Source organism: Lepisma saccharinum, chromosome 8 (genome assembly GCF_977018435.1).
Source record: "Lepisma saccharinum chromosome 8, izLepSacc3.1, whole genome shotgun sequence".
NCBI classification, from domain to species: Eukaryota; Metazoa; Arthropoda; class Insecta; order Zygentoma; family Lepismatidae; genus Lepisma; species Lepisma saccharinum.
The window spans coordinates 16,915,708-17,050,341 of NC_139236.1; the positions used below are offsets into that span (position 1 = coordinate 16,915,708).

Consider the following 134,634-nt stretch of genomic DNA (forward strand, 5'->3'; position numbering starts at 1 on the left):
TGTTTTACCCTCCAAAATAAATGGAAAACTGATGTTTGTATTATGTAAAGAATGTGCTATCACACTAAAATGTGAAGGTATTTGTGAACATTCAGATGAACAGCGTGCACTTTCAGGAACTTGGGTTATCGCAGAAGTACGTAAAGCTTGCAGTTTAGGTTACAGAATGTTGGAGATGTCGGAAGTGTGGAAATATGAAACATCTATGTACAATCCTGTTACACAAACTGGAGGACTGTTTGCTGAGTATGTCAACACATTTTTGAAAATAAAACAGGAAGCCAGTGGGTGGCCTACTTGGTGTCAAAACAGAATGGATAAAGAAAAATACCTACAGGACTATTTTGATAAAGAGGGGACTCTATTGGAGGAAGACAATATTGAGATCAATCCTGGGAAACGTACTTTGGCTAAACTTTGTCTTAATTCTTTATGGGGCAAATTTTGTCAACGAGATAACCTTTCCCAAACATCTATTATCAAGGAGTCGAAAGATTTCCTCGATAAAATGACCGATCCTAATATAATTATCGGAGGAGTTATATTTATCAATCAGGATACTGTTATAGTAAACTGGAAATATGTTGAAGAGGCAATCACCCTGAACAGAAAAGTAAACGTTCCTATTGCAGCTTTTAAGACATGTCATGCTCGTTTGAAACTGTATGAACTTCTTGAAAAATTGGATGACAGGGTATGTTATTGTGACACAGATTCGGTGATTTACATAGATAGTCCTGAAATGGAATATCATCCCCGAACAGGTGATAAATTAGGGGATCTCACCGATGAATTAAGTGATTTCGGTCCCGATGCAATTTGTGAAGAGTTTGTCTCAACAGGACCAAAAAGTTACAGTATGAAAATTAAAAAACCTCTTTCTGAACACCAATATATCTGTAAAGTTAAAGGGATCACTTTAAACACTTCCACATCAAAATTGGTCAACTTTGATACTATGTGTGATATGATGAACAATGAAAAATCTGACGTTACAGTAGAAAATATCTTTAGAATTAGAAGAACAAAACAGTTTCAAGTTATCAGTACAAATGAAAAGAAATTGTTTCAGCCAGTATTAATGAAACGTTTTTTTGACCACCGACATTTATCATTTCCTTTCGGATACCGTACAGATTAGGTTATAAATATGTCTGTAATCCTAATTTGTAATAGGTATTGTAATAGGTTTTAGGTCCAAAGTTCAAATTTTTGTTTCAGTGTTTTTTATATTGTATACTTGTATTATATAATCTTGTACAAAATAAATATAAAATGTAGTAATAGTCTGGTAAACCGTCATTTTCTTTCAAGTTCCTGGATACAAATCTGTAAAATTTTTGCTTAACATAAAATGTTTCCTAAACTTTTCCATCCTTTTACGATGATGGTTTGTGGAGCATCAGGAAGTGGAAAAACCACTTTTGTAACAAAACTTGTTAATTCCATTTTTTCTTTTGTCGAAAAACCTGTTAAAAAAATAGTATGGTGTTACGATCAGGAAAATAGTATCCCAAAAAATATCGGTAATGTGGAATATCATAAAGGAATTGTTAATTGGCAATCATGGAACGGAAAAACTCCCACACTTATAGTGCTAGATGATCTTATGATGGTTGCTGAAGGAGAAAAAGTTGCAGACCTTTTTACAAAAGGTAGTCACCACAAAAATATTTCAGTTGTTTTTATAACACAAAATCTTTTTCACCAAGGAAAAAATTGTAGAGATATTTCTTTGAACGTAAAACATTTTGTTATATTTAAAAATCCACGAGATATGAACCAATTTACTGTTTTTGCACGACAGCTTCAACCTCATCGCATGAAGGAACTTGAAAAAGTATATATAGATGCAACAATAGAACCTCACAGTTATTTGTATATTGATCTTTCCCAGTCAACACCGGATCCTTTACGTTATCAAACAGATATTTTTAATACAGATCATTCAACCATATATCTTCCTCAGGAATGCCTGAAACCTCGAGATGAAGAAAACGAGGAAGAGACGTACCAACTTACGTTCTAAACAGAATATTTCTTTTAAAACACATTCACCTTTTTTGCACATATTGAAAAATTCCCCAACAAAAGTTCGTAAAACATTATTGAAAAATGCTCCAAAAAAAACAATCCGTTTTATCAGTGAATGTTGTCTGAATGTTTTAAAAGGTAATATAAAACTTCGACCGTCTGTAAAACATCGTCTAACACCTTACAAAACTGTTTTACGTAGACTTGTAAAACCTAAAGTAGATATCGAAAAACGAAGAAAAAATCTTGTTCAAAGAGGAGGGTTTCTACCCCTACTTTTAGGATCTCTACTATCTGCTCTTCTCGGAACTCTCATTCCACATTCATAATGACACCTGTTTACAAAAAAATGATTGTTCTTTCACCAGAACAATTGACACGTATTCGCGGTTCCGAACAGTCTATAAATCAAAAATTATCTGTTCTGGATAAAAAAATGAACGAAATTTTTAAAATGAAAAATATACCAGATGACCAAAAATGGCGTCTTTATAGAAAAGAATTGGATGAGTATTTATGGTTGAGTCGAAAATCGAAAGAACCATTAGAGATTCCTATTATCCAGGATAATGGTGATTCTAGTATTTCACCAGGATCAACATATTTTCCTCCAAACCTGGTAGAAACATTACCACGTAATACAAGACAGCAGTTAGAAAATATTATTGATGAGTATCAATCTACAGCCCAACGTCTAATCGAAAAAGGTCAGGAAAAAACGCTTCCGGAACCGAGATCTTTAAATTTTTCATCGTCATCATCACCAACGGAGATTCCTGGTCCTTCTCGTAAACGAAAACCTGCGAAAAAAAGAAGAAAAATGTTGTCTTACGTGTTTCCAGAAAAACTTCACCATTTTTGAGAACACCTGATGCATACAAACTCGTTCCTTTAAGAAAAAGTCGTAGACAGAGAGACCAATCATGGGAGTCCCTAAAGTAAAACATGATAAAATTCTTGCTAGAATATATTACGATCCTCAACACAGAGCCTCATTTTCATCTGTGGATCGTTTATGGAAAGCTGTACGAGATAGGAATATATCTCGTGAGACAGTAAAAAAATTGGTTAATGCACCAGGAAACATACACTCTCCACAAAAGTGCACGAAAAAGGTTTCCTCGAAACCATTACAATGTATGGAACATAGATATGCTCTGGGAAGCCGATCTTAACGATATGACATCGATACAAAAACATAACGACGGATTTAAATATCTCCTAACAGTGATCGATGTATTTTCAAAATATGCTTATGCATTACCCCTAAAAAATAGAACAAGTAATTCTGTAACCGAAGCTTTCAGAACCATTTTTGAACAAAGCAAAAGAAAACCTGCCACATTACAGATAGATCAAGGAACAGAATTTACGAATTCTGTGTTCCAGAATTTTCTGAAAAATGAACAAGTAGACTTTTCGATCGCAATTAACCACCCTGTAAAAGCAAGTATAGTGGAACGTTTTAACCGAACGTTAAAAGAACGAATGTGGAAATATTTTACAGCAAAACAGACAAGACGTTACATAGATATTTTACCTCAACTTCTTGAAGGTTACAATACTGCGATCCATCGTTCCATAGGAATGGCACCTCAAGATGTAACCGAAACTAATGTTTACACAGTGTGGAAACATCTCAATAGACACAACAACCGTATCTCACACACAATTTCAGATTTGAAAGTTGGGGACATTGTGCGAATTTCTGTTGTTAAAGGACATTTCGAAAAAGGATACGAACAATCGTGGTCACGAGAACTTTTTAAGATTCATTCCGTCGTTCAACGGCAGCCGGTACCTGTTTACATATTGGACGACTTAAATGGTGAACCTGTAAAAGGAACATTTTACAAACAGGAGGTTCAGAAAGTATATTCGAATCCTGACGAAGAGTATAAAATTGATAAAATTTTAAAAACACGAGGTAAAGGTAAAAATTTAGAATACCTTGTTCGTTGGCTGGGTTATCCCTCCAGTTTTGATTCATGGATCAAGGCATCATCGCTAAAACCGATAGCAAACAACTAAACCTCAATATATATCGAAATATATCACCATTTCGAATCAGTGAGTTCTTCTTGTTCAGTCAGAATGGATGATAATTTCTATATCTACCTCCCATCGTCTTCATCAGAAAAATATTTTTCAAACAACACATTAACTCATTTTACTGTAAAATTGGCAAAACGTATCGATCTGCCTCCAGATTTGTGGGAAGTCGGTTTAGCAGAATTATGTCATTCAACTCTTTATGATAACGTTCTGGAAACAGATTCAGGACAACTAACATTTCCTGTTCGAACATATACAAATGTTGAAGACTTGATTTCGTCGATCGTAACTTCCCTTCCCGATAATCGAGAAATACGAAAATCTGTGCTTTACAAATTCTGGCATCTTCTGGCTGACCCGCAATGGAGTTCATTCGAGTCATCTGTTTCTACAGATAACACACTATATATTAACGATCAACCGTTTTATTTTCCTGCAGCTACTTATACAATAGATGATCTTAATTTTTTCCTGAAAACCAACCCTGCAAATGTAGCTATTCCTACTCATCTTCGATTCTATTTTAAAGCTGCCGTATATAAACACTTGTCCGAAACAGGAATGCTCGACCCTGAACCCGATGCCTCTGTAGACAATACAATAACACCGATAGATTTAACAGACGACTATGCTAAATTTCGATATGATATATTAAAATCTATCTACTCTTCGCACGTAATATCTAATAACGTTGTCGATAAAAATCCTTACATATTTGTATATTCAGATATTGTAAAACAACAGTTGGTCGGTGAAGAAATGATACGTCTTTTACGTCTTACTCGAAAACAATGTTCAGAAGTAGATACCACATGTACGATACCTGTAGCTCATCACACATTCAATCCGATTCACTATGTTTCTCTGGATAAAAGTTCTTTTGAAACAATAGAAATTACTTTAAACGATCAAAAAGGAAACTTTTTACCTTTAAGAAACGGTTCCGTTCCTACTATCGCTGTTTTACATTTTCGTAAAAAAACAAAATCCTTTTAAAAAACCCCGACATAACACTATTTTCTCAGTCTATATTGGTAAACGAATGAGTCATCATGAATTCGCAAGCAGAATATTACACAACCCAAATACATGGAGGAATCAGACCCATTTTTCGTTCTAACAGAATTCAGAAAGGAAGAGGATTAGGTTCTCTTTTTGCTGGACTTTTCAGAATGGTGAAACCTCTTCTCTGGAGTGGTGCAAAAGCTATCGGAAAAGAAGCTTTAAAAACTGGTGCTAATATTGTTACAGATATTGCAACAAGTCAGCAAACCCCGAAAACTATTGTTCGTCAGCGAATACGTGAAGCTGGTCAGAATCTTAAAACTAGAGCACAACAAAAAATCGATTCTCTGACAGGTTCGGGTATAAGAAGAAGAATTGCAAGAAAAAATACCCATTCGGTGTTAAAACGTTCAGGTACCCGTGCTAGAACCTCGAGAATCAAGAAAAAACGTACATCCGTAAAACGTCCAAAAACATCATCGAAATCTAGGAAAACACGTAAAAGAAAAATCAGACAAAATATCAAAGTCAGAGATATTTTTACATCATGATACAGAACAGCACCTGGGTAATTTCACAGTTCGACCTTTTTCAGAAAAAACATACTATTCCGTACAAACCTATTGCTTCCTTCGATAACCAGAATGTAACTTCGTTTCTCGAACCTCTCTATCTTCGCTTACAGCGGCCGCCCGATATTTTTTTTTTGCTGGACTCTTCAGAATGATAAAACCTTTTCTCTGGAACGATACAAAAACTATCGAACAAAAAGCTTTAAAAACTGGTGCTAATATTGTTACCGAGATTGCAACAAATCAGAAGACTCCGAAAACTATTGTTCGTCAGCGAATACGTGAAGCTGGTCAGAATCTTAAAACTAGAGCACTACAAAAATCGATTCTCTGACAGGTTCGGGTATAAGAAGAAGAATTACAAGAAAAAATACTCATTCGATGTTAAAACATTCAGGTACCCGTGTTAGAACCTCGAGGATCAGAAAAATCAAACAGACTATCAAAGTCAAAAATATTTTTACACAATGATGCAGGACAACACGTGTATGATTTCACAGTTCGATCTTTTTCGGAAAAAACCTATTCAACAAAATGTCGAAAAAACCTACACTGTTACCTACAAACCTATTGCATCCATCGATAACCAGAACGTGATACCATTTCTCATACCTGCAACAGCAACAGATTTTCTGGATCTTGCATCTGTTTATCTTCGTTTACAGGTGGAGATGGTCAAACAAGATGGGAGTCGTATGAGTGCTTTGCCGACCGATAATGCAACCACAAAAAATTGTGGGGTAGTAAATTATCTCCTCAATACTATATTTTCACAATGTAACGTTGCTATCAACGGTATATCTGTAACAAATGCTGACAACAATTATGCATACAAATCGATTTTTGAGGTACTTCTCAATTACGGTACTGATGCTGCAAATACACATCTTACTAATGCTTTATGGTACCTGGACACACCTGGAAACCAAGATAAAATCACAACCAATAATGAAGGTTTCACCACCCGAAAAAAAATTTTCCAGTGCGTTCCGTCATCAGGAAATCCTATGGAAGTAACAGCCGAAATGGAACTTATGGGAAAACTCCACATAGATTTTTTCAATCAGCCTAAATATCTACTCAATGGTGTGGAAGTACGTATCGAACTTATCAAGTCACGTGATGCTTTTTATATCTGGGGAGATCAAGATTCACCTAGCGTACAAATAAAAATTTTAAAAGCTGCTCTCGAAATAAATCACGTCATTCCTACTCCTAGCACCAGTTTGGCTATAGACAGAGCACTTTCTTACGCTCCTGCACATTATCCGTTCACAAGAAGTATTATCAAGGCATACTCTTACGTTGCAGGAACGCAACAGATTTCTATCGACAATGCTTTTCAAGGTCCTTTTCCGAATGTTATTCTTTTTACTATGGTATCCACCACCAGCTTTCTCGGAGACAGTAAAAAAAATCCGTTCGACTTTAGAAGTTTTAACCTATCTTCTTTCCATCTTGTAAAAATGGAGAGCTCACACCTTCTGAACCTTTACGAATCAGTACAGGAGGAAATGGCGGTTTAGTAACACGTGCCTACCAAACTCTCTTTTCCGGCACAGGTATCCATCACAATAATTATGGACATCAGATAACAAGGAAGATGTTTGAAAACGGATCATTTTTTCTAATTTACGACATTACACCAGATTTTTCAGGAAACGATACACACATCAGTCTACAGGAACAAGGTACCTTAGGAGTAGAAATGCAGTTTTCTCCACAACTGTCGGAAAATGTTACCTGTCTTCTCTATGCTGAATTCGAAGTGGCCTTGGATGTGACAAAAGACAGAGGTATTATCCTTCACTAATAAACCTAACAATTTTACTCCATAAATTTGGTGTGTTCCTGTTTTCTGCCACAGAAACCTACCTGTATCGTAATAGAAAAAGACTACCGTGTTTGTGTACTTTATTATAAACGTATCCGACATGAACACATCACAGATCAGACATATTTTATCTCACAACTGTTCCACCAAAACAATTTTTTGTGGTGTTTACCCGAGAGATCTTCTGCCTCGAACGTTCTCCACTCCTGCTTTGATAATCGCAAACACAGATACTTCCGATTCCGAAGGAACACACTGGGTTGCTTTCTATTTCGACAAAAACAATAAGGCAGAATATTTTGATTCATACGGTTTCCACCCCTATTACCCAGAATTCATAACATTCTTGAACCGTCATTCCTCTATCTGGACTCACAATAATACCCCCTTACAAGGAATATTTGCTACAACTTGCGGACATTACTGTTGTGTATATGCTTATTATAAAGCACATCACGTCACAACCAGAGATTTCATCCGGATATTCCCACCGGGTGTCAGTAAAGATGAATATATTTTACACCGTTTTCGTCAGATCTTCAAATGTTTACCGCATTCAAAGTGTCCTAAAGGAGCACAAGTGTGTCGTTCCATCAAACCAGTTCGGGAGTGTATAAGGTGATTTCTATATAAAATATGTATGATGATTCTGCTCACTCTCAGTATCATCTTGACACCTTTAGTGAAAACATCATGGAACCGGTCAAAAATTCTACAATGGAAAAACATGATCAGCTTCTAGACCGTATTACTCATAAGGATGGTGTTTCTAGATGTAGAAAACGTAGACGTCTGCCCCCTACAAAAATTGAGATTCCTGTTATAAAAACTGAACCGATCGAGAGTGAACCGGATGTGACAAAGGATTGTGATTTCATGAAAATACGTCAAGAAAACAGTTCTTCCCAAAATAAAACCGAATGTTCGGAACTGCACAACATAGATGTCTGTTTGGATCTTTATCTTGCAAATATATACTTTCTGAACACAGAAAAACCAAATATGTAGCAGTAGGATTCGAAAAACAAACACCTTTCAATCTGGTATGGGAGTTTTCGCAACAAGGAAGATTACCCGTACGAATTAATTCTTCACAGATTAGAGAATTGTGTGTTTTGAAATCTGATGTACTTAATTACATCGAAACAGGTCGACGATTTAATTATCTCGTCACAGGGAATGTTACTGTCAGTGCTGTAAATTTTTTCGGAAAACGTTGTATTTCCATGTATCAACATTCCTCACCGGATGCTTTTATTTTTACACCCCCGGAACTACATTTATTTTTTTGTGAACTTTTCACACCCTTAAGAAAATTAACGAACGAACGTTATCATAAATTACAGCCACATATACAGACTTTTGTGCATTGTATCGAAAAGAATATGTTTTCAGAAAGAAAAGAAGTACCGGAAAACCTGATAAGCCATTTTCACGTTCTCTGGTACAACGAATTGGTGATTGAAATATATCTTCAACACAATCTTGGACATTCATTGATATTATAAATAATTTTATTATCCATTATGTATTTTTACTGTAAATGTATATCTTTATATGTATATTATTAAATTGTAAATAAAACATTTGAAAAAAGGTTAAACATTTTTTTATTTTTCTCTATTACAGTAGAAATGGTACATTTTCCAAACATTTTCAACTGCACAGGTTTTGTTCACATTTTTTGATTCACTATGTTCTCTACATTTCTTTTTCTCTACCAAAAGTTTCACACTCTCCAATTTTGGACACCCAAATTCTTCAATATTATCTACGGTTAACGTACTCATACGTTTTTCTCCGATACATTTTTTCAACCATTTAGTTTTTTCAGTACCTTTAACATACACATTTTCATTTACAAGTACGAATATAAAAGATCTCCTAACTTCTCATACGGTACCCAACCATTTTCCCAGGAGAGTCCGTGTTTGTTTGCACGGAGCCAATAATTCACACGACGATATTTTTCACTTAACAAATGTAGACCGTATGGAGGTTTTACTAAATAATCAAATGTACATTCAAAAGGAGACTTCAATATTCCGACTTCTTTCCACACAAATTCACCGTCTTTTCCTCGTAAACCTTCAACGTCCAAAAAACATACATCCATTGTTCAACAGGTAAAAACTGTCAATGTATTTTTAATAGATCCACGACATATAGCACACTTATCGAGTTGTGAGGCACAGGATCGACAACTGACAAAATGTCTGCACGGAAGAAACACTATATCGCAAACATTCAAAAAACAGATTTTACAAATCATTACAGAATCTGCATTTTTTTCAATAACTTTTTTTGCAGAGTTTTCTCTATTAGCACAATATTTACATTCGACCTTATAATGTAGTAATGCAACACTTTGTATAAAACTACAATGGGGCACTGCTGCCAGATGTCTTATAACAGGACAATCTTCCGGTGTCCAATCACAAAATCCATAAAAACAATATGAACACAGTACTCTATCACCGTGGCCTGAATAGTAACATCCTGCAGTCACTAACTCTTCAGGTGTCTGTTGTAATCCTACAGGCCACTTTTCGTAAGTTTTGTATCGAGAATCGACTGATAGGTAGTTATTACAATGCCCCGAAAATCGGTAGCAGGGGTAACTGAACACTTTCATAAATCAGCCAAAGAAAAACAATCTGATACAATAGGTGATGGGGTTCCAGGTATTGGTGATAACGGTACCGGCACAGTATCTTCTACATCACTATCGAACAGGGCTCTGGAAAAACCAAGACGATTCGAAGATACCACTGGAAAACAGGGGTGTCCTTCTAATTTACGTAGTAGAGAACGGTTGCAGGTAGTACACCACAAAATAGTTTTGTTCACTAACACGGCAAGCCACTCTTTCACTCTTTGTTTTAAAGCTTCAGCAATCTCATCTTCATCCTTCCTCTGAATGAGTTCACACGAACATTTGTGACTGGGAAATCCTGTTCTCCCATCCGTAAACTTTTTTCTTTCCACTATCTCCTTCAACGTCTCGCAGGAATGATGGACTGCTTCTCCCGATCTATTGAACAGGTAACATCCGCACCATGGAGCTTCACGTAGTGCTACATACATAAACGGGAACTGTTTCAACACTCGCTGTACAGCCTCACGATCGGTATCGATATCGCCGCAGGATTCTATGACTTCCCAAAACTCTTCGTAACTTATCTCGCAGAAATTCAGAGCTTTCTCCGGGAACGTTATGCAATACTCTGCCATTGTGACACACTCTCGTTCTTTTATACCGTCTACATATATATACCCTTCTTCCTATTACGTCATTTTCCTTAAACATGTCCAAATAAATACTTTTTGTATTCTTAAATTAATACAACGATCTTTGAATCAAATGAGTCAGCAACATTTTCCCGGCTTCTCAAAGACAGGTTATTGACCTCTATACTGAATGCGTCATTAAGTTCGAAAACCTAAATCAACCTCTGTACCGAAAAACAAACATAATAAAATAAAAAAACAACAGTAAAACATTCCCCATCCGTTATCTATGACCTTTTAACCTCTATCTCAAACTCCACACATTTTTGGAACCCTGCCAAATAATAACAATGTCTGCTTGTTCACTCGAACATTAACCCGAGCCGGGAATTTCCGGTCACGTGACTTTCACGTGATTTTGGCGGGAAATTCTCAGAATCGACCCGAATCAACAATTTCCTATCACGTGATTTTCACGTGATTCACACAACATTTTCTAAACCTCAACCTCTTATCTATAACCTTTCACCTTTCTCAGACAACATTTTAATCATCATTCAACTGACTCAGTAATTTCCTGTTGAAATAAAGCTCGGGAATTTCCCGTTCTGGGGTCAAAAAACTCTTCAACCAATCAAAACTCAAAACACCTATGACGTCATCATCTCCTCATCCAAACAACCAATCAAAACCCAGATCCATATCTCAAACCCCGCCCATTTCTGGCCTCTCTCCAAATCCAAACAATGCTTGCTTGTCCACTGCCCTTTATCATCAATTGATCTTTCATCGATCTTTTCCAATCAATTGATTTATCGACCCATATCCGGGAACATAACTACTCCAGAGATCGAGAATGTGTTGGGCCTTACCTCAGCGCCGGCGCCAGGATTAATCATCTAGGGGTTCTGAGGGGGGTGCGGAAAGAAATTTAGGGGGTGCGATGCTGAAAATGTAAAAAACATGAAACACTCATGCAACCTTTCAAAGGTGTTAAAATTAGGGGAGGGGGCAAGGTCAATTTATTTTCCCTTGGTAGATACGATGCGGAATAAACATAGCAAAAAGCGGGTGCAGCTGCACCCCTAATAGCCCCCACTGATTAACATAAATTACTGACTGAAATTTAATGATATGTGTGAAATATATAACTTTAGATTGGCAAAGTGCGGTCTTGTCGGAAGTGACGTCACTTAATGCAATTCAAAAGTGCCAATTAAATGAGCAATCGAGACCATTGAATGCACACGCATCGTTGGAGGCTTGAATGCTTTACTTGTGCACTCGTTGTTGATTTGTTTGAAATCACGCAAGCCGAAAGTCAATCTGATTGTAGTTCTTCCAATGGGTCTAAATGAAAGTGTAAGAAGATTTTCAAATGCTCTGTGATTTCTATGGTGACAAATAAGTGTTCATAACGCGGGAAAACAATGTGTTCTTAGTTTTATGTATTGGCGCTCCAGTCGAAGAGCAATTCGAAATATTTCCGCTTCCAGTTCAAGGCTTCAAGTCCGAAGTGCAAGGTCATTCCCGGAGGAAGCTCACTTCAAGTGAGGTCTTGCACCTTTCGGACGCGACCAATGCTTCCCTTTGCTCTAAGTCAGGTGTCCTTGTGATGAACTAAGGCTAATGTGACGATGCCATCATTCATCTTCATCTTTGCAAATTAGCCAAACGTGGCACAGAAAGAAATGTAAAATAAAGCAAATCAAAATAAAAAGATCTAATGTGACGAACATTTAAAACGGCATTACAGACACGGCACATAAAACCAGTATATAAATCTATATACTATTAGTACAATAATGACCGCCTTATTGCCTGTCTGAATGTCAACGAAGCCTAGCAAGTGAATAAACTGAAAAATTAATCACAAATTATATTAATAGTCGAAACAAATAATACTCTGTGTTCCTTGATAAGGATCGACGTAGTCCATCGAAGTGTGGATATTATGTCTAAGATTCAAACGTTTATAAATTAATGTACACAAGAAATATATGATTCTGAATTTTCTGCTAAATGTTTAAATGTTTGTTGGTAAGTGTTTGAAATATTTATAGGTATGCCATACTTCATTATCAACATTAATTTGTCGTTTATTTGTTTGCATGATAAAAGGGGGTTAAGGCCAGCCGCACACCCTGATCTCACATGACAGGACGCGGCAAGACGAGTCAATTAATTTTAGTTTTGTAGAATACTGATCATAATGATGATGTATAAATAAGTTATATTACAATACAGAAGGTATTTTTAAAATATGAAACGCGTAATTTAGTGATTTAATTTGAACAAAGGTATACTATACAACACTTATTGTATTAGCTATAGTTTCTATTGCTATTGCTTTTGTGTACTGTTAATAACTTTAATAATAATGCTAATAACACTAAAAAATGATAAGCTTGGAAAAAAATACTTTCAAGACCGCAACTACATATCTTGAGCAATAAAGTCTTCTTCTGTAGCTGTTTCTACCTACAACGTGTGTCCTATGACACGTCGCCACATTGTCACCAGAACGGTTTGCAAGAACCCTAGAATAAGCGCCATTTGCAGGAAGGTTAAGCCTCATCTTCACATATTTCTGAGGCTTGAACTGGTCAAGTGATGCGTCTTTCGAAATAATGTTCCCAATCACGACAAGAGAAGTATTTGAGTTTGACTGACTCACTGGAGTAATGGCCAAATTACACAAATAAAAGTAATTGTAACGAATGTAGAAGGTAAATGCGACTGATAGAGTATTGGCATATTATTCGAAATATTTCGACAATTAAATAACCTCCCGTAGTTGCAGAAGAAAAGAATTGCGTGACTCTTAAACTGCATTACGTGAAGAAAAAGACAAGTTCTTTAATTTCGCGAGATTAAGCATAAATAGCATCCATTCTTTACTGGGATTCGTGAAAGAGAAGATAAACAAGCAAGACGTAAACTACAGGCAGAGATTGTCTCCAGCACAAACCTGCATATAATCTCTGCTTTCAAATGATACAGTGGTGAGTCAAAAGCAGATAGTGTTCTGAAGACAATGCATTTACGCATGCACAGATCGTTTGGTCGTATGCTGCTCCACGCAAGACCAAATTCCACGAACCTTCGTTCTTTTGTCGCAAACAGTCGAAACGTGATTTGAGTGACATATTTCTTGCCGTGTGCGGCCGCACATAAGAACGACATGTTAAAACATACACAAGCCGAAAACCAGGCAAAATTCTTCATTTGATAAGGATGCTTTCGAAAGTACTTATTTAAAAAAGAGAGCACCAATTTTCACATTAAATAACACAACCGAAGTAATATATTTACAGAAACAATTATTATAATGTGGTATCGCACCGTGGCCGTGCGGTCTAAGGCGTCAGCCAATGGTTTCGTGTCACGTGATGCACGCTTGTTCGAGTCTCCTGTGGGAAAGCGTAATAAGTTGGGGGCTACAATTTAGTACCTCAAAACGGTGATGGAAACGTACATCAACGACTGGGAGTTTGTCGTGCTGACCACACTTAACGCCGCTACTGATTGGATGACCGCCAACCTCTGCTGAGGAATTTCAGAATGAGGTCGGAATTTGGTAGGTAAGAGGGCCATCCATAGCCCTCACGGGTTGTTGCTTCACGGGATATTATTATTATTATAACTGACTAACAAACTTTTTAGCATTCATAAACCCGAAGGTTCATATTTGCAGCAACACAAGCCTTCCATTTAACCCTATCCTGGGCAAGATCAATCCAATCTTTTCCATCGTTACCGATTTCCTATAGGTCCATTTCAACGTTATACATACATCCATCTATATCTTGGCCTTCCTATAGGACTGTTACCATCAGAATTCCCAACAAGAATTTTGTAAACTCTTCTTTCCTAACTTGGGGCCTCCCTGATTATTACGCAGTGTTAGCGTAGTCGCCTTGAGGAATACATTATGCACTAATTTAAGTGTCCTTCATTAGGTAGCAGTAGTGTATAGTTCAATGGTATCTTGCTATCAAAATGGCCGCAGAAAAATGTTTTAATCTGCTGTGGTAACATAGCGTTACTTTTACTCCTCTTAAAAAATTAGGATACGAAACAACTTATATTAGTTAAATAACTAAAAAATTTATTCATTACTGTTATCGAAATCATTACGAGGTTAATACAGTACACAAAATTATTTATTGAAGTTGATATTTATACACTTTTTTCTCAAACGTAATTTTGTTGTATGCAATATGTTCATTTAAGTTGGTTCTGATTAGATTAGTTGAAATGCTGTAAGAATTTCGAATTTGCCCATTCTCCTAGTAGTTACTCGGAGAAGTACCCATTCAGATAGAAGTTATTCCGAGAAGTGCCAATTCTGCTAGAGGTTATTCGGTGAGTAACACATACTGCTAGAAGTTATTCGTAGAGATGCCTATTTTGCTAGAAGTTATTCGGAGATATACATCTTCTGCTAGAAGATATTCAGAGAGGAACCTATTTTGATAGAAGTTATTTGGAGATGTACCTATTCTGCTAGAAGTTATTCAGACAGGAACCTATCTTGCTAGACGTTATTAGGAAATGTACCAATCCTGCTAGAAGTTACTCGGAGAGGTGCCTATTTTGCTAGAAGATATTCGGAGATGTACCAATCCTGCTAGAAGTTACTCGGAGAGGTACCTATTTTGTTAGAATATATTCGGAGATGTATCACTTCAGGTAGAAGTTACTCGGAGAGCTACCTATCTTGCTAGAATATATTCGGAGATGCATCAATTCTGCTAGAAGTTACTCGGAGAGGTACCTATTTTGCTAGAATATATTCGGAGATGCACCAATTCTGCTAGAAGTTACTCGTAGAGGTGCCTATTTTGCTAGAAGATATTTGGAGATGTATCACTTCTGGTAGAAGTTACCCGGTGAGCTACCTATCTTGCTAGAATATATTCAGAGATGCACCAATTCTGCTAGAAGTTACTCGGATAACTAACTAACTCCCTAGCCTTCTTAACCCCGAATGTTCATGGCTGCAGCAACACAGGCCTTCCATCTTTCCCTATCTTGAGCAAGTTCTATATACTCTTTTCCATCCCTACCGATTTCCCTTAGGTCCATCTCAACGTTGTCCCTCCATCTTCGTCTTGGCCTTCCTACAGGTCTCTTACCATCAGGTTTCCCAACAAGAATCCTGTAAACTCCTCTTTCCTCTCCCATTCGTGCCACATGGCCTGCCCACCTAAGTCTTCTTGATTTAATTATTCTAATAATATCTGGACATGAATACAAATTATGTAGTTCTAAATTATGTAACCTTCTCCACTCACCTGTCTCCTCATCCCTTTTAGGTCCAAAGATTTTCCTAAGGATCTTATTTTCAAATACTCTCAATTTATGTTCCTCTTTCAATGTAAGGGACCAAGTTTCACATCCATATAATACTACAGCCAAAATTACTGTTTTGTATATTTTAACTTTTAGTTTCTTAGATATTAAACGAGAAGACAAAAGTTTATGAAGAGAGAAGTAACATGCATTTCCTGAATTAAGCCTACTTTTTATTTCCTCTTTAATATAATTTTCATTTGTTAATATTACTCCTAAGTATTTGAATTTGGAAACTGGTTCAAACGAGTTGTTATCAATAATTAGATTTTGATTATTACCTAACACTTGGTTTCGGCCTGTAAGCATATATTTAGTTTTCTCTTTGTTAACTTCCAAACCTATCTCTTTAGCACTTTTGAAAAATATTTTAGCATTATTCTTAATTGTATTCACATCATCCCCCAGTAAGTCTACATCATCTGCATATGCTAACAACTGAGTCACACCATTTAATTTTAGTCCTTCTTTAGTTTCTTTTACCTTCCTTACAGCATATTCTAAGGCAAAATTAAAGAGCAATGGAGATAAAGCATCTCCTTGTTTTAACCCATCATGAATTGTAAATTTGTCAGACATATAATACCCACACGAATTTTACTTTCTGTTTCACTGGTGCATATTTTTATCATACTAACAAGCTTCTTAGGTATTCCAAACTCTACTAATATATTATATAATTTATCTCTTTTGACCGAATCATATGCTTTTTTGAAATCAATGAATAGCTGATGGACATTTTGATTATATTCCCACTTTTTTTCAAGTGTCTGTCTGATGTGAAAAATTTGATCTGTAGTTGATCTGTTACGTTTAAATCCACATTGATAATCACCTATAATTTCATTAGCATATGGGGTTAGTCTTATTAAAAGAATGTTAGATAATATTTTATATGTTGTTGAGAGTAGAGAAATTCCACGGTAATTATTGCAGTTCATTTTATCACCTTTCTTGAACACAGGAACAATTGTGGATTCTTTCCTCTGTTGAGGGATTTCTTCTTTATTCCATATTAAACAAATTAATTTATGAATTTGACATATTAATGAATTTCCACCATATTTAATTAACTCAGCTGGTATTAAATCAATGCCAGGTGCTTGGTTATTCTTTAGCCTTTTAATAGCATCTTTAACTTCAGTCAAGTTAGGTTCTGGAACTAAAGGTTCTGCTGTGTGGACTTCATTTACTTCTGATTTATCTCCTACATGAACATTTAAAATGCCATTAAAGTAGTTCTTCCATCTATTTAGAATATCGCTTGGGTCAGCTAGAAAATCACCGTCTTTTTTTTTATCAAGTTTACTTTAGGTTGCCACCCCTTTCTAAACTCATTTACACTTTTATATAAATCTCTGATATTTTTATTTTTGCTGTTTGTTTCAATTTCGTTAATTTTGCTTTTCAAGTAATCTCTTTTTTTAGTTCTAAACGTGCGGTTAACTTCTCGCTTTATTCTATTATAATTGTTTAGATTTGTATAATCAGAGTTATTTAACCACCTAAGTCTAGACTGATTTCTTATTTCTATTAGATTATAACATTCATTATCAAACCATGGCTTACTTTTTCTTGGTTTATTGTATCCTATACTTTCTTTAGCTGCTGATTCTATTGCATTACGTATATGCTCCCAATTCTTATTTACGTCTGTTTCATTTATATTTTCATCATCATTTAAATCCTGCAAAATATCAAATCTATTTGACAGTTTAATTTGGTAATCTTTCTTAATTCTTTCATCAGTAAACTTTCCTGTATCAAATTTTAGAACTTTTAGATTTTGTTGCTTATGATGTATCACTGAGAGTCTTTCTCTTAATTTAGCAATTACTAAATAATGGTCACTGGCACAGTCAGCACCTCTATGTGTACGAACGTCAATTATACTAGTGTACCTTCTCTTATCAATGAGAGCCCGACCCTGTGGCCGAGTGGTTAGCACATCGCGCTGCGACGCCAAGGGTCCCGGGTTCGAATCCCGGTCGGGCTTGGTTGTTTGGGAATGTCTATTCATCAATTTCATCATTTCATCACTCATACCCATCTTCGCAAATTAGCCAAGAGGCACAAAACGCGAAGTAAAATAAACTAAATCAAATCAAAAATCAAAATCAAAATATTATCAATGAGAATATGATCTATCTGATTATGAGTTTTACCATCTGGAGAAGACCAGGTATATTTATGGATATCTTTGTGTTTAAAAGTGGTACCGTAACAGGTTCCCCTGATTAGAGAAAAGTAGCAAGCCAAAAGCAATAACCTCCTTCGTCGGCCGTTACTCTCTGAAGCATTCAAAGAATGCTAAGTCAGTATCAGGAGTATCAGGAGTCTTCTCCGAAGGATTTCTTCATCATCGAATAGACAGGTAATATCCTTCTCTAACCATGTTGATCTAAACTGGAAGATATAAACCCAAATTCTTAGTGTTGTGCCATTTCAAGTGTGAAAAGTAACCTCTCGCCTATTACCATCAAGTTATCTGCCAAAGGGCGAGTGCTCACCAGTGAGGACGAATGAATGACGAAGCTACATCACCCAAACATAATGGTTAGGATTCTGCTAAGATCCCAACGAGCAACAGTTCGTTACGTGGTGGAGGTGCGGGGCATTAGGGAGCAATAACCAGGTGGTGGAAGAAAGGATAAGTTAGAGTGTAACGGGCGACTTGGGGTCTTATTGCTTTTGGCTTGCTACTTTTCTCTAATCAGGGGAACCTGTTACAGTTCGTTACGGTACTTTTCACAATTACATTCTTTGAGGTTGCAAAAGTAATCAATCTTATACCATTATCATTACTTAATTCATGAATACTTTCTTTACCAATCGTGGGTTTAAATGTCTCTTCTTTGCCAATCTGTGCATTACAGTCAACTAACAGAATTTTCATATCATACTGAGAAAATTTATCAAAGACCTGTTCTAACTATGTATAAAAATCATCTTTAGTATTATCATCTTTATCTTCCGTTGGTGCATGTATGTTTATTAAAATAATTTTACACCACCTACCCTGTAAAACTGAATATGATATCCTGTCATTAATAAATTCTACTGTTTTAAGAGCCGAGATAATTCTATTATTTATGAAAAAGCCTGTTCGAAAATTATGATTTTCAGTACCACCATAGAAAAAAGTATAATTTTTAGTTTTACAATTCCCTTCTCCTGGCCACCTAACTTCCTGGACAGCTACTACATCTAATTTATACTTAACTATCTCATTAACTGTACACTGAAATATAAACATAAACAAACTACACACCACAACTACTACACAAGACAAACACAAACAAATTAGACAGCACAACTACTACGCAAGACAAAACAAACATACTAGACAGCACAACTACTACACAAACATACTAGACAGCACAACTACAACACAAGACACATACATACACATCACCGATACTACACAAGACAAACAGAAATACATTAGGCAATATAACTACTACATAAGATAAACACAAACACACTAGACAGCACAACTACTACACAAGACAATCCCAACCACACTAGACAGCACAACTACTACACAAGACAAACCCACATACAAGCACACCACAACTACTACACAAGACAATCACAAACACATTAGACACCACAGCTACTACACAAGACAAACTCATACGCTACACAGCACAACTACTGCACAAGACACACAAACACAACAACCACTACACAAGAAAAAAACAAACGCACAACTACTACTACACAAGATTATGAAAAAAATGTCCGGACACTAATTTTACAGGATTTAATTTTAAGAATGTGTTTTTGTCGGCAGAATGCATAAAGTGTTTGGCAATGATACTACTTAATTTCTTATAGTGTATGTGGATGATATTATAATATTTTCATCATCACTGTAAAGTTATTTAAAATATTTGGATACATTCCAGTGGCATATAACACCTTTACAAATGTTCAGTTGACAGTGAGGTTCAACCTGAACAGGAAAGTTGCTTAAGAAGGAGGTTAGTCTGGCGATCTGTACTTGTCTGGACTTCCGTTGCGCAGTTTTTTGATGTCAGGGACATCAATTCTAGCGGCATAGTCCACTGGCTTCTTTATAAGGAACGGTGACAGGTCCTTTAATGATTTTGCTCCATTTCTCTAAATTCATCGGTACTCTCTTTCTATTCTACAATGCTTATTACAATGTATCGTGACACACTGACGTGATGTTCCCTGTCATTTCCAATAAACTCGTCGGGATCAAAGGCCTCCAACACTTTGAGGATATCCCCCCCTTTAAATGGTGATTTAGTTCCCATAAACTTGTAGCGATTTTTTGCAATTCACATTGCAAAATCTTACAACGTCCAACTCGTTGTGTTGGAAATTGCTCCGCTCAGAATAGCGATAAAAAAAAGACTTATCAGTTAATTCCCTGATCTTCCGCCAGATGGCATCACTGACTATTTGTGAAATATTTCGTGGAAATCACGCCATCTGCTGCACGGAAGTTACAGGAAGTGAAGGCAGTTGTGTGGGTATGTGCATGAACACAGAACAGTTGAGTCTTGTGTTTGGTATCAGCAATGCACGTAATTCTCTCGCTCCAGTCCAAAATGTATCTCGGAATACGTAGTTTGGACTTTGTCGTCTTCAGAAACTCCTGATGAATTGCTGAGATTTGTAGAACATTAATCAAGGGTCTTCAATGCGAAAATAGACGTACCTACGTTTCGAATATAGTGCCAGTTGCAGAATTGAAGCATAGGAAGGAACACGGCATTTGACAATTTGCATGCAGTTGGTGATATGGAAAATGGGAGAGTGAGGTGCTTTTGGTTTCTCACCCAAGAGTGAAGGAAGCCGTCCTCTACCAGAACCTATACGTTGCGACGCATAAAATGAAGGTAGGAAAGTGAATTTGTAGTTATTGGTGAATTAGAGTGTGAGTAAAAAAAAATGCCGATTTTTACTCGACAAAAAAAAACTACTCGATTTTTCGTAATGTTTGCTTCAAAGTGATAAAAATAACTATTTTTGTTGCCGGACAAGTTCAGTTTTACGTAGTACATATATGTGTATGGGATGGCTATGAGAAACGACTGGATTGAAACCTGTAATTGATACCAAAGACGTGACTTTAGTGCAGCACGTGGAAAATCAATGGTGCGTCACGTGTTTTTGTTAGGAACCTAGTACAATTTGAGCAAATGGATGAAAGTAAAATGGTGGTCTTAATATGCCCATACAATACTGTTTGACAATTGCCGTGCGTGGTGTGTTCGTTATTTTGCGAAAGGACTTGTAGCATTTTTTGAACACGTCGCAAATAGTTACCTTAACTAATCGCGACGACGTCATTAAACGACGCAGTTCTCCATTTTCTCCCCACCCCTTTTTTGGGATTCCGTCAATTACTGGCGAATATGGCATAGTTAAATTATTTGTTTTTTTTTTAATGAGCATCTAGGAGGGTACATTGTAGAAAATTTATGTGAAATTGTCGCAATTTCTTGGCATGTTTTTTTTTTTTTTTTTGCTATAAGGCTTAGATTTATTGATGACTGTGTTTTAAAATATTGAAATCATTGGATTTAATCTTCGTCTCAGAAAACGATTGAAGCATATATACTAAAATAAGATAACGAAATTGTAGGTTTCACAAATTTTGCTTATTTCCAAAATTTTGAACATTTTCCTTTTTTTGTGTGTGTTGAATTGTTGCTTAACATTTTTGAAGTACAAATACAAGTATAGTGATAAATGTGGTACAAAGAGATTCAAACAAATTGTTTCTAGTCAACGTCGAAAGGGGCGTAAACTTGTTACTTGATTGGGGTTGACCTATACTATCTTAATGTTATGGAGAACTTTGTTAATGATTTACTTAACGAAATCTTGTTGTGGTAAATGTAAAAAAGAATATATTCCTTGTTGTTAACATTTAATTGTTGAATAAAATGTGTCATTGAATTGTTGAAAATTGGGCATACGTTTTTGACTTCGTATAAACTTAATTTTCCCTTTACCATTGCGCGGTAGAAAATACCAAAAGAAGAGTGAAATAGGCATTAGTAGTTGCATGTAGTTGTAGTTTTTTTTTGGTGGAGGTGAATAATACTAGATTGCAATAAGGTTACTGTAACGCATTACGCATCTTGGAAGTTCTTGCAGTACCTCCTTTCGTTTTTTTTTTTTTTAATTATAGGATAAATTCGTAGTCGGCAACATTCTTGTGTTTACCCCCTCTTTTTACTAATTGAAATTAGTAATTGTGAAGTTCGTAGTAAACTTTGAGGTGTCGCGAACAACGTGGCAATAACCTCCACCCTAATTGATTTTGTAAGTTCATACCAAGGTGCTAAATACAAACCACGGCGTTTGAGGTAGCATATAAGATCAAGCCCTGTCACGACTTTGAAAATAAAAAAAAAAGCACCTTGCAAAATTGAACGTTACAAACTGTAGGATTTTAAGTGGAGGGTCCATAAATTGTCGCCTCGACATGCCCTCTATGCCGAGGAAGGCCTATCTCCCATACAGACAAGAAAATATGATAAGTCAATACATTTTACATTTGATATTCAGAAATTAATCTGTACAAAAACTAATACTATAGGAATCTTCATTACTGTAACCTAATATTCTTTCATCTCCCACATTTCTAAGTAAAAATGCACCATAATATCTCACCATTTTTAGGTTTTGTAGTGCCTTCACGTTACTCGGATAGGTACCTATTTTGCTAGAAGATATTCGGAAATGTACCAATTCTCCTAGAAGTTACTCGCAGCGGTACCTATTTTGCGAGAAGATATTGGGAGATGTCCAATTCGGTTAGAAGTTACTCGGAGAGGTACCTATTCTGCTAGAAGATATTTGGAGATGTACCGATTGTGGTAGAAGTTACTCGGAGAGGTACCTATTCTGCTAGAAGATATTCGGAGATGTACCAATTCTGCTAGAAGTTACTCGGAGAGGTACCTATTTTGCTATAAGATATTCGGAGTTGTACCAATTCTGCTAGAAGTCACTCGGAGAGGTACCTATTTTGCTAGAAGATATTTGGAGATGTGCCAATTCTGCTAGAAGTTACTCGGAGAGGTACCTATTTTGCTAGAATATATTTGGAGATGTACCAATTCTGCTAGAAGTTCATCGCAGAGGTACCTATTTTTCTTGAAGGTATTCGGAGGTGTACCAATTCTGCTAGAAGTTACTCGAATTGGTACCTCTTTTGATAGAAGATTTTCAAAGATGTATCAATTCTGCCAGAAGTTGTGCGGAGATGTATCCCTTCTTTTTGTGGCACACGACCCGTTCACTTTGGGTGGTTGGCCACCGTGGGTGATTACGTCCTACCTTATGGTCCAGTCCGATTTGTCTACCACAGTTCATATGATGTCCCCCTAGGTGAGATATCGGAAAGCTTCCAGTTAGAAAGTTAAATTGAATTTTGCTTGGAAATTACGCCAACATCGGGGACTAACGGAACTACTTGCAGTGCTACTAGCAGCGTAGCCAACTAGTAATACCGGGTGTCCCAGAAGTCTTTCCCTGATTTCAAACTTTATTCATATCCGCTATATGCATGTAGAGATCTGAAAGTGGTGCCAAAATGTTGGAAAACTATACAAGTTTATTTGTTGCAGGTTTCAGAAATGTGACTATAGTGTAGCAGTGTCAGTGACATCGGATGGCATCTTTCCATACAATGTTTCTTGGACTCGACAGGATTTGGGAATGAAGATAAATTCCATTTTTTAAATACCAACTTATTCATGGCAGATATTCTAGACGTGAGAAAACTGTGCATTTTAATGTTCCTCTGCACTGTTATTGGTAACCGGGTCTCATGATACCAGAGGACATGCTGAGCTATTTCCTGATTTGTGAACATTTTCGGTTTTCTGGGCACTGTCACTGGTACACTACAGCCACGTTACTCAAACCTGCAACAAAAAAACTTGGTTTGTTTTCCAACATTTTGGCACCACTTTCACATCTCTACTTTGCATATAGCCGATATGAATAAAGTTTGAAATCATGGAAAGACTTTTAGGACACCCAAGATTGATGTATGTCGCTAGTGTTTCGAACTCTTCATTATCCTTTCAGACGAATGTATTTTTGTCACGAAGGAGAAATTTCCTCTAGCATAAAATTCTAGCTCTCTCCCAACTAATTTGAAATACTTCAACCAACATATAGAAAATTCTGCTTGGCCCTTTTTAAATAAAATTAGTTGGCAAAACATGCAATTTCATATAAATCAAGCACATTCAAAGTTTTTCTACATAAACCAGTACCATTTAATGCAATTATTTTGAAGTTGTATGAAACATAATTATTTGCTATTTTCAACTTGTGGTGCAGCAGTTCTTGTATATATTGGTTATGGGTTTGCAGTTAGTTGAGAAAGGTTACTCTTTTAACGAAGGAGAAATATCTCCATGATAACAACAATACATTATTAATAGTATATGTTCCGCCGGCTGCGTAATACAATGTGCAGTATGCATATAATACCAGGCATACTGAAAATGGTTTATTAATTTAGATTTTTGGTGTTGCTTTGTAACATTCCATCACATAAATAATACGAATTATTCGACTATGGATAATTAATTTGGTCTTAAGTCAACTGTACAACCTACAATGCAACTGGCACCGAAATGCTTTTGAAATATCATTTCTGTAAAAAATACTTTACATGCAATGTTTCAACCTATATCAGGGCCTTGTTGAAGGATTTCTTTTAATTTGTTTCTCAGCTCTATGTGGTTCATATCAGAATACCCTTAATAGGATTGAAAAGTTATGGTAAAGCATTTATTACGTAAACAGACGAGCGGTTAGCGACAGCTACAGTTCTTTAGAGATATATATGTCAGCACCAAAGCTGACATGCATAACCTACTCACTTATGCATCTAATAACACAAATACGCATGTGGATAGGTTAGGCAGGTTAGTTTAGTGTTGTGAGCATGTTTTGCACAGCAGACAATAAATATGTGATGTCCTAACAGTCTCTGTTAACAGCAAATCCCATCCCCAAGTGGCTACAGCTCTCGCAGGCCTCTCGATAAATACTGTTGGGCACTAGGTCTCTCACTGGGAAACAAGGATTAATCGAGTTTCTTTTAGGAAAATAAAATACCTTTCTTAAGTTCCATTATGTGCAAAACTGCTATTTGGTTGTTCGTCATCATTAATAAAATCTGTTAATACAAGCACACACAAAATTATAAAACTGGAAGAGCTACTATTTATAAAAAAGACAATTGGAAGCAAATAGCAAAGTTAACCAAACAAAATGGTTTGATTGGTTTTCAGTAAAATATTTAAGGTTATATTCTCTGTTAAATGCTGGCCATTTCCTTCATCTTATTACCTGCCCAAAATAGAATTGTGAGCTTATCCATCCCTGTTTGTGTAAGGTTCTCACACATGTGAAAAAGATTAACACTATTTATGTCGTACCTTTTTACTGTCGGTTCCCAGACAATCAAACCTGCATAAATTCAAATTTCATATATGCACTACTTAATTGTCACCAATGTCATAATGTACACAGGGAATACCTCCCAGGGTTCTTCTACACTTATTAAATTAAATATGTTGGTAGTTCTTTCAATGGTATGTTAAAGAACAATGATTAATGTGAATTACTTGCATACAGTTTGTTGAGAACATTAGTACTTAATACACTTTTATAAGCAACATTGCATTTACCCATTTCATGTCTAAAAAGAAAATCCTTTCAAAAGTTTCCACATCTGTTTATCTTTAAAATGACATTTCACTATACACATCTGCAACAACTTTATTTTCTAAGAAATATGCTTTTATCATTTAAATTCTATATTTGAATGTTAAACTGTTCCAATTAATGCAATCAATTTTGAATTTACTATTTAGACATAGTTACAAAGTAATAATATCAACACCTAAATATCCTTTTAGCAATTTACAAGAAATACTAGTAAGGAATTAATCACAATATTACATTGTTGTGTAGTTGTTTCGAAAACAAACAAAATACAAAACATTTCACTTTGAACACATACCGTATCTGCTAATCCAAGACGACCCCTCATTTTACAAAAAGAGATTGCAGAAAGAGTATTTTCAACACTTACAAATGGTTACCTTATTACAAGTAACTGAAGGATACAATAAAAGTAGCTGTACACAAAAAATAAAATCAGATACATACATCCCTTAGTCAGATACAGATTCCAATTAGTCCTCATCACTGGAAGGGTTCACAGAATTTGCAGAGGGTAGAGTTACAGCTCAATGGTGGTGGTTTTGTTCAGTAAAGAAAATAACTCCATCTCACATGCCGCGAAAGCAAGACGACCTCATACTTCTGGGCACAAAATTGCGGCAAAATACCTCGTCTTTTGAATTCACATTTTCCTTGAACAGGAATTAATAACTTGTTGCTAATTGGACTATTCAAGGACACTTAAATTGCTTGCTTTTTTCCCTTTCTTTCTTTCTTTCTTTAACCAAATTATATATACATGTAAAATCTCAGTCCTAGGTTAAACGTAACAGATTCACACAGCCACTGCCAAATTCACCTTCCACCCCCATAGGAACCTGCCATCTATGCTCTTACCTGCAACTTCGTGGTAGTCTTTACCTGCGGGATACATCTGCAGCCCTGAACCTTAGGATCAACCACTACTCCACCAAAACCTTCACTTCACCGTCACCGTCCATACCTCTTAAACCAATCTACCAATAAATAAATCAGCATGAAAAACATGAGAAGGCCTACATATCAGCCACAAGTGCAACCCCACCCCCTAACCGGAACAAGTCCACCCAGTAACATTCCGAACAAAACCTATCTCCACACATACACTACACAGCACAACTCACAAATTTTGACAAGTCTGGTGAGAGAATTATATTTTCCCTTACCAACTATATCTTCGCTCTTGACTTGGCAATGTTTCCCCCTTTTTTTTCCTATCAATAATTATCCATCCTGTGGTCATGAAAATTTAAAGTTTCTCTGTGTATGGTGAGTGTCTTCCTATTTCCTACACACACATCACAATTTGGTAACATTTTTATGTCCAGGTTCGATACCCAGTGGAGGCACGTAGAGGTTCACATCCCACGTTGTACCATAGGTGAGTCCTGATGACATGTGCATAAAGCAAACTTAAAGCAAATACTCAAGGATGCCACGTTTTCCAAGTACTCCTCCCCTCACCACCCACACCCACGCAACTCGACTACTTATGTTATAGAATTTTAAGTTGTTTTGGGCAATTCTTTCAAATTCTTCAAAAGTGGACAAGGATCCACAACTTCTACCTCACAATTTGCCTCTTTACATTTGTAAAAAGATAATCTACAGGGTGTTTCAAATTGATCGGAACTATAAAAACACGTTCCATGAGGAATACAACATAATCACCGATGGAATATCCCATGAAATACATTCGTGAGCATGCAACGTCAGTTTCGTACACGATTTCATAAATATCCACTAGCAGAGAATTCCATTAGATCAATTCATTAGCACCGTGGTGCAAATTATTGACATGCACACATTCTCAAACATGCTGAATGCTGGATGGAGGTAGATTACCGTACTGAAATGTGCAGAGTGCAGAGTAACGAAGGGTGCTCACATTGAGCATTTGTGAGTTAACTTCACGATAACCATTGACACTTTAACTTGGACAGGGAAGTTGTATCTCATTTTGACAATTTATGAATAAAATACATATAACGGATTGAAATCGTTCACATCATTTTGAAACACGTTGTATTTACAAGAGCAGCATTAAAAGCTGTTACAGATCGTTGCACTGTTGGTTATTTTTCACTCCACAGAAGTAATTCTCCTCAGATGGTGACACAGCAGTTGACGTAAGCTTCATCCTCTGTTATGTGCAAAACAGGTTTTCAAAATGCAGGGATCAAATGTAGACATGAGTGGCTTCATCCCTGAGAAGATGAGGATTAAATGTATCCCTGTGCATGCGTTGAATTACGAATACTCATAAATAAAAATCATAATTTCACCACAGACCTCCTTCCACTCTAGGCTGTGAATGAAGGTTGCTAACGAGAAACGTAACTTGTTCTTGTCTGCCCTCTAATGGCAGTTTTTGAAAACTTTGCCTTCAACTCTGCACAACCGAATGCTTATCAGTACAGTACACGTGCTTGCCGGTTATCGGCTGGAGTTAGAATACGTAACTTGGAGCACGACCATGGGACCCTGTCAGTCCATGCTTCAGTGGATATTATGGGGTTAATTAACAGCTATTTTTGACTACACGGAAACATGGAGTTCGTGATCGAGTGAACCCAATGTATCGGACGATACAGTTTCTTTGTGAAAAAACGAGGTGTGCCTGAAAATGAATGGGGTTTTTGTTTCATAGATTCATTACGCTCTTATTTAGTTTAATCTCCAAGAAAAAAATCTTCCCAGCATTTTACTAATTTCCAAAAGTGACAAAGAACCAGGATTATTACGGCAACTACGTGTGTAAGTGTGATTTACGTACGTAAGAAATTGTGATAGTTACTCTGATCAGTGTACGGCTATACCTTTGTGTGCGTTCATGAAAGTGCGTACTTGTTAAGAATATCTGAGAGTGTGAAAAATAGGACGTTGAGATTTAAAATTGTTATTATTGTATGCTAGATAATCGTCGTCATATTACCTGTTGACGTTTATAGATTAATTGAGATTGTTAAAACGAATTTGTTCCCTACAATGATGTAGACTTATTAGGGGATGATATAAATACAATTAAGAATAATGCTAAGATACGATTTTTCAAAACTGCTAAAGAGACAGGTTTGGAAGTTAATGCAGAGAAAACTAAATATATGCTTACAGGCCGAAACCAAGTGTTAGGTAATAATCAAAATCTAATTATTGATAACTACTCGTTTGAACCAGTTCCCAAATTCAAATACCTAGGAGTAATATTAACAAGTGAAAATTATATTAAAGAGGAAATAAAAAGTAGGCTTAATTCAGGAAATGCATGTTACTTCTTTCTTCATAAACTTAAAATATACAAGACAGTAATTTTGATTGTAGTATTATATGGGTGTGAAACTTGGTCCCTTACATTGAAAGAGGAGCATAAATTGAGAGTATTTGAAAATAAGATCCTTAGGAAAATATATGAACCTAAAAGGGATGAGGAGACAGGTGAGTGGAGAAGGTTACATAATTTAGAACTACATAATTTGTATTCATGTCCGGATATTATTAATATAATTAAATCAAGAAGACTTAGGTGGCAGGTCATGTGGCACGAGTGGGAGAGGAAAGAGGAGTTTACAGGATTCTTGTTGGGAAACCTGATGGTAAGAGAGACCTGTAGGAAGGCCAAGACGAAGATAGAGGGACAACGTTGAGATGAACCTAAAGTAAATCTATAGATATATAGATCTTGCTCAAGATAGGGACAGATGGAAGGCCTGTGTTGCTGCAGCCATGGACCTTCGGGTTTAAGAAGGCTAGAGAGTTAGTTAGTTAGTTAGTAAATTGTTCCCTTTTAGACCATTATCATCATCTAAAAATAAAAGGTAAATTTAGCATTTATTTCTCCTCGTGGTGACTATCCCTCGGGAGAGAACATATCATGAATACTTACTTATCCCTAGAATTCCCCTTTTATATAAATCCTCAAGAAAACAATGGAAATGCAATTTAACTTACTTTTATTCAACATATTTTTGTTCGAGACTCTTGGATGATACACACAGAGGGACTAAGCGATCCTTCTGGTACATCCAACACTCTCGTCTACTGACAAGATTAATTAGCGCTGAGGCTCGCCTGAACCTTTGGCATGAGAATGGGCGGCTTTTATTTCAAATTTTCCTCTCCATTTTAAAAACCTCTTGGATATTTCAAAATATGAAAAATTACATACGCTTAGAATTCCTTCTAGATCCTTGACGTAGATTTTCGTGTAGTTTTCATTCACTGTTGTCTAGATATTATCAATAGTTTCGTGATTACGTAAGTCTATGAAACCATTGAGAATATCTAGACAACAGTGAAAGAAAACTACACGAAAATTTATGTCAATGCTCTAGAAGGAATTCTAAGCGTATGTAATTTTTCATATTTTGATATATCCAAGAGGTTTTTCAAATGGATAGGAAAATTTGAAATAAGAATCGCTTATTCGCATGCCTAAGGTTCAGCCGAGCCTTAATGTTAGTTCAGTAGTATCCACGGGTATTGTTGGTTTTTGAATATTATGCGAATAAAGGGAGGGCATTCCTTTGAATTGTTATAGCTTTCTAATTATATATTTGTTTTCACTATTTGCCCCTCCTTTAAATCCATACCAAAGTCTGAGGTTATATCGTATAAGAAAGTGAATGATGAAGTGGTCCAAAAAATAATAGCAGGTGCAGAAGGATTACCTACCTGTTATTTAAAAATAATTTGGATTACTGCCATGTAACCACAATCGTCACAAAAATAATGGCAGGAGAGCTACTGATGTCAATCTGTCTACGTTAACTTGTTCTTTTGTTATAATTTCCCCCTTTAATATTAATCGGAATTTTTTAAAAATTATTTAAAAATAATTGTGATTAGGGTCGTAGAACGACGATCGTCATAATGAAATCTATAAATACAAATACATATCACATTCCGTAAATGCATGTGGGGTGCATATTCTTGATCTCTGCCATAGTTGGAATGATGCTCAGAAACGGGGAAATTACTGGAAAAATTCCTGGTCCAGATCACCTGATTCAGGATGTATGTGATTAGATTTCAGCAAATTTGAAAACAGGTTATTAAATTTTATATATAGGCAATAAGGCTCTGCCTCTACATCCCCTAAATGAGCCTTCAGGCACGGTGCTATATGCAGGGGAACATTACCTTTACCTTACCTTACCTAGTGAACCTTGCTACAGTATAAGACTTCATATATGTTACACACCTTTAATTTAATTTATGAAATTAAACTTGGATTTAAACTAGGATTTATTTTTTACTATGATGACCAAGGTTGCTTCTCCCCTCCATACATATCACTACTATTTAGTGGCATCCTTCCTATTATTTCTGCCTCACCTATGACTCATTGATTTAGCATGGGTGCCAGCTATTAACAATCTATGTCGGTAACATTATCTTTCTTAAAGTCTTTTTTTCTTCTTGGCTGGGGTGGAACTGTAAAGCTGAAGATTGCATAGCTGCGTTCTCGGGTGATGTCCCAACTCAGAAAGTTCCAATTCAAGAACTGCGACAATAATTCTCAATTCAGGAACTGATATTTTCAAGTAGAAAGTTTGAAGTGGAATGTTCTCAACTCGGGAATTACTGCCAATGGACCATATTAGTGCTTACGTCACAGCAGACGACTAGTTACGATTTGAGTCCAAACAAATGTGACACGTGCGTTTCTGCTAATCAAAAGCATTGAATGTCCCATCGGAAGAGGTATGTAGCTTTAAGTACTGCGACAGCAGTTATGAAACAAAATTGCGATGTGTATCGTACGTCAATGTAAAGATGAGATATTCAGGGTATATTCGGAGAATATGTCGATATATTACATATGCTTTACACAGCATAAGACAAAGAATAACTGGAGTAAGGAAATTCAATGCTTTTGAAGGAATAATATAACCCCCTTCCCAGTGGCGGTCCCTCCATGGAACAGAGGGAACAGGCTGTTCCCTCCTACTTATCGCCCATTGAAGCTATTTTAATTATCTATATTAACATAATAAGAACACTTCCTTCTCCCGAAATCAACACGCCGAAGATAACTTTCACCGTGACTGGACGTTTGTTTACTTCACCCACCCTCGTCGTTCCACCCTCTACAAAAACAGTGCCTGACGCCGAGTATTTCCGACCAGGCGCGAAGGTAAACGATCCTCGTGGTCCCACCACGGAAGCTGAACTCTATAGCTGTTCCCTACGAGACACAGCGAATTCGTTTTCCTTCGAGTTTTTGCTATGTTCTAAAGTTTAATTGCGTCGTAGTGATAGTTTTGAGGGTAGTAAGTCTATAGTTTCCTAATCTCATTGCAAAATTGCGTCTGACATTCATAACGAACTGGAAAAATCTTCTACAGTTAATCGTCTGCTAAATGCCTTGGCTAAATGCTGTGAAATAGCTTCCGAGGGAACAGCTCGCATCCACCTGTTCCAACACATGGTTCCAACAGCCCCAAGACCAGGCGCACGCAGAGGCAGGACAAGAAAGCGATTGTTGCGAGCGTAGGGTTGAGAATGTTGTATAATCGACAGGCTGAAGACGAAAGCCTTTAGTTCATTGAACTTTACAGAAAAGACAGCAAACCAAGACCTACCCTAACCGAATTAAAAACAAAAACGAAATCGTAGACAAGGCATTTTATACAAAGTTACTACAACTCTGTAAAATGATTAACTGGATACTCTTCCAGTGGCAAATTATTGTTGTCCTTGTTTGTTCACGAGAAGGGAGTTTGGAACAGTTCGGGTTTTGTCACAATTTCTACAAATCTAGCGGACGTCATGAAAAAACTCGGCCATCTGAATGCCATTATTGCATTGAGGACGTTTGAATTACAAGAATGCTTAACTCTACAAAAAAGTCAACTTAATCTACAAATAGAGAGATGAAACAGGTTTCGACAAAACATTTTTTTTTCTGATCACTCATAAATTGCTTTTATTATTACTTGCTTTGTTGCGCATCAACAATTTTGTTTTTAATGTTATTTTTACATTATAGTATCATATATGCTTTAACATTGTTATTGTCCAAATTTTAACGTGCTTCATGTATGTTACTTCTGACAATTTGTAACATATGTATTGTATGTTTATTTGGTCAGGAGGAGTGCCAACTGGGGGATTATGGCACAGGTTGCGCTATCTAGATTTTTTGGGGGGGTTCCCTTCAAATAATATAAAATTCAACATTTATATCTATTTCCAAAATATATGTAAAAATTTTACACCTTAAATGCACCATATTTAATCCATTAGATGAAGAAAAGAAAGTATTTAAGGGTATTATCGAAGGGGAGGGGGGGGGAGAAATATCCAACTGTTACATATTAGGCCTTAATTGACACGGGGTTCTGGGGGGATTGTGAATTAAACTTTGGAAAGAACAGTATCTAACTCTAGGTCTTAGATTATTGCGGGTATTTTAGTTAGAGGGGAATTGAGCCTTAAATTGAGGGCAATTATACAATTATTGTGTATTACTATTGTCTTAGACAGACTATTCTAGATTAAAATTACCACCTGAGCGCTAGTGTCGCTTCCAATATGGCAGCTCTAAGTAGGATAAATCTTTGTTTACATTCAGCAGTAGTACAAAATAGCAGCGTGTTGCCATGACTGGTATGGTAGAAAACGTTTAAATTACGCATTTTTTTTAAATATTGGGAATGCGATGTGAATTCCAGGTACTCTAACAAACGTGAAGCTGTACTGAGAACGAAGCATTTAATAATGATAGGTGAAAATGACACGAAAAATGCAGACCAAACTATGTATACGCACTGGTTGTCCAAAGCAGTGCTGTATCATCTGCACGTCATGTTGTAACTGAAGTTCTCGGAAATTATTTGAAAATAAAGGAATTGAAATTGACCTGTACTTGAAAAGCTGGGACAGGAGAAAATTGCGAACATATCGTTGTAGTTCTTTCTCAAAAGAGAAAGGCTGGTTTAATAATAATATTCACGATTTCATGACCAGGCTATACTCACTGAAAAAGGACATCATACTGAATGAAACAATAACATTAGCATGTCCACTTTTTTTCTGGTTACATTTGACATTAATTAATTCTCAAACTATTTTCATCTTCTCTCTTAATCGATTTGCACCTGTCCCAAATTTCACACATACGTAATACCGGTAATACATGGACGCATTGGGTAAGACGCTTCATGATTTTTCGGAAAAAAAAAAGCTTTATTTATACAGTACAATTTAAAACTTTACTCTCATGGTAATATATATTTATCTCTCGAAAAATAAAGTAAGCAGACTCGTGCATTCTTCGTAATTTCCTTGCCGGATTGCAGTGTTATATCCCCCATACTAATCTTCTGTCAATTACGTTTTCCCTGATATATTAACAAATTTCATTTTGTTGATTGCACGAGGTGGAAACACATGAAAACTTTTAATTTGTTTTGACCCATAAAACGATTTAGAGCAAAAAAAAAAACTGAACAGTATACCTTACTCCCTCGCATATTCCCCATGCTTTAATCGACTTCAACACAACGTATCCTACTTAGAATACTTCCTGAAAATCCCACCAGATGACATATCGGTTAATTTTAGTAGCGGAAATTCTGGTGTTGAGACTGAGAAATTTTTTGGAGGAGGCATAATCCAATCTTCAATATCAACAGTAAGTCTAAACTTGGCATGGAAACTTTGGTGAAATCTCAGATTGTCAAGAGATTTCTGTAGTGTTTGGTTTTGGTTTGAGTTGGTGTTTTAAGTCCACTTAAAGGCTAATCGAGACTGGACCTACAGTTTAAAGTGGAATCCGAACCACTCTGTGCCTCCACCGGGTATCGAACCGGGACCCCTTGATTACAAGGCGACGACGGTACCATAGCGCCATCGGTGAGGCCCCAGATTTCTGTAGTGGAGAGAGAGTTCGAAAATTAAATTTTGGAGACTGTATTAAGCGATATGATATCCACACGTTTTCGACCCCGAACGTGCCAAAGGGGAAGCTTATAAAGACTAAATATCTCGGGATCTTAAGAAAGTATTGACATCCCATTAAATTAATATTCTTGAAAGCCTGCAAAGGAATGGATTTAAAGATTTTCTTGCTCGCTTCGATCGCAATGATATGTTACTAGGATGCATGGCGCTTGAATGAGGTGAATGTGAAGTTTATGTACTATAGCTGCATTACAAGACAAGATATATTCTCGATTATGATGAACGATTTTAGGGGTGGTCTTGAGTGATGGGCGGGCACCCCTGTTTAGGAAGGAGGGGCAGATCAAGTATGGTGTTCAGTAAAGCTAAGAAAGAAGTTACTTTCAGTAGACACGCTGTCGTAATTAAATACGTTGTGGGGATTACGTTATGGTTTAAGGGCACAAATTATATGATTTGGAGGGGATGCGCCATTGGCCTTGAGGGGGCACCCCTGTATTTAGTTCATTTCAATAAGGGTTGAATTTTACTTTGTCTACTGTATTATATTACGACGGGTATGGGAGGGGAGGGGGCAAGTGCAGGTCACCTGTTCCCCTGTCTGATTTAGCACCGCACGCCACTGCCCCTTCCGTTTCCGAACACCGCCGAAGTTAAAACCACGTGACTAAACCTCTAATGTATTTTAAGTATATTGCAGATCTTTTGGTGTGCTTAATATCAACTATTTCAAACGTCAATTCATTCTCCCCTGAGGCAATTGGTGGGAGCATTGAACTATATAGATTAGATTAGATTTATTTCCTTTTATGTGCGAGCCATAGGCTGTACGCATTACATAATTTTGACTTTTTCTACAATATTTTGTTACATTTAGTTTCTCTTTTACGCTGTCTCTTAGTTTGTTCCCTATACACACATTCATCCCCTTCACTAGCAGATCATTCACTCCACTCGTTCTTCTTCCACTTTCTTCCTTCTTCCTCGCCTCGCTTCTCTTTTTCTTCACTCTCGCTAAAAACACTCCCACTTTCTCCAACTTCCCCACACTTGCTGCACTCTGTTCCACAACTAATTTGAACGCTCCTTCCTTTTCCAAACCCTCCAACCATTTGTCCTGCAGGGCATGCGCTCCCAGACATGCAAAACAGGTGCTCCTAACTATCATTTCCCTCCATACCTACATTCATATGTCCCTCTCTCTCTTTTCACCGCACTGTGTATCCAACCCTCCCCCCGCCCCCAATCTCAGCAATACTACTCCCTCTCTTGCTTCCTTGCTTACTTGCTTGTCCCCATTCCCGGATGTCCCTTGCCTGGAAGTCTAGTGATATTTTAGTTGCAGTTTCTTACTTTATCTCTGCGGTCTATATCTTCTGGTCGTTGTTTAACAAGTTCAAGCGTGCCTTGGTCTACATCCTCTTCTTCGTATACCATACCCATCCCAACACGATCTCGAATAGTTTACCTTTAACTTCCTTTCCCCACGAGACAATTGAACTATAATATATATATATATATATATATATATATAATATAGTTCAATGAGTGGGACTTCCTGAGTTGGGAAGACATTTCACTGAAATATCCAACCGGAAAGTACAGTTTCTGAAATGACATTGTTTTCATTGGAATTTCCGTAGTTCTTGAGTTGGGAGAGAATCACTTTCTCAGGGAGGGAGAAAGGCTGAATGAACAAGAATATATTTTGTAATTACTATTTTTATTCCTTTGTCTTAACAGTTGTTCAAATACAAACATGGTAATCGGGGATCATTTTAGGGAGGGGTACATTTACGAATCTGATTTTTCCGAGTTGTCTACCGATTTCATTTGAAAGTTTTGATATTCTTAAAATTTTGGAGGTGGGGGTGGTGTGTAGCCCCATCAGCTTCCCATTTAGAAATCAGTATTTTCAATTTTCCTGAAGCGAGAAACCCTAGATGGCTTTCTTGCTGAAGAAGAAGAAAGCAAATCGCGTCGCGAATTATGCATCTTTTCTTGATTTCGTGTGTTCAGGTCTCTGAAATGTCTTATATGCTCATAGTACAGGGTGATTCTTATTGAACAGGCCCTACAAAATAAGTTGTAATATGGAATATACCATGCAGATATTAACGTAATTTATACATGACGTACCTTGGATAGTGTGCCGTTGATTGTTCATTGTGATCAGAGTATGTGTTAAAAGTGTCCACCGTTTTCAAGAAAGGCACGTATCCACCTCCATTTGCATATTCGCCGTGATTCGCCGCAGTGTTTCTCCGGTGATGTTCCGGATTTCAGCCGAAATGTTATAATTTACGGTTTGTAACGTACGCGGTTTGTTTCCATACACCCTGTCCTTCAGTGAATCCTACAAGAAAAAAATCCCTGCTGTTAGGGTTGGGGGGATCTTGGGGACCTGATGCCAGGACACTGGAATCACGTTCAAACGTGCACCACTTTGTGTCCTTTAACCGTGCAGCATAAGTGTTGCCACCTGTAAGACTATCAACACACCCCACGAATTCGTGTAGTTATTCTGAGCTGTTACATGCATCACCTGCAGCATTATTAGCAAATTCATCAGGCCGGTTTCATAAGAATCACCCTGTATAAGACTAACATGAATATTTCTGTGACAGGTTACCTTGATAAATTCACATGAGAACAAAATATGCAGCATAATCAGAATTCGGAATGAAACATGATCTTGGTGAAAAAAATATTCATATTGTTATCCCTTGTGTAATATGCAACTGTCTTACCAATTTTGCATTGTATTTGATGTAAATAATTTAGGTGTGGATTGCACGGGGAATCTATTTTCTATCCAAGGAGTCTGTGGAGCAAGCGAATGAAAACAACTCCTCTGCGCAAGTAGTGACTCGCTCACTGCTTGGCTCCGCTTATTCGTTTTCTCTCCTTCTCTACCGTCATGCGCTGCGTTACCCCACACACTCCTCGTATGTATATACGTGACTGTAATATTTAAAACATTGACTATATTTTGAAACAAATTATTTTGCAACCAGAAGCAACAACGCATCTTATCGTTAACCAAAGGTTGTAATTCAGGGTAAATTATTTGATATTTCTAAAAAAGAAATGTTGACTAAACAAAGAAAAAAGATCAAATTAAAGAGTATTTTAGATGCCTATTCCGGACACATGAAATCTTTACATCATGAACTAAACTGTTTCTATTATTTATGTATGAGCATAAAACCTTTGTTACTTACCCTGTATCTTTTCGTAGGGACTGAATCACATGGGATTGCCCTAAACCTTTCTCATATTCAGCAACATCTTGAAGTAATGTGAACGTTACTGTTACCTTTTTCATCATAATTATCCCTGCAATTGAGCACACAACACTTATACACCATACCTCTTGTACATTTACGCATATTAGCCGCCATGTTTGATTTGCTTCTTTGGAATCAATGTTGAACCTTTTTAGTGAATATGGAATTGCAATGCAGTTTTAAGAACTGTAATCGAGTTTATATGAAGTGTAAATATGCATAAATGTACAAGAGGTATTGTGTGCTCAATTGCAGGGGTAATTATGATGAAAAAGGTAACAGTAACGTTCACATTACTTCAAGATGTTGCTGAAAATGAGAAAGGTTTAGGGCAATCCTATGTGATTCAGTCCCTACTAAAAGATACAGGGTAAGTAACAAAGGTTTTATGCTCATACATAAATAATAAAAACAGTTTAGTTCATGATGTAAAGATTTCATGTGTCCGGAATAGGCATCTAATTTGATATTTTTTCTTTGTTTAGTCAACATTTTTTTTTTAGAAATATCAAATAATTTACCCTGAATTACAACCTTTGGTTAACGATAAGATGCGTTGTTGCTTCTGGTTGCAAAATAATTTGTTTCAAAATATAGTCAATGTTTTAAATATTACAGTCACATCTACCAAAGCAGTTTGTTAGTGTAAATTTTATGCAAGCATTCGATAACAACATATTCATGTAATTTATATAAATTTTTCCAAACTTTTCACACAAAAAGCAATTTTACCGAGTTATTTTAATATGAACTATACATGTACATTTTATAAGATTAATTTATGTGAATTGTCTCTTATTATTTTCTCGTCTTTGTGAAGCTTCGATGTTCGTAATTTTGATGCATTAAATCAGTGATGATGTTTAATTGTGTTTCATAATTCTCTAACATCCTTCACGATTTTATTAACAGTGTGTAAACACAGTGTAAGGAAATATCCCAAATGTTAATTTTCCAAATGAAGTATAAGTGAAGTGGGAGCGTACAAGGAATATGGTCTATAAGTGTTGTATTCCCAATGGACATTTCCACTCAATTTTTTTTACAACAATTTTAAAAACTACACCCTGGAAAAATGACCCCTGCAAGTTCTCGCGTTTCTCTGCGTCCAGTTTAAGGCAGAAATGAGACTTCCAAAGTTGAAAAGCTAGCGTTGCGCTGAAAACACAACGCCGCCATGTTACTACGTCACTCCTTAGGGAGAGCTCGTTTGTCGTCTGCTTTGAGCGTCCAGTTCCGGATGGGTAGCCCACGGTGAGCGAACACGTGCAGCAGTTTTACAAATCTGTACCGATTTAAATACTGGAAGAAGGAGCGATGGGAGAAAGGAAAGCTATGCTTTGTAATGATCATTCTTCTATGAAATATCCGTGCTGCTCACGTGCAAGATAAATGAAAGGGTTCAGCTGCGTGTGTGTTCTCAGGCCATGCGAAAAATATTGCTTATAAAATTGGTTGCTGACCACTCAAAAATATTTTTTAAACTTATATTTATCGATATTTACCGTAACCTATGTAGTGCAAAATAAGAATTTTCACATTCTTCACTTTATTTATAAAGCCTATTTAACTTTCTTTTCCATAAAGCAATTTCAGTTTGTGTTCCATTTCTGTTGCGCAAATTATGATCAAACATTTTTGTGCAGATAAGAGAAAATACACTGAGAAGATTACATTAGTTGCACAGTACACATCTATACTTAGTTTATATAATTATTACAAGGAAATAATGTGTATAACCATGGACGTATTTAAGGGGAATTCAACGGGTCCAACCCCTCTCTTTTTTTGGTTCACTAAAATTACCAGTTTCCTTGTTCTATCCGCTTGTTCATAAAAAAAATCCTTCGGACTTATTTCATTCTCTTAAATTAGAGACGTATAGGACGGGATACGGATGGGAAGGAAATTTCGTAATTCCACACACCAGATGGGACTGCAGACCAATATCTGCAATTTCCTGATAGTTTCGGAATTTCTGCGATAAGAAACTGCATTGAGACTATCAAATCAGTTATTTTTTCCCCTCGAATCATATTAAAGAAATTTTGTTCTTAAAAACGTAGTGACACAAGATGAACAGAAAAGTATCAATACTAAGTAGCATGACTTCGTGACTACAAACACACAACTTTGTCGGGTCCAACATTCCCTCCCCCCATGCTCCCCAGCAAGCTTCCGGCCAGCAGTGTCCTGGGTTTTCACTTACGAAATAAAGCAACCCTAATCATACCAAAAGTTGATCCATCCCTCCCCCCCCCCCCGTGAACTATATATACGCCCATGTGTATAACAATATCCCATACTGAAATAGTACGATATAATTATTTTGAATTTTGTACTGCGAAAAAAGCCGCCTCATCTCGTTACCCCGAACGCATTAATTGGTTGGTTCACAACTTCACCACTAAGGATCCTATCGAGACGAGACATGGCAGCCTTGGTCTCGTTCTCGTTGAGAGTTGTAAATGTCTGTCTCGTGTTTATTTGTAAATGTCTCATTGACAGTCTCGTCTCAATTTATAAACATCCGTCTCGGTTTGGGAGGGCAATTCTCGTTCTCGTCTCAAGTCTCGAAAAATATAGAATTAACAACGTATGCAGAGGCTTATCATTATAAATACAAAGAAAACCTTTCTTAATATTTTTTTAATTATTATTATTATTATTATTATTATTATTATTATTATTATTATTATTATTATTATTATTATTATTGACTACTCGTTTCGACGGTACAGCCCTCGAAAACTAAATATTATCCTGCTTATATATGCAAACCAAACTGCAGATTCAGAATTACCAGGAATGAACTGGCGTTGTAATTATTATACACAAAATTCATGATTTATCTGAGGAAGTCGCATGTTCCAGGTTTGACTCTCGACCTGGGCATGACTGTTTCCTTGTGAGTGACATTTCATTGAACTGGAAATTGTTACATGGGAGGATGTTTGCTCGAGACTTTGGGAACAGCTAGGGGGATGCTTCTATTGTCAATGTTAATGTTGCTCACGAGACGAGGCATGTTCCGTCTCGTCTCATAAAAGGAGATGGGGCAAGTGAATGTTTTCGAAATGAGATGGGACAGAAGAAAAAGTTCGTCTCTTATCATGGCAGCTTGGGTGATACTTAGATTGTGCAGTTGGTGGTAGTGCACCCCGACTTCGAATACAGCTTGTAGTTATTAATTTTCATTGTAGCGATTAGCCAAAAGTGGGAAGAAATGTGATGTTAGAGATGATAATTAATAAATAAATTATAATAAATTAACCATGCGTTCTCATCGTTGCGGTTAAACAAAGTGAACGGAAAAGCGACGTAAAAGTAGGCTAAATACAAACATTTGCAATATATATATTAACTGAAGAAAACTGTCATTTACTACAGGAAATTGAAAAACTCACCGTACCTTTTTATACCGTATCACCTCTTATATTGCAGAAATTGGCGTGTAAACCAGTGTGTTCTAAAAGTATTATCTTAAAATTTGTGAAGAAAATATTATGACGAAAATAACTGTAATTCCAGAAAAGGCATTCCTATAATATTTAGTTCTTGCCAGTCAGAACTAACCTATGTATTCGCAATGAGCAAGGCTGTTCACGTGTTCAGCCATTGACTGTTACAAGGTTTGCTTTGTCACCCTAATGGGAAAACCCTCTACCGAGTGGCTGAATTATAGTAAATACTAAATACTGCTAGGGCATAATTCATCTCCAATAAATGGAGCATAGATTTTTGCACTGGAAGTTGTAAGATACTTGTTTTACACGGTAGCAAGGGAATTTTCTGTCGCTTCCGCGGCTCATGCTAAGTTGTCGGGACGAGCAGAAGCCCCGCCTGCACGCATTTCTAAGTGATGACGTCAGAGGACCTCCTGTCTGTGGAGAGGACGTTTTCAAATCCGTGACGTAGTAGGTGAATTTCAGCGGTGTTTGAAGGCGTGTTTCTCGAGAACCGAAACAAATATCGCCGAGATATTTTGCACATCTCATGTTTGTGTCATTATCTGTAAAATGAATGGATTTAAAACATTTTTCATGTCAAAGTGGAAATGTCCATTGTAGAGGAAATTATGATAAGAACAGTAATGCATTTAGATTTCCTCAAAACCTTACTGAAAAAGAGAAATGGATTAGCGAAATTCCACGTAATTTTGTCCTTACGATCAACTCTAGGGTAAGTAACACAGACTTTATACTTATAAATAAACGAGAGAAATAGTTTAGTTCATAATGTAAAGATTTAATGTGCACGAAATAGCCATCTAACATACTTCTAGATTTTGTCAAGTTTACGTGTTTTTGCAAATCATTTTTCATCACCAGTATCGAATTATCGGTAAATCTAACCAAGCTAATTTCTTTAGAAATGCCAAATAATTCAACCTGAATTACCAAATTTGGTTAACGTTACAAAGTTGTTTATCGTTGCAAAATGAATTGTTCAAAGTTATAAAATATTGTTACATCTACGAAATCAGTCTAGTGCTTCGTTAGCATGTTCGTTATCAAGACTTCCATGTAATATATACAAATGTTCAGTTTCAAAGTATGCTTAAGGAAAGAAAATTATAGAAGTGAGCAAGATTGAAAAATTTGCACATTTATATTCTCATTTTAGTTCGCTTTAGTGCCTCTTTAGGTTAATCGGAGATAATGGAAGGCAAGTTGATATTTACGTTATGCATTGAAATACAAAATACATTGTGTAAGAAGAAGCACTTTGATGGAATGCTTCCTTGTATAATAATACAAGAATATATTGTTTATATTTCAAATAAACGTTTTCACACGAAAAGCATACTTTTTTACCGAGCTATGTGAATAAGCAAACATAGTCATTTTCTTTAACTTGGTTATTCTTGAGTATATTACTTGCACGTGTACAAATTATTTTGGCTCTACAAAATTGTTGATTGACAATTTTTTTTGTATTCCTAGACAAAATGATTCAGAAATTTTCACTGATGTTTGGATTTTGGAAACAAACAATTCGCCAAACCGTCAACCTAACCTTTTCCGTTAGTATAAGCAGATATTTTTTCTGTGTACCAATCGTAACCTGAATCCTTAAACCGTTTTGTAAGAATAGCAATTGAGACTTGCTGATGTCATGTTTGATTTTTGTTATTTAGCGTCGCTGCTCTACTATTTTTGGCTAATGACGACGAGGACGAATGAGAATATAATGATATTGCCGAAGGAGCACTCACAAAGAACATCCGTGACCCGGCCGGATCCGAACCTGGGTCCCCTTGCGTTGTAGCACGTAGTGCTAACCTCTCAGCCACGAAGGTCGGTTCGGATGTCAGGTGACCTGCAGGAGAGAATATTTTATTTTCAACAAAAGTATTACATGTCTACTTGAGGACAGGTAAAGTAATTAAATGTCATACCCGCATGTGGACTTTTTACTGCTAATTCCTGGCATTTTAAACCTCACGTTATGATTTTCTGAAAATTTTCATGGTAACCACACACTTGTATTTCTATATTTCAAAGACTGTCAGGTACTTCAGTATTATACGGACTACCTCATTTGTCATTTGTCTCCTAACCTAACCTAAGGAGACAAATGAGGTAGTCCGTATAATGCTAAAGTACTGACGGTCACAATTTCTGAAGATATCAATTCTCTTATAACTTAAGTTCTGCTTGTATAAAGCAAGTACCTAATAGCCCACTTCATTCTAAAGCCCGCACTTTACCTTTATGTTCCCAGTTATAACGATATTTGTGTTTATGCATACATATTTCCAGGTGGTCCAAGCACATTTCAAGACTCAATAAATTGAATGCATGTGGATGACCGTACAGGAAAAATCTTCAGATTTGCTTTGGCAAGGCCTCGGATCCATCCAAGTGCAATCCCATCTATTTTTCCTGGATGTCCATCATACCTGTCTTCTGGAACGCAAAATGAAGAGGCCCGAGAATGTCCAGAAAAGAAGAAAGAAAAGAGGGAGGCAGAAGCTTTAAGAAGAACTATTGCAGACAGTATAGAGGCAAAAAGAGAGTATGACGCAACTCACAAATTTTCGACCTTAAATGAACTGAAGGATCAAATTTATAAAATCAGTCTCTCTTCACAGTGGGGTATTTTGCAAAAGGAAAGTTGCATTATTTTCTTATCCCATGAAGTTAACTATGTTGTTGTTAATGACTCACTCTCTTTGTCAATGTTTTATCGGGGAGCTGAGATTAATGCGAAGAGATTTTCACATAAGATTTCAAATACACATGCTATTGAAGATGCAATACAATTCCTGGAAATATTCGACAGTGTTTTGAGTTTGAGTTGCTGATTTAAGTCCACTTTATGCACAGTAATGCTAATTGGGACTGGTCCTACAGTTTAAAGTGGGGTCTGAACCACTTGTGCCTCCACCGGGTATATTCGACAGTGTTAAATCAACATGTAATATCAGCCACGTTTTGAAAGCCATTGAAATCCTTCTGGATAATGTAAAAGAGACTGTGCATGAAAGCAGAGTCTTAGTGCTTCATTTTATAAAATCACAAATACGGTTGTTAAATGTTCGCAAAGAACGGGTGTGACATGATTCTGAGATTTTTGTTTTCTCACCATTGTTGAATATTATGTCTCCATGTGCATATAAGTATGTTCATCTGTGATTCAGGATATTTTATTTTACCCCATCCAAATACTTTGAATAAATTATGTTCAGATATCCACGCAAGTCCAATTCCAGAGCAAAGTGAAGATAAATTTCTAATGAATAAGCAAGAAAAAGTGGTCCACCTTAAAGATCATGAGTTGTACTGCTCATTGACATTGGATGAAATCCACATCAAATCTTACATCGATTATAAGGGAGGTGCAATTGTTGGCACTGCCTATGATAGTTCTGAAGCTGCAAAAAGTGCTCATATATTTATGATTAACGGTGTGCCCTCCAAGTACATACAAGGAAGTTGTGCATATATTACCCGTGCAAACTTTAACTGCTCAGTCATTGCATAATGTCATATTTGGCCTTGATAATTCTGCATTAAGATTATATGTGTTGTTTCAGATAACAACATGATAAATAGGAAAGCTATGTCCATATTTAATGTTGAACATAAACAGAACTTTGTGTATATCCATCCAAGTGATAAGAAGAGGCCTTTCTTTTATCTTGTGGACACTGTGCATTTATTTAAGTGTATTAGAAACAACTGGATCAATCAGAAAAATGAAAATGCGAGTGTTGTTTACCCAGATTTTGAAAACCTGTGTGATATTAATGTTGCATCATTTGCAACTTTAAGAATACTCTTTAGTATAGAAAGTGATAATATCAAGAAATGCTCATAAATTATCATTAAAATATACGTGGCCAACTTCCCTAGAAAGACAAAATATGAAAACTAGTTATTCACGTTTTCAACCATATGGTCATTGAAGCTTTAAAGGAACAAGGGCCAACACAATTTGCCGAACTATGAAGACACTGCAGAGTTCATAAGATTGTTTTAAACTGGTGGGAAGTAGTCAATGTCAAGTCTCCATGGAAAGGTGCGAGGTTAAGAAACAGTTTACAGTATTCTCTGACAAACAAATCCTGAGATGAGTGTGTCTTGTATCTACATAAATTCCTTGAATGGTTGGGAAAGTTTGAACGTCCCGTCAGGAAAACTCACCAGAGAAACTTCCAGTGCCCTGAAAATATCCACACATGGGCTGATTGAAATAACCAGATATTGTAGAGAAGAGTTAGGAATGCAATATATTTTGCAAGGAAAATTTCAAACAGACAAACTTGAAGCGGGATTTGGCCAATATCGACAGATGGCTGGTGCGCAGTACAACATATCTCTCCGTCAGATTTTTGAGAAGGAACAAAAACTGCGTGTTACCAGCAGAATGAAGGCTCTAAAATATGGTGACATCTTTGTAAATCAAATTGACGAGCATGGTAACATCTGAATTAACCCTGGCAGTTACAGGCTTGGCTATGTTTCAGAGTTTGAAAATGTGTGCTCCGGATATTGAAGAAGCGAAGAAAGATCTTCCCATTTTGATGTATCTAGCAGGCTATTGCTCTTACATTGTAAGAAAAAATTGACGTGCGATGACTGTAGCAACATACTGTAGTAAGACTATGCAAGATGTTCCAAATGATTCATTGGATTTTATAAAATGTTTGGATAGAGGTGGATTGTTGTGTCCTTCAGAGGTGGTTGTGGATATTGTGCTTATCAATTATGTTGTCAAAAAACTGTTAAGCTGTGAATATAAAGTAGAATTCTTGAAAGCAGAAAACCAACTGGAAGTGGCATTCAATCTGAGTCTTGTGAAGTTGAGAGAAGATGAAGATAAGTGGTGGGTGACCTGCAATAATGTACACGAATGCGAAAAGGTTTTAAGAATAATTTTGTGGTCCTCAACAAATACTTTGTTAAATAATTATTGTAAAAGAGTAAATAACTTTGTTGAAGACCGACACAAAATAAGGAAAATCTCCACACCTAAATGTTTTGTTGTTTGCCTATTATTGGTACTAAAAAGTGCTATCTGTGGTAGTATTTTCATGAACGGAAAGACAATTATATAATAATAATGAAAGTGCTAGCGATGCTATTGTGAGTTTATTAATTGATTAGGCAACTTGGCGATTTTCCTGTCAATGTAACATGCGGGGTTTAACTTATTCTCTTTGTTTTTACTTTTCTTACAACGAGTTTTATATAAATCTTAAGAATACTACGGATACTATTTTACAAATACATGCATTTAAAAAAAATCCACCAGGAAGTTTTAACGATATCCAACATGAATTTGTGCAATATTAGGGATTTTCTTGTGTTGGTCATAGTGGCTTCTTGAACGAAAATGTTGGTGTAAATATTCAATATTTTTCTTCTCTCTTTTCTAACTATATTTACTGTGAGGGTAATGTTAAAATGTAACTTCCTCTGAGATTCCAGTCCTTCCAAAAAAGAAACAAACGAACTTAAATACTTAACGATAAAATATTGTCTTCCTTGTACAGCGTTAAGATGATCGCCTCCAGATGACGTCAGGGGTGAGCGCTGCGGCCTGAGTGTCTAAGATGGTCTTGGCGGAGACGTCACTTTGTAATAGTATTTCTGCTTCATTTGTGCCAGATTGATGGAATCATTATTAATTTTGCCACCAGAGGTCAATAGAGTCGGTTACGCAATGACGTAATAAGGAAGCCTCGGTGCAACCTCGCAGCCCTTCAGGCAGCGCATTTTGTATTCTGACCCAGAGAGAGGATGTTGTTTTCCTCAAGGTAGACACTTTGTGAAGGTATCCGAGGAACCACGATATGGAGGAGAAGGATAAGTACTTTCCGTGATGTTTTAAGTTCCGATCTTGCACTCACTCACTCAATTATATATTGTCATAAACTTTCTCGTCTATACTACGTGAAGAAGTGACTTGACAGTCAAAAGACAGATTTAGTTCATTATTATTAATTAGTTAAACCATCAAACTGGCCCAAGTGATAAGACAAATGTTTATTTCAGCGAGTTTATCATCGAACAATCTTTCTTTGTGTAGTCTAATTGCGCGTACACATTACGTCAATAAACTCGCATAATTTGGAACATTGTTGTATCTCTGTTGTATCTGTACATTCGAATAGCATAGCTGCCCCATACCTAATAAGTAGACCTTTAAGGCGGAAATCTTCCACTGCGCGCTTACTTCAAGTTCGTATGCATTAAACAAGCCAGTTTAACGTGCATACAGATGCAGTGCGTGGTTCTCTGTCAAATTGTATGGGGCAGTTAAAATTTCGGTATAAAGGCGCACTACCTGTCAAACCCATTTGCAACTGTAGACGAATCGGGTGTACTAGATACTCCAGAGGGAATTCCCTTCGCCGGAATGTCTTCAACTAGAAGATCTGCGTTACATAATGAACTAAATCCTTTATCTGCAATGGAGTTAACGTGTGTAAACCGTGGTAACTCGAGTGTGGGGGATTTGATTAACTTTCAACCCATTTCTTGTCAAGAAAATGTCGCGTCTGTTGCGAATACAGGGACCATATTCAAGGGACCAGAACTATTTAAAATATCAACGCAGGCAGCATCTAGCTATATGCAGAATCTCTTACAGAAAATTCCTCGCTTGATTAATAGTGATGCTATATCTATATTTGGTTTCTTGCTAGAAATTTAAAAAAATTCTAGAACTTAAAAATTTCCCTACACATGATCATGATGTTCTTGTTTCATTACTAGACAAAGTACACGTCAGGACATACAACTACGTACAAACAGTCATTTACAAAAGATCAAAATTTACGAAATCCTAATTGTATTTGTGCAAACAAAAAATATATACATCACATTATATTTGAGTGCGATAGATATATACAAGAAAGAAAGACATTCTATAAAAGACTAAAAAACTGCAAAAATCCACTTCTACAGTGTTCAGAGTCATTGATATTTGAACCTAGCCTTACTTGATTCATTGATTGAATTGACTTATCTTACATCGCTTTTCTGCCAATTTTGGCTAATCGTGAAGATGCGAATGAGTGATGATATGATGAAATTGATGAAGGGACAATCACATTGAACACCCATACCGTGGCTTGTATTCGAACCCGGGACACCTGGCGTCGTTGCGCGCTGTTCTAACCACTCCGCCACTTAGGTCCGTGGTTGGTATATACAGTATACTGTTATCCTTTTTTCTTTTTAGAAAATGTGGAATCATTGAAGCAAATGTAATTTGACAATTCTAAAATACGCTTTTGTTATAAATAATGTGAACAAGAAAATAGGAATATGAAATATAGTGTACAATAAATAGTCATGAGAGAAGCGTAAAAAGTCAGTAATCCAAATAATAATAATAATATTAAACAAAGGCAATGGAGACAACAAAACCCCTCGATTGTGGAATACCTAATATTGCGAAATATATATCACATATATAGAGCTGCCATCTCTGGTCAATCATGGAACTACTTCCAAGCTGTACAAGGAGGCTGCTTCTTCTTGGTGCTTACCTTTTAAATGTGATTCACCAATACCTTATATATTCAAAATGGCGCCTAAGGGAGAGTCGGGACCGCTGCCAGGCCCGTACCCATAGGGGGCCAAGGGGGCCAAGGGGGCCAATTCCCCCCTCATCGAGCCATGAAATATTTTAATATAAACTTTTAAAAACCTACGAAAACACCATTGACCATTTTTAAGATTTTGCAAGAATTTTGATTTTGTCATTACATAATTTCTAAAGAGGCAGGCTCCAGGAGTCTGCAGTCTGCAATATTTAGTAATTTTAGTTCTACAGCCGTTGATGCAAGGCTACCAGAAGTCTAGATTCAATCCGAACAGTCTATTCTTTTTTAGTCCCTGTCCCGGTGTTTCGAAATGTTCACGCATCATTTAATTTATAAATATATTATTTTCTAAACATAGAATCATTATGGCTTTTCAATGGTGCTGGTATAAGACGATAAAGAAAATTTGAAAGCATTGTTATTTTGCGGAATACAGTACTATTCCAATACTTCAGAGAATTCAATGTAAACAATAAGCAATAAGGAGGGTTCTTCGGAGCTCATGTACAGTCACCGGCAATAACAATTGGACACCTAGATTCTGAAATACTCGCTTCCCTGCAAGCGTTATGTGTGTTGCCTAATTGTACGGCGAGAGAAGTGGATTTTAACAACACATTTTCAATGGAAACATCTACCACCGCCGCAGAGTTAGGCAACACACATAACGCTTTACAGATAAGTGAATATCTCAGGATATAATTTTTATTGACGGTGACTGTAAGCATTATGAGCTTATCATACGCCCATTTTTGGCCGCCCAGAAGCCTCCAATTGGTGTAATAAACATTTTGTAGTAATTGAAAAATTGCATCAACATTTTATCAAACCTGTATAGCATTTTAGATCATTTCAAAAGTATAACTTACAGTTTACAAATTGTACACAGAGATAATGAATAATCTCAAATTCTTAATGTGCAATAATTTTATTTCATTCATACCTTGAGAATAACTGCATCACCATGCATTATGTTAAAAATAACACTCATATGGCAATCAACATTTTGTAGTAATTGGAAATGAACATTTTCGAAAAAAAATAATAAAAAACTCGCAGATATATTTTCATAGTAATTTGAAAACAAAAATCTTAATGTTCATTTTGAAAAATAATATTTTAATTGTTAATAAAATTTGCGCCCGTAGATATGTATACTGAGATGAGTGAACTGCGAATAATTATTGACGTTATTAAAGAACAGAGCCTGCGGACTTAAAGTGTCGCATGCACAGTAACTTGAAATTTCAACTCATTTCTTTAAAGCTTTTAGAACACACGTTATGCTTTCTTCGTTGCCGTCCTGGTTGGTTCGTTTTTCACAAATCGTCCGTAGGATGACTTAACGACGTATCTCAGTTTTCTAATGTTGTCAGGAGAAGCAAAACACGTTTTCGCACACACTTTGGTAGATAGTTATGAGAATACTATTTATTTATCCCTGAGAACTTTCATTTTGTCACAAGAGTGACAAACTGTTTCTGCAATCAAATAAAGTGGTCGAATGTTGCAGGTGTTGCTTTACATGCGTGAAATGTTATAATTTGTTGAGATACGTTGGTGTGCCAGATCGTAATTATTAATCACTCAGAAATATCTTTGAGATACGCCATGCAAATGAGTATCAAGTTGCAGCTGCACTATTTGACAAATCTCTTTTTTAAATCAAAATGGGATTAAATTCATACATGTAATATTCATGATGTTATTGTCTGTGAAGCTTATTTGTTTTTAATTTCCTTTCAAAGTGAATGGTCATTTTTGTTTTCTTTAGGTTTACACGTTTTAAATACAATAGACAAGTTTCACTTCTAAGTACAAGTAAATAACTAAAAGAGAAAAATTACTTCATAACAATACCACAAAATTGAGAGATATTTTGTCTACATGACATTAGCATCAAGAATTTTTTTTTTGTGAAATGTAGTGACCTGAAACACGTGGTTTCTGTAATAGATCATTTCAGTGGTTTATATTTGTGTAATATTTTTGCAGTCACTATCGAACCACGAGAAAAGAACCAGCACATATTGACAATAACTCCACATACTTCACAGGTCCTTTGTTGAATGGAGGTGGCATACTCGCAGCTCTCTCTCTTCACTACGATTTTTGCGGGATCCTCTTGCAGTGAACTGGATTTCATGTACAGGGTGTACCAAAAGTTCCCTTACCCCCCCCCCCTTTGAATTGTAGACAAACCTGCAAAATGTTATTTTAACAGAACCTTTAAAATGGCCACCCAGAAGTCCAAATCTGACATCTTGTGATAATGCGCTATGGGGACAGATCAAACAGAAAGTCGCCCATAATCGTTATCAGACAACTGAGGAACTTCAAGAAGCTGTTCGCAGTGCGTTCGCTTCCTTCACGTCAGCCAAATTATGGAGGATTTCACATCGCATCGCACCTGGAGGCGAATAATACTGTGCCATGAAAATGGCGGTGTGCACACAGAGTAAATGGTGGCCATTGGTCTGATTTAATGGTATACCATCCTCTCATCATATACATACAGTTAAAATAACATTTTGCAGGTTTGTCTACAAATCAAAAAGGGGGTTATGGGACTTTTGGTACACCCTGTACATTGCGTTCGGCTTGCTTCTCTGAACTCGTACGTCAGGAATATATTTCCAACTAAACATAAAACAATCATCAGTCTTCTTAAGCTGGCAACCTGTGACTGTTTTGAAATTGTAGAATGTATAATCACTTCTTGTGTAAAATAAAAAGAAATAAATGTTATAGCATACTGTTTTGTTGCGTAGCAACTAGTTGTAAGAAACAAGTGAAAAGAGATAACAAGAACGTTTGTGAGTAGTTCGAATCACTTCAAATCGAGCATAAACTAATGTATTAATTTAGTGCAAAGAACAAGTATATTCATCAGAGAACGGTGTTGTGATTTTGAACTATTTACATTACTCTTATTTTATAATTTGCTGTAAAGTAGAATAGTGATTTCCTGAGCATAAAGTAAAATGCTCAAGCCTCTACGACACTAGCAAAAAGTGGCGACCGTGTGACAAGACTCTGAAGTTAATAGTTCTTCGGATAAATTATGAGAAATATAATCTCAGTAGGTCTGGTATTGAAGAGGATTCTAACTGTATTTGATTGATATTCAAGTATTTAAGTGTATGTGTAAGTTTTTTTCGTTAATGAAAAATGTCTTATAGAGATTCATCTAAATCTCGTAGTAGAAAGATTACTGCTATGCAATACGAGGACACATATCTAGCAACGTTTACAAACGTTCAAAGTCAAGACGTTAATTCTGATGATAAGACTGATACCAGTACTCGCAAGGTGGAATGTTGAGGTGATACGAAAGTTGACATCAGATTTGGTCAGTGCTATAAATGTCTTTCATGGTTTCACTTTTCTTGTCTTAAGTTGTCAGTTGTTCATTGGTCTATTTATTCTACTACTGTAGAGAATTACTTTTGTAAATCTTGTGAACCTAGTTATAATCCATATGAATTGTCAGCTTACAAAGAGAGTATTAGTCATAATTTTAACGATTTGCTAGAAACAATCAAGAGCATTTAGTTCGTGGTAGTTAATTCTAGTAAAGAATTAAAATCTCAGCTTGAAGATTCCAACAAAGAATTAAAATCTTAGCTTGAGGGTTCCAATAGGGAATTGAAATCTTCCAGCGAGGAATTAATATCTCAGAATGAAGCTTCCAACGAAGATTTCAAATCCAAAATTGAAGCTTCCAATGTCGAATTACAGTCTAAAATTGAATCTATGAATTTTGATTTTAAGCAGGTTAATAACCGTATAGACATGTTGGCTTCTGATGTAGCAATAAGAATCGAATCTTTAGCAGAAACGTGTGTAAGTTCAAATGAAGAATTAAACCAGAAGTTGCAAGAAAGCATGCGAAATTATGACTGTAAAATATCAGATATTATTGGTACACAAGATCTTCATGAGAAACAAATAAATGAAATTGAAGGTTATTTGCAAGATGCAAAAGACGATATAGGTAAACTCAAATGTGGATTTGATAATTGTTGTTCGCAAGTTGAAACATTCGATTGTAACGTCCCCGGCTGTCAGCCTAGTTTGTAAGTTTATAAATTATTAAGGTTGTATATTCATTAGTTTATTTTGTAATGGCACTTCTGATCTGTATGTTTTGGTAACTTTGGTGGTATTCAATATACCTTAAGCACCGATTTCATATGTGTGCCACTAGAGGCGCTTCGGTAGTTGTTATTACTGTGCGCAGCTGGTCAGTGCAACCATAGTAAATCTAAGTAGTTCCTAGAATCGCCACATGCTTACGCTGCGATCAGGGCTCCCAATGCTATAAAAGAAGCCTGAGTGTGGCCCATAGACAAACTACGTGTGGCCCTAGTATTTAATGATGGGAAAGTCGTTTCTTTTGCGGATTCGATTCCTTTCTTTCCGCTCACCTAAAGGAATCGATTCCTCAAACTCGTTCCTTCGTTCCTTTCGTTCCGACTCCGGCCGTCTCGTTCCAGTTCCACCATGATTTCGTTCACTCGTTCCTTTTCGGAATCATGATTCCCGGGAGGGAAATTTTCCTCTGAGCCAGGGAAGAATTTTGCAGAATTCACATTGTCCTTGCTGTTTAGCCCAGACCACTCAGAATGAGCAAAATACAACTTTCCTCCTACTCCCCCCCCCCCTCTTCCCTCTCCTCGGAGTGCCTTTTCAATGCTGAGGCAGATAACGGGTAAGGGAACAAAAGGACAAGAGAAGCCGCAAAACAAAACCGGATTCGATTCCAGCTGACTTCCGGAATCGGAACGATTCGTTCGCTTGCTGGGTTCGTTCCTTTGGAACGATTCGTTCCGGAACGACCCATCACTACTAGTATTCAGTTGGTTTGTGGACATTGACTGAAGCACATCGAGGGCATGCTCCTCAGCTTATACTGAGAGATCCACCTCCAGCCCTAACAGCCTGGTCTGAACCCGGTTAAGACTGAGGAGAGGTATCCGAACCTTGGTTCGACCCCAGCCTCGTGCTGAGGAACAAGGTACCCGAGCCTTAGTTGGCTCGTCCCTAAGTCTATAACTGAGCGGTAGGTAAACGAACCAGATTCGATCCCGGCTTCGTGCTGTGAGGAGGTACTCTGTCATACCGACTGGTTCGATCCCCGCGTACCGTGGGAAGGCACCCGAACGTAAGTACGTACCAGTATGTATATACTGAGTGTAAAAGTGCCAGAACGTTTCACATTTGGTTTATATATAGCCCCCCCCCCCTTAATCCTCGCTCTGAGAGAGATAAGGTGTTTAACGAGGCCATGACTATAATCAGGATAAGTAAATTTTAGTATCAATGTCATTGGTACCTGATTAAAAGTTAGTAGCGCCAAGGTAGGGAAACTTTAGAATTAATAAGGGGCAAATTTTTATAATTTTAAATTGTTTAAGAATTGTTATTAATTTTGGTTTAGGCAATATTTCTCATTCTGCCATTGTAAACGATTTATGCAAAGGAATTTTTATTGTAAATTGGACTTTGTAAATTATGAAAATTTGTAAGCAAGTTTTGACTAAAGCATCTTCAACGAGCCTTTATTTAAATAAATAGTTATGCAATGTTTCATAATCGAGTTTTCCCTTATTTTCACCCAGCAAGCTCTGAGTGTATAAAAGTTCTCATACTCCCGACAAATGTGAGTAGCAATAATGGGTAATGCAACAGCGGCGGCCATTGGCGCACCGTTCGCCTGCACCAGGTTGCCGTTCTCGTCTTTTCGAACGTTGCACGATTCTAAGGTTTCACAGCGTTTCGAAATTGTTAATCAGTACGATAATAATTTGAAACAGCTTGCATTGCGTGTTGATGTCGTTGAGAATAATATACAGAAACCAGTTAATGTAAATTATGGTGGTAATGATTGTAATGTTACAGGTACAGTACAGTGGTGGAAAAAAAATATTCCCCATAAGACTTTAATGGCAGTAAATAATGCCGGAAAGGTAGGCAACACACATTGCATCTTTAGGTGATCGGGTGATTCTGCCTGTCTCAAGGAGCAACTCGTCTTCCATGCAAAAGCCAACAGGCACAGGAAATGTAGGAAAGTCACGTGACTTATCAGGTGGAATGTTGTTCGTCATAAATCGCCTTTTCTCAAGCCAGGTCGCAGAACCGACAAGAGTTATAGCCTATGTCCGAAAATGATTTCCCTAAAACCGTTGAACGAAACGCTAAAATAATTCTTGCCTTAATTACAAAGGCTACTATACTATATGTGCCGCGGTAGCTCGGTCGTTAGGGACTTTGATTACCATGCGAGAGATCTGAGTTCGATCCCCGACGAGAATTGGAATTTTGTCCACCTGTTCAAGAGGCTCCGGCGCCCACCCAGCGTCGTATAAAGTGGGTACCTGTAGGAAACTTGGGGGGTAAAGGCGGCCAGGGGCGTGGTGCTGATCACATTATCCCCACCTTCGACCGTAACAAGAAAGTGTGGGTCCCTAACTCCACACCCCCTACACGCCTTCATGGCTTGGTTCAAAGCACAAGGTAGCACTTTGCTTTTTCATTTACTGTACGTTCTGTCGGAACAGAACTTTCTAATTTTTACGTGGACGGTCTTCCAAGTTCCGTAGGGATGTGAATAGGCTCCAGTTTTTCTTGACACAATTCATCCATGTTATATTTCGTTATAAAAACCAAGGCCGATATCCTGTGTATGTGTGTCTGGGGGAGGGGGTATAATTCAAACATGTGGGGTGATTCTTTCCCACTACTCCGATTCTTCGTATCTAAAATAACTATCAATTCCACACACTGAAAATGTAGCACTTCCTACATCTTATAGCATGCAAATATCTAGTAGCAAAGTAATGTGTAGGCACATAGTGGTTTGGATCCCACTTTAAACTGTAGATGCATTCCCGATTAGTCTTACTTTGCATAAAGTGGACTTAAGACACCAAATCAACCATCCAACACAATCCCGTTATCGTCCAGATTAACCAGAAGCTTCGTCACGAATAACATAAGCAGGAAGACGATGTAAAATTACCGAACAGAAATAGAACCTAAAACCTAGAACAGCTAGATTGGATTAAATCGACGATACAGCACGCGTTCTGAAATGAAGAAAAATACGAAAGTTGAAGGACCTCGATACACACACACACTTTTCCTCCCCTCAATGGTAAGATATCTTTCTTGCAGTAACGCCTTTACGTAGGCCTTCAAGGCCACGACGAGAAAGTGTTCTACATGCAATGACGGGACCAAAACACACGTCTAGTTTGATATGAAAGCTGTGTTCCTACTTATTTCGTACGTCATTGATAACAGAAACACAGGCCTCGTCTGCTAACCCTAGTTTCGTAGAGCAGACGCCTGTTTGCCACTCTATGGTTCAGTGACTTTCGCTCGTAGTTAGCAAGAGTGAATGACTCACCAGATACCTGTTGCCTGTGAGCTTATACAAGAATAGATATTTCGTTAGCGTCTGTAAGTAGTGTTTCATCTGCAGTTATATCAGTTAACGTTCGAATTGTTTCCTAATGGTTACGTTATTTATAAATTAGTTCTCGAGAGTGAGCTTTCTATCTATTTGTATGGGAGGGGGGGAATACAGCTGGCATGTATTATTTTTTTCCTGAAACAAGAAGAAATTCCAAGACAAAAAAAGAGTCGTAGAAGAGTAGTTAACAAAAAGGAAAGAAGAAAACGAAAATGTAAATGTTTAAATAAATTATTGTATAGATCGAGTGAATAATATTTTCTCACGGGCCTCCTCGATGGCGTAATGATAATGTCGTCACCTTATAATCAAGGGATCCCGGGTTCGATACACGGTGGATGCACGTAGTAGTTCGTATGTCATTTTAAACTGAAGGTCCAGTCCAGATTAGCTTATCTGTGCAGAAAAAACAAAAAAAGTAATTGTGACAGTGTAAGAAAATTTCATGTTCAACCACATACAAAAGGGAATAATTTATTTCATGTTGGAGTTCACATTTATAGCATATAATCAACACAATTATGGATCGCAACGAATTTTCTCAGATCCATTTTAATTATACGCGCATGATAGAATAACAGAAGTTGAGGAAAGAGAAAGCCAAGCGAAACACAGATGCCTTATCCAGAATTTCAAATCTCGTTACGTAAGGTTCTAGGTTGAAGTCCGGGCAGGCATGACTTTCTTGTTCTTGCCTTTTCATCTGCTTTATTTCATCATAAATCGTCGTTATGGTTTACCTACAATTGCCAATACAAAGCCAATAACGAACAGAACAATAACTCAATTAGGGAGATGTCAAGAAACAAACAAGACCTGACAGTGTCTCCGTCTCTCGGTTTCTCGAATTGAAAATTGCTCTCCCGTTCTCGGTCTCAACTAGCTAAATATAGAAAGCGAAAACGTATGTGAAGATACATATATTTCATATATCCCGGTTTTGTAGGAGATTTCGTGAGAGATGATATAAGTAATCTTCGGTAATGTTTATTTTTATTATTTTTGTTACGTAACATCACTTTTCTTTCCAATTATGTACGAGTGACCATTACGTGAAATTAATGACAAAATACTCAAACTCCCGTGACAAGGACGGTACTCAAACCCAGAAAATTTGGTGACGAGATCGAATGTCGACCACTTAATGAGCTTGCCCACCGAGTCTGCTTAATGTTGCTTGTGTCAGGTAATTCGTAATAACTGTCAATATCCCACATTAATTACCATTTGTTTCATAATTTATCTTATTTATGTGATTAACCTGAAGTCGAAGAATTAGTTGAAAGGCAAAAATGTAAGATTGAATGTCTCTAATGTTACTTCGTGCCGAATAATATGACGTGATATAATGATATGAATATATTAATAATATAATATGCCTAGTCACTCCATTGATTGATCCCAATTGCACACAAAAAAATATGGTAAAATATCCACTCCTAACTGACCTCCATATCGGAGTGGTTAGCACAGCATGGGCCCCTGGTTCGAATCTCGGCTTGGCCATGGGTGTTCTTGGTGAATGTCCCTTAATGAATGTAATCATATCATCACTCATTACTCATCTTCATCATCGCTATTTGCCAAACGGTGAAAGAATAGCGACACAAAATAACAAGCATCCAATCAAATCGAACATCTTCACCGATTTAATTCTATACCGTACGAAATTTCCACTTTATCACTGCATTTTACTTTATTTTACAGCATCTCAATTGTTTTCCGATTCGAAAACAATTGGAATGTTGTTTTGTGCAGTTGAATAAGTGACTGCAGAATATTATGGATAAAATTTGTTTCGCTTTTTCTTTTTATTTCTATTTAAGTTTTTTTACTTCGCTTTTCTTCTACCACTCGTGCTAATCGTATCGGTGAGAAAGAATTATAAACTCATGAAATGGACGATGTCACAAAAAATCTATGCCTCTCCCACGGTTCGAACGTGTGGCCACAAAATATTGTCTTATTTTTAAAATTTACGCCAAATATGGTTTCACTCGTCTCTTTCTCAAGGCGGTTCCATTGCCTCTCCGATGGCGTAGTGGTAACGTCTTCGATATGTAATGAAAGGCTTCCGAATTCAATTCCAGATAATTATAGGAACATATGGTTCAGATCCCATTTTAATGTGGAGGTCCAGTGCATAAACTAGACTTAAGCAATTAACGTGTGGCATGTGGTCTGTGATGAGAACCATCATTTCAGTGAACCTTCTTGACAATGACTCTAGTATCACTCGAAAGAATAGTTCCTTAGGAGCTCTTGTTAAGAAACCAGTTGCTGAAACGTTCTTTTTGAGGCCACTTAGCACCCAGCTGTTTGTTGTGACTGGGGCATGAGTCATGAGACTCATCCTATCAAAACTCAATCCTTCCCGAGAACTCAGATCCTCCAGGCAAACTTAAGCGAATATTTTGTTATTTGGGTTGCATAAACAACAGGCTTTAAGATGTTACGAAATTCTAGGTCCCGTGGCGCAGGTAATTCTTCCTGTGACTGTACTTCTCATAACAAATATTCTAATACGAACACTCAAGTTCATGGTATTGATAATGTTGCAAATCGCCAATCGAGAATGTTAAATGTAAGGCGTGATTCTAAACTGGTCATAAGCATGCTTCTGGTTTGAGTGATTCAGATGGAAGTTCTATTAACTCTACGGATGCTACTAAAGTAAAGACGTTTTATGTAAGGGAACCGCATCTTAAACATGTAAGTTGGAAGCAAAATCGCAAGCAATCTAGTTTACATAATGCTAGAAAGACGGAAGACGCAAGTAAATTCTAATTGCTCAAGTATGAATAGATCTAGTTGTACATATTTTAAACGAACTGAGAATAACATTGATGTTTCCTCGAATAACGCATTTCCTGAACCAACATCAAGGAGGACTTCCAGACAACCAGAGGACGTCCGCAGTTATGGAGGATATTGTAATTTGAATTACACAAAATATCCTTGCACTTGGTGTTCCGTTTCTACTAATTGTACCCAAATTCATCCAGAGAGGTCTGATAACACAGATTCAAGAATGAATAACACAGAGAGAGCATTTAATTCTCAAAATGATAACGATGAGTCTAGAAGGAAACTGTTTAATCGTTCTTACCCTTGCACATATTTTGCTGGTAATCAACCGTCACCAAACATTCATAATAGTTCATTTGTGAATGGAATAGAAAATTGTAATGGTGCACATAATTTTTTTCAAGAAGGTTGTAATGCAACACCGTACATGAGGAAAGATAGACATTTAAAGTTAAATGAATTGTCTTTATTACCAAAGTTCTCAGATCGAGTTGAAACGCAATCTGCAAGAGAATTCTTGGAGCAATTAAACTCAACGTTAGATCTGATAGGATTGCCTGCTGATAAACGACTGCAGAGCATTCAGAATTGTTTTACAAATAGAGCAGCTTATTGGTTTAGAACACACAGGAGATATTTCTTTTGTTATTATGATTTTGAAAACAAATTTATTCAACAGTTTGCTTCGCCTGAAATGTTACAGTCACAGTTCGCTGTTTTAAGGAATCAAAAATACGACCGAAGTGCACTAAAAACACATTCCACATATTGTAATTTAGTGAACAATCCGAATGATGTTGATGTTGATGTAGATTGTGGTAGCCAAGCAAATGTTATGAATTATGAGGTTTTGTTTAATATATCATCATGTATTGGTAATCTTACGTTGGACAAGGTGGATGACATTAGATTATCTGGATTTGCTGGAAATAAAAAGTGCAAAATTGTCGGTTGTAAGACGACAAATATTCAGATTGACAGCGATAACTTTCCAATGGATTTTTTTTATTTTAAAAGAACTTAATGCAGACATTATTTTAGGTGTTCCTTTCTTACGAAGGTACAAAGCAAATGTGGATTTTAGGAATCAGAATATAAGTTTCATAACTTCATCAGGAAATCAAGTGTGTACAACATTAAATAATAAGGATTCTAGTTCGATAAGTGTTGAATCTGAAAAGCATGTATCTGGCGTGAAGCATGATACTGACAACGGAGAATGAATTCCAGTCATGCAGGATGTTAAAATATGTACATATGTTGGATATTGAAGCAAATTATATGACTTCTCAGAGCGATATGCACGAGAAAGTATTTGCAATTAAAGATATCCGTGATTCACAGAAACGTGATTTATTTTCACTCTTATGGAATTATCACGAACAATTTTTTGACAAACCAAGACATGCCAAAGTAGAACCATATAAGATACAGTTAGACAGTGACGTACCTATTGCCACGGCACCTTATTTTATACCAATTTCTAGGAGAAAGAATTTAGAAGAAGAACTCGTCAAATGGGAAAGTTGGGGTATCATATATCAAGAATCTTCCCCATATTTAAATCCTCTACACATTGTGCTAAAACAAGGTGGATTATGGAGACCAGTAGTTAATTTTAGAAATTTGAATAAGCATGTCATAAGTCCTCAAGTTAGAGTTGAACCAATTCATGAAATGTTACAACGATTTTTGGGATCAAAATATTTATCTTCTATTGATTTATCGTGTGGCTATTTCCAGATCCCATTAACTCCAGAATCACATCTTTATACTGCTTTCTCATATCGTGGTAGACAGTATTTATTTCGATATCTTCCCTTCGGCATACGATCTGCTGTGTCCAATTTTCAAGACAGGATGAACAAAATTTTCACGAGAGAATTCAACGACTTTGTTGTTTGCTATTTAGACGATCTCTTGATCTTCAGTAAAACTTGGCAGGAGCATTTAACACATCTGGAAGCTGTTCTGCAAAAACTCAAAGATGTTAATATGTCCATCAAGTTTTCAACGTGCAAATTTGCTTCTAAAGAAATTGCTATTCTTGGACACATTGTTTCTGGAAATGAAATTAAGGTAGATAGTAGCAAGAATTCTGCTATAATAAATTTTGCAACACCAAATAACAAAAGGTCACTTCGAAAATTCTTGGGTTTAGTTAACTGGAGAAGAAAATTCGTGAATAAATTTGCAGAAGTTGCCCATACACTTTATGAACTTTTAAAGTCGAATATTCTCTGGACGTGGAAGGAAGTGTATGTAGAAACTTTTGAAAGGTTACGTGATTTGGTTATATCTCCAGAAGCTTTAGCACAACCTAATTTGTCTAAACCTTTTAACATAAACGTAGATGGTTCAAAGAAAGGTATTGTAGGTGTTTTATGGCAAAATAGAGAGACACCAGATGATAATCCCAGGATTATTCAATATGCAAGTAGAGTTCTTAATGGTAATGAGTTATCTTACAGTATACATGAAATCGAATGTTTAGCAATTATTTTTGCTTTTGAGAAATTTTATATTTATGTGGCCGGAACTAAAATTAAATTCCTTGGAGATGTGTGATGCTACAAGCGAGCATTGACCCGATTCTTGTCTGCATTGTATTGTAGCGTTTCTGTTCCAAGATTTGAAAAAGTTTCAATCGCTTATAATAATAGTAAATAACAAGACGCTATCCAACAAGGAAAGCCGTCACAAGCTTCTGATTCATTGAGACCTCAGGCGTAAAACGCGAACTGAAAACAATGTGCATAGCTGCTGTCTATGCTAAATATAAGGAACAGGTTTTCCTGCTTAACGCTATCAGAATTGACTCCGTTTGAGTCTTGATTGTGTTGTAGCGTTGAGTAAGGCTAAATCGAAATATTCTGATCCTAAGAAAGAAATAATAAATCACTAAATAACAGGTAAATAAGTTTATAAACGCTAATGCTTTACACGGGTGCCCACAGGGGGATTCATGACGCGCCTGCGTCATGGGAATTTTTTTGGGGGGGGGACAAAATTTTATAGTTTAGCTACCAATTCCATATATCTTCACACAGAAATGGGGGGGGGTTCGTTTGATTGACTTGTTATTGATATTTAGTTATGGTAATTATGTACAGTTGTTCTCCGCCTGTAGTGATGGCGGGGATGGGATTGAAATTAAATACCACCTCTTTATGCCTTTAGAATCGGTTTGAAAAGGGGGAGGATGTGCTGTTCGCATTAATACAAGGTTAATCAAGCAGACAAACTTTTAAGAATAAGGTTCAGCACACTAACAATTAAAGTGTTGCAACATTAGGAAATTATCAATAAGTTTGCTGCAACAACTTTGCAACGTCAGAAATTATCATTTATGTAAAATGTTACTTCAAACAATGTCAAAACTCAAAGTAAAAGATTTTTCGAAATACGAATATGAAGAAAATATTTGTCCCGCGATGCTTATGATTTTGGTGTCTTAACCCAAAAAATTAAATTTAATGGTATTATGGTCTGTTTATATATTTAAATACTAATACTGTTGTTTACCGTTTGTTTCAAACACTCTGAAGAAATCAACAGTAAAGAGTTAAAACTGTAGGATGAATATTTTCGTTAATGTTGTTTCGTCTATTTCGTTGTTCTTCATTCATAATACAGAGTGTTTCAACAGTCACACAAACCAAACTTCGATGGCTTGTAATAAGAAAACAGTCAAATATATTTACATTGCATTTTCCGCATTATAAAGCCTCACATATTGTTCAATGCTTAACATTATCAGTTTACTCCACACAGAGAATTCTATAAATTAATATGTGGCGGAAGACAGCGCCAATATTTTCCCAGAATGACACTTTTAGATTAGAAACATACCCAAGGGTCAGAATTAAACGTCTGATGAATGATGAAATGTTAATCTGTCATTTGCGACCAATATTGGTCAAGTACAGCATTTCATGAGTTAGGACTGGCAGTTTAGGAGTGGGTTAAGTAAAAAAGTGCCATTTTAGGGGCATATACCTTTAGCTGGCAACACCAGCAGGTTGAAATTTTTCCATCAGTCGCAGGTAACATTGGTCGTACGTTTACATGAAAGAGATCATAAATTTGCACGAAGAACTTGAACAATTATGAAATAAAATAATAAGCCCTCTACTAGAAAAGCAACTAGTTGAAAATAGGGTACTTTCCGTTAAAATAGACCATAATTAGTAGTTACACAGCGAGAGATTGCTCCCAAAAGGCGGCCTTGCCAAATTATGTAGTTGAACCTGCAATTTCCCTTTGCCGACTTCTCAACTACTGCAAGCACACAGCGAATGGAGCACTAAAGATTATGATTTTTCCCTTCCCTTTCCAGCAAAGTATACTCACTGGAGGAAAGAACAGTTAAGAGATGATTGTGTGTGTGTGTGTGTGTGTGTGTGTGTGTGTGTGTGTGTGTGTGTGTGTGTGTGTGTGTGTGTGTGTGTGTGTGTGTGTGTGTGTGTGTGTGTGTGTATCAGGTCGACAAATCACAACTCGTGAAATGTCCACATTTTAAAATTGGGCTACAGAAACAGCTTGTTCCAACTAAAATATCTGAAATTCCTGCAAAAAGTTTCAAGAAATACTCGACAAATCACGTCTCAGACGTCTTACATCTACTTTGGTCTCTTCTAAATTTTCTATAACTGTTATTTTTACTTATCTTGTGATTGATTCGATGTTAAGTTTCTACGTTTACATTCAACCTGTAACCTACCTTTGCTGTAAAATTTTCTAAATAAAAATAAATAGATTTTCAAATACTTCTCTTTATTACACATTAGTTACTATGTTTTGAGATTTTCTTAGGAATGCTTACGTTTTGGCGAACGAATATTCATTGAACAGTTACAAGGAGGGAAGCAAGAAACCAACATGGTTCTCATTTTCCACTTGATAACTCTCCCTGGTTGTACATAACGTCACAGCTAACATCTTCGTGTTCCAAACGCACTGGAGTCAGTTTCAAGATGACTCCACACAACGGACATGTGTGTTCAAACACGTGAATCTCCCCTCTGTTTGGAATTCGAACATAACCAAGAGCGACGCTGGAATCAGCAAGAAAGGAAAGCTATTTTAGTTAAGCACGAGTGGATTCTTTGCGGATCGCGTGGTCAGGAACTATGTAACAGTTGAGCGCCATCCAACCAAAATTTCAAATGTAAAACAGTGCACACACACATATACATTATTGAAATGATTAAAATAGACTATAGAAGATATTTACTTTTAGGATTATTCATAGCACAGAGAACATTAGAATACTAATGTATCTACTCGTAGCCTCACTGCAAATATTAATTTTAAAATTTCGGATCATCAATTACGATATCAAAAAACGCAATCTGACATATGCTCTTTGGGTGAAAGATAATTATTAACGTCACAATATGTCACTACGGTTAGGCATCACTAGCGGTTCATTTTCGAGGAAGTGGTTTGAATTGCTGTTTTAAGCAAGCACATATAGGCTAATCGGGACTGTACTTACAGTTTAAAGTGGAATTCGATCCCCTGTGCAATATGCCTCCACGGGGTATCGAATCCGAGACTCCTTGATTACAAGGCGACGACGTTACCACTACACCATCGGGAAGGCACAAATATTTGTGACAGTTCAGAAATGTCAAACTTGAAAATTCAAAATGCGCACCTCAAAGGATAAATAAAGGGATTTATCCCAAATTTGCAAGTGTGTTAAATTGATTGATTGATTGATTGAATTGTAGTTTTAAGTCCACTTTATGCACAGTAAGGCTAATCGGGACTGGACCTACAGTTTAAAGTGGGATCCGAACCACTTGTGCCTCCACCGGGTATCGAACCCGGGACCCCTTGATTACAAGAAGAGGACGCTACCACTGTGCCATCGGGGAGGCCCTGTGTTAAATTTAGAAAAAGCCAGAGCCCTTACTTCTTACAGAAGGAATTTTATATTTTAATATTGTGAACAGTTTAGTAATAAGTGAACACCCACACATATATAATTTTTATGGTAAGGAAATTAAATAAGGGTTTTAATGGAATCTTACCACTAATTATAATAGTTGGCAGGTTTTTCTTAAATAATATATCCCCTTCACCGAGGAATAAATCTTATTTTTATTATTAACACTAATATACCACTCCTTTTGACTTCAGTTAATGATATTAGGGTATTATAATAACTAAATATTCAGGTCGAAACTGATTGCATTTTGCTTCTTTTGTAGGCCCATGTGAGGGCAGTTGAAACACCAAAATTCTAGGAAGAGCCAAGGGACAACCCCCATCCAAGAGTGGGGCAACTTAAACATATAAACTATTGACTTAAGAAAACTAGGAACTTGTACTGCTCGCATGCTCTTGTCGTAAGTTACCACCTACACTACGGAAATAGCTAATCACCAGTCGCAGCTGGTAGACCCCGTACTAATAATTAATGCATAGTTTAAAATCATTCTTGCAAAAGTGTGTGGACGAAGTGTACAGGATTGAGATCTTTCCTTGTTTTCATCTTTTGATAAGCGATTTTTCTCACCCGCTCTATTACACCCCGCGAGAACGAAAAGAAAAACACGAATTCTTGAAAAAAAATCACTGAGCTTTCAGTCTTTTAAAAAATATTACAACCCTATACAAGGAGGTGAAACATGATTGGATCTGCTGAGGAACGAAGTAGAACTTTTGATTTGGTCCTAAAACTTTGTAATAATACCCGCTGTAATAAGCTCTGATTTTAACCTCGTGGCAATTTTACAGTTGCATTACACTTTATACTGTTTTTCTTCTGCAGTTGTTTTAGAGATTGATATAAAAAAAACAATTACTACAACATAATTTCAAGATTTTTAGTATTTGTTTGCAAATACAAAACATACAATCAACCAAACGTTGTGCTATATACTCGTACAACGCAAACATAGATAGCTGGAATTGTGCTAGGCATATTACATTAAAACATGTAACCTACTACAAAAAAGCGCTTGTAACTGGCCAAAAGCTACCACAATCATTGCGGAGGCATATATATATATATATATATATATATATATATATATATATACACCGGTGTCACAAGCAGCTTTTTCTCGTAGTATGTTACTTTTTTAACATACTGTAACTTGGATAATGATCGGAGATACATGTTTTGAGTTCTGCATTAGTATAGAGGTATGAAATTAACAATTAGTAAAGTTTAATTTCATTGTTACTATTTGGGGGAGGCATGTCCGAAAAATTTGTGATATTTTTTGGCAGCCAGGCGGGGTCAAGATAAGATAACAAATTATTTTTTTGTATCTTTGATTATTTTTGCTCTATATTGAAAAATATTCTTTTTCTCTGAAAATATTACAAATAAGTGCGAACATTTTTCTACATCAATGGCAAACATACCTGGTATTATCCGTGCACTTTTTGGTAATTTGCGTTCTGGCGAAGCTTGCGGGGAGGGGGGGGGGGGCGGGTCCGATGAATTTGTTTGAAATTTTGTGTAAGAAAATGTTGCTTTCCCTTTTTCTTCTTCTTCTTAGATTCCGGAGTTTTATTTTCCATCAGGATTATAGCTCAAAGTATACTGAACAAAACGAGGTATAATTTGTTCCTCTAACGTTCTTAGTTCCGGAAATGTAACATTTCATTTAGAAGCATGCAGAATTTCAAATTTCCCGCTGAAAACACGCTCGGCGTTAGTTGAAATACCTGGAAAATCAGCCTCGGCGTCTAAGCTCAACTAGTTCAGAGATGCACCGACGATGAACTAGTCAAACTTCACGTAGTGTTCCAAAACGAAAAACGGAACCTCCTGCTGGTAACATGTCTAATCCCAAGAATCATAAAAGCTCCATGGAACAGCAACGTGAAACTAGATTTCAAAACCAGCTGGAAGATGACACATTCACATTCAAACCAGAGCGTATAGAAGAAATAGTGTGCGCACTCCCTGAGTTGCCGTGGTCCACCGCCTAGATGGCAGTGGTGACGTTTGAGAGGGCGCGGAAGATGCTCGCGTTGCTTACATAACTAACTACATAAGAAACAAAAATGCATGTTACTTACGTTTGGAGAAAAGCTCAGCAGCTGGATAGTTTGGAGAATTTCCGAGATGATTTTGCTGTCTTCGAGACACTTAATTCCTTTCTTTTCTCCTTGGTGCGGAAGAAAAATCGACATTTCAGATAGTGAAATACGAGTTTAGGTAGCGTACGCAGCACAGCATCCTAATTGCGAAGTTTTTACAGCAATTATATTTAAATTGTCCAAACACTCAAAAAATATATCACCCCATAAACTATTAGCACATGATAATTTTTCTGCAACAAATGCTTCCACTCGTAACAGCACATCATAAACACTTTTCGATGCATAGGTAAGGTATTTACAGGCGTCGTCCGAACCATAGTCTTGGATTAGCGTAAGTGAGGCAGGTACATTAGTTGGTTCCCCGTGCAGAAAAGTTGTACACAGTTTACAATCCGTCACTTTGGAAATATACCGCACTATGTATCCTGCCAAATGATACACCAAGTATTCTTTACCAACACTTTATTTTCACCTTGCTTCTTCACCGAAAGATTTTTATTTTCGTCAGAGGAGATTCAGTCCTGTATTCACAGTTTCCGCCCGAAAATAAAGCAAGTTTTGCTGGTACGTAAATTGATTGCAGAATATTTAAGTGCAGAAAATCCACAGTGGAGGGATGATCATCACAAGTGAACGACCGCGATACACCAAAATGGCGTTCTAGGGGATCTTGATTAAATTTTCCTGTCAAAACGTACTTGTAATTGTTCTTCCACAAATATTCGGACACTTCTAAAGTACTTTCTAAAGTCACTCTTAAGGACTCAAGAGTTTTTTTTCTGAAGCGAAGGAATTTCGATTATCTCTAAGGACAGCATTCCATTTTATTAAAGTTGTATGTGCTTCTGATCCTTTATATAGTGCCTGTGCAGGAGTGAATGAATTTAATGCGTCAACCAGGCAGTTTAGGTCCCTTGTGAAATTTTCCGTTGTTTCACTGCCTTCTAACCCCTCTGCATTAATACTCCGATAAAATTTTATTCCATTAGCCACAGATCTGCTGAACAGCTGCATTGCGAGTCTTACATTCATTCGTTGGAATGAATTAGGATCCAAATGAGCAAAGGTCACTTTGTAGCAAGCTTTCATACCGCAAAGTTCAGTAGATGAATCATGTTCATACACTTTTCTGTAAAATGAATAATCAACAATATCACCATTATAGTACACCTGCACTTTATCGTGGAAGTTATTCCTTATGCATTTAAATATATGTGGTGCCTCTGAAAATGCCCAAAGCTTTCTACTAGAGTCAGCTGGATTGGGTTCTGTTTCCGGAAATTCCTAAGCATTTCCATAACTTTTTGTTAGATTGGCTACCGTCAGATGAAAAACCAATAATTCTGACCGCTGCTTTTTCCAAATGTATGATAACCTGGATAAGTATTTTTGTAAGAATGTCACCAGGGGTGGCATTCCTGCTAGCATATACTGCTATGGGTTGAATCCAATTATGCAGAAAAGGAACAAACACAAAAACTAGAGCATGATTTGCTAATTGATTCTTGCTTTCGTCTGGAGTAAGATTTCCCAAATCAACAAAGCCGTCTATTTTTAAGGAATTCGAGTTAAACTGAATTGCTTCCCTAAGTTTAACTTAATCAAAAATCAGCATTCCGCTACGCTCATTCTCATTCTTTTCACTAAAAAAATGTGTTATAGCGTCGATGGCATGGGAATTTACGCCATAAGGACATTTAAGACCCTTCACCAATTTTCTCAAGTGAGCTTCAGAAGGCAAAGGTAGAAAATCGTGATGCAAACAGTGTCTATACCCCTTGGGGGACTTAATTTTTAATAGAAGAGAATCCAGTATAAACTCAGAACTGTATCTCATTCCTGTCTTACTTTTCAGTTGGCATTTCTTTAAGATTGTATCAATTACAATTTTTTGATTTTTGCTTAAGAGACGCGAACTGTTTTGACTGTGTGACCGTTGTCTTTAATTTAGCATCTTTAACGCCTTTTTCAAGCAAATTTATTTTAGCCGATGCGACCTTTAGTTTATTCTGCGTCCTAATTAAATTGTGTTTCTGATTCTTAAGTTTTTTCTTTAGCAATGCTATTGTATTGCTAGCATCCGCAGTGTGAAGCAAATCATCCTCTACTGATAAGCTTAATGATACATTGCGACGAGTACTTACTTCATTATCATCTGTTTGCAAGGATTGCCTTTTCATGGGAGATTTTCGCTTCTTAACTGTCTTAGAGAGGTATTTGGGCAGATTAGGAAATGTGAGGAACTGCTTCTGGTTTTAATTTCCACCTTTGTCGTGGAATTTCTACTGTATCGCCATCCATTATGAACGAATCCACTTTCATTAAAAGGTCAGTGGAAAAATGAATATCACACACATAGCAATTGTTACTTAGTTTTTTATCTTTCCTAGGGATGACACCCTCCCATTTTGAGAGACCATTACTGTCTTTAGGTGGCCTAAAAAAATGTCTACTGCCTGAAGAACAGCGGTCATATCCAGATCTACAGCCGGGTACGAAACACGTAGGCATCTTGTAGTTTTCGCTCGCTGCTGTCTCAGACACAATAATAATGCGTTAAACACAACACAAACTAGTCACAACGGATCAATCACAAATTTAACGACACTAAACTCAAAAACGTAACAACGTTGTCATTAATAAAAGTACACAATGTTATTCTAGCACAACAAAACACAACGCTCTACGTAAAGCGCGGCCGCACTGCAAGCAGAAGACGCTCGCAAGCAAAGGTGCTGCCAGTGTTTCGGTGGGGCACCGCTCTTTTCACTTGGCTTACGGGAAGAAAACGAAGTGCACACACTTTCTCTTCTATACGCTCTGTTCAAACCAAAGTATGACATTAACAATTTATTGAAAGAAATAACACCTTCAGCAATTGCCAATCTTCATCGAAATTTTTAGAAGCATCCTTGGGTACCCAGTTATTGGCACTTTAAGCACAGTTTACAAAAAATTCAATTTTCTTGAATGTTATGCTAATTTATATCACACCTTCTTGAATGGTGGGGCAATATATTTTTCATGAAGCGTGAGTAGGAAACAAACTTGAGTCCTTAGAAGAAGGAAATTAAAATTACGTAAGTAAATCCCAGTTATTGGCACTCTTTATATAATTATTGGCATCATACATTTCAGTTATAGGCACAGCATAGAATTGGGTATGTAATGTACGTACATGCAGGTACATACTTTAAATTCTTATCAGCGCTAAACAATATTGATTTTTTTTAGTAATACATAGTTATTAGAATTAAACAGTAACAAGAATAATAATAGTCCTAATTAATTACGATTTATTTACTGAGGAACACAAAATTGGTTTAGGTTCATCAGTTATTGACCGTTCCAAAGCTGATTGCCGCAATGTCGTCATCAACCGGAAGTTGATGACCTAAAATACACTAGTGTCCAAAACTTAAGCATAATGCTAATATTTGCATTTAAAAGCCGATGAGAGTGTTGCGTGCACGAAAAATGCGGCAGACGGCGAGTATTGTTGATGAGGCGCATTGAACCGAGCGTATCCTGGCCCTCTATGGGAGGAAAGCGAACACTAATGCTTGGAGCCGAAATGCGTGCATTCTGTGTACGTCTGTTGTTGTGAGCGGAAGGTACTGCCGAGGTGAATGTGGCAAGAGACAGCAGAAATATGGCAGAAAGGCATCATTTGGACGCGTTTTCCAAGGGTCGGATCATCGGGCGCCTGGAACGAGGTGACACCCAGACAGCAGTAGCACGAGCCCTCAATGTGACACAAAGTGTTGTGTCCAGGGCGTGGAAACAGTTTGTGGACACGGGAGACGTCAGCCGTAGACCCGATGGAGGTCGTCCACGTGCGACAACTCCACAACAGGACCGATATCTGACCGTGACTGCGCGTCGCAAACGGACCATGCCTGCACGGCAACTGTCAGCGCAGCTTGCAGTCGCCTCAGGGGTGAGAGTTTCATGCCAAACTGTAGACCGGAGACTGGGTGCCAGTGGTTTGTATGCCCAACGACCAGTAACATGTGTTCCACTGACTGCAGCGCCCAAAAGGGCCCGTTTACTGTGGTGTAAACATCACATCGCCATTGGACCCACAATGAATGGAGCAGCGTACTGTTCACGGATGAATCCCGATACAGTGCCCAGAACGATTCCCATCGCACACTGATCTGGCGCGAACAGGGAACCCGCTTTCATTCCATTAACGTTGTGTAAAGGGATCGGTATGGTGGTAGTGGGGTACTGGTCTGGGCAGGCATAATGGTGAATGGTCGTACGGACCTGCACGTGTTCGATGCTGGACCCGTCACTGGCCAGCGCTGCCGGGACGAGGTTCTTCATACCCATGTTCAATTTTTTAGGGGCGCAGTGGGCGCACAGTTTCTGTTCATGGATGACAATGCCCATCCTCATCGAGCCAAACTTGTGGACGACTATCTACCGACTGAAGACATTCAACGAATCGAGTGCCCAGCGCGATCTCCAGACCTTAACCCTATTGAACATGCCTGTGACATATTGGGGAGACGTGTGGGAGCCCGCCAGCCACCCCCCAGGACGAAGCCAGAGCTCTGCACTGCTCTTTGGGAGGAGTGGAATCAGCTCCCAAATAGCTCCTCAACAACCTGATCTTCAGCATGGAGCGTCGGTGCCAGTCATGTGTGGCTGTTCGGGGTGACCATACCCCATATTAACCTGTTTTCTGTGCCTCCAGTGCGTTTCACAGTGTTTTTGTGGTATGTGTTTTGGTCCATTTTTTGCATTTGTGGTGTGTGACGTCTGCTACCATGGTTTCTTGCATATGTGGCCTGTTCCATGTGGTGTATGTGTGGTATGTTGGTATGGTGGCTCCCTTTGGTGCGGTTTCTTTACGTTTTTCGGGCCCTCTATCATCGAACGGTCATTATGCTTAAGTTTTTGGCACTAGTGTATATAGGTCTATGACCTATAGAATGTCCTAAAAAATGGGAAAAAATGACGTAAAAATGGAAAAAAAATACCATCAAATTTGTTAGTTTCAGGTAAAAATTTAAATGAAAAGGAAATTAAAGAAAATGCAATCTTGCTTTAAAGAAAATGCGCCAAATGATACCACATGCACATTCAATTAAAATATGCAGCGAGGATTTCCAATCGAAACAACCGAATCATTTTAAAACAATTTTATGAAAAAGTCGGATACACTGAATGAATTGGTGTAAAGTGCATTAATTTCCCCCATCTTTGCGTAGTGATGTAGTGTGGTGTGTTTCTGTTGCACTGTAATGAAAAATAAATTATCACGATCCACGTAAGACAATTTTTGTTTAGAAATTTAACAAATTGTATAAAAAATAGGAAAACAAAAATCAGGGACGCATCCGGGAAAGTGTTCATAGACACGCACCCCCCCCCCCTCCCGCACATAAGGAAAAGATACATTGGAAAATTAATTTTTAACATCACAAATTGTTTGAAAAATCTCACATACAAGCACTTTCTAAATATTTAACGATTTTTTTCCACTTGCCTTACAAAGAGTTGCAGTACACCACCATTGTCTTTTGGAGGTTCTCGAACGAGAATCTTCGTCTGTTGTCAGCCAGAACATTCCTGTACATGGAAATACTTCTCTCGACGTCTACGGATGTTAGTGGGGGGCGTATTTTAGGCAAGCAGGTCTCCTGCTGACAATTCTTCTTCCAAAATGTCTATGTTGAAATTTTCACCTTCGAGAATCTTTACCACCTGACGCATTGTTTGGTATCTCAAGTTCTTTCCCAGCACCAGTGTTCGGAAAGTTACTTTTTTAAAAGTAACCAGTTACAGTTACAGTTACTTGCTTCAAAACATAAGAGAATTACAGTTACTCATTTTGAAAAGTAACTCAGTTACAGTTACTTTTACAGTTTCTTTCTGCTGGAATTTTCTTGCAAATAATTAACACACAATCAATAATCTGGTACGTAATAGAAGTCTTCATATATTTATATCATCAGTATGGTATTTTAGAAATTTCCAGTGGGGGAGGGGAATTCTACTAACTGTATGGAAATAGCATGAAATAATGATTTGATACCACCTAACATACCGTTATTCACTCTCTCTCTCTCTCTCTCTCTCTCTCTCTCTCTCTCTCTCTCTCTCTCTCTCTCTCTCTCTCTCTCTCTCTCTCTCTCTCTCTCTCTCTCTCTCACACACACACACACACACATATGATTGAATTAGGTTATTTTACGTAACTTTTTTGCTATATTTGGCTAATCACGACGATGAGCGATGATATCATAAAATTGATGAAAAGTCACTCACATGGAACTCTCATGTCCAAGCCAGATTCGAACCCGGGGTCCCTGGTGTCATAGTGCAGTTTCCAATGTTTCTGTATTACTCCTGCTCATAAAGTAAGTCACATGGCTAAGAAATATATGTAAGAGGCAAAATTCCATTGGTGGGCCTGTAACTCCCCCCCCCCTCCTTCTTAGGATGTGTATACCGACATGACACTTAAGCCTATAACAATTATGGTAATTTTTATAATTAATACAATTACTACAGACCTGCATTTATGTAAACAAAAAATGCATTCATGCAGCATTAATATATTTTTCTGAGCTTTAGTGAATGATCAAATATGTGTGGGTAATAATTGGTTCTTATTTGTTATTAATGATGGTCATTTTTGTAGCTATATCTGCACACACATAAACAATAAAGGAAGCAATGAATCAATAACAAAATGGTTTCTTAAAATTGAGTGATAAAATAACTCGGAAATCCCACATCCCTTCTCAGGCAAGTAAGTTTCTTGAATGGCACAAGTAAACAAGGGTTCAAACGCCTCCCTCCCCTCCTCCTCCCCCACAAAAGTCTCGAACAACTACAAATTTAGTACGAATTTATCTGTTTTATATGCCCTGTTTGTGTCATGAGGAAAAACTCTATTTGATTCAATATTTCTTGTTAGTTTGTTCAATTTTTGTTACTCGTTGTGAGTCCAGAAAAATAAATAAACAAGTACCATACTGTTGCTATAAAGAAAGCTACATATTTACTGTTTTATTAAATATTTTTAAATTTTCAAGAACTTCAACGCTATGAAATTTTATTATTTTTAATTTATTGTTTTCACAGGAGGGGTTGGGGTGAGGCATATAAATAGAATGTTCTGCTGTGGATGACCAAATGCGAGTTACCATGACAACCATCTCATTCAATTTGAAACTAGTTTCTGCCAAATTCGATGGACAGAGAAAAGGGTATTGCTTGAGGCTACTACACGGTCTTTCTTTTCCCTTTGTACGCCTGACGGCGGCACGCTTGGCGGCCGCCCTGACGCCAACTCCCGTCAAATCGCTTGCGATATCTCCGCTATAGAAACTGCAAGCTTCGAAATAACTTGAAGTTCTCAGATTTATAGTTACAATTACATTCAAAATAAACACGTTAATTGTCACGGGGGATGTTGGAAATGTTGTTCTCGTGCATCCACTCGTTTTTGGCACGGTTTTAAGAAATTTGTGGGCTGATCCCGGAGTTTTGTTTTAAATTTTATTCAATAATAGGCTACCGATTTGCCATAAAATGCTCTTTCCTTTGCTTGGCCAGATAATGTAGGCATTTGTGTTTAAAAACAGTCTCGTGACATTTCTGAGTGGTATTCATCGATTGATTGAGTTGGTGTTTTAAGTGCACTTTATTCACAGTAAGAAGTAACCCACAGTGTTATCTTCTCAGAACATAAAAAGAATGGAATATGCATGGTTTGGTTACACATTCTAACTCTAGGTCAAAAACTGATGAAGTTGTTAGCATCGATTTGCAGCATTGTTATATACTGTATAAGAGGTCTAAATCTTTTTTTCCAAACTAAAATATTACTCGCAAAAGAGGAACACTGAACAATTTGATTAAAAGCACATTTTCATGCCCCAAATATTCCATTTTCTGAAAAAGTCACCCCTCTGAAAAATATCTGTCTACTGCCTTGCCTTCCAAAGGTACAAATGTCCAAATGTGAAGATAGGAAGGTGTGACAACCCTACCCCTTCTACATTCTCATCAACTCAAACACTGCCTGGTGGCATATTTTCTCTCTCGTTTCCATTTTTCTTGTTTAGTCGCTAGATGGTCTACCTGACAATAACGCTCGTCTGTAACACAGTACACTAACAATTTTTATATATATATATATATATATATATATATATATATATATATATATATATATATATATATATATATATATATATATATATATATATATATATATATATGTGTGTGTGTGTGTGTGTGTGTGTGCGTATGAGAATTTTTGTGTCTGGTTGATGGCGCTTCATTCCCGAGATGTCCTGTGACTAACTTCATAGGCGTAACTTGGCTGGGAAAGCGGGGGCAAGTACCCCCAAAACCCCATAAGCTTACCTGGGAAATGCTCAAACCTTCGCCGGTGTAGGAGACTCCCCCCCCCCAATTTTCATGTTTGTTAAAATTTACAAGTCAAGGATACTTTTGTTAACATCCTAAAACATGAGCATGAGGAGCTAAGAAATAAATTATAATATTTATGATTTCGCAAATGTATCAGTTATTTAGCAAATAATCCGGTGCGGTGTTGTTTCGCACGGTGTTGTTTCGCACGATAGTCATTTTCGTGTTTGTTCGCACGGTTTCTTGTCTCGTCGCAATCAGGGTGTTTTTTCGCAACGCTGCACCAGGCGAACAGTAAGCATATAGGAATACGAGATCAGAAAACGACTTGCGAACTGCAAAAGAGACCGCGGGAAGAAATATTAACGCCGGTATCAACCATTATTAAGGAGGAAATGCCTGTGGCCGTTAACCAGGGACTTGACTTAGTGACCACCGTTGCAGTATACAGTAACCGCAAAGGAGATTTGAAAGATGTCAGGGGGAAAAGCCTAGGAATTCACCAAGAAACACCTACCCTGGCCAATATATCTTTCCCTCCCGATGTTCTACGTTTCGTTTTTGCAGTTCGACAAAGTGGAAGGAGAAAAACGATTAATATGTTTCGGATACGAGGGTATGGCGGCCGCACTAAGGGGAAGCGAAGAATGGTTTCTGGACGGAACATTTAAAAGTTGTTGCAAGCACTTTTCGCAGTTGTACACAATATACGCAGATCTTGGAAGCAGCACAGCAGTTGTTCCTGTGTTGTACGCATTGCTCCGGACAAAACCCATAGCACCTACAGTCAACTGTTTTCTTTTGTGAAAGCCTGGTGTGGTGGGTTCCAGCCAAAGGTGATCAAGGTTGATTTCGAACAAGCAGCTATAAACTCGTTAAAAATTACATTCCCCGATGCCCAGGTGTCAGGATAGAACTACCACTTCGGAATACAAAAATAACGAAGATATACGCCGCCATATCAGGTAGTGTTGCTCACGGGACGGGACATGTCCCGTCTCGTCTCGTGTCTCGTCTCGAAAACGAGACGAGACACGAGACGGGACAAGCCTTTTGAAATTCGAGACGGGACGAGACGGAATGCCTTTCTCGTCTCGTTTTCGAGACGAGACACGAGACGGGACGGGACGGCTTTTGAAAAGTCTCGTCTCGTCTCGAATGTCTCGAAAAAATAAAAGCAAAATTTTTAATCAGTTTCAAATACTTGTTTGCTTGGAATAAAGTATTTCAATTAGAAACGTTGATAAGCGTGTATTAAGTCAAAATAAGAAGACTATTCTAGAGAGAGGCATGAATCAATACCTAAACTTATTTCCTATACTCTTTCGAAACACAGCGTTACTCCCCATTTTTTTTAAAAAAATATTCCAGGTTAATAACTTTATGTTACGATAGTACTCCAGATACTAATACAATTCTGAGTAACATTAAGTAAAAGGGCAGGTAGAGAAGGTGGAAGGAGGGGCCAAAAGATCGTGGAATGTCTGCGTCCGAGGTTTATCTTGTAAAAATAGTCTCAGCTCTATAGGTTGGAAAGATAGACGGACCGACGGATATGGTTAATTTTTATTATTTAATTTTTACATCAAAGGGTGTACAGAAGTGATTGTTATTAGGAAGTAGGAAAAGCATTGTAGGAAACATGGCAGTACAAATTGATAAGGAGTTGTTGGGAAAGTTATTAAGGAGTCCAAGATATAAGCAAGACTAAGAGAAGGAGATAATTAGGGACAAATAATCTTGCATTATCCCACTCCGAACAGCTGAAAGCTAAAGAGGAGGAGAAAATACGGGAAATATGGAAATAAGTAATTTGGTGATTTTAGTGTTTACAGGGAACCACGACAAGATTTTACCACATGATTATTTGCACGGGTTGCGAAATTATTAGAATGTTATGGAAATCACGGATATGTCTTTGTTGAGAAAATTCTTGTTGTTTCCCTCAGGCATTCTGCAGGTGGTTGGATTCGATTTTTTTACGTCCGTTTGAAGATTATTTCCAATGTTTTTTTTAAATTTATTTATTTCTTATTTAAGGAGAATACTATTCCTTGGATTGTAATAACGAAATACTGAGGCTGATATAGAATAGATTTCAAATGAAGGAAGTGCACTAAGTTCTGTATAATCGTCGTAGAAGGAAACTTTGTTCTATGAGGGGACTCGCCGATGGTACAGTGGTAGCATCGTCGCCTTGTAATCAAGGGGTCCTGGGTTCGATACCCGGTGAAGGAACATTGTGATTTGAAACCCACTTTAAACTGTGGGTCCAGTCCCGATTAGCCTTTCTGTAAATCAGATGAAGGAATGTTGTAGCTGTTCTTTTTATTCTGTAAATTTAGCCTTCAAGTTTATGAGCAAAATATATGTAGTATCTACTGTCTACATTTTCACTCGTTATTAAACACATTTCACAAAGTAGTTTTATCGAACTTCAGAGGGAAGCTGACAGCAATGTCAGGGTGGCGGGAGCTTGCTTACGACCAGGGTGTATTCCGAGACTATTTTTCGCCGTTCCCCACTGACAAAGGTTTCGCTTTGAACAATGGACACCGTTGCTTCAGCGGGCAAACACCAAACATAGGGCGAGGTTGACCTGCAGTAGCGGGTACGTGCCATAAATCCAGGCCTAAAGTAGGAATGAAAGTTGATGCAAGGGAGGGGCAATAAAAATGCTGTAATTTGGTTTGCTTGCTGACAGGAAGTTTTGCAGGAAAAGCTGAAAAGGAAAACGGCAGACTTTGAATGAAAGAGGGACAGTGAACACAAGTTCTTTGTATTATTCGCCGACACACAAGCTTCCATTTCGAAGGTGAGGCTATCAGCAGCGAAGTTATTAGAGGGTTGAAAGCAGTGACGACGCCAGAGGAGGCAGGGGGACGCCCCATGTCGGACACTTCGCCCCCCCCCCCCCCCCGAGCCCTCCAACTGAAGTTAATTAAATATCGAATAATAATAGAGTTCATTTATAAGAGTATGACGATTTTCACCTTTTCAAAGTGGTGTATTCTGCATGATATCACTTCCTGCTTATAATACAAACTTGATTAACAAATATTAATTTGCTTCGTCAAAGATTCGAGCGCCGACCTGGGCATAGGTGATTTCTCATTCATTTATGTCCTGTAATAGCCGAGATTAACCTAAGTTTTAACCAGTCTTAAGAACTGGGAAAAAGTGTTGAATGTGGATGATTTTAAAATATCACGAATATTTTCAGGACCACAAGACATCATCTGTAGCACGGGCAAATTATTCTAATCGTGGTCATAAGTGACAACGCTAATTATTAAAAGACATTGAAAGTTGATTCAAGATTTGGTTGGTTGGTTGATTTGGCGTTTGAATTCCACGTTATGCACAGTAAGGCTAATCGGGACTGGACTTATAGTTTAAAGTGCCTCCACTGGGTATCGAATCCAGGACCAAAAGTGATCGGAGAAAAACCGACACTACATGTCAGTTGTTGTGGATTCATCGCAGTTTCTTACTATTCAGGGACTTGAATTTCGAGATGATGAGTCTGAGGAAACCTTAACAAAGGGAATTTCTTCGATACTCTTGAAGCTAATGAGAGGATATTATTTGGAAATGTATTGAACGTGAACCTTAAAATGCAAATTACACTTAAAATTCGATTCAAAACATATCGCGGGCAGGTAAAAAAATGCTTATTAGGATTTGCCACTCTTCAATCATTGGATGCAGGTTCGCTCTTTCTCGTACATATCAAAATCGAAGAACTTCTTCCCACGAACTCCATAGGTGCCTGTAATTGTGTAGCACAGACATACGTTGGAGTGATAGAGTAAGAGTAAGTAATGCCAGGGTCAGAATATTTCTTGAATTATGAGATAACTGTAACCTTTGTTTGATTTTTTTATCCTGTGATAACATTTCCCTGAAAGGTGAAACACAAATTTTGCCCAAAACTCTTCAGCATTACGAAGATGGTTGTCCTTGAAATCTTTGAAAAGGCTTGCTCGAAACAGGATGCTGGATGCAAACTGCCTCATTTAGCTGTTCTTGCCATTGAGAAGAAATGTCAAGTCCTGGACGTACCAAAGGTGGGCAATGTGTTCTCCAAAGCACATAGAGCAGGATTCTCCTACAGGAGAAGTGCCTCACATTGTTTCTAATACTTAAGAAGATTAATTTCTTCCAACGTCACGTTTATTTTGCAAGAAAATTAAACTCTTCGAAGCATTATTTTCATCATTTATATTATTATCTTATAACTTAAATATTTATATCAGTAATTTCATCTCAAGAAAGACGATGAATTATAAAATTATGAATGTCTTTCAATACTGAAATAGGCCACTAGAGACAATGCAACTTACCAATAAAAAAGAATTAATGTGTTTATTAAAATGAATCATGTGGAGATAAACTCGTAATCAAGAAGTAAATTTAGGCAGTAAACGTCCACTCTAAATAAAAGACACACACAAAAAACCATACATGAATATAATAATAATTATAATAATAATAATTATTATTATATTAGTATATACAGAGTGTCCGAAAAGTCACGCAACCCGGTATTCCGTATAACGGAATAGCGAAACGGAATGAGAAGAAACACTTTCCGCCAAGAGAATGCCCTGTATATTGGGAAAATTTAGAGAGACAAACATATGTAAGAACATGCATGTTTTAATAACAAAGTAGCAAAGTGTTGCCGAAGGCGGAAAAAAATATTTGCAAATCGTGTATATTGATGCACAGAACTCACTGAGGTAAATTATTGCAACATTTCACAATACCAACGAACAATTTGGATGGCCATCTAATGAATTTGACAGAAAAAGAACTTTGACGAAGTTTCAAAAACATTGCAGAAGGGAATAAATGGGCTGTTCCAAAAATCGATGTTTTCACAATATTACGAGGGACACTGGCAACACTGTTGGTGTCACGTGTCACTAACAGACGTGTTTCACCTCAGGCTATCACACTAAGACACTTTTAACGACAAAGGAGAAAGTTGGTTATTCTCGAACATATGCAATAAATTACATACACCTTGCAACCCTGAAATGTGGGTATCCCTACAAATTAAAGCAAATGTTTGAAGTGTCCACCATTTTCTTGGATACATAAGTTGGTTCCCTTGATCATGTTCTCAGATACCTTCCTGAGGGTTGCAGCACCGATATTATTAATTTCCTGTGTAATGTTTCGTTTCAGCTCCTCCAATGTTCAGGGTCCCATTTGGTATACTTTCCCCTTTAAGTAACCCCACAGAAAAAAAATTCCAGATGTTAAATCGGGCGAGCGACTGGGCCATAAATTCTTGGATATTAGATGATCACCAAAAAATTATCTCAGCATACGAAGAGATTCACTAGATGTATGACAAGTTGCTCCATCTTGTTGTAGCCAAACATCACGTTCGTCTTCTTCCAGGAGAGCAACGAATTGCATTATGAGATCCCCGTACACAGCAGTATCCACTGTTGTCTCAAAGAATAACGGTCCCATAATACGACGTCGCGATATTCCACACCATACACCGATTTTCGGAGAGTGCAAGGGTAGTTCATGCAACTGATATGGGTTTTCTGTCGACCAATGCCTGGAATTTTGGCTGTTGACATACCTATCCAACTGAAACCACATTTCAGGGTTGCAAAGTGTATGTAATTTATTGCATATGTTCGAGAATAACCAACTTTCTCCTTTGTCGTTAAAAGTGCCTTAGTGTGATAGCCTGAGGTGAAACACGTCTGTTAGTGACACGTGACACCAACAGTGTTGCCAGTGTCCTGCGTAATATTGTGAAAACATCGATTTTTGGAACAGCCCATTTATTCCCTTCTGCAATGTTTTTGAAACTTCGTCAAAGTTCTTTTTCTGTCAAATTCATTAGATGGCCATCCAAATTGTTCGTTGGTATTGTGAAATGTTGCAATAATTTACCTCAGTGAGTTCTGTGCATCAATATACACGATTTGCAAATATTTTTTTTCCGCCTTTGGCAACACTTTGCTACTTTGTTATTAAAACATGCATGTTCTTACATATGTTTGTCTCTCTAAATTTTCCCAATATACAGGGCATTCTCTTGGCGGAAGTGTTTCTTCTCATTCCGTTTTGCTATTCCGTTATACGGTCGTAAACACCGGGTTGCGTGACTTTTCGGACACTCTGTATATGTGTAGTGTTTTCGGGCGTTTTAATGTGACTGGCCCCTTACAATATTTTGTTGCCAGGCTTCCCCCCCTCCCCCAGTCAAATTTCCCTGGCGCCGTCACTGGTTGGGAGTAAATTTATTAGGACGAGGAAAGTAACATTAGCTGTTGACAGTGTTGCACCAAAGGACGTGATATGTGCTACTGTTTGTATAAATGATAGGAAATTTAAGCAAAAAATTATAATTGTTGAGACTTGAGAGTTGTTTCCTTCATTTGATCTTAGGAAGAGGTTTTCTGAGACAGAGTGGGATTATTTTACACATACATGGGAAAGGGTGGTTGTTTAAAGATAGAGACGTATTTTGCACATTTTTTAAAAGTTCAGATAAAACGAGAATTTAGCCTTACTGTTATGAAAAGAAATAACGCAGTACGGGAAAATAATAACTTCACATTTTTCGCACCTGGTGGGATGCAACACAAAGAGTATTGCAGGAAGTCTATGAACGAGGATGAAGAAGGATATGTGAAATTTGACTTACCTGCGGGTGAATTTGTTTATTCTAATATTCTTAAGGTTCTTTTTTTTTTTTAAGTCCACTTGATTCGCAAATAGGCTAAATCGCGAGCCGACCTACAGTTTAAAGTGCGATCCGATCCACTTTGTGCCTCCATTGAGTATCGATGCGAGGACCCTTCATTACAAGACCTCGACGTTACTACTACGCCATCGGGGAGGCACCCAATTTACACAAATATGTTGATTCCAATAACACGTTATATGCATAATCTGATAATGATGATGCACTTTGGGTGCATCTAAACATATTTTTTTCAACTATAGCATGTCTAAAAGAATCATTGAAGTTGGGATTTGTATAACTTCAGGAGGCACGGCTCTGTAAACGTGCGATATAAACTTAATGCAGGTTTGCCTTCCATACGTGGTGGTTTTGTCTCGTTTCTTCGCTTCGTAAAACATACACTTTTGCAGGAAAGGCTTCTTGCATCCTCCTGGGGCCTTGCTCTAGCTAAACAAAAAATATATTTGTTTAGCATAATCGAGGGTTACATATTCCTGCCGAACTTACTAGAAAACAAGGATTCTATTGGGATCATACTGCTTTGAATGACAGTATCAATGAAGTTTTATGTACGCTACTACTTATAATAATGAGCATAAAATATTAATCAGGAACTTTATTTTTCGTCAACTGGATGTAACATCTTTTTTTGTTATTCAGCAAATATTCAATTCATCACCTTTTTTGACATTAATTTTCTTGCCAGGACAGCTGTTTTTATGCAGATTTTGACGATCTTAACTACACGTAAGCTAGATATTAGCTAATATTCGTGCTGTTATATTACTATTCTTCTACCATTTTTGTAACATGTCATGCAATAACAATAATACAATTGATTAATTTACATATTCAAGTGAATAGACCTATGAATTATATTAATGCATTAATTTAAACATTTGCTTAATTGTTGTACTTAATGTTATTATTATCATTTTTTCTGAAACACTTGGCTCAGACACCCTCCTCCGACATATATTTCTAGATGCGTGCCTGCCGAAGGATAAATTAGATCAAGCGGTGGTGGTACCGGACTTAGAGGCTATAGGGGAAACAAAGAAGTATGTGCGTCATAAGCTGGGCATAAGAAACAGCACAATATCACAAAGAAACACTTCTTGAAACTTATGTCATAGAAGATGTTTAACAATATTAAGAACAATAAATGCTTTCTATTTGTAATATACTAAATATTGACATTTTAAATAGTCTTTTGTGTTCGTACTACACATTTAAAAACTTTTTTGTTGCTCCCCAGCGCCAAGCTTAGAATTTAAAGAAAAAATGTACATTTTCATAGTGCACGGAAGTTCGACATTCAGAAAGAAAGAAGGTCTATTGGAAAACATTTCAAGACTTCCAAAAGGTATAGCAGTAATGAAAAAGAGCACTCACATATACCGTGTTTGTTACAACCTGTCCGGCTTCCCGCGGTAGCTGATCGCTGGCTTTTCTAGCATAAACCAAGCGGTGTTGCTGCTGAAGACCGCCTGAACTCCGTGCTGGGGAAAGCCAAAGCCAGGCAGCAAATTAAAATACGCAACGTGGCAACAACGTCTACGTAAGCTCCTCTCTTCTGGCTTCCATTCGCTCCTCGCTGCCCACCAGACGACTTTTTTCTCGTTTCTCATTGGCACCAAAACTGTCGAGCGATCGCTAGCGCAGGAAACGGGACAGGTTCTAACAAACTCTGTATAAATGTACGATGGATAGACAGTTGTATGAAGCGAGAAAAACCACAAAGTAGATTTCATAAGATACCTAGCAATCAGTAACCAACAAACTGCATTTTTAATATTAATGTCCTCATGATTAACGAACCTTACTTATTCTCACCACGCAATGGGTAAAATATTTGGAGCTTTATCCCACTTTCCGGAAAAATATTTCGTGTTTCTGCTAGTTTTGACTTTTGTTGGCATGATATCCCGGATCACTTTTACGAGACGAGACGGGACAAAACGAGACGGGACGAGACGAGACGAGACAGAACCCTTCGAGACGGGACACGAGACGGGACAAACGAATATTTTCGAGACGAGACACGAGACGAGACAGCATTTTCACGAGACGGGACGGGACAGACCAAAGTCTCGTCTCGTCTCGTCTCGTGGGCAACACTAATATCAGGATGTGCTCAATATCTATGTCGTTGATTCCTAGGGAAAGTATTAGTGATGGATGGCTGATCGTTATGGAAGATTGTCCAAAGGGAGAGAAAATTGAACTGTTTAACGATTACTTCGTACATAAATGGCTAGAAAACCCAAACATTCCGTTAGAGGTCAGAGACACAGAACCAACAATGCTGTCGAGGGTTCGCACCACAAATTAAACTCAACAATATCCAGGAGTTCTCCGCACATATTTTCGCTTGTAAAGGCACTCAAGGATGACGCTGCAGCGCTTTCAATTGTTTCAGAAGAATTGAGATTGAATATAATCATCACAAAAAAAGAAAACGACGTACCTATATTAAACTTGACGCCAGGATAAAATCTATCCAGGAAAATCTGGTTAGGAGCGGTGATCTTAAAACCTGTTTGAGAAGATTGTACTATGTGCAAAAGTTATGTTAGTGTTTCCTATAAGATGTGTTCTTCTTGAAACAATACATTGGAAATAAAATATAAATATATCTGTTTTTAACATTCAATTTTGTTATTTATTTTTCTAAGTCATTTTCCTTTCCAAATTGAATAACAGTATATATTAATGTTTTGCATCAAAGGGCTTATTAGTGTCTTTACTTTGTTTTCGTTTGTGGTTATTTTCATTCCTCATTTATTTTGATTTTCATTCGATTAATGTTTAATTCCTCTATGCTTTCTGTTCGCATGGTGCAGCCGTGCGAAACAACACCCTGATTGCGATGAGATGAGAAACCGTGCGAACAAACACGAATCAAAGTCTTACGAAACAACACGCAATCAATAATCCTGGACACTATTTTTATTGGATGAAAAATGTTTCGACTCTGTCCTCCCCAAACGTTAAGCCTCAAGTTAAGCCAAACGTTAAGCCAATGTCATCCGTCAAGGTTTAAGAATGGTGACGAATTTCTCCGAAGCCCAGACTACAGGCGCTGTATGTAGCCAGACTGCAACCCTCTGCGACAAACCAGCTAAAATCTTCCAAACGTTTGGAAAGCACTCGGCGCCCGAAACATGATATTTCGGTGGTGATTCTCAGAATTTGACCCCGGATGCAGATCCCTTCCAGTTTCTATCTCCACCACTGGAATCCGGCCTAGCGATCTGGTGGTAGGAAGGAAAATGCGAGAAGTAAATAATAATAGCTGCAGAAAACAAAGGTTTTTGTGGGAAAAGCTGCCGCTTAGGGGCTTCACTTTAATAAAAAGGAAAAAAATCGGTAGAATCTGACTGCCATGCGAGAGACCCGGGTTTGATTCCCGGGTAGGTGATCTAAGATCGGAGTTGTTCCGGCCTTGTCCCCGCATAAAGAGGCTCTGGGGCTGCCCAAATCAAATCAATGGGTACCGCTGGGGGGAGGGGGTGCTGATCACCACCTCCAAATTGGTCCAGTTCGAGAATGTGTGGGGCCCTATCCCCATCCTTTAAATGTGCCTTCATGGCACAGTGGTACTCACAGGGAACTTTATCTTTTTATAGTGTTTGCAGTGGAATTGAAATATTAAAATATTATATCGCCATAAATACTTCTATTTTGTGCATGAAATGTTTCATTGCATTAGTGATAAGAGCTTTAGAAATCATTGATTTAATAGTTAATTGATCTTAATATAGCCATTATGTAAAATTCATACATCCACAACCCGAAATCCGGACACTCGGGCCGACCTGCGTGCGAAGTGGTTAGCATAGCGTGCTAAAAACGCCGGGTGTTCTGGGTTCGACTCCCGACCAGAGCTTAGAAGTTTTTTGTGAGTTGCCGTTCACTAATCCCCATTCTTCGATATTGTTGCAATTATCCAAGTAGCAGAAAGCAACTAATAATAACCAAATTAATCAGTCAATCAACCGACACTCTGTTCTAGAATCAGATCCAGGAACCCGGTTCTGGTTACCCCGAACTTTATGTTGTTTGACATCTCTAGTATATATGAGTGTAATCATGTATTATTTATACGCGGACCTTCCCGATGCCGTAGTGGTTACGTCGTCGCCTTGTAATCAAGGAGTCCCGAGGTCGATACCCGGTGGAGGCACATTGTGATTCGGACTCTGTAGGTCCGCTGGCCCTCATGGGCCGTGGCATAGTAGTTAGCACATCGCGCTACGATGCCAGGGGTCCCGGGTTAGATTCCTGGTCTGGGCATAGATGTTTGTGAGTGTCCTTTTGTAAACGCCCTCCCTTGCCCGGGAAAACAAAAGCTACCACTACCTAGATAGAGGCGGCAAAATCTCCCTCGGACAAGTGAAACTGCTTAACGGTCCAGGTTGAGTTCGTGTATAGGGACGATGACCAACAGTGCATAGCGATTAGCCATATTAAACCAAAACACATATACTTTCGATTACCAGACTTTTACCTGTAGCCGGGAAGCGGCTAGCTGCGTACCTGAAAATCACGGGTAGCGACATACGCATGAAATGATATTGCCCAAATTAACATAAAAAATAAAAAGTATATTAAATTCATAACAAAAAAATCAATTTAGTACAGGTCCCCTCTCTTGCATTCACACATTCTCTCACAGATCCAGGCTACGGGGTCATCAACAAAAATAATACATAAAATGCACAGGTTTTTGACGACGAGCCCTAATTATTGCATTCGCATTTACATTTACATTGACTTTTGTTTAATCAGGTCATTTGTGAATTTGCTCCAGTGCTACTTCAAATCACTAGCCAGCCTTACTTAAGGTTACGTTTAATAATAGGTCGCTGCGGTGACAATACATTATTTGTCCAGAATAAACAAAGCATCTCAACGGCAATTACGCTCACGTGGGCGGATGTTTTTCCTTTTACTTGATCTCACGTGGTCCTAAACATAACAATAACCTCCGTTGAGTGACGCAAACATATATTCTTGCGGGCGGGACTTCAACATTTCGCCGCGACGAGCAATTAATATTTCCAGGCAAATACTTAAAAAATAATCACATACGCGACCTGACGTAGCTAGCAGCGACACAGCGCTGACACATATTAAACTGAACAAACCTCAAATAGATAAAACAATTAAGCGGGCGGCGCTTTACTCTAGCAGTACACACTTCAATCAAATACAAAAGGAGCACAAACAACAGTGAACTTAAGAACATTAAAAATCACCAGTAATGAGTAAAATTGACCTGAGACAATTAAATACAAAATTAAGCTCAACGGGAGTCTGACACGAAGTGTCGAGTTGCGTGGGCGTTTTCAAAACATCGACGAATTTCTAGGGCATTCTCAAAATATCAATCGAGCCGGTACGTGTTGACATTCATACAGATGAATACGTTACCATCTCTCTGGTTCCAAGGCGCATCCTGGTGTCTTCGCGGGCGATTGAAATCACTTAGTATGCACACGAAAGGTTTTCTTATTTCTTCCTCGATCGCGACGACGAGAAGGTGAAGAGCGTTCAGGCATCTGGTTCCTCGGCGGATCAGTGACGATGCGTCGTCGGCGTCGCTCGGGGAACGCCAAAGGCTTCGGCGTCTCTTCCTCTCGAGGTTTGTGAGCATCTTCGTGGATAGGCGTTATTCGGACGTCGCATATGGGTGGCGGGCGGTAGTTCATGGGTCGTCGGCGTCTTCTCCATCAAGCGTCGGGACGTCGATATGGCAGCGTTCGATATCTCTCTCCCTCTCTGTGGCGGTTGGTAGGCATCAGGCGGCGTAGTTCGGGTTTTCGGAATGATGTAGGCATTAGTCGTGGTGTCTCGTCTGGCATCGGGGCGCACCGAGGGTGGCCCTCCTTCCCTCTTCTTCCGTTAGCCGGCCATGCTTATGAGCGTTTCACTTCACGAAAAGGACAAAATCTCGCTTACAGCCACTCCTCACAAACTCGCTCGAATGACTACTGTAGGCTGGTGCACTTCCGCTCTTCCTCACCAAAAGGCAACAACACACGACGAGTCGGCACAATGGTAGTCTCAACGTTCGGAGCGCGGGGATGTGTTCTCCTTGGAACTCGCGGTAAAACTGTGTCGAAATGGCAGGTCCTTTTGTTTTATGCGGATTTAAAAAAAGGACGCTTGGCGGTCGTTGAAGCTACGCTTCCCACGAGGTCATTCCACTTCGCTCCATTGTCTCCCAGCCTGGACAGAGCGTGCTCTGGTAGGGTACGTTCGGATTACGTGCGGGCCAGGCTGGCGCTGACAGCTCAACCGCAATCTATGTCCATAAACTGATCGATTATAACCAATTCGATCTGGCATCCGTAATTCTTGCTTGATTGCGACGAATCTCCACACATCCGTCCTTGCATACATGTTGCTGCGCTGGTAGAAGTTTCACTTCAGTCCGGCCGCTGCAACCCGAGATATTTGAATGGTTGTCGTTAAGGTCGAATTTCCTAAGTTTCAGACGCAAAACGTGACCTTTCTGGCTCGCCCGTCAGACTCGCGACTCCCTTTCTTTCTCCCGTTGGCTTGGCAGAACAAATATATACACATACAAATAAAAACACTCGAATACCTTGATTAAACACATTTTTCACGGCTAATGATTATAATAATAATAATAATAATAATGAGGCAGGTCGACGGTAAATCTGACTGTGACACTTTCATCAATTTCATCGTATCATCACTCATCCCCATCTTCTCAAATTAGCCAAAAGTGGCACAAAAACCGAAGTAATATAACACAATTCAATCAATCAATCAATTAAACTATAGGTCCAGTCCTGGCTAGCCTCTCTGTGCACAAAACATTTTTTTTAAAAAACTCAACATTTATTTATACATATAAAGTATGGTTCGTTATCTACATTCATAATGGAAGAATCGGCAATAGTGTACTTAGAAATAATAATGCCATAACCAGCCCCGTTACGGAACGTCACTGCTTTAAAAACATAATTGACTTTTAGACTCATACTCTCGCACTACATCCCAACTTCACATTTTTCTTGCTTCGGAACACACTTCACCAATTTCATGCCACCATTTCCAGTCCATAATTTTAAAGCTACCCAGTTAAAAGCCAAAAGACATGTTGCTTTCTGTTCATCTTCTAAACCTGTTATGTGTTGGGGCGAAGCCACTCGCCTTATTCCAAACCCTCTTATTACAAAGTCATTACGTATGTGACCGCGACGACCGCGAGCACCTGCAGTGAGCCCGACGGCCGGCAACAGGGTTGCCCTGTCGAGAAAATTGAAAAAAAGTACGATATTTCACAAGTAAAATAAATGAATTAATTATGGGGTCGTTGATGCAGAAAATGAAAATATTAATCAGTGGTTGTCTAGAAATATCCTATCTTAGTGTTCAGTTAAAATTTGAAAATGTTCTGTCGACTGGTTCTTGAGATAATCGTGACCAAAGTTACGGCCATCAGCTTACATGGAAAATTTCTCAAACTTTCGCCTGAGTAAGAGATGGCCTTGATTTCCAGTAGGTATGCCCTAGTTGGCGCTGGACTGGCTACCCATTTGCTAGTTTTCGCCTCACACGATACTTATCAACGTACTTGTCGATAGAATTTTGTTCCCATCTACGTAGGTCACGAGTGAATTTGTAATGGCGACCGCGTGAGATGTAAACAATGTATCACTTCACATTTTTAAAATCCGATAACTATTCAACCGAGAGGAATAACGTTTCGTATAAAACGTTACAGGGTTTGTCCGGAAAGTAATAGGACTGATTTTTTTTTTCGCCGCGACTGTACTTCGGAGCGCGCGCGCACTGACTGTATTCGGTAGAGGGGGTTCCTACCTAACCTACAAGCGGCTAGTCAGTTGTCTCCAAGCACCCGGAGAGTCAGGACAGGCTTTTTCGCGCGACGTGTTTCTGTGAGTGGTGCAAGCCGAAAATGCAGCTTTCGTTAGAGCAGAGGTACGCGATTAAATTCTGTGTGAAACTCGGTAAATCTGCGACAGAGACGTTTGATATGATCAAGCAGGCTTACCCAGATGATACTTTAGCAAGAAGTGGTGTGTTTCGGTGGCACAAGGCCTTTTCGGAGGGCCGGGAAGAGGTCGCCGATGAAGACCGTGCTGGAAGACCTTCGACTTCGACAAACACCGACAATGTGACTCGTGTGCGCAAAGTTTTGAACTCAGACCGTCTACTGAGTATTCGCTTAATTGCCCAGATGTTAAATTTACCTAAATCTGTGGTTCATGACATTGTGACGGAGCATTTGAACATGCGCAAGGTGTGCGCGAAGATGGTCCCAAAAGTGCTTACTGACGACCAGAAGTTGCGGCAAGTGGAAGTGTGCCAAGAAAATTTGAACATGTGTGAAAGTGACCCCCAACAGCCAGATGTGGCCCCCCCCGGACTTCTTTTTGTTTCCTCGCCTGAAAAGGCAGATGAAAGGCAAGCATTTTGAGACGACAGAGGGGATCCAAGCATCTTGCACCACGGCTCTAAAGGCTATTCCGGAGAATGCCTTCCGTGACGCCTTCAATGATTGGAAATCGCGCTGGGAGCTCTGTATCGACGCAGAAGGAGACTACTTTGAAAGTTTTTAAAGAATTGTAACGATTGGCTCAATAATTTTTTTTAAATCGACTCAGTCCTATTACTTTCCGGACAAACCCTGTATTAGGTACATACAAACAATGGCGCTGCTTAAATACATACTTTACAACTTTTACTGTACACGTATGGAAGAATATTTTAGTTGTTTCAAATGTAGGCCTAAACACCGAACATTCAGCATAGATGGTGTAACTCGACGTGCCTTTCATGTTGTATACGTTACATGTGCATTGCATTCGCAAAAAATAGCCGGGAAGCATTTACATAGCATTTATTCTAGCAAAAATGCTAAAGGAAATGCTTTCGTCTTAAAGCCGGCTTAAAGATGGAGGAGCAATTTGAAGAATATTGTAGGAGAAATACTGCTTTGTTCTTTTATTAAAAATTAAAAAAGAAAAGTATGGACTAGAAATTTGCTCAAAAAAATATGGTAATCAATGCGTACCGAACAAGCTTTTTGATGAACTCGGGTACATAGTCATACATGAAATTCGCAGGATTCATTCACACACAAAAAAGTCAAACATTTATTAACTAGTCTGTGTTTATTACACTTGTAATAATAATGATTTTAATTTTCAGCAAATCATATTTGTCTTGTACACATCTCATCGCTTTGCATACATTAATACCTATTATCCGTGACAAAATTATTGAGCCCTCGGTTTGCGTGCTTGTGAAATTGTACTTCGTGATAGGAAAAATGTCAAATATACCTCATTGGAGAGCTACAAGTGTGCTTTTAGACAAAAGCAAGACAAAGTGAGTTTAACTCTGTCCGATTTCTATTCAGCCAAGAATGTTAGTAAAAGTGTAGTTTTTCGTGTGTTTTTTTTACATAACCGTCCTAATATGATTTTTCTTTGTGGTTGAAGCTTGTTTATATTGAAATATCTCAGCTAAATATAATGGTACTATCATCTATGGAACAGCCACAATTAATGATTAATTATGATGTTGCGATCTCGGTAATGGTCAGCCCAATGGTCATGAAATGCATATCAAAATGATGGCCGTGGAATAAAAATCAAATATCCATATCTCATTCTTGCACACAGTGCGAATTGAAATCAACAGAAATAATTGTTTTTCTTGGCAACCGGTTCCCGCGCAATTCGCATCGTTGCTAAGAACGTGTAGAGCGAGTGAGCTTTGTTGCCAAACGTTGCCGCTTGCCCTTTAAACTCTGCGTCCAAGCAGCTTTGGCTTTGACACGAGAAATGAGCCGAAACAATGTGCTGCGAAAAGTAAAGCATTGTAGTTTGTAGAGATGCCGAAATTTTCTTTTGTCAGTTCTGTGTTTACATTCCTGCCATAAATTATTGCCTGAACTCCCATCCCACATAGCCATAATAATTCTTACGTGTATTCTATCCACGTAGTCGGTCTCTCAAATGTTCGCGTGTTTGTTGGTACGCAAAGTAGTGAGTGATGGCGGTTCTGTGAAGTTATTATTTTTTTTGTTGCATGAAAATGGCAAGACGGTAATATCATAGTGGTGCAAAAGAAATGATGGTCACTGCCATCTACCAAGAGATATTTTGACCAGAAGGTACTTATGGGCGCATCTCACAACATAACATAAACCAAGGTGTCAAGTAAACGGCGGAGTATTTGAGGGTTACGTCAGCATAGTGAAAAAGGTATGTAAAGAAAAGGAACAAAAAAATTTGCATCGACCCAATATTTTATTGGGCGATTTTTTGCAAGGTGTGTTGAGAAGGAAGATACACGACTTTTATTTGAATTATCCAGTTAAACAGAATCCATTATGAACAGCATTTTATACTTTTTACCTTTCACTCATTATATTCATTGAAAATTTATTAATGTTTTTAGTTCTTCTGTCTCCCTTCAACTCCTTGCTTATTACAAGAGTTGCAGCTCTGAAACAAACTTTAATAAAAAGCAATATTTCAGATGGGAGGTATAGCAACACGTTAAAAAAATGTTGAATCCACCACCACCAATCCGCACGATGATTAAGAGAATTTGGCGAGACAAACATAATTTGCATGCGTCTTTGCTCGAAATAAAATGTTAGTTAGCTTAAAGGCCTCAAATGCGCAATTTTGTAGATATAATGTTCATGTGTCTCTATCACTGGTACGCACCTCTCTCTGTTTCCCTTTGTTATAAAATCGCAGTACACAGCAGATGCTGGATCTCTCATCGACTTCATTCAAATCGTCCTCATCGAACATCAACTTCATTCAAATTGTCCTCATCGAATATCGTTATACTGAATATATATGTTTAAATGTGCGACATAAAATAATACTGGGAAAATTATGTTCATATAAAGCAGAGTAGGGTTGTTTTCTCTCTTTAAGTCCACTTTATGCACAGGTAGGATAATCGGGACTGGACTTACAGTTTAAAGTGGGATCCGAACCACTATGTACCTTCGCCGGGTTTCGAAGGAGACTACGTTCATATAAAGATAAATACTAGGTACAGTACAGCAGTACTCCATTTGCAATATGAGAAATATTTCATTCATTATTTGATGCTGCGATAATACTTTGGATCAGCTCGACGGAACGCACTTGCGCGATTCTCGCAGCGAAGTGCAACGAAGCGGCAACGCTGTGGAAATCGCCTGCAGATCGCGGAGTCTGAGATTGGCCGCACCCCGCCATACGTCATGCAACCGTTTACCATATTAGGATTGCAAAAGAATAATTAATATCTTGAACCATATTTGAGGTACACTCCCCGAACTTCTGCAATTTGATTAAATGTGTTATATCAACAGTGTTTTGCAATTTCATTGAATTTGTAATTATGCATTTCAATTTTGCACGTTTCCCTAATATGTCATTTTTTGAAGTATCTAGTTAAATTGCCATTTGATTTTTTCTACAGATGTGCAAAAATAATCAAACACAAATAAGTACACAAAGTCTCAAAATTACATGTACAGTGGTGGAAAAAAGTTCTTCCCCAGAAGACTTTAATGGCAGTAAATAATGCCGGAAGGGTAGGCAACACACATTGCACCATTAGGTGATCGGGTGATTCTGTCTGTCTCAAGAGCAACTTGTCTTTCAGGCAAAAGCCAACAGGCACAGGAAATGTAGGAAAGTCACGTACTTGACTTGTCAGGTGGAATGTTGTTCGTCAGAAAAATCGCCTTTTCTCAAGCCAGGTCGCGAAAATGATTCTCCTAAAAACGTTGAATGAAACGCTAAAACAATTCTTGCCTCAATTACATAGGCTACTATACTACTTGTGCCGCAGTAGCTCAGTCGTTAGGGCGTTTTATTACCATGCGAGAGATCTGGGTTCGATCACAAACGGGGGAGAATCGGAATTTTGTCCACCTGTTCAAGCTGCTCCGGTGCCCACCCAGCGTCGTATAAAGTGGGTACCTGGAGGAAACTCTGGGGAAAGGGGGTAAGGCGGCCAGGGGCGTGGTACTGATCACATCATACCCACCTTCGGCCTGATGAAGAAAGCTTGTTCCCTAACTCCACACTCCCTACACGCCTTCATGGCTTGGTGCAAAGCACAAGGTAGCATTTTGCTTTTTAATTTACTATACATCCCGATTTTGTCGGAACAGAACTTCCCAATCTCTACGTGGGCTTTCTTCCAAGTTCCGTAGGAATGTGAATAGGCTCCAATTTTTCGTGACACAATTCAAACATGTTATAGTATTTCCTTGTAACTACAACAGCTGACATCCTTTGTGTGCGTGTGTGTGGGGGGGGGGGTATAATCCAAACATGTGAGGTGAACCTTTTCCCTCTACTCCATTCTCAGAAATAAATCTCGATTCTACAGACTGAAAATGTAGCACTTTCTACATCTTAGGATGCAAATATCTAGTAGCATAGTAATGTGTGGAAAGATAAAAATTAATGATTGTAAAGGCACTCTGGAAATTTCTTAGTTTTTTTTTTTCAATTTGAACTGACATTCATAATATTCATTAACAATCCCAATATTGACTAAAGAATAGCTTAGTCGTTCTGCTACTTTCATTACTCTCTCTCTCTCTCCCTCTCTCTCTCTCCCTCTCTCTCTCTCCCTCTCTCTCTCCCTCTCTTTCTCTCTCTCCCTCTCCCTCCCTCCCCCCCTCTCTCTCTCTCTCTCTCTCTCTTATCCTTCCCGATGGCGCAGTAGTAGCGGCGTCGCCTTGTAATCAAGGAGTCCCCGGTTCGATACCCGGTGGAGACACATAGTGGTTCGGATCCCACTTTAAACTGTAGATGCAGTCTCGATTAGCCTTACTGTGCATAAAGTGTACTTAAAATACCAAATGAAAATAAAAATCAATATCACCGTAACTCTCTACAAAGTAACCAAAACAGAAGCTTGGAATCAATCTGAATATTGGTTACGTTGGACGTGGTAGAATTGTCTTAAAAATAACTTCCTGTGATGTAATAGGGTTTTTGATTAGAGACCATTTGTATAATACATATCGTTCTTGTGAACAGTAAGTAGTTTCACGTTCACCACACTTGGGCCTCCCCCATGGCGCAGTGGTAGCGTCATTGCCTTGTAATCGAGGGGTCCCGGGTTCGATACCCGGTGGAGGCACAAGTGGTTCGGATCCCACTTTAAACTGTAGGTCCAGTCCCGATTAGCCGATTAGACTTACAACAGCAACTCAAACCAAACGTTCACCACACTCTTCGGTTGTTTCGAAATCGTAAGGAAGAAGGATCTATAAAGTTCCGCTTTCACATGTCAACGAAACTTTAAAATAAGAGATTTACATATTTTTATGATATATTTTAAACGTCACGAAATCTAATTCCAATAGAATACGATACTACTCCTTACGTTCCTGTAAATGTTCACCATTAGTCTGGCGAAAAAAAAGTAACGAAGATTTCGGTGTTTCTTTGAGCAAAGATAAGGCGCCTGCTTGTAGCAAGCAAGCACCAACTGCTTCGATCAGTAACCTTCACTGCCAGAGTGACTCACAGCAAGCCTGCGCTCGTTCCAGTGTACGTATAAAACAGGTATTTTATTTCGTTCGTTCCAATCCACAGTTATATCAAGCTAACATTCTAATATTTTCGTAAAATAGGTAGTAAACAGGTTGTATACATTATGGTCTTACAGAGTGTTGTTGCTTGCTATTTACACGCTGGAGATGGGGGTGTTGTAAACATTTCTGAACCAAAAGGTCGAGCAGGAAGGGAAAGTCGTGTAAACATTGAAGGTAATAACAAGGTAATAGAAGTTGAAGGAAATGTTGGAATAAATGATATCAGAAATTGAGTAAAAACAGTTCTCATCACATATAGGGCTATCAGATCACTCTTCAGCGGAAAGTAGGACAAATTCTCTCAAAATGTTGAACAAGAACGCACTTGCAGTAAATAAAATAGGTTACTAGGACATCTTAGCATATAATGAGAATATGACACATCTTCTGCTCAAAAATTAATGTTGTATTGAACGGTTGAGTTCAAAATTCCTTGTTACTTCGAACAAATTACCGACACTTATAGTATCGATAAAACGTCACAAAGTAAGCATTTTTATACAAATATCCGGACTTTTCCAGATCTAAAAAATCGGGAAGTAATTTCTCAACTGGGATTGTAATTGTTTCTCCGAACATCCAGTAGCAACCATGCACACTCTTTGATTTAAGCATACTTCTACAAGGAACCACGTTATCTTAGACTCCCCTCAGATTTTCTGTTTCTCCATCGAATTTGAAGTTACGTGATGCCCAAAATACGTATAAGACATTTGAGATTTCTTTCAAATTCCTTCCGGAGGCCAGACACAACTATAAAATCTAGGATACGTCCGGAAATAAGAATGATTCTTATAACCTCTTCTTATTTTCTTATTTAGCGTCGTTTTTCTTTCACCTTTTGCTAATCGCGACGACAAGGATGAGTGATATGATGAAATTGATGAAGGGGCACTAACAAAGAACACCCATACGCACGACGGGATTCGAACCCAGGACATCAGACATCGTAGCGCACTGTGTTATCCACTCTGCCATGGACAGAATTCTTATAGCCCTAATCGTTCCACAAGCATTTTTCCTATCTTTAACTACACACGAAACATAAAAGCAATCTAAATTAACAGGTGCCAGTTCACACACTAACCGTAAAAAAACATATGCATGTAAAAATGCAAAATAATATTTACTTTTAGGTAGTTGTGATTTATTATCGTATAGTAAAGAAATATATTAGTGATAAAATGACGGAAGTAGAGGAACATCGCCAATGAAACACTCATGCCTTATGGATATTTGTATTTCTTGCCGAACAAGGTTCCGAGCTCGAGTTCCGACCAAAAATGGTTCATTGTGTATGTTCATTCATGTCTTTAATGTAATCACAAATCGTCGTGATGAATAATTTAACTTCAGAGGAAGAAAACTGAGATAATTACTAATAAAAACAATAACAAAACAAATTTGATCTTAAAACCTTGGCTTTGCGCTACCTATTCCATCACGGGGACCATAGGCGTTTACACAGGGGGCAAGGGGGGCAAATGCCCCCCCTAATCATGGGCGCCCACAGATTTTTTCCACGAAGAGACAATCAAGGTATTTTTCCATGGGACATATTACCCCGATAATAGTGTTGCCACCTCAAAATACACCTCTTGAATTTGAAATTATGGCATTCCTGCATCCTTTTTATAATAATTAATGTAATTTATTATAACTGAAATCAATCCTAAGGGGAAGAAGTGGCAATCCTTGCCCCCTTCCAGACATCTATTCACCTATTATTATATTTTCACCTAGAAATTTATGATAGATGAATCTTATCGCCGTTATTAAACGATATTATACTCTTAAAATAAATTAACTATTTTCAAGCCGATGAAAGTTCAAAGGAACTACGGGGGAAGGGGGTGCAGTGGCGCAACCACAGCCCCCACAACCTTGAACGGAAATCAGTTTTAGGGGGGCAAACATGGAAGTAAAGGAAAGCAAGACTAGCAGAATCTAAGAGTAGCAGGACAAAAGGAAACTCAAGATGGAAATAGTTTTCACGTCTTTCTTGCATTATATCTTCCAGACCGCCAAGAGCACCTGCGGGTAAAGGGGGGGGGGGTGGGACAGAGCTGCAATTGCTCCCTTGATTTCAAATTTTACACAAATATAAATAGATTTTGTAAAATTTTTTCTTGCTCGCTTCGCTCACAATCTCTGCTTTTCTTGCAATCTTGTCAAGTTCAGAGCCGTAGCTAGGGGTCGGCAGGAGTTTGTAAACGAGAATAATATGGCGCTCCATGAAATTTTTTTGCCATATTAAATCGATATTGTTTTCATTTTGCAATATATATATAATATGCGCCGCTTTGGTGCACTTTGTGGATTGTTTCGTTGGTTGGATTTTTAATTAAAGTTGCATTAATCAACATCAGGTTAATCGCGGTAGGTAAAGTTGGAGGGAAAATGACAATGAAGCAGAACGAGGGATCCCTTGGTTCCCGATTAATGAAACTTTGTCTACATGCAACTGAGTCGCTGCGCGAAATCGCTGAAAATGTCATTTATTAATTTCTAATTTTTCCTTATTTTATATTGCTTTTCTAGCACTTGCGTCAACAAAGGCGATGAGGATGATTATTGAAGCTATGAAATGGATGACAGGACATGATGATCCATTCCTTACACAAAATTCTAAGTTGGGACTAATGAATATCGATTCGTCTTATCATTTGTCAAGTAGTTGTTTTTAACTCCAAGGACTTCTGGGTTGACAGCATGTGTGTTGCGCGATGATGATTCGATGAAAACCACCAATCCAGTGAACTTTCTTGACAATGACTCTAATATCAGTAAAGAGAACATTTTCTTACGAGTAGCTGTTGTTAAGAAACCAATTCCTGAAACTTTTTCTGGTGGTCTCACGGCACTGAGCTGTTGTTTGTTATGGCTGGGCCTGGGGGTATGACTCACGTTGGTGTCAATACTCAATTGTTCCCGAGAATCCAGGTCCGCCAGGCAAACCTAAGCGACAATTTTGTTATTTGGGTTGCATAGACAACAGGCTTTACGATGTTACGATATCGTATGTCTTGTGGGCCAAGAACTACTTTCTCTGACTCTACATACAATCGATTATGAACTGTATGGTGTTAAGTTCCCTGTTCGTAAAAATTGGAAGAAAAAACTACACTTTTCAGTGAATTTTTCATTATAGTAAGAAAACAAAGTTAAGAATAATTTTCAGATAACGCTTATTTAAAAGTAGATACTTGAAGCTTTCCAATGAGGTATAGTTGATTTTTTCCTCCCACGGAGTACAATTTTACAAGCCCGTAAACCGAGGGCTTAATATTTTTGTCACGGATAATTAATATTAATGAACTGAACATGAATGTACTGCACGCCATCTCTTTACTTATTTTTTTTATCGAGATACGAAGACAAAAAATATCTAGCACTCGGAAACCACAGCAAGAAACGCTTCTTTGCAAACTCAGATTATCTTCACATGGCGAAACTTTACTCTGATTGGCTGTTCCACAGAATCTAGTCGAGGAAAGCAAGTAGCAATTAGGACATGTAATATTCCTCCAAACCAATCAAGCAGTCAGTCATGCATCACATCTGGACAGGCAGCATGTTTAGCACCAACTAACTAGATATCCAGTTCCGTGTGAATCAGCCTTTAAGCTCAAAGCCATGTGTTTCAGTTGGCACTCTGGCGCCACGAGCTGTTAGGAAACTTAAGTGCCCTTTTAGTGTGTCTTGTTACCAAAGCTACGCGAAATTTCCTAAAAACATGCCAAAAAAGTGTGGATGCACAAGGCTAACATTTCCGAAATCCCCCGTGAAAGTTCTAGTGCTCATTTTGAATGTAATTGCAACCATAATTCGGAGAACTTGAAGTCATTTCAAAGCTAGCATCTTTCATAGTGGAGATATCGCACGCGATTTGACGGGAGTTGGCATCCGGGCGGCCGCCAAGCGTGCCGCCGTCAGGCGCACAAAAGGGAAAGAAGGACCCCGTACTACTGTGTTTGCCAAACACAGCTTCCAACTGTCTGACAGGAAAGTGTGGCAATGCAAATGAATGGTGAAGAGGAAAAGAAAGTAGCCAAATTATCAGTAATTTACATCATAATAACATAACTGCAAAAGTATCTGTAAAAGTAACTATTCAAACGTTACTTCTGCTGAAAAAGTAACTGTTACAGTTACAGTTACTTGATTTTAAAAGTAACTAGTTACAGTTACATTTCTTCAAAAAAGTAACTGCTACTTGTAACTAGTTGCAACCAAACACTGCACAGCACGTATTCCAGCTTTGTCAGTACAGCTTGTCCCATGTCCCCAGTACTTCATTTAAAGCGCTCTTCGATTTTCTGAATCTCTTTCACAACGGACTGCAAGGCCACTCCTTATTTTTCAAGGGAAGTTATTGATGTGGGTAAAATACCAAAGTTAGCTTTGATGTACACCAGCTGCCCCTTCAAGTCAGAATCTGATATCAGGTCTTGGACAATTGCGATGCAGGCAGCATCTTCTTTGCAGAAACTGTCAATAACAGTTTTCACAATATCAAAATGTTCACAGTAATACATACAAATGAGCGTTTATAACCGGGTGCTTTGCAGAACTTTGCAAAGCTCCTGGTAAAACTATAACTTTTTGGAAAAGACACTCGCACTTTGTCCCAGAAGGAGTTGTGAAGGTTTCTTTTTTCCTTCTGCCCGAGCTGCTGCTTTCAAATATTTTTTCCTCCCAATGTGTTGCTGTACTGTGAAACGTTTCTCGGCACTCACATTCACCTCACAAAGCTTACAAAATAAGACACTGCCGTCTGTGCTCAACACGACATCGCCATATTCACTTACAAGTTGGCGCAAGAAACACGATAGACTAGGTTTTCCTTTAGGCATGTTCTGTACGCGACACACGACTTAAATCTTAAATGGATATGGTGGTGATAGACCTGTCGTCTTAGCAGCCCCCTCCCACGCTCGAAAATCGTGGAATTCTCCAGAAACGTTTCGCCGCCTGGAAGCGGCATGACATGTCGCTGGGCAGCCCCCAACCGTCGCCCCCTTCGTTCAAACATCGCAGCTTTCCCACGGGTATCATCGTCTGTCCAGGGTATCTCCATCCTCTCCTTATCTGATCTTAAATGTGAGTTTGCCCCAGACGGGCACCTGGTGGTTTTTCCCGACACAACAAAGAATGTTACCAGTTCAGCATTTGTTTTGCTCGTAAATTGAAATACTGCGAGATATATATATATAGGCCTATGTTCACCTTGGTGAAAGGAATCAAGAATATTACCAAAATGAACGAAGCGACAAAATATGACTAAACAATACACTGAATATTGCGAAAAATGACGGGAAAATGCCGAAAATAGGGAAAAATGACATAAAACCTGAAAATTTGCAAAAAAATGCACTTTAAAAGCACTTTAAAATTACCTTTTTGGGGTTCTAGACGAAGTGTAATATTGTGCATATTTAATGGGCATCGTGTTCGAGATGACAGAAAAAATATGACATTTCATAAACTTCCGCTCCCTATTTAATACACATCAAAATAATTTGGAATGTTGATTTGATGTTCCTTAGGGATGAATTTTCTTGGTACAACTTATTAGAGGTTCTGCATTCGAATCCTTCTGCTGATCACATTACCTCCAAAATGGCCGAGAACGAGAATATGTCGGGTCGTACGCCCAGACCCCCTAAATGTGCTTCATGGCACGGTACTATATGCACGGGGAACTTTACCTTTACCTCATTTGACATTAGCACATTATCTCACACTATTATGTCTCTCCTAATTATTCAAAGTTGCAGCGACACCTATGGCTATCATCAATGGCGGCGATTACGGCGGGGGGAGGGGGTAGTTGACCCCTGCACTTTTGTTCCCGCACTACGTTAAACCTTATGTATCAAGGGAAACTTAACTGTTTTGCCACCCGCCCCCTAGTTTTGGAATCCGATCGCCGCCATTGGCTATCCCTAAGGCAAGACTTACACGAAAAGATCAATCAAGGACGACCAGAATCGCGTCAACATATTCTTGCGATGCCGAGGTTTTCCAATCTGCACTTTACTCTTAACTTGTGCAAGGCACCCTGAGCAGTATGCCAGGATCGGTTTAACTTCCGGAATCTTAGGTACATTAGGCTCCTCTGAAAAATAAATAAATAAATAAATAAATAAAAACAATAATCATAATAAATGACTACGGCAGCAAAGAAATTAAAATCGTAGGGCGCGGAGTCCTGTCGAGCAAGCAAGATTAGAGCGGTGTTAGGATTTGGTGCGAAAAGTTGCCTGTCGGGCTTTCTTGGTCCGAAAGTCAGCCGTCTAGTTCGCTACAATTTTTATACTAGATGTAGTGCAGCAGGTACATCCCAGTATCGGACTGCTGCAAGGAAATTGCGTTCAACGAAACAGACGCTGTACGCAAGAATAGCGGTGTAGATTCAACAAATGCCTGTCTGCTGCTTTCAAAGTTTACCATACAGCATACGTGACCATACAGCATGCCAGACACCATTCCAGAACCTAGTGCAAACGGTGCATACACCAAATACACTACGTGACACCAAATCGACAAAGATAAACGGCTCGGTGTTGCACTTTTGAACCAACAAGACACAAGAGTATAACGTATTAGTTGAAAATTTAGTTACATATGTGCACACGCATAGCAGTTTCACAGATGATAAACAATATTACAACACAAGTGACCTTAGATCTTAGACTGTGGAGAAAAGTTCAGCTATGATACTAACCTTCATCATGACCATCTAAGCTAATTTCTACAAGAGAGTCAAATGGGATGGCAGCCAGTGGATTAAGCCTCAAGTACTCTTCTTCATCTGAACCCAAACTGTCAGATTCCGCCAGGTCATTACAAATGCTCTCATCCTGTTTTGTGACCTGGAGTTCCCAACTTGATAATTTTAATTCTTCTGACAGTGACGGACCTTTAAGTATGAAATCATAGAAAATGGTATAAATAGTGCTTCTTCTAAGTTAAAATCATAAGGGGTGGTGCGGGACTCTTTAGTGTTGACGGTAGATCGATACAAGGCCAAATATTTAGGTGAACCTCTAGACCTCTCCTAGAAAATCTTCATGTCACAGCCAGTGTCACGATAACCTCCTGTCACCGACAGGTCTCTTCTGAACTGACTTTTACATGAGCCAGACAATATATTAATTAATGTAAAAGTATAATTTACAAAACGAATCCACCTAACGAAGCGACTGGTTCAAGAATGTAGTATAAAATGAACCATTGCATAGTAGTGTCCTGATAATTTGCAGTGGACAGCGCCGAAACTACCCCGAATTACAAGAAAAAATCAGATTATACGGAATAACCTGGGTAAAACAGGCAAAAACAAAAAAAAATCAAAAACTGTGAGAATAGGTTATACACTATTATTTTATGTACTTACATTTCTAACAATGATATAAGCGAGGAATAGATTAAGAATATTCAACTTACTGTTCAAGGAGATGGCCAGTTTGTCTTCTGTTTCAGGACGATGCATCATTTCCTCTTACATATTTAAGCACTTATCTGAGGAAATGACGAATTTTTTGCAGCGGATTATATGGGACATCGGACTATGGAGATTTTACTGCATATTATTTCGTTAACACATGAAATATAAGGACTAATGTACAAATTTCTAATTTGGACATACATATTCAAGAATTTTCTCATAATTACATACTATTTATGTCTTAATTGCTTACTCTTAATCGTATTATTCCCGCATTGAACTTCTTGATTAGAATTTACTACATAGGTTTTTCTTTGCCAGAATTTGTAACTAATCCACCTCAACTTCATACTACTTCTGTTCATTGCAATTAATTACATGAACGCTGTAAAAATTTCTGTTTGTTGATAATCAATTCTTCATTGCAGTAGCCAAGATAATATATACATATAAGATAAGGATAAGAAAGTTCCATAAGACAGTGACAATGCATAAGGCACTAAAATGTAAATCACCAACCCTGAGACCTTCTGTAAACAAACCGTCTCACCGATTCTATGTATCATTGAACACGGAGACCTTCCCGCACGCATAGAACTCGCCATATTGAAAGTGGCACTACTTCCTTGCTGCTAACATTATTATTTTTAGAAAGTAACCAATGTTATAAAATATCATTATGTACACAAATCTCTAAGCTCATTGAAAGTTACAATGCATATTCCTACAAAATGTTCACACTTATCTTGCCTTGCCATGTCAACAAGTTATTTTACGAAGTGCACTATATTTGGAGGAACAAAAATCGTTATTAGGATGCTTGTCAAAGTTTCCAACCGTTATAAATTTACGAACATTCTTTATCTTGTTTTGATCCTCATCATCAATATATTTATTGGACTTACAGCATTGCATATGGCTGTTTATGCCCATTATATATTTTATTTACATAAGATACAATTTACATAAAATCTACAAACAAATTTCAAATACACTCCTATCTATATCAAACATTAGAAATATACATTATCATGTTATATCATTTTGTCTAAAAAAATGCAAGTAAAATATATTCAATTCGCATTCAAGAAATAAGCCAAATTTATGGGAAATGATTCTGGTGCAAAGAGTTAACCATAAAGGTGAAACAATAAACACAAAAGAAAGAGCATTTGGTTTAAAGTGAGACGTCATTTGCGGCAGCGTATCCCATACTACAAATTGGCTTTTGTTTTACCTTACGTAATGAATCCTGTAGTATTTTCGTGTGGATTATTTTACTTCTATGAGTTTGCAATGCTTTCTGCATGCACGTAGTTTTGTTTACAGAAGGTCTCAGGGTTGGTGATTTGAACTTTAGGCACATTCAGAAGTTGCCCTACGACAAGTTACCTTTATTAGGTAGGTTCCGAGTTTTTCCCCATGATCCTTTGCGCGCTATGACGTCATTAAGAGGACAGAATGGAACTTGTTTCGTTAGCGTATACGGAAGCTTGAGATAAGTGGATCGATCGATTGATTGATTGATTTGTTTTATTTTACTTCGCGTTTTGTGCTTCTTGGCTAATTTGCGAAGATGGGGATGAGGGATGAAATGATGAAATTGATGAATGGACATTTACAAACAACCATACCCGAGCTGGATTCGAACCCGGGACCCCTAGCGTTGCAGCGCGATGAGCTAACCACTTTTTTTTTTTTATTTTTTTTTATTTTATTACATTTTGCAATTTATTACATTACATTTGCAATTTACATTTCAACTCATTAGGCAAGTAAACATTACAGTAAGAAAATTAGCATACAATCTATTTCTTTTACAGTCAGGTATCCTGTGGTATTCTTGATGGAGGTAATTTACAAATTGTATATTAAAATCTGGTTGCCGATATGTCGATAGGAAATAGGCATAGTGTCCTAGGAGCCATTGTACACTTTTACGTTTTGTTTTTGGGTAATATTCAAAAGCTGGATATAAAAGAATATCTACAGAGATGTTATACACTGATGTTCGACAAATAGTACTCACAAGTTTCCTTATATAAAGCCATGATGTTTCTATTATTTGGCATTCACTCAGTCTATGGACTAAACTATCAGATACATTACATTTGGCACACATTGGCGTATTTATTAATTTAAGATCATAGAGTCTCTCTCCAGTGATTAATTTTTGGTGGACAATTATATACCATGCTGATCGGATTCGTGATGTAAGATGGTGAGCCTGAATATTATTCCATATTTCTCTCCACTTCATTCTGGGATTTTGCTCAATAATTTTACATGTTGGTTGTTCTAATTTACATAGTCTGCGATATATTTCCGATGTCACTGGTATTGTTAATATCGGAGATTGTAATAGGGCATAACTAATATCCACTATTGTTGACTTAAAATACCATAAAGTGTCTACCAGTCTAGTAATATCAATAGGAGCCTCTAGCGAAATATAGTCCAAAGCGCTTCTCAAAACTTTACTTGTGAGGCTGAGTGGATGCTGAATCAATGTCTGCGTGTCAGCTTGAATACGTAAGGCCTGGCATTTGAGTTCTATATTCACAAGATTCATTCCTCCCTCGGCAAAAGGCAAACAAAGTAACACATGTTTCACCCTCAATATCTGACCATTCCAAAGAAACCAATTTACTGCACTCTTAAGTTTATTTATATCTAACTTCCGTAGTGGGAGGATTTTTGCCATGTACCATACCTTTGACAGTGCATAGACATGTACAAAGGTCACCCTTGACTGTAAACTAAGGCTGCGAAATTTATTTGTTTGTAATATCGCTTTAACCCCAGTTAATACCCTATCATAATTTAATTGGATCATACTTTGGATAGAGTGCGTATATATTATACCTAGTATACGTATCATTTGTACAACCTTAAAATTACCTCGCTGCGAGTGAGAATGAACCAAATTTAAATTCAAAATTGACGATTTTTCTTGGTTTATTTTTAATCCCGACCATTTTCCAAATTTCTGTAATACTTGACATGTTTCATCAATATCAGACTGTTCATTTATTAATACAGTAACATCGTCAGCATACGCTAACACCTTAATGGTAGTAGAGTGTATGTTAATTCCTTGAACTTTTCGACCTATTTCAGACAGAATGGGTCTCAGTGCAATACAAAACGCTAACATCGACAAAGGATCTCCTTGCCTTACACCTTTATAAATATAGAGTTCTTTTGTCAGAAAACCATTTATTTGAATTTTTGCTGTTGCATGACTATAAAGACTTTTAAATACTGAAAGAAAATGTCCACGTATACCGTAGCCCTGCAAAACGTTAAATAGATATTCATGATTTATCGAGTCAAAAGCACGTTCAAAGTCTAATGCTAATATAGCATTTTCAGCGTTTTTGTTCTGTAGTCTATAACATGTAATTATTTCACGCATCGTTTGTAAAACATTTGTGATTTTCTTATTTAAACCAAAAACATATTGATCCTCTCCTACTAATTTGTCGACATAAGGCATAAGTCTGCCAAGCATACATCGCGCCAATATTTTATAATCCGTACAAAGGAGGGTGATGGGTCTATAATGACCAGCTTCGCTTGGTTTTGGACATTTTGGGATTAGAATTATAATACCCGTATTGGAAGATTTACCCATTTGATACTTGCTAAACACTGCATTTATCCAATCCGTTATTGTTTGACCCATCAATTTCCAAAAGGTTTGATAAAACTTATTGGGTATCCCATCCCAACCAGGAGCTGAAAATGATTGCCCTACCTTAACCGCTCGAAACACTTCCTCACTTGTATATTCTTTGTTTAAGTTTTCACTTTCTTCATCTGTAAAAACCTCTGATTCGGATGCCAATTCATCCATTAAAGCTCCATTATGTGACGCTGGTTGGGAATATTGTTGCTCAAAATAATTATAAATGCAATTACGTATTTCAGGGGCTGAATTGATCTTTGTTCCCCCATTATCAAATATTTCACTAATACATTGTCTTTTAGCATTTTTTCTTTCATGAATTACATGGCTGATAGAGGCGACCTCATCGTTGTCAAAATGAGGAAGTCTACTACGAATTTTGACCCCTTGACGCCTTTCTGCAGTCATTTTTAACAATACAGCTTGTATACGTTTGACTTCAGTTTGCACTTTTTTCCCGTCTGTTGCTTGCTGAATTTGTTCACGCAATACCCTGTAGTAAAAATTATATTTATTTGTCCACTCTCTCGACCGTTCCTTACAGTAACTGATACAAAATCTTTTTATACCCGGTTTGAGAATCTCCTCCCACCAGCGGATTATATCTATCCTCCTCAGACGGTGTGTTATCCATCTCGACCATTGGTCATTAAATGCTTGTTGGAAATTTTTCTCATTAAGAATTGAAGCATTTAATTTCCAACAACCGTACCCTCTCGGGACTATTGGAATGTCCACATTTATCATCATAATGACAGCACTGTGATCTGAAAAACATGTAGGTGTTATACTGATGGACTTTACGTTCTGACGTAATGTGGGGGTGACATAAAATCTATCCAAACGGGATGCACAATTGTCACGTATATACGTGAAACCCCTCTGCCCAAAACATTTGTCACTCCAGACATCTGTGAAGTTAAAGCCAGTTACTAATTTTTGCAATGAATTCGACGTGTTAAATCCAGGTCTTTGATCCTGCGGATACAATACACAATTGAAATCTCCCCCACATATTATGTGTTCTCTCCTACCCTGCATTTCAACAGCAACTTCCTGCGCAAAAAACTCATCCCTTTGTTTTCTACACTGTGACCCGGATGGAGCATATATGTTATATATCCATACATTTGCAACTTTTGCTGATATGATTCTATTATTAGGATGACATACCACATTTGTGAGGGGAACCGTATTACGTGTTAACAAAGCTGTTCCTGTCGATTGGAAATTTGCATTATTATGAACTCTTATCGTTGGGGAAAAATTGAAATTCATTTGTCCACATTCTTGGAGAAAGACAATATCTAATGATGCTTGTATAATAAAGTCCTCTAACGCCGCCTGTTTAGTAAGGGATTTCATTTTGTTTATATTTATTGTAGCAAAACGAAGGGTCGTCATCATAAATACTATGAACAAAATTTTTGGGATTGGGTATTCCCAATACTTATACTTCCACCTTTGCCCCATCTAAGAGTAATAATTCTTACACTATTTTTATATGCCCCTAATGTTATACACCAAAAATTAACAAACACACAAACAATATTATTTTAGTAGGGGGGAGGAAATACCCCTTCCCTTTGTATAGCTTAATCCATAAATATCTACCACCACGCAATACAATATCATTAACTTTCTGACAGTCCATATAAAAATATTCATTCCAAATAATACTATTTTCTAATCTTAAAGTGATTACCTGTATCCAGTATTCACAAACTTTCATGGCCTATCGGACTTGGATCAATAACCATGTCTTGGACATTTGTTTTTACATGTCGCAATGATCGTCTTTTCGTCCGATTGCTGCCTGACACTTTCCTTATACTCTTTGGTCGTTTTTGTGAGCCGGAAACCGAACGACCCGTACTACTTTGGACACTTCCACTTTCACTATCCGTTTCCGAATCTTTTTCCTGTTCAGCTTCTTGTCTGAAGTCCTTTTGCTTGGTCTGATTCTGCTTCCTCTCCTTGTTGCTCTGTAGCACTTCATCACTCGATTCCTCTTGCACTTTAGTTATGTCTTCTTGTCGTCTTAGTGGTCCACCCTTCTTCTGCTCCATAGTATCCAGGGACATTTCTTCACTTTGTCGCGTAAGTTGAACATTTAACACAGGTTCTTTTGGTTGATCTTGCATATTTTCTTCAGTTCCTTCCTTGGTCAAAGTTTGTTGATCATTCTTGTGAATATTTTTCTCGTCCTGTATATGTTTTCCCTGTTGAAGCCCTTCTATCACAGTCAGTTGTGCTGATTCTTGACTCACATTTATATCTTCGTGTGTAGATGTAGACGGTGCAATTGCTTCGCTATAGGACCGAACTGCACGACCCATGACTTTGAACACTGTTGGTTTCCGTAAGGTACAATTAAACCGCATGTGATCACTACTACCACACCATTCACAAGTCGGGATTTGACCATTATATACTACATGTGCCGTATATTGGCCTATTTTCACAAAGGAGGGAATTGGCTTCTTAATTGCCATCAAAACCTGACGCACCCCATTATACACTTTGTACCTAAATTTGTCACTCCAAGTTTCTGCTTTTAATTCATCGATTGTCCCATATTCACTCAGTTTTTCACGAATTTGTCGTTCTGGCACTTCCAAAGGAAGATTAAACACACGAACCGGCTTCAAAATTCGATTCGCATCACTCAGTTTCACTTGTGTCACAGCTCCACTACTATAATAAAAATTCACTTCACCAGTATTTTCTTCTAATATTTTTCTCATTTTTCCCGGACGCACTAATTTCAAAAATACACATTTAATCGTCGTGGGAATTTGTATGGCTGCAATTTCATCCACACTCAGTTTGAATTTATCATGAATAAATTCATGTACTTCCAAAGGACTAGGTTTCAAAGTTCCCGTTTCAAAACTGATTTGTATCGTATTTTCGCGATCCATTCTATATTTTACTTTTGTCCAATTCTTCACTAGCACAGTTCAACAGCACACCCTCTCCCACACGTACGTACCGATATCGCGCTGAACTTTCACTTTTCCTCAAAGCACAGAGCTCGTACAGCACGACCTACCTGTTCCGCGCTAGGCGCGAGACTGAGACCACTCGGCCACAGGGTCCGGCATTAGTGGATCGATATTTTACTTATTCTAGGAGGGCAAACATGGATGGCCAAGGGGACCTGCAGGGGACACAGAGGAGCAATTACCTCCTTCTATTTTAAATTTTATACAAATAGAAATACATTTCGTAAACTTTTCTTGCTCGCTCTCAGTCTCGTCAAGTTCAGAGCTGTAGCTAGGGGCGGCGGGAGTCTGCCATGGACGCCAAATGACCTAAATTAAAAAGAAAAAAATGTGGAAGACAGAATGCTTTAATGCAATGTGATATCATTTGCTCCCTATTAAATATTGTTTTAAATTGCAAGAATTGGATCTAAAAATTTTCTTTCTCGCTTCGCTCGCAATATAATTCTTTTCTGTAATGTGATGTATTTAAATAATACCGTATGTTTTGTGTAGTGAATAAACTTTGAATACGTACATAATTTAGTGTTAGCATATTGCATATGTATTTTCGTATTTTCTTATTTGTTTGATTTGGTGTTTTAAATTCACTTTTTGCACAGTAAGGCTAATCGGGACTGGACCTACAGTTTATAGAGGAATTCGAACCACTATATGTGCCTCCATTTTCGTATTTTATGTCGCTCCATGTTGCATATATGTAAACATATGTTGTACATAAAAGTTATACATGTTATATGTACAAAAAAAATCTTCCGCGTTTATTTATCATTCATTTTCTGCCATTCAAAAATACAGTTTGTGTGCTTGTTTTCAATTATTAGCTAATGTAAAATTGCTGGTGTTGAAAAAATATTTCAAATCGTTTGTTACAAATAAATGCTTTAGCACAGACATCTACCTCCCTTTTGCGTAATTTATGAGGAAAATAACGTCTTTGATACTACTACTACTACCACTAGTAATAATAATGCGATTATTAATGTTGTTATTATTATTACTGTTATTATTATTATTGATACGTTTATCTTGGTACTTGCCCCCTCCAGACAAAAAAATTGTGGTTGCGCCTCTGACCTTACTTCCACACTCGCCTTCCGTATCATCACGTAAGCAACTTTCAAAAAACTTTACACAATCGGAACTCAGTTTCTAATTATTGCTTCATTGAATATTGAGTGCACGATAAGATTTATTAGCTTTGAAGTTGAAACATCGCCCGCGAAAATAATACTTTGAACATCTCGTAAGTAGCCAACACTAATTAACAATTGTACTGTGTTAATTTACTTTATGTGCGTTTGTTGAGAAATTGTGCTGAAAATATAATGTACGACTTACAGGACAGACGTTTGTCCCCTGCACATCCTTTCAATCTTCCCGTCAATCAATTAGAAGAGCTGTCATGTAAATAATGCCCAAAGGAGATATTCAATGCAAAGCATACTTATCAAAGCAAGGAACATTTTATCAACAATTTTTGTATTATCAATATATGTTGTATGCACGTCTATTATATTATTATTTAAAGATATCGTACAAATATAATACTATTTTTCTGGCTTTAATTTATTTTATATGTGCTTTAAAAAGCCTCGTTGGTTCAGTTGGTAAATAATCTGACTGTCACGCTGAAGACAAGGATTCTGTTCCCAGGGTGGTTGGTCTCGAGGGGGATTTTCTCAGCGACGTCCTTGCATGAAAACTGCTTTGAGGTTCACCAAGGGTAAAAAAAAAATAGTATTTTTTTGGGGGGGGGGGGGGCGGGATGCTAACACCACCTTCATAAATGGCCGGGATTGTGAATCATAATCCCTATATTCATTTATGGCATGTTACAACGCACAGAAGGTACTTTTGCTTTTAAAACTTAGTGCATCTTTAGTCGCACACCGTAGCCGTTCGTTCTAAGACGTCATGCCTTGGGCTCTGCCTACGAAACGCGCAGGTTCGAGTCTCCAAGGGGAAGCGGAACAACTTTCCTTCTGAGATTTCGGACTGTGTATGGGACCGGTGGCCACCCACCATTGTGAGGAAATTGGAGAGCTACGAATGAGTACCGTAATCCGGCCATGGAAACTTACAAAAATGACCGAGGGGATCGTCGTGCTGACCACACATCACCTCGTAACAGATTGATGATCGCCCGGCACGGCAGGTGGAAGTGAGGCCGGCAGTCGGTAGGTAGGCGTTAGCCCTGTATTAGTACACATTTGAATACATGCCGTGAGAATACACATTATGAAATTTGTTTGATTCAACTCTAACAAACTGCAGAAACTCTTTCCACGTACATTTTATAGCCGGCATCCGTGGCAGAGTGGTTAGCACATCGCGCTACGATGCCAAGGGTCCCAGGTTCAAATCCCGGCTTGGGCATGGATGTTTGGAGTGTCCATATATCAATTTCATCATCATGAGTAGGGATAAAAAGCCAGTTCACCAACAGAAAGTGGTGCAATTTTTGCAACCTTAACGGAAAATATCGTAAGGCTAACGCGAAAGTGGTGCGCTCGCAGTGTTGCCAGCCCACCCCAAGAAAATTTCACCATGTGATATTTTACAGGCGAAGCTAACCTACAAACAGGAGTTGGCAACACTGACTAGTTGCTTCTCAGCGCTTTGGAAAACGTCTTAAGACAAATATCTTAATCTTTAAGAAAGCCGACTTCCGGTATGTCAATTCCGGCTTCAAGAGGCTAATCTACAAATAGGAGTTGACGGCGAAATATATTGTAGCCTTCTAAGATGATAAGTATGCAGTAAGATGAAGAAGAGTTGGTGATGCTAACTGGCAATAGGGGTCGTGGTGCAGTGTTAATACCCCCTCCTCCTCTATTTTTTTTAGCATACTGATCTATTGCAAGAGTAGTACAGATTAGCGAGTTCTACGCCCTTAAGTGGGTCTCAGTGTTGCCAGCCCACCCCAAGAAAATTTCACCATGTGATCTTTTACAGGCCCAGGGTGAGCCTCAGCTACTGGGCGGGTCCGCAGGGTGGTGGATAGCGGAACGGTCTGCAGATATGCAGATTAGGGACCATGACGGTTCGACCGGAGTCCCCCCGAACCGAGGCGACCAGCTTATCAGAGTGTGGGAGTGTAGTTCTTGGCAAGACTACACTCATTAAATACCACAATGCTTGATAACGGCCTGGTGACATGGCGAGTAAGCACCGCCATTAAATAGGTGCTGCCCCCGCTGCCTTGCGGGTAGGGATTAACTCAAAGGCTAAGGGAAGGAAAACCCTGAAAGAAAACCATGGGTAGAGAGAGCTCTGTAAGGCGTGGTGAAGCCAATCTCTCTAAGGGAGTAAACCCAATACAAATCCTGGTCCTCCAGGTTGGGGGTTGAGGCATTGGGCTGACGACCCAATCCTCGGAAAATATCCGCTGTTCAGAGACCCAACAATGAGCCTCGGATATGGAAGGAAACCAGAAGACGAACACGGCTACGAGTTAAGGTAAATGATCTTAGGATGGGGACATGGAATGTGCAAACAATGCTACAAGCTGGTAAGCTGTCAGAAATTGTTGATGAATTTATAAAATATAAGTTGCATGTTCTGGCACTGCAAGAAATAAAATTGGCCTGGGAGTGGTCAGATAGACAAGGGAAACTGTACAGTTTTGTACAGTGGTGCTGAAACCAGAGGACACAGGGGTACAGGCTTTAATAAGTAGAGAAGCTAGGAAATCACTAATGGAATTTATACCAGTAAATGACAGACTGTGTAAAATTAGACTGAAAGGCAATTTCTATAACATCTCAATCATCTCTGCTTACGCACCTAACGAGGATGCAGAAGAACTGGACAAGGAAAAATTTTATGACGAGTTGGACTTGTTAAATGAAAGTACAAGTAGACATGATATACTACTTGTCATGGGTGACTTCAATGCAAAAATTGGAAGAGAATCTGAAGTCAAAGAAGTGGCAGGAAAGAATTCTTTACATTCAGTCACCAGTGAGAATGGTTGGAGATTAATACAGTACTGTATACAAAATAAAATGCTTGCAAAAAGTACCCAATTCCCCAGGAAAGATATTCATAAAGGCACCTGGAGAGCTCCCGGCGGAACATACACAAACCAGATAGATCATGTTCTGGTGAACAGCAGATATGCCACATCTGTTATAGACGTTAAAACACGCAGAGGGGCCAATTGTGACAGTGATCACTTCCTAGTCAAATCTATATTGCGGCAACGATTGTCTAATATAGGCAAAATTAAGGGAAAAAGGAGAACTGGTTGGGATATAGAAAAGTTAAAGAAAGACAGCGATAAGAGAGCTTTTCAGGAACAATTACACCAACAATTAAGTGATGAGAATGAAAACAATAGCATTGAGGAGATATGGAATGATATGAAGAAAACTCTGACTGAAACATCAGAAGAGATATTAGGGCAAAGGAAGAGATCTAACAGAAAAGATTGGTATGATGAAGAGTGTAGAGTACTAATAGGGAAGAAAAATGAGTTACGGAAAAAGATGATTCAAAGAGAAACAAGAGCATCGATGAATGCATATAAAGATGCTAGGAAGGAAGCGACTAAAATCTGTAGGAGGAAAAAGACATATTGGATGGAGGAGCGAGTAAGGAAAATAGAGGAACATCAGACAGAGGGTAATACAAGACAAATGTACAAAGCTGTTAGAAATCTTAGTACTGGATATCAACCAAGGTTAAATCTATGTAAAGACAAAAATGGGAAGCTTATTACGGATCAAGCCAAATGTCTGGAAAGATGGTCAGAATATTTTCAGGAGCTCTATGAATCTAAATTTAATATAACAGATAATGCAGATGAAGACCAAACACAAGTTACAGAATGTGAGGTACAAAGACCATCGTTTGAAGAAGTAAAGTGTGCAATATTAAAATTAAATAATAATAAAGCACCTGGAGAAGATTTGCTCCCTGCGGAGATATTTAAAAAGGGTGGATAAACACTTTGGAAGAACGTTCATGAGCTAGTTTGCATGATATGGGATCAAGAGAAAATACCATGTAGTTGGAAATATGGAGTTATCTTCCCCATACATAAAAAGGGTGATAAAAGGAATTGTGGCAACTACAGGGGGATAACACTATTAAATATTGGATACAAAATATTTTCCAATATCCTATATATGAGAGCATCTAAGCAGGCAGAAGAAATCCTAGGGGAATATCAATGTGGATTCCGTCCAAATAGATCTACCATAGATCACATCTTCACCATATCTCAAATTATGGAAAAATTCTATGAGCAAAATATAGATCTACACTTTTTATTTATAGACTATCAACGAGCATTTGATAGCTTACACAGAGCTGGGATCATGAAAGTATTCAAGAAAGTAGGATTTCCAGATAAATTAATAAGATTGATAAAGGTAACCTTGGAAAATACAACAGCGGGAGTCATGGTGCAGGGAGAAGTCTCACCAACCATTAACATAGAAACAGGAGTGAGGCAAGGGGATGCTCTGTCCACCCTAATTTTCATTATTGTACTACATGATATTATCAGTCCACTGCAAAAAAGGGGGAGTATATTCTACAAAACAACACAGATACTTGCTTATGCTGACGATATTGTGATAATATCAAGGACACTTGCAGATCTTAAAAGCACTTTTTTAAAGATGGATAGTAAATCCAGAGAAATAGGACTATTAATTAATGAAACTAAAACAAGATATATGAGAATGTCCAGATCGCCAGCCAGACGAAACTCTCTGGCTTTGAATGTAGGTACATATCACTTTGAGGGAGTACCCACTTTTACTTACCTTGGAGCTCTTCTACATAACAACATAGAAGAAGAAAAGATTGTTAACCAAAGGATACAGGCTGGAAATAGACAGTATTATGCACATATAGAATTGTTAAAGTCAAAAAACCTCTCTAGGAACACAAAATTAAGACTATATAGGACACTTATTAGACCAGTTATAGCATATGGTGCAGAATCTTCCAAACTTACATCTAAAGCAGAAAGCAAGGTAATGTGTTTTGAAAGGAAGATATTACGTAGGATCTTTGGCCCCGTTAGGAATGAAGATGGATCCTATAGAATTAGGAATAATATGGAGTTGGAAGGATTGATTCAATATGAACATGTGGTGAGATATATAAAATCTCAACGCTTAAGATGGGCAGGACATCTGATGAGAATGGAAGAGGATAGGCTACCACGCCTGGTATTTAATCAGAAATTGTGGGGAACAAGGCCAAAAGGAAGACCGAGGGGAAGATGGATCGATGCGGTTGAGGAAGATTTGAGAAGGATGAATATACGCAATTGGAAAAATGTAGCTCAAGATAGAACGAGGTGGAGGGAGATTGTTTGGGATGCCAGAGCACACCAAGGGCTGTAGAGCAAAAGAAGAAGAGATCTTTTACAGGCGAAGCTAACCTACCAATAGGAGTTGGCAACACTGACTAGTTGCTTCTTAATGTCTTGGAAAACGTCTTAAGACAAATATCTTAATCTTTAAGAAAGTCGACTTCCGGTTTGTTAATTCCGGCCTGTCAAGAAAATTTTCTTAAGACAAAAATCTTAAGACGTTTTTCCAAGACATTTATTTTCTTGGCTCCTAATTGAGCTAGGATGATGATTTTAGGTTTGTTGGATAGGATTCGACGAGAACTATTCGACTGGCAAATAAAATTGATTCTACCCCCTCCCCTCTATTTTTTCTAGCATATTGATCTGTTGCATGCTAACCAAACCTCTTGGGAGGCAGGGGGCTCTTGTAACGCCACGGGTCCTCCACATGTATCTATGTATGTAATGTGATTTGTGGGGGAAGGGGGAGGCAATTTTAATCTTACAGCTAGAAATGTATCTATAAAATAACCATGCCTATGAGCCTGCTTGGCTTCAGGAAGCAAGCTATGGAAGTGCCCGTCCAGCCTACGAGCTTCAACGAACTTCTGCCTTCCATGCTATCTAAACTGAACGGTCTGTTAATTATACACTTGAATAGCATCCTGACCCAGTATGACGAGGATGTGGGCAAAACTTTTTATGTATTCAACAACAACTTGAATTATTACCAGTTCCCCATCTCTGGCAAACTTAAGTTCGACATGAATCCCGAGAACAAAGGGGAGGCCAAGGTTTCCTCTGGCAAGAACATCTATCGCATCAAGCATGATAGGATGGACATTTCCCCTACGTATGATGTGTCTGCTGGCGATCGCCTGTACGTGGAGCTCTTGGACGACTACGACAAACTCATCCCTCTTTTCATAGAAACGAAAATCACCTACCCTATAATAAATAACCGCAGTGGTAACAATGCCTAACGATATTTTTGGTCACACCAAGCGCGACGATCACGGCGACGAGCTTCTCATGCTCGACGTCAGGGTCAAGAAGTTGCGAAGCGACCTGCAGGCCCTGCAGTCCACGCTCAACTCCAGTCTCCAGTCAGAGATAGCCAGCCTGCAGTCTCAGTGCCTGGACCCCGTACTCAAACTTGACGCCGAGCTTAAATCGCTGCTGCAAAAGTACACCGACCTCGTGTTAATAGACAACTTCGACAACTTGGCGCTGAGCGTAGACAAGCTCCAAAACGAACTTGTGAAGCTGCAGCAAGCGCAGACTTCCGATGTGGAACAGCTGAAACGACACTTGCAGGACCAAACGAGCACCATCCAGACTGAACTGCAAAACATTATCCAGAGTTTAAAAACTCAAGATGACTACGATCTCGTGAATGCCAGTATTGCCAAATTGCACGAACAGTTTCAATCGTTAGAAATTCCTACGTTGGAGAGCATCAAGGCTGAGCTTCAAATGGACGCTTTGCATGCAGCCATCAACGAAGTCAAAACTAAACTCCAAACGCTACAGGACTTCATCGACAATCTACCTTCGTCCAGCGAGCTGAATGCTATTGCCCGTAGCATGGCCAACATAAAACTCCAACTTGAGACCTACGAGGATTTCGTACCAAGGTACCATAGCCCATATTGAGGATGCTCTCGCCGTCATCAAAAATGATCTGGCAAACGTACACGAAGCACTGGAATCCAAACTGCCTGGCATCAGGGATACTCTGGCCAGCGTCCAACAGCAAATAACCAAGTTGGAAAATCAAAACACCGAATCAGAGTTTTGGCATTTTCATCACTTGATCGACGACATACAGGCTAAGTTGGAAACTTTGCAACAATCCAGCCCCCACCCAGGACGACATAACACAATTACAAGAAGGCATACGCGCTGCTGCTGCTGCCTCAGAGTTGGACGCGATGAAAAAAGCTTTGGAGTCGCTCCAAAACACGGTGGCCACCCTGCCCACCTCGCAGGAACTGAAAAGCGTGAAGAGGGCTCTCAACCAAATACTCAAATCCGACGACATCAAAAACATCCAAACCGAAATTGAATTGCTTCGGGAGTCTGTTGCAACCTTACCCACCAACCAGAACATCAGCGAGCTACATGGCTTGTTTGCGGAAATTAGAACCCAGGTCCAAGACCTCGCAACCCAGAGCTCCAAGTTGACACTCGTGGAAAGTCTACAGCAGATTATCACCAATGTGAAAGAGCAAATTGGAAGCATCGAGGCGAGCTAGGAATCGGCCATAATCAATTTCAGTACCCAACTACATGAGTTAAACGAAAAATTCAAGAGGCTAATTGTCGATGTGAAGATCAAGCCCGATTACGACACAGTTGTCCGTGCTATCGAGGAACACCTGGAATCGGTGAACGGTAGATTGGAAGATGTGGAGAGCGAGGTTCGAACCAATGTAAACACCCTGAACGCCAGCATCGACAATCTCAAGTCCACTGTTGTCATCGAACTGTACAGCATTCCAAACAGGGAATTTTCCTCGCTCTTCCATCCAGGTGCCAAACTCTACATGCTGACTCCTGCCAAAGCCTTTCACCAGTTTTTCATCGCTGGCACACTTCAGTTCGTCAAGTTTTCATACTGGTCTCTGCCCCACGCAACCCACTACCCATCCATGATCGTAACGAACATCAGTGACGAGCCTAAAATAAGAGGAGTGGAGTTGGTCGATTTTACCCACCCCGAAACTCGCGAGCCTGCCTATGCCGAAGATGCTACTCAAATTATCGACATAGAAATAGGTGAGAAGCTGTACATAGAAAACCCGGCATTGTCTGCAGCCAGAAATCCCATCCAAGCTATATTCTTATTTTCACGCAATGTCTAGGCAGGCTATTGTGAACGAGCTGCACAAACCTGCACGACGAAACTACAAACGACTGGCGGTAGTGACCAAAGGCATAGACGACTTGAGGGGAGCTGACCTTGTGGAAATGAGCAGTGGCAACTTTGGGCTTTACCCCTCAAGGCAAAAACAGGAACCTGTGTGGTGGAAGCATTCAAAACTATTTTCGATGAAAGTGGCAGGCGACCTCGATTTCTTCAAACAGACAACGGAAAAGAATTCTACAACTCTGTCTTTCGACAATTTATTCAAAAACAAAATATTCAACATTACTCCACTTTTAGTCACATCAAAGCCAGCATAGTGGAACGTTTCAACCGAACTCTCAAAACACGCATGTGGAAACAATTCACGCTTCAGGGGAATTACAAGTGGCTCGACATGCTTCCGGAACTTGTCAACAGCTATAATCACAGTTTGCATCGCACGATAAACATGAAACCAGCTGACGTCAACAAATCTGACGAGCCATGTTTAATTTCTACGGTGTATTGTCCAAAGTACAAATTTACAAGCAAGAAACCGAAATACAAAATTGGAGATCAGGTGAGAATCAGTAAAGTTAAGCGTGCGTTCGAAAAAGGCTTCACAAAAAAATTGGAGTACGGAACTTTTCACCGTAATTCGAGTCTTACCCGGAAGCCGTCACACGTATATAATAAAAGATAATCGCGACGAAATTCTGAAAGGAAGATTTTACGAAGAGGAACTTTCTAAAACAAAATACTCCGACACGTATCTTAGTGAAAAAGTATTACGTAGAAAAGGTGACAAACTGTTGGTGAAATGGCTGGGACTCGAGGAAAAAAGTTGGATAGAAGCAAGCGAGGTGATTGTGTAACGGGTGCTTGGGACGTGGTACGGCGACTGCCAGATTTTCAATCGGAACGTCAGGATAGGAAAAATGGCGAGCTTCTACCCGACAACATTCGCTGTCTTATTGTTGGACCTTCTGGATGTGGAAAAACAACGTTACTTATTGTTAATTTTCTTCTTGCACCCCACTGGTTAAACTGAAAGAACAGGCTCCTGTATGTTTTCTCCAAAGGTTTGGAGCAATCGAAGTATCGCCAGCTGTCGAAACTGAACGAGGGACTAGGCCTAGCTATATTTGCTTCTGAACTGATACCACTAGACTGCTGTCTCGAGAATTCGGTGGTGGTTTTTGACGATGTGATACAGGAGAACCAGAACGAAATTCGCAATTTTTTTTTACTCAGGGTCGGCACAGAGGCATGGACTGCTTCTATCTTGCTCAGACGTTTTCCAAAATCCCCAAGCAGCTACTCCGAGACAATGCTAATTTCATATTTTGTTTCGTCAAGACTACACCAATTTAAAACACGCTTACGATGATTATGTAGGTGGGGACATAAACTACAATCAGATTTCCAAATTTTGCTCTTCATGCTGGAACCAAGATGATTTCGGATTTGTCACAATAGACATGACCAAGGAACCCAATAACGGAAAATACAGAAACAAAATTAATAATTTTCTAAACGTTGCAATGTTACAAGAAACATCTTGAGCTATTATAAATAACTAGATACAAAAAAAAAAATGAAACGCAAACTTGCAGACGACAACCTGAAGCTGCGTAGCTACCTGGCAAAACGGTTTAAGGGTTGAAAATCCGAGAATCGCGGAATTTACGAAGAGAAAAAGCGTCAGGACCAACCTATCATCGATGTCATCAATGGACTTGGTAAAGAAATCAAAGATGTCACCGACCAAAACAAAGAATTAATCAACGAGCTTGTGTCATTTACTGCTCGAAATAATACCATACCCACTCCGATATCCAGCATTCACACTACTCCGTTCGAACTTGCTCCGGCTCCGAGACGTCAGGCCCTAGGCAGTACCTCTTCAGACAAGCTAGTCGAGCTGAGTAGAAGGGGAACGCGATAGTGGATGTTTGCTGCGTGGGTGGTCTTTAATTTGCACGTACTTATAATTAATTTGCACGGGTTTTAATTAATTTGCGCGTACTTAGAATTCATTTGCAAGTACTTAGAATATTTTACATTTATGTATTTGCATGTTTATAACTTTTTATGAGTATATAATTATTTATTTTATGAAAAATATGTATATAGAAGGTAATTAGAGGTACTAAACGCTATGCATATGTTTTTATATTCATTACTGCAAAGTATGTAATGTATCAATCGATAATATTAATGTTTATAGTATTGAAAATAAGAGTTTACGGTTTATGAACCGCTATGAACGGTGGTAATGGTACGAAAGAAGACGGTTCCGGTACTCGAACCCGCGATATGTAATATTATTAATTAGTACAATGTATATAATAATGTATGTTATTATTGTATTAAAGACGGTGGTTTCACACGCTAGACAGAATACTGTATCAGAATTTCGACTCCGCTCTGATGCCAGACAGAGAGAAAGAATTAATATTCCGCGCAGGTAGACGAGAAAGGAATTTGGGGAGTGTGCGTTCAAGGTCAAATGACGTCACAATGTCAGAACAAAGAAGGAATCTGATTGACCAATCAGAGATCGCGTCGGTAGGTTTTCAGAACCGGTTTTTTCAAGGTCAACTATAACGCAAGAACAGGAGAAAGGTATGCAACGCTGTAGGGCATGGGAAGGGTTTGATCCAGACAACAAAGGATTTCTGGGAATGCGCAGCAATGGTCAAATCTCTGAAGCTATGCGTCGCTTGTAGAACCGGTTTCCGCCGCCAATTAATATTCCGCTCAGGGTTGCCCTAAGGCACAGGACGCTTTAGCGAGGTTTTTGGATACCCAATTAGATTGGAGCGAGAACTTTACTTTGAACAAGGAGAACGAACCTAGGACCCTTTGATTATTGATTTAGGTAGTAAATGTATGTTACTGTGTGCTATTTAACTTAATTTTGAGTTTATTTTTTACCAAACTTTGACTTTATGTCAAACATTTTCACAGCTTATCCTTATTTTTACTAAAATAACACTATTTATACTATTCAGGCAACATTTTTTATTAAATTTTGGACTCGCAAAGACATTTTTTTCAACTTTTAATTTATTATTTTACAATTTTATGTTAATTTTTTACCAAAATAACACTATTTACACTATTCAGGCAACATTTTTTATTAAATTTTGGACTCACAAAGATATTTTTACAACTTTTTAACTTATTATTTTACAATTTTATACCTATTTTTAACCTAAATAACACTATTTATACTATTAAGGAAAGATTTTTAGTTATATTTTCGACACACAAAGACATTTTTTCAACTTTTAACTTTTTATTTTACAACTTGATATTAAATTTTACAAAAATAACACTATTTGTACTATTCAGGAAAGACTTTTAGTTACATTTTCGACACACTAAGTGTGTGTTCTCAACTTCTATCTGTTTATTAGGCTTATTATTACTCAAATAACACAATCTCAGCTGTTCAGGCAACATTTTTTATTAAATTTTGGACTCACAAAAATACATTTTCTAAATTTTTAACTTATTATTTTACAACTTTATGTTAATTTTTTACCAAAATAACACTATTTATACTATTCAGGCAAAATTTTTTATTAAATTTTGGACTCGCAAAGATATTTTTACAACTTTTTAATTTATTATTTTACAATTTTATATCTATTTTTACCAAAATAACACTATTTATACTATTCAGGAAAGACTTTTAGTTACATTTTCGACACACAAAGTGTGTGTTCTCAACTTCTATCTGTTTATTTCACAAGTTTAGGCTTATTATTACCAACATAATACAATTCAATCTGTTCAGGAAAGACTTTTAGTTACATTTTCGACACACAAAGTGTGTGTTCTCAACTTCTATCTGTTTATTTCACATGTTTAGGCTTATTATTACGAAAATAACACAATTCAATCTGTTCAGGAAAGATTTTTAGTTATATTTTCGACACACAAAGTGTGTGTTCTCAACCTTTATTTGTTTATTTCACAAGTTTAGCCTAATATTTACTCAAATAACACGATTTGAACGTGTTTTTTTATTACATTTTGGACACACACGCACTCACACACACACATCCACACACACACACACACACACACACACACAGCTATATTTTCCAAGTTTACAGGATTATTCTCTAAGTTTACTCAAATAACACAATTTAGATGTATTTTGAATTAAATTTTGTACACATGAAGTGTGTTTCGTCAAGTTTTACCCTTTTATTTTACAAGTTTAGGCTTAATATTACTCAAATAACACAATTTAATCCAGTCAGGAAGGATTTGTTATTATATTTTGGATGCACAAAGAGATGTTTTCAACTTTTTTATTATTATTAGGGTTTACTGATTTCCACTATGCTATTTTTGGTTCTGTATTTCTATATGTATTTATTTAGGTCAGGTTACGCCTGCTACGTAGGAAAGTTTGTTTATTTTAGAGTTTGCTGAGTATTTTGTTACTTTTATACTAGGTAAAGTTTCCTAAATATATCAGGTAGGGCTCCATCCATATACTTTTGTTTTTGCTATTTTGGAGATGATGCGATCAGCACCACTCTCCATTTGATTTTGATTTTATGTACCCAATATTATTTTAAGGCTTAGTGAATTCTAGAGCCTATTTATGCAGGAGAGAGGGCTTGAAAAGTTTGATCTCAGATAACCCACAACTATTATTTTAAAGGATATTTTATAATTATTATGTGCCACTAGAATATCAAAGTTTGCTTAATTGTTATGTCTGTAACACTGTTATTGTCTTTATAGCTAAGTTTTACTGGATAAAGTACACGAAATGTTTAACATTTCGACTATTTGCATTTATATGAGGCAAAATTTTTAGTGTAACGAAAATTATTGTGTGTCTATAAAGACTGAAATCCCTTTACCGATGGGTCCATAACTGGACGCTTACCAACATTGTTTTTTTAAAAATATATATAACCATTTATCAATATATTGACAATTCACAGGACAAGACGAAGTTCACAGACGACTGACTATATGAACCATAGGTCCACTTGCTAAAATTTTTTTCTATGCTAGAAGAATAATTTAGCCTTATAGCCTTTTTCAAGGTATTTTTGAAGTATTACTGGTTTTTTGGGTGCATCAACATTTGGGTTATTTCTATTTTGTTTATTATACGAGGCTACAATCACTATCTGAACATTGAAATTCTCTGATTGAAACTAAAACCTTAGGCTGTAACTAGGGACTTAGTATGTATATCGACAATTTATAGGACTACACGAACCTTACAAAGGATTGTAGGTGATGTAGGCCCACACGCCAGAGCTTTGTTAACCTGCAAGAAGCATTTACAGCTAATGCTACGAGGAAATGAGGTTGATTTTTTACTGTTTCACAAGAATGCTATGTTTTATACACCCAATATTTGCTTTTCAAGTAACTATATGTACCAGAAGTACTTACAGGCCAACTCTAACTAGACTTCGATTTATGTAAATGTAGCAAGAACTATATTTCTGAGGAAGTACGCAAAAGCAGATTACCCGATTAAAGTATCTGAAAAACAGATTTTTCTATGTAAGTATATTTTTATTGACTGGATTATTTAACAGATCGAACAGGAAGACTGCAAAATTAATTAAATGTAGTTCTATAGTAGCTATAGGTGGTTTTAGAGATATAAAAAGAACAAATATAAGATTTCGCTTTTTTTGCTTCTGAGGCTAATTGCGACGCTAAGGGTAAATGGCGAGGAAATGTTACGGAGGAGAAACAGTCCCAAAAGTTATGGGCTGCATGTAAGTTAATACCACAGAGATATTACAGTAGGTGTAGGTTCTACCACCAGAACATTTCTATTATAATAATACTGGTTATGCTGTACTGTTAGCTAAAGATGCTGATATTTGAGAAACTTAAAAGCTTATTTGCAAAATTTTAAGATAAATAATAATCTGTTAGACTGTAAACATATTTTATATCCATTCTGCACAAGATCCGATGACAAAATTCAAAAATTGTAATCGCCCAGACAGGGACTCGAACCCTGGACAGATAGGTTAAAAGCCTAACGCTATACCAACTAAGCTATCTGAGCACAAGGTATTTTTTTGAAAAGTTAGTTATGTTAAGAAATATATTGAAACATTTGAGAACACTTTTGATCTGGTTCGCCAGAGAAGGAGACAATATTTCCAAATTTTTACAGACTGGGTGTATTTTTCCACTATAGAGACCTTTACTATATGTAATTCGAAACGCTAAAGTTCAGCTGGCTTCCAAAATTGAGGTAAAGATTGTGTTTGACGAGATTAACAAGTTACAATTATATCCAGTTACGGACAAATAAAGCTAAAACTCTCAGATTTACTGTACTAGCCAAGTTTTAGTAACATTTTCTTCACTTTAGTACAAATACAAAGAAATAGGTATATTTTATTTATAATTTGACAAAATGTACTAGTATTCAATTCACAAAGTTAGGTAAAAGGCAGTATTTTAAAAAAAAATATTGTTACTGCCTTCAAATTTTATGTTATTTAGCCACTAACAACTGGTTTACACTGTTTGGCATCCTTTAAATAGGAAAAGAAGGAATTATTTGTTTAGTATTTTTACTACTTTATATTTATTTAAGAAAACAATTCTACAGTTTAACTTAATTTTAACAAATTGTTACTAATTTATATATCAAAGTTATGTTATTTAGAGTGTATGAAGGCGTATAAAGTTAATATTTGTACTTATCAGTTCAACTAACAATTATATTTTACACACAAAAGATGATGTTTACAGTTAAATTACTTGAATCAGAGAATAATATTTTACAGTAATTGAGTCATTCAGCACTAGTCAGTACTTTTATGCATCAGAAAGTTTTCTTAATTTTCTATTACGCATGCTATTTTGGGCTATTCTTAAAATGTATTTCTAGGGCAAACTGGTTTAATTTTCTGCTTATAATGCAAAGTTGACAGTTTTCGCACAATGCATTGTACATTTGTTATATTCTCTACTTACAATCCAAATATTATGCTTATTTAATGTATAACTAACTAACTCTCTAGCCTTCTTAAACCCGAATGTTCTGGCTGCAGCAACACATGCCTTTCATCTGTCCATGTCCTGAGCAACATCTATATACTCCTTTCCTTCCCTACCAATTTCCTTTAGGTCCATCTCTACATTATCCCTCCATCTTTGTTTTGGTCTTCCTATTGATCTTTTACCATCAGGTTTCCCAACAAGAATCCTGTATACTCTTCTTTCCTCTCCCATTCGTACCATATGATCTACACACCTAAGTCTTCTTGATTTAATCATTCTAATAATATCTGGACATGAATACAAATTATGTACTTCTAAATTACGTAATCTTCTCCACTCATCTGTCTCCTCATCTGTTTTAGGCCCAAATATTTTCCTAAGGATTTTATTTTCAAATACTCTCAATTTATGTTCCTTTTTCAATGTAAGGGATCAAGTTTATTTACTGTATTTAACTTTTATTTTTTGTAATTAACAAAAATTAAGAGCTTATACTGTAGTTATTAGATCTTTTTCTATCAGCTTATTTTGAAATTAATATTATTAGGTATAGTCTTTGATTTATAACTATATTGCTTTTTTATCAATTTATCTAAGAGTACACGCAGACAAACACATGTGTACACACTTTTCTGTAAATAGATATGCCTTTTTTCAATATTTTAGTATGAAGATTGCACTTTAGCTATTTAAGCAAGGGTAGGAAAGGTAGGATTTCTGAGAATTTGTTGTAGGATTTTGTTGTCCAAGTATAGATGAGAACTGAGCTGGGAGACTGTTTTGAACCTTTTCATGATAGTTTGCATGTGAACTGTATGCAAATTGAGCACTATTGACTGTGCATGCTTCTAAGTTTTGCTGTTATTTTACATGAACTCTGTGAGACTGTAGTCAGTTTTCCCTTTTCAAGTAGTTTTTATTGATTGTATTTGTATATGTTTTGGGGACTTAGCAGTTTTATGTTATGAGGCAGTTTGTTGTAGAATAGTTTTACATGATTGTTTTGAGATATTGAGTGTCTGCTGTTTTACTTGTATTTATTTTCCTTCTGTGTTGTGTATTTGACTATATTTTGTCCAAGTTCGTAGTATTTAGAATAATTGTTGTTAACTTGTAGATGTAGGGAGTAATAATCCTTTGCAAGATGCCATATACTTTAGTCTGAACATTATTTTTAGTGTTCACTTTTGAAGCCTTAGTATTCTGGTAGTATTATTAATGTAGAGGTAAATTAGGCTGAAATGTAGGCATTTTTCTGATAAATTATACTCACTTAGTTGTTTCAGCAGGTAGAAGTTGCATGATGGTTTACTGCTGATGATGTTAATTTGCTCTTCTTATGTACTACGTATGATGTAGCTTACTTGAGTAATTGGAATTTTCTACTGAAAAAAGGATTGCTTGTCTATTTTATTCCTATGTTGTTGAGTTTGTCCATAAGCAAGCCATGTTTTTTACTCTATCCTATGCCTTGGAAGAATCTAGATATATATTGTGTTTGCAGTTTTATGTTTCTCTAAGGTTTCAGCTATGTAGTTTTTTAAACTGTGCTATGGGTGTGACTACTGATTTCTTTTTCTGGATGCCATGTTGGTTTCTGTGTGTTTCTTTTGCTGCTTGAATTTGACTTAGGTTGTTTGCTTTTTTTTTTAGATCTATATTTGTTTATTTGTTAAGTATTTTTTATTTTTTGAATTTTAATTACTTTAATTTTACATTAACTAACATATTTTACTTTAACAACAAAAGAATTTACTCTAGTATAAAAACTTCTACTAACAAAAATGTACTATTATAACTTTTAATTTTAGAAAATTGTATTTTTAAAACTTTAACTTTGAAAAATTGATTTTAATTACTTTAGTTTTACATTAACTAACAAATTTTACATTAACAACAAAATAATTTGTCCTAGTATAAAAACTTCTACTAACAAAAGTATACTATTATAACTTTTAATTTTAGAAAATTGTATTTTTAAAACTTTAACTTTTAACAATGTACTTTGAATTTTTATATGTAAAATAATATTAAAATTCAAAAAATAAAAAATACTTAACAAATAAACAAATAAAGACCTAAAAAAAAAAAGCAAACAACCTAAGTCAAATTCAAGCAGCAAAAGAAACACACAGAAACCAACATGGCATCCAGAAAAAGAAATCAGTAGTCACACCCATAGCACAGTTTAAAAAACTACATAGCTGAAACCTTAGAGAAACATAAAACTGCAAACACAATATATATCTAGATTCTTCCAAGGCATAGGATAGAGTAAAAAACATGGCTTGCTTATGGACAAACTCAACAACATAGGAATAAAATAGACAAGCAATCCTTTTTTCAGTAGAAAATTCCAATTACTCAAGTAAGCTACATCATACGTAGTACATAAGAAGAGCAAATTAACATCATCAGCAGTAAACCATCATGCAACTTCTACCTGCTGAAACAACTAAGTGAGTATAATTTATCAGAAAAATGCCTACATTTCAGCCTAATTTACCTCTACATTAATAATACTACCAGAATACTAAGGCTTCAAAAGTGAACACTAAAAATAATGTTCAGACTAAAGTATATGGCATCTTGCAAAGGATTATTACTCCCTACATCTACAAGTTAACAACAATTATTCTAAATACTACGAACTTGGACAAAATATAGTCAAATACACAACACAGAAGGAAAATAAATACAAGTAAAACAGCAGACACTCAATATCTCAAAACAATCATGTAAAACTATTCTACAACAAACTGCCTCATAACATAAAACTGCTAAGTCCCCAAAACATATACAAATACAATCAATAAAAACTACTTGAAAAGGGAAAACTGACTACAGTCTCACAGAGTTCATGTAAAATAACAGCAAAACTTAGAAGCATGCACAGTCAATAGTGCTCAATTTGCATACAGTTCACATGCAAACTATCATGAAAAGGTTCAAAACAGTCTCCCAGCTCAGTTCTCATCTATACTTGGACAACAAAATCCTACAACAAATTCTCAGAAATCCTACCTTTCCTACCCTTGCTTAAATAGCTAAAGTGCAATCTTCATACTAAAATATTGAAAAAAGGCATATCTATTTACAGAAAAGTGTGTACACATGTGTTTGTCTGCGTGTACTCTTAGATAAATTGATAAAAAAGCAATATAGTTATAAATCAAAGACTATACCTAATAATATTAATTTCAAAATAAGCTGATAGAAAAAGATCTAATAACTACAGTATAAGCTCTTAATTTTTGTTAATTACAAAAAATAAAAGTTAAATACAGTAAATAAACTTGATCCCTTACATTGAAAAAGGAACATAAATTGAGAGTATTTGAAAATAAAATCCTTAGGAAAATATTTGGGCCTAAAACAGATGAGGAGACAGATGAGTGGAGAAGATTACGTAATTTAGAAGTACATAATTTGTATTCATGTCCAGATATTATTAGAATGATTAAATCAAGAAGACTTAGGTGTGTAGATCATATGGTACGAATGGGAGAGGAAAGAAGAGTATACAGGATTCTTGTTGGGAAACCTGATGGTAAAAGATCAATAGGAAGACCAAAACAAAGATGGAGGGATAATGTAGAGATGGACCTAAAGGAAATTGGTAGGGAAGGAAAGGAGTATATAGATGTTGCTCAGGACATGGACAGATGAAAGGCATGTGTTGCTGCAGCCAGAACATTCGGGTTTAAGAAGGCTAGAGAGTTAGTTAGTTATACATTAAATAAGCATAATATTTGGATTGTAAGTAGAGAATATAACAAATGTACAATGCATTGTGCGAAAACTGTCAACTTTGCATTATAAGCAGAAAATTAAACCAGTTTGCCCTAGAAATACATTTTAAGAATAGCCCAAAATAGCATGCGTAATAGAAAATTAAGAAAACTTTCTGATGCATAAAAGTACTGACTAGTGCTGAATGACTCAATTACTGTAAAATATTATTCTCTGATTCAAGTAATTTAACTGTAAACATCATCTTTTGTGTGTAAAATATAATTGTTAGTTGAACTGATAAGTACAAATATTAACTTTATACGCCTTCATACACTCTAAATAACATAACTTTGATATATAAATTAGTAACAATTTGTTAAAATTAAGTTAAACTGTAGAATTGTTTTCTTAAATAAATATAAAGTAGTAAAAATACTAAACAAATAATTCCTTCTTTTCCTATTTAAAGGATGCCAAACAGTGTAAACCAGTTGTTAGTGGCTAAATAACATAAAATTTGAAGGCAGTAACAATATTTTTTTTTAAAATACTGCCTTTTACCTAACTTTGTGAATTGAATACTAGTACATTTTGTCAAATTATAAATAAAATATACCTATTTCTTTGTATTTGTACTAAAGTGAAGAAAATGTTACTAAAACTTGGCTAGTACAGTAAATCTGAGAGTTTTAGCTTTATTTGTCCGTAACTGGATATAATTGTAACTTGTTAATCTCGTCAAACACAATCTTTACCTCAATTTTGGAAGCCAGCTGAACTTTAGCGTTTCGAATTACATATAGTAAAGGTCTCTATAGTGGAAAAATACACCCAGTCTGTAAAAATTTGGAAATATTGTCTCCTTCTCTGGCGAACCAGATCAAAAGTGTTCTCAAATGTTTCAATATATTTCTTAACATAACTAACTTTTCAAAAAAATACCTTGTGCTCAGATAGCTTAGTTGGTATAGCGTTAGGCTTTTAACCTATCTGTCCAGGGTTCGAGTCCCTGTCTGGGCGATTACAATTTTTGAATTTTGTCATCGGATCTTGTGCAGAATGGATATAAAATATGTTTACAGTCTAACAGATTATTATTTATCTTAAAATTTTGCAAATAAGCTTTTAAGTTTCTCAAATATCAGCATCTTTAGCTAACAGTACAGCATAACCAGTATTATTATAATAGAAATGTTCTGGTGGTAGAACCTACACCTACTGTAATATCTCTGTGGTATTAACTTACATGCAGCCCATAACTTTTGGGACTGTTTCTCCTCCGTAACATTTCCTCGCCATTTACCCTTAGCGTCGCAATTAGCCTCAGAAGCAAAAAAAGCGAAATCTTATATTTGTTCTTTTTATATCTCTAAAACCACCTATAGCTACTATAGAACTACATTTAATTAATTTTGCAGTCTTCCTGTTCGATCTGTTAAATAATCCAGTCAATAAAAATATACTTACATAGAAAAATCTGTTTTTCAGATACTTTAATCGGGTAATCTGCTTTTGCGTACTTCCTCAGAAATATAGTTCTTGCTACATTTACATAAATCGAAGTCTAGTTAGAGTTGGCCTGTAAGTACTTCTGGTACATATAGTTACTTGAAAAGCAAATATTGGGTGTATAAAACATAGCATTCTTGTGAAACAGTAAAAAATCAACCTCATTTCCTCGTAGCATTAGCTGTAAATGCTTCTTGCAGGTTAACAAAGCTCTGGCGTGTGGGCCTACATCACCTACAATCCTTTGTAAGGTTCGTGTAGTCCTATAAATTGTCGATATACATACTAAGTCCCTAGTTACAGCCTAAGGTTTTAGTTTCAATCAGAGAATTTCAATGTTCAGATAGTGATTGTAGCCTCGTATAATAAACAAAATAGAAATAACCCAAATGTTGATGCACCCAAAAAACCAGTAATACTTCAAAAATACCTTGAAAAAGGCTATAAGGCTAAATTATTCTTCTAGCATAGAAAAAAATTTTAGCAAGTGGACCTATGGTTCATATAGTCAGTCGTCTGTGAACTTCGTCTTGTCCTGTGAATTGTCAATATATTGATAAATGGTTATATATATTTTTAAAAAAACAATGTTGGTAAGCGTCCAGTTATGGACCCATCGGTAAAGGGATTTCAGTCTTTATAGACACACAATAATTTTCGTTACACTAAAAATTTTGCCTCATATAAATGCAAATAGTCGAAATGTTAAACATTTCGTGTACTTTATCCAGTAAAACTTAGCTATAAAGACAATAACAGTGTTACAGACATAACAATTAAGCAAACTTTGATATTCTAGTGGCACATAATAATTATAAAATATCCTTTAAAATAATAGTTGTGGGTTATCTGAGATCAAACTTTTCAAGCCTCTCTCCTGCATAAATAGGCTCTAGAATTCACTAAGCCTTAAAATAATATTGGGTACATAAAATCAAAATCAAATGGAGAGTGGTGCTGATCGCATCATCTCCAAAATAGCAAAAACAAAAGTATATGGATGGAGCCCTACCTGATATATTTAGGAAACTTTACCTAGTATAAAAGTAACAAAATACTCAGCAAACTCTAAAATAAACAAACTTTCCTACGTAGCAGGCGTAACCTGACCTAAATAAATACATATAGAAATACAGAACCAAAAATAGCATAGTGGAAATCAGTAAACCCTAATAATAATAAAAAAGTTGAAAACATCTCTTTGTGCATCCAAAATATAATAACAAATCCTTCCTGACTGGATTAAATTGTGTTATTTGAGTAATATTAAGCCTAAACTTGTAAAATAAAAGGGTAAAACTTGACGAAACACACTTCATGTGTACAAAATTTAATTCAAAATACATCTAAATTGTGTTATTTGAGTAAACTTAGAGAATAATCCTGTAAACTTGGAAAATATAGCTGTGTGTGTGTAGTGTGTGTGTGTGTGTGTGGATGTGTGTGTGTGAGTGCGTGTGTGTCCAAAATGTAATAAAAAAACACGTTCAAATCGTGTTATTTGAGTAAATATTAGGCTAAACTTGTGAAATAAACAAATAAAGGTTGAGAACACACACTTTGTGTGTCGAAAATATAACTAAAAATCTTTCCTGAACAGATTGAATTGTGTTATTTTCGTAATAATAAGCCTAAACATGTGAAATAAACAGATAGAAGTTGAGAACACACACTTTGTGTGTCGAAAATGTAACTAAAAGTCTTTCCTGAACAGATTGAATTGTATTATGTTGGTAATAATAAGCCTAAACTTGTGAAATAAACAGATAGAAGTTGAGAACACACACTTTGTGTGTCGAAAATGTAACTAAAAGTCTTTCCTGAATAGTATAAATAGTGTTATTTTGGTAAAAATAGATATAAAATTGTAAAATAATAAATTAAAAAGTTGTAAAAATATCTTTGCGAGTCCAAAATTTAATAAAAAATGTTGCCTGAATAGTATAAATAGTGTTATTTTGGTAAAAAATTAACATAAAGTTGTAAAATAATAAGTTAAAAATTTAGAAAATGTATTTTTGTGAGTCCAAAATTTAATAAAAAATGTTGCCTGAACAGCTGAGATTGTGTTATTTGAGTAATAATAAGCCTAATAAACAGATAGAAGTTGAGAACACACACTTAGTGTGTCGAAAATGTAACTAAAAGTCTTTCCTGAATAGTACAAATAGTGTTATTTTTGTAAAATTTAATATCAAGTTGTAAAATAAAAAGTTAAAAGTTGAAAAAATGTCTTTGTGTGTCGAAAATATAACTAAAAATCTTTCCTTAATAGTATAAATAGTGTTATTTAGGTTAAAAATAGGTATAAAATTGTAAAATAATAAGTTAAAAAGTTGTAAAAATATCTTTGTGAGTCCAAATTTAATAAAAAATGTTGCCTGAATAGTGTAAATAGTGTTATTTTGGTAAAAATTAACATAAAATTGTAAAATAATAAATTAAAAGTTGAAAAAAATGTCTTTGCGAGTCCAAAATTTAATAAAAAATGTTGCCTGAATAGTATAAATAGTGTTATTTTAGTAAAAATAAGGATAAGCTGTGAAAATGTTTGACATAAAGTCAAAGTTTGGTAAAAAATAAACTCAAAATTAAGTTAAATAGCACACAGTAACATACATTTACTACCTAAATCAATAATCAAAGGGTCCTAGGTTCGTTCTCCTTGTTCAAAGTAAAGTTCTCGCTCCAATCTAATTGGGTATCCAAAAACCTCGCTAAAGCGTCCTGTGCCTTAGGGCAACCCTGAGCGGAATATTAATTGGCGGCGGAAACCGGTTCTACAAGCGACGCATAGCTTCAGAGATTTGACCATTG

At 37.4% G+C, this 134,634-nt stretch overlaps 2 protein-coding genes across 3 annotated transcripts; one reads left to right on the plus strand and one right to left on the minus strand.

Annotated features, from left to right (window-relative positions):
• Nucleotides 1-64,219: 64,219 nt before the first annotated feature.
• Nucleotides 64,220-104,062, minus strand: LOC145991378 (uncharacterized). Of its 2 annotated transcripts, none has more exons than XM_083127369.1 (4): nt 103,932-104,062; nt 102,956-103,150; nt 102,190-102,346; nt 64,220-64,440 (listed from the first exon to the last, which is right to left on the minus strand). In XM_083127369.1, exons 1-4 carry the CDS (start codon nt 104,041-104,043, stop codon nt 64,272-64,274), a joined length of 633 nt encoding a protein of 210 aa, XP_082983495.1. In that variant the 5' UTR covers nt 104,044-104,062; the 3' UTR covers nt 64,220-64,271. The 2 variants fall into 2 exon arrangements, with proteins under 2 accessions (XP_082983495.1, XP_082983496.1); XM_083127370.1 differs by having other exon boundaries at nt 103,678-104,062.
• Nucleotides 104,063-114,078: 10,016 nt separating this feature from the next.
• On the plus strand, nt 114,079-115,329 carry LOC145991682 (uncharacterized). The gene has a single exon (XM_083127743.1). It carries the CDS (start codon nt 114,079-114,081, stop codon nt 115,327-115,329), a length of 1,251 nt encoding a protein of 416 aa, XP_082983869.1.
• The last annotated feature ends 19,305 nt before the right edge of the window (nt 115,330-134,634 follow it).

What these genes read in the sequence shown, in the direction of transcription:
- LOC145991378 (XM_083127369.1), bottom strand. Translation starts at nt 104,043, where the DNA reads ATGAACAGAAGTAGTATGAAGTTGAGGTGGATTAGTTACAAATTCTGG. An exon ending in CGGGAATAATACGATTAAGA is followed by an intron (nt 103,151 to 103,931) that starts GTAAGCAATTAA and finishes TCATACTTAAAG; the next exon opens with GTCCGTCACTGTCAGAAGAA. An exon ending in CTTAGATGGTCATGATGAAG is followed by an intron (nt 102,347 to 102,955) that starts GTTAGTATCATA and finishes TTTATTTTTCAG; the next exon opens with AGGAGCCTAATGTACCTAAG.
- LOC145991682 (XM_083127743.1), top strand. Translation starts at nt 114,079, where the DNA reads ATGGAATTTATACCAGTAAATGACAGACTGTGTAAAATTAGACTGAAA.